The sequence below is a fragment of the Misgurnus anguillicaudatus genome, chromosome 23 (assembly GCF_027580225.2).
Source record: "Misgurnus anguillicaudatus chromosome 23, ASM2758022v2, whole genome shotgun sequence".
NCBI classification, from domain to species: Eukaryota; Metazoa; Chordata; class Actinopteri; order Cypriniformes; family Cobitidae; genus Misgurnus; species Misgurnus anguillicaudatus.
The window spans coordinates 38,637,439-38,749,653 of NC_073359.2; the positions used below are offsets into that span (position 1 = coordinate 38,637,439).

At 38.2% G+C, this 112,215-nt stretch overlaps 4 protein-coding genes and 1 pseudogene across 9 annotated transcripts; 4 read left to right on the forward strand and 1 right to left on the reverse strand.

Annotated features, from left to right (window-relative positions):
* LOC129453077 (GTPase IMAP family member 7-like) overlaps positions 1 to 2,447 on the forward strand; it is a 5,521-nt pseudogene extending 3,074 nt beyond the window's left edge.
* Positions 2,448 to 11,284: 8,837 nt separating this feature from the next.
* intu (inturned planar cell polarity protein) lies at positions 11,285 to 66,165 on the forward strand. 4 transcript variants are annotated; one of them, XM_055195037.2, is made up of 17 exons: positions 11,960 to 12,249; positions 16,975 to 17,540; positions 21,273 to 21,358; positions 34,525 to 34,722; positions 42,264 to 42,382; positions 44,299 to 44,388; positions 47,974 to 48,051; positions 48,334 to 48,517; positions 49,294 to 49,347; positions 51,143 to 51,205; positions 52,151 to 52,369; positions 53,451 to 53,583; positions 53,653 to 53,990; positions 57,883 to 57,977; positions 58,131 to 58,320; positions 60,882 to 61,021; positions 65,089 to 66,165. In XM_055195037.2, exons 1-17 carry the CDS (start codon positions 12,098 to 12,100, stop codon positions 65,198 to 65,200), a joined length of 2,817 nt encoding a protein of 938 aa, XP_055051012.2. In that variant the 5' UTR covers positions 11,960 to 12,097; the 3' UTR covers positions 65,201 to 66,165. The 4 variants fall into 4 exon arrangements, with proteins under 4 accessions (XP_055051009.1, XP_055051004.2, XP_055051012.2 ...); XM_055195034.2 differs by lacking the exon at positions 11,960 to 12,249 and adding an exon at positions 11,285 to 11,651 and having other exon boundaries at positions 53,451 to 53,990; XM_055195029.2 differs by having other exon boundaries at positions 11,959 to 12,249; positions 42,267 to 42,382; positions 53,451 to 53,990.
* ino80b (INO80 complex subunit B) lies at positions 65,825 to 72,287 on the reverse strand. 2 transcript variants are annotated; one of them, XM_055195040.2, is made up of 5 exons: positions 71,912 to 72,287; positions 71,280 to 71,484; positions 68,622 to 68,767; positions 68,104 to 68,276; positions 65,825 to 66,702 (listed from the first exon to the last, which is right to left on the reverse strand). In XM_055195040.2, exons 1-5 carry the CDS (start codon positions 71,952 to 71,954, stop codon positions 66,238 to 66,240), a joined length of 1,032 nt encoding a protein of 343 aa, XP_055051015.2. In that variant the 5' UTR covers positions 71,955 to 72,287; the 3' UTR covers positions 65,825 to 66,237. The 2 variants fall into 2 exon arrangements, with proteins under 2 accessions (XP_055051015.2, XP_055051019.2); XM_055195044.2 differs by having other exon boundaries at positions 71,295 to 71,484; positions 71,912 to 72,279.
* Positions 72,288 to 73,412: 1,125 nt separating this feature from the next.
* aadat (aminoadipate aminotransferase) lies at positions 73,413 to 85,151 on the forward strand. The gene is made up of 14 exons (XM_073861555.1): positions 73,413 to 73,763; positions 74,294 to 74,364; positions 74,446 to 74,613; positions 74,819 to 74,952; positions 76,157 to 76,231; positions 76,312 to 76,521; positions 78,201 to 78,266; positions 78,465 to 78,547; positions 79,552 to 79,648; positions 81,038 to 81,099; positions 81,517 to 81,581; positions 82,535 to 82,641; positions 83,105 to 83,206; positions 83,977 to 85,151. Exons 2-14 carry the CDS (start codon positions 74,298 to 74,300, stop codon positions 84,043 to 84,045), a joined length of 1,305 nt encoding a protein of 434 aa, XP_073717656.1. The 5' UTR covers positions 73,413 to 73,763; positions 74,294 to 74,297; the 3' UTR covers positions 84,046 to 85,151.
* A 942-nt stretch (positions 85,152 to 86,093) lies between these two features.
* On the forward strand, positions 86,094 to 97,038 carry mfap3l (microfibril associated protein 3 like). 2 transcript variants are annotated; one of them, XM_073861556.1, is made up of 3 exons: positions 86,094 to 86,230; positions 87,347 to 87,769; positions 94,008 to 97,038. In XM_073861556.1, the coding sequence occupies exons 2-3, from the start codon at positions 87,478 to 87,480 to the stop codon at positions 94,892 to 94,894; spliced, it is 1,179 nt and encodes a 392-aa protein (XP_073717657.1). In that variant the 5' UTR covers positions 86,094 to 86,230; positions 87,347 to 87,477; the 3' UTR covers positions 94,895 to 97,038. The 2 variants fall into 2 exon arrangements, with proteins under 2 accessions (XP_073717657.1, XP_055051094.2); XM_055195119.2 differs by lacking the exon at positions 86,094 to 86,230 and adding an exon at positions 86,237 to 86,467.
* The last annotated feature ends 15,177 nt before the right edge of the window (positions 97,039 to 112,215 follow it).

A 112,215-nucleotide genomic window follows, 5' to 3' on the forward strand; every position in this document is an offset into this window, starting at 1 on the left:
AAAATAAGGACAATTTACACTGGTCACCCTGTCCAAACATTTACATACACACCTGACTTTTAAATATTGGTATTGACTTCCTGACCTGAATGTATGTATCTATTGTAATAGTTGAGTCTCTTCATTCGTTCTTAAAGGGACGTTTACATTATGCATTAAGCGTGAAGATTTGTCATTACGTGCATCCTCTTTATATATTTAGAAAAAATAAGTAGGCTATAAAAATGTATAATATAATGTATATAATAATAATAATATAGATCATGTATAATAATATATAATATATAATACAGAAAATATTATAATATAAAATATAATCATGTAAATTTTATATATTAACATTATTATACACATTATAATTAAAACCTAGTATTTAATTACAGCTTACATACGTGATTATTGGTTTTAGGTTTTCTTGAATTTTTGCATACAATAAGAAGAAATTTTGATACGAAAGTTTTTGTTGAATCACAATTCGTACACATGCTTAGTGAATGAGACCCATTGATTGTCTAGGTAACATTGTGCATTAAGAATCAATCAAGTGTATTGTAAATTCTTTTATAAAACGGTTAGTTCCAATCCTTGATTCTGATTGGTCAATAGGTGTGCTTTATTCATGATAAAACACTGCTATGACCGCTTCACCCAACAGTTCTATTTAATATCACTGCGCCCTTAGCAACACCCTTAGCAACACATAAACATATAATGAGACAAAGTTTGAGAACAGTTTGTTGTTTTTATTTGAGCTTTCATGTTATTGTTTGCAGTCAGGGACTATTTTTTCTAGCGGAAGGAATGCATTTATTGATTTAACTTCATGAAAGTTGCACTAATATTTTTTTACTTTAATATTGTGTGGTAACCGTTTTATAAAAGCAATAAGGTACTCGAGGCAAATGCTGTATCGTGAATAAGTAACGGCTGACGGGGTTGCAGGCACTCCGCTTCGCGTCGTGCCTAACAACGCCCTTCAGCCGTTACTTATTCACGATACAGCACAGCCTCTCGTACCTTATTGCTTACTTATTAATCAGTGTTGTGGACTTTCTGTAAACTGTTCTTTTGTGAAATAACTTGTTCAGGGAGGACTAAATTAAAATGAAACCTTAATTTTTTTTAATTCCTAAACTTTTTCCAAAACTTTGACCATTTAACTGTATATGGAGAGAGAATTTTGACAATATCACATTACTGTTGTTACGCATTTAAGGAAAAACTATCTATTATTTTTAAAGATAATTTGTTTAATAACAATATTTTTCAAATAGCCACAGACTCTCGACCAAACATGAGGATTGCACTTCTTGGGAAAACAGGAGATGGAAAAAGCAGCGCTGGGAATACCATTCTTAAACAGAAACTATTCACGAGTAAAGCTTCACCTGAATCTGTGACATATGAATGTATAAGTGGAGACCGTAATGTTTATGGGAAAAAGATCACAGTTATTGACACACCTGGATTTATGGACACAAGTATTGAAGAGGAGACTCTCAAAAAGGAGATTATTAGATCTGTTATTGAATGCGCTCCAGGTCCTGATGTCTTTGCCATTGTTTTAAAGGTTGGAAGGTACACAGAGCATGAAATGGAGATTGTGGATACAATTTTAGAATGTTGTGGAGAGCATACATTTAAACATTCATTGGTTTTATTCACTCACGGTGAACAACTTGAGGGTCAAACTATAGAGGAATTTGTGAAGAGGAGTTCAAAATTACAGGAGCTTGTTGATAAATGTGGAGGTCGCTGCCATGTCATTGACAATAAATACTGGAACAAATGCAACATGGGATACAAAAGCAACAAGGTCCAGGTGAAAAATCTTCTGTTAACCGTAGAGCAGAATTTAAAAGACAATAAGAACAGCTGCTACACCAATGAGCTATTACAAATAGTAGAGGAAAAAAATTCAAGAGGAGATAAAGGACATCAAAGAGGAAAACATGTCTCCAGAAGAAAAACGAGAAGTAGCGAAGAAGATTGTTAACAAAAAACTTCGCATTAAACTTGCAGGAGTGACAACGGGGATACTGACTGGTGCATTCCTTGGCATTGGTGTTGCAGTAACATTCATTGTGGCTTTACTTAAAGCAGGCAGCATTACAGAAGCAGCAGCAGCAGGAACAGCAGTGGCAGAGGCAGGTCTCATCACAGGAGCTGGTATTGGAGCAGCATGTCTCATCACAGGAGCTGGTATTGGAGCAGCAGGTCTCACAGGAGCCGGTATTGGAGCAGCAAGTTCAGGAATTGCTGCAGGTGTCATTTTGGGAGCTGCAGCTTTTGCGGGAGCAATTGGAGGAGGAGTCACTGGATATAAAGCAGCCGAAGACGTTGATTCCGTTTCAGATGCAATAAAGAATGCAGCAAAACTTAACTTTGAAAATGCAAAAGGCGTTGTCAAAAAGGCAGAGGAAAACAAATTCAAACTTTTTGAATAAAACAAATTGTATTATATGTTCATATATAATAAAATAAAATCACAGTATTTTCATTGTATGGTCACGCTATAATTTATAATAAAGTATATTTTCAGTGTTGCCAAGTCCGCTTATTATAAGCGACTTTGGGCTTGTTTTTCTGTGTAGTCGCTTACAATATTGTTAGTCGCGTGTCGCGTTTTTTTGGGCTTGTTTCTAAAGTGTAGTTGCTTATTTGGGCTTGATCCCAGCTCCATAATAAGTTGTCAATCAGATATTTTCTATATGTTACTTAAACGTAAGAGTTTGTCTAGCCTGTTCTCCGTGTCCCTCCCCTTTCCCCATACATACAGGAGACCCACATCCCACCCACATCCTGCCTCTAATTGGCTCTGACCTAGATGGCAACAAGTACTAGCCAATCAGAGGCAGAGCAGGGCAATCTGTTTTTTTTTCTGGTTAGGTAAACGTAGTCAGTGAGTGAGCTGGGCAACACACATGGGCCCCATATTGGCCCCACCTAATGAAGCCCACATTATTTTCCAGGGCCCAGTATGGGTTTTTAATGGGTACTAGACTGGTCCCTTATTATGTAATAATTATACTTTGAATGCTTAATTGTAATTTACTTAAATAATATATTTGTTTTAAATTGAAAACCGATAAAAGCAAATCATTTCAGTTTGGTAAATATCAGATTTCAGCATAAATATTCAACAGTTCATTCATCTGTAACATCACAAAACATGAAGGAGGTGCAAAATGAGAAATAAAAAAAAAATGTAAAGGTTCAATATATCAAAATACTTTATTGTCAATTTATAACACTTTCAATGCTAAAATAATCATCAACATTTCAAAACTGCTGAGGCAGGTAATGACATAACACTTAAAATAAGCATTTAAAGAAGTCATACTCTTAAAATACTTGAGACTCAAAAACAACACATTGCTCACTGTTCTGGATATGGTCTTAATTCTGATCATTATTAAATCTTTGTTTTATCAAGAACTTCCAAAGTATCCACAGCCAAACTCATTAAATGTCCTTGCACGTTTGCTTTGATTCATCACTGTGCAGTCCGTGAACTTGCACCGAACTTGTGGGCCCCATATGGGCTGCCTTTGTGGGCCCTATATGGGTTTGTCCACGGGTTCCACTATGGCCCCACCTGGGTTGCCCACATGAATTTGATATAGAAACAAAGTGGGGCTAATGTGGGGCCCAGCTGGGCAACACACATGGGGCCCATATTGGCCCCACCTAATGAAGCCCACATTATTTACCAGGGCCCAGTATGGGTTTTTAATGGGTACTGGACTGGTCCCTTATTATGTAATAATTACACGTTTAATGCTTAGTTGTAAATTTACTTAAATAATATATTTATTTTAAATTGAAAACCGATAAAAGCAAAATAATGTCAGTTCGGTAAATATCAGTTTTCAGCATAAATATTCAACATTTCATTCATCTGTAACATCACAAAACATGAAGGAGGTGCAATATGAAAAATCAAATAAAAAACTGTAAAGGTTTCAAAATACTTTGTCAATTAATAACACTTTCAATGCTAAATAATCATCAACATTTCAAAACTGCTAATGCAGGAAATGACTAACAATTTAACATAACACTTAAAATAGGCATTGAAATAAGTCAAACTCTTAAAATACTTTGAACTCAAAAACAACACAAACATTGCTCACTCATCTGGAGATGGTCTTAATTCTGATCATCAATTAATCTTTGCTCAAACGTTTTATGAAGAACTTCCAAAGCATCCACAGCCAAACTTATTAAATGTCCTTGCACGTTTGCTTTGATTCATCCATGTGCAGTCCGTGAACTTGGACCGTAGTATTACATTTTCTAAAAACACAGCTCAGGATAAATTACAAGTGTAACAGTTGTGAGAGACTCCTGCTGCTCCAGTAGAAACTGTATCCTTGCGCCTGAGCGGAAATTCTTGTAGTTTAGATGTTTATCATCTTTATAGTTGTAATTTTAAAAGTCTGCCTATTTTAGCAAAGGTTATTTAAAATATGATATTATATTGTGTAAAAAAAATCACAATTAAAAACATTTGAAGCAGGACTAGTTTGTCAAGCGTAATGTGTCGTAGCAGTGAGCAGATCGTAATGAGGTCTCCTTATATGAAGCACCTGACTCCACTAATCAAGCTCCTGCTTCCAGAATGTTTGAAACATTTCTTTATTTAACACACTAACAAATTGATGAACTTTATGACATTTCTTATTTTCACTCATGCTCAGCTGTGCAAATTAAAATTAATAATTGGCAGGTAAACATTATAAATATCACAATTAAATGTAAACAATAATGCATTTTTATTTAAAATGTTTTATACTGATCATATCCTATCTGTGATATTATTTGCTCTTTGTATAAAAGGGACTATCAACCAAAAGTAATAATTTTAAGAGTTTAAATGTATATAAAATGTATTTTAAGCATGAACTTATTTTGCCCACATAGGTCCCATATAATCATCCAACATGGGCATACCTATATGGGACCCACATAGCCAACCCACATGGGACTTATATATATTGCCCGTGTTAAGCCCACATAAAACCCATGTTGCCCATATGGGACCCATGTGAGGCCCACATATCAATGTTAATTAAATGTAAAAATAATGCATTTTTATTTAAAATGTTTTATACTGATCAAATCATATCTGTTATATTATTTGCTCTTTGTATAAAAGTGACAATCAACCAAAAGTTATTCTTTTAAGATTGTAAATGTATAAAGATGTATTTCAAGCATAAAAATGTTTTGCCCACATAGGTGCCATGAGGGCCCCACACAAGGCCGCCTTAATGCACGGGCTTACCTGGGCTGAAGCCCAGGGGCCTCCGAAGTTCAGGGGCCTCCAATGTTCGCGTTCATGATGAGCTAAAAATGTCATTTTGTTTTGTAACTTGTCAGGTTTTCTGCCAATCACTCTGCACGTTACATGTCTGCTGATTGGTCCGTGGTAACTTACCGTGAAATAAAATGTCAGACGTAGTAACATTCAGATTTTTCTATTCCGCGTAATGTATTAAGTGCCCGTTGTCAACTTGGCATTCCTGCATGTTAGACCAGTGAGGTGCAGGTCTCTCTCTTTCGCGCGCGCTCGCTCTCTCTCTATGTGCTCGAGTCTCTGGCATGCAGAAGTCTTTCCAACCGTGCGCAAGAAACTGTGCCGCCAAATAGAGAAAAGAGTTCCCGCACATAATGCTGTTAGTTGTTATAAAGTTTAAGTTTACTCGCGTTTATATCAGTGACACGTGCGCAGCTGGAGCGATGTAGTTTGACGCGACGTTAGCTCACAGTACACACATCTGTTGGTTTAGATTAGAAAAACAACAAAGAGACGCAACGGTAAAGGTGCAAGTCTTAGAAAGTAAAGAGAGACAAGACCATCTCAAAACAGACTGCATGATCATCCCCTGATAGCACCATTCATATTTATAATCTCCTTATCTAAAGATATATACAGGTATGTTCCCTGTCTGTTTTGTGCATTTTCATGCTTGTTCGTTTTACATGCTTATGTATGCATAAATACTAAATACAATGCAGTCTATATCTTCAATATTCTAAAAACTAAATAACTGTTTAAAAAAATAAGATTTTGTCTATAAAGACTTATCTTTTGTTATCATTAATGCATTTTCACTTTAAAACTAACTTTAACTTATTATATTTTTAAAACTGTGCTGAGCATTTGGTTAGTGAGTGGCAATGAATTTTCTGCAAATTTGTATATTCAAAAAACTATATAAACATAAAGCTTATAAACATATATAATTTCACACATTTTGGTTTTATTATCACCACAAGTTGCTGTGTATGGTTGTTAAATAAAGTGTCTTGTGTTTATGCTCAAGTAGGCTCAGTGATATGTTAATAATGATATTATGGTGTTTTCTGGGTCAAAGAGGGAAAACTCACTGTTGTATGTCTCGAAAGAAACTAATGCATTTTGTATGTAGATTACCTAAATATTACACTTTAAAAAAAATAAGACTATAAATCGAGGGTATAGGGGGCCTACAAAACCTCTCAGCCCCAGGGCCTCACATTAGGTTAAGGCGGCCCTGGCCCCACATTATTATCCCACATGGGCAAACTATATGGGGCCCACATAGGAAACCCACATGGGAACCACATAGTCAACCCATATGGGACCCATATATATTGCCCATGTTAAGCCCATGGCCACATGAAACCCATGTTGCCCATATGGGACCCACGTGGGGCCCACATATCAATGTTAATTAAATTTAAAAAATAATGATTTTTTTATTTAAAATGTTTTATACTGATCAAATCATATCTGTTATATTATTGGCTCTTTGTATAAAAGTGACAATCAACCAAAATTTATTCTTTTAAGATTGTAAATGTATAAAGATGTATTTCAAGCATAAAAATGTTTTGCCCACATAGGTGCCATGAGGGCCCCACATTATTATCCCACATGGGCAAACCTATATGGGGCCCACATAGGAAACCCACATGGGATCCACATATATTGCCCATGTGAAGCCCATGCCCACATGTAACCCATGCTGCCCAGATGGGGCCCACATGGGGCCCACATATCAATGTTGGCTGGGGAGTAAAAGAATGGACTCAACCTGTTGTGTGGGACGACTCAAAAGCAGTGTGCAGAGTATCAGTTAAGTGTGAAATACGTGCACACACCATGTGGACCTCATACAACATGCTAGCACAGAGAAACATAAAAAAATGCAGCACCATTGTCCTCAATGAGGTTTACGGACATGGGGGGGTTCGTAGAAAAGTCGCTTGTTTTAGGGCTTGTTTTCACAGGCCTGGTTGCTTACTTGTCTCGCAAGATCTGGCAACACTGTATATTTTTTGTTGCCAAAACTAAATGTCTTTCACTTGTTCTGTTTGTATAGTTCAAGATTAATTATTTTCACAAGAATAAATAAACATACACTTTGTTGTGTAAGATGCAAATGATCCAACCTTTATAAGCCAAATAATACACCTAATTTTATATGTAATCCTTTGGAGCAATCTAAACCTGTGGTTTGTTATTTTATACTCCTTTTATTATGTTAAACTCTTTGGGGCGGTTTCACTGACATATCTTAAAATACATTCAGTGCCCTTTGTTTTGCCTCAAAATGCACACAAGTAATGTTTTTAGTAAGGCATGTTTGTTAAAACTAGTTATATTTCCTGATTAAACTAAAGTCTAGTCCTGGCTCAAGCTAATCCCTGTCTGGGAAACCACCCCTATATGTTACTCTATACGCCAAGTGTTGCTTTAATGCAATCACTGAGTTGGGAATATTTGCATGACAGCTCTTAAATTGCATGTTTAATGACACATATATGGTTTTGTATTGACTAGTTTATTAAGAGTAGAGACTGATGTATGTATTAGATAGAACAAAGCATAAGAGATACATTATAGTTTAAAGCATGATTTAAAGACTTGTCTTCGTGGGAAAAAGCGCAGAAGAGCTCAGAGAAGAACAACAAAGAGACTTTATCGTATATAAGATGTTATGGGAATTTCCCAGTAAACGTAAGGATCAAAGGTGTATCATGAGGCCTTGAATTTGATTCCTGGAACTTGGCCTTGAGACCTTCCTTATAAATTGATGCTGCTGCAGAACTTCTTCAGATCTGGACACCCCAACCAGCATCTCCGTTGTCTGACAGCCTGAAATCTTGTGTGCTCTAGACTTAGTATTTTTTAGACTGTATTTTTGTTTTATTACCTTCTATCTAACTTGGTATTTTTTATTTATTTTCTTTTTAATTTTAGTTGCTTAAGAGTTATAAAAACAGCATTTAAACATGACTTATTGGGGTATAGTCTCACATTCTTATCTTACGGTAATAAAAACACGTTTTTAAGGTGCAAAGTACTCACAGGAATGTTCATCTGACAGGAAGTTTTGTTTTATTAGGTATGTGCATGCATAGATATGAATAAAGGCTAGATCTCTCGCCCGCGCTGCTGGCCAATTGAGTGGAACGTCCGCATTTGGTGGCCATCTTACCACAGGGTACTTGCTCACTCATAGCATTGAGTTTTAATGGTGCAGGTACTTTTAAATGACCATAACATGCTAAATTTTCTACTGATTTTCAAACGGTTTGGTTTGTTATAAACGTCAAATATGTACCTATGACACTGCATACTTATACAAAAAAAAATCATGAAACATGTTAAAGCATCAAGAATTATAGCTGCATTAATAATGTTTGTAAGAAACCAAACCGTTTGAAAATCGGCAGAAAACCCAGCAAGCCATGGCCACCCAAAAGTACCCGCACCACTAAAACTCAATGCTACGAGCGAGCGGGCCGCCCGCCGCAAGATGGCCACCAAGTGACGACGTTAGAGACTCCGCAATATCTAGCCTTTATACATATCTATGTGTGCGTGTACCATATGTCGTATGGGCATCTCAGTGTTCAAGGTCAGATAATATATTTCATAAAAGTCTAGTCTAAGTCTTGGCATAGCAACCTGTTCTTTCAAAAAAAAGTGCATGTAATCCACTGGACTTGCTTATCTTGATATAACAGGTAGACTACTAGACAAATAAAAAATTTGACCAATGTCTCACTCCCATAAGAACAGCCTGTAAGTTAACTCCTGTTAGCATTGCATTGTGACCGAATCTTTCAAACATGGTAAGGAGCTTCACCTTTCTGGCTGACGTTAGAGGTATTCAGGCCAATCACAACGTGCAGATTAGCTGAACAATCAGGGACACAGAGCTTTTCAAATCTGTGTGTTTCAGGAAGAGAGGTAAATCTGGAGCTACAAAAATGGTAATCATAAACCACGCAAACACATTGTATTATAGCAAATACACAAAATAACGTTGTTTTTTAGCAATAAAATAGGTGCACTTTAAGGTGGGCACCAAAGATACAGGGCCAGACAAAAAAGCAGGATATCATCTGCATAGAGAGAAATCTTATGCTGTTAAAGGAATAGTCTACTCATTTTCAATATTAAAATATGTTATTACCTTAACTAAGAACTGTTGATACATCCCTCTATCATCTGTGTGCCTGCACGTAAGCTTGCTATGTAAAAGGAGGTTTGGCAGCCGGTTTGTGGTTAACATTACATACATTATAGTACACATTTTACACAACAACGTTAGCTCAGTGTGGTTTTCGAATTCAAATTCTATATGCTTCACTCGCCAGCCGATACAGTTCAGGGGAATTACCCGCCTGCAAACTACGTAAAGCCACTAGGGCTTCTTCTTTGAAATGGGGGCATTCAAAGCCTTTGAGCATCCGATAGGAGGAAGGGTTAGGTGATCAAAAAAAATTACTAAAGCATTATGTTGTTAAGATAAATATTCAGAGTGGTATATAATATAATATGCTTTGGAATGTATGTTTTCCAAAGAAAAACACGGATAAAATACAAACACTTGAAAAAAAATACTTTTAAGCAGAAAGTAAAACCTCTGCTTGATAGTGACCCTAGCAACTTGTCAACCCAGCTGTGGTCAGTGGACGTTGGAATGAACGATCTATTTACTTCTCCTTTCGGTGTTTTTTGGCATTTTGTTAAACGATAGCTCGGAATTCTTGTTAGTCTGTTAGTACAGTCTATCGCACAACCGCTGTTTCCCATTTAGACGCGTTTTCACCGTGTTTTCACTGATTTCACACTGTACTTTTATTCTGCCGCTCTGTCTTTTGCCACTCAGTGGGCGTAAGCGCAGGCAGTTATGATGTCACGTGCATACCCTATTATGAAGCTGCAGGCTACAGCGAGCACTGTTCAGCCATCAGGTGGCGCCCGACACTAACTGAAGCAAAGTTTACCACCAACGTTTAGGCAAGGTAAATATTTTAGAAGTGCTAATTATAGACAGGGGAAGGTGATTACATCCAATGTTCCAATGATTCATTAGTAAACAAAATATAAAGTCTTTAATTACTCTCAAACAATCAATATAAGTAGATAAAAATACAAGCAGAAAATAAACATAATACATTTAAATAAAATACAATATAACGTAAATCCCAATCTGGCCACAGGCGTACTGATGTGCACGCCACCTAAAATAAATCCTCAACCTATCAAAGATTATAGTAATTTCTTAATCCGAAGGCTGCAGCCTCTAAAGGTCGCATTTGTAGGATGTATATGTCATCAAGACGGTTTATTTCAGAATATTAACAATTATAAAGTTGACTATTATTCTTAGTTAATCGTAAATCGTAGTAACATGCTTATGACTTGCGAATGTAATGCTCAGTTAACCTAAATAAATAAATAAACCACACTTGATGACGTATGCAGCCTGCATATGCAGCCTCCGGATTGAAAAACGACAATTGAGCATCCTCAGATTTTTGCCGTGAACTGTAAAAATACGTTTAAAAACGTAAAAGTACATTTATATAATTTTTACTAAACTGTAAAATCATGTCTGATTTTGGTGTAGTGTATTTAATATTCTAAATTTTAAGCAAAAACGTTAAATGCTTACAGTTGCTTACTTACACAACATTTTGTATTATTGATGTGTTATTTTCTCGTAAATTTCTTTGCACACATATACATAATACATAAAGTGCTTGGTAGACAGTGTAAAATTATAATCAATACATAAAATGATATAAGTTTTGATGGTGAACATTTTGAACAGGTAACAACATGACAACATGGGTTTGTGTACGCTAGTCGGCTCTCTCTCTCTCTCTCTCTCTCTCTCTCTCTCTCTCTCTCTCTCTCTCTCTCTCTCTCTCTCTCTCTCTCTCTCTCTCTCTCTCACACACACACACACATGCTCAACTTGCTTTTAGAACCTTCATAGCAGCATCGAGCCCAACACTCTGTCGTTGTCTGGAGAAACACTCAATAACGCATTCTTCATTTCAAAGGCAAAATGAAACTGCATTAGATATCGTCTGGTACCTACTGTAACTTGACTTTTCTTACTTGAATCTTGTGGATATATACCAACTACATCGAGTATAATGCACCGTGTCAATGCTTGTAATCGTTCGCGTCTTGTTTACTAATGTATTGATAATTTATAAATAACGACGGAGCAGCTTCATCAGAAGTATGAAGTATAAATAATGTTTAATACTTACTCGAGTGAGGGACATTTTCAGTCTTTTTCTAAGAACCTGGAGGATTTTGATTCTATACGGAGTGTACTTCTTTACAGGTTGGTATGTGATTTGAACTTGTTTGTTTGCAATGCTAAGTAGCCAGAGAGGATTAGGGATTTGAAGCCTGCTTGCAGTTGTGCTCATTTTTTTCACATTTGAAAAAGTGATCAAACTTAAAGTTCACAACCTTTTTCTTATTATAAAATCTTAATTTTTAGTACTGTATAATGACTACATTTTGACTAGAAGTAGCATTCAATGATTCTGAGGTGGCGCAGGTGAGTTGTTTTCACTCTTTCCATGCGGTTCGGGGAAAGCTTCCCAGTTGTTATAGCAACGATTCCATTGTACCAATCACAATTTTAGAAGTGCCTCACGTGTCCTTTAGAAAAGCCCCGTATGCAGGCAAGATGGCAAAAATATATCGCCGCTCCAAAGAAATTTACAATTGAAACGGCTTCAGATGGCTACAGAGACTGCTTAGTGAGTCGAAAATACGCGAATGGCTTCTGGACATTTTAGGCAAGACGTCGAGACACACATTAAACCCGACTTATGTAAAAGTGACGAGGATAAAGGAGGAGACGACGACAGCGAAACTGACTCTAGTACATCAAGTTACAGTCACTCAGGCTCAGGTTACTCCAACTCCGAGTAAGAAATGCCAACAAATGAACATGTTTAATAGCTGTTTCTAGTCATGCTAGTTTCTTTAATTGCATATAGTTATCTATAATAAGCCAAATGTAGAAAGAGAGGTTCTTGTTTGTTCTCTGTCCTCTCCATTTTTTTTAGGGCATTTCTGTTTTCAGTTTGAAAACTCAGCCATCATATGCTACTCGCCATCTTTATTGACGTTATAGACGTGGTTGTCAAGTGCTAACCACCAAAGTAACGTGGCTTAATTTAGAAAGGGAAAACATAATGGCTGGCAAAATATTTTAATCCTATTTTTAAGGAAATTATTCTGTTTAAAGGTTTAAAATGTGTGGCTTTCCCTACAGCACTGGTAGTGTAGTGTTTAGTTTCTATTTTATGTTGTGGAGCTTAAATTTTGTCTGTGGGAATCACTAAAAGTTCAAAGTTTCACGATTGCTACGTCAGAAATATCATAATTTAGTAATGCATAATAGGTAAAAAATAAGGGTGCGACGCGAGTATTCCCAAATTCATACTCGCATACTATCAGTAAGTAATAGTCAAAATTACATTTACGTCCCATCTCTGTCAGTGCACTCAATTGTCAATACTTTACCATAAAAAACAGTACATGATTTTAGGGCATAGTATAAGTAAGTTAACGTTAAATGAGGGATGCTGACATAGTATTAAAAAAGAAATAGGCAAACAATACTCAGATGACCATTGCTGCATCCGAAACGTTATGTAGCTACATACTATATGGTAGGTGAAAAGCAGTATGCAACCCAGACAGCAGACGACTCTGGGCCGGATCTGTGCCGAAGTCAACAGCTCTGGCACTGATCCGGTGCGGATCCGGCCCAGAGTGGTCTGCTGTCTGGGAAGGCGAGTAGTATGTCAGAATACATAGTATTCCAAAAACAGTATGCGAAAAGTACCTGGATGACCTACTACTTCCGGCTAGGTTTTGCAGCATGCATACGATGGATACTTCACTATATCATGATGCCCCGGGAGCAGAGTTATGCAAGGAAGAAGAAGAGGTGAACGCAGCGATGCGCTATTTTCCGATGGTATGACATGACGTGATGACGACGTATGTCACATGACGTATCAACATGGCGGATGTAGTACGCCGGAATCACGTCCATACAACCAGGATTCATACTATACAGTACCTACTGTTTTAATGGTCAGTAAGTAGGTACTTCATCTCAATCGGTAGGTATTGTACAGTATGCGGTCTCGGACACAGCCCTAGGCTGTTTCTCAATATGCATTCTTCAGCGATCTTGCGTCCTTGTGTTCTTGCTCTATGGCTGTTTTTCAATTCCAAGAACGCAAAGAATGGACTTGCGTTCTCGTGGGGATCGGTCTTGCCAGGCAACCTCTAGTGATGGGAGAGACAAAGCTTTTCGAAGCTTCGAATCAATTGAACCAATTGCTTCGAAAATTGATTCAGTTTTTCGAAGCAGTTCGAAACCAACACACGCTGGCGACCCCTGATGGTCAAAATAGTGAAAAAGCAGATGTGTCCAAACATTTTACACTTTTTTTTACAAAATAATAGCAAGATTTTTATTAAAATATGTTTAAGAAATTATTTAACTTAATTAAGACATAGTTAAAAGTGTATTATGTGTTTTTAGTTTTATTTAGGGCAAACAAATGATTAAAACTAACTACCCTTTTAATTATGCACATTTTTGTCATTAAATCTGTCTATAAACAAAAAGTAGACAAAATGGCAAAATGTTATTAGTCAGAAGGATAAATGTTTTATGAACTTTTATAATAAAACTGACCCGAGTTCACCGAAACACATTAAACACTGGTCATGTGATCAACTCCCCCTAGTGGTGAACCATCGGATTTTCGAAACGTTTCGAAACAGTTATGACGTAATGAAGCCTCGTTTGCTAAAATCACGTGACTTGGGCCAGTTTGAAACAAGCTCCGAACCACTGATTCGAAACAAAAGATTCGTAAATGTTTCGAAGCCTCATGAAGCAGTGCTTCGAAAATGACCATCACTAGCAACCTCGGAAGAACAAACTCAGCACGGCACGAGGACACAGAATGCACTTGTGAGAATTGAGATGTTTGCGATCTTCCTGTTGGTCACCTGACCTCCACCATTGTTTTGCCGCAATGACTTCTGGGGCTTAACGCGATTTCAGTGCGCAAGTCTGCACTCGATGCATCCTCAATATCAAGAACACATCTAGGTATTTTTATGCGTTCTCTGTACTTGCATTCTTGAGAATTGGAATTGAACTTCGTCGGTTAATGGTGACGTAGAACGAGAACACGAAAACGCAAGATCGCTGAAGAACGCATATTGAGAAACAGCCTACATCATCATTAACTGTCGAAGTTCAATTCTCAAGAACACAAGTACAGAGGACACATGAAAATAACCGAATGTGTTCTTGATATCGGGGGTGCATTGAGTGCAGACTTGTGCGCTGATGTCTGGGGAGGTCAGGTGGCCAGCGGGGGGATCTCGCACACGTCTCGGTTCTCGCGGGTGCATTCTGTGTTCTCCCGGCCTTCTGAGTTCGTTCTTCCGAGGACGCCTGGCAAGACCAGTCTTCATGAGAACGCAAGTCCGTTCTTTGCATTCTTGGAATTTAGAAACAGCTCTACTTTGGTCATTTAATAGACACTTTACTATTCTGTGATGCATGCAAGCTGAGCTGCCAGATTAAAAAAAGTAAATGGAAATCTATTAACCAGGTGGCACTTTAAGTGATTAGGTACTAAGAAATGTTTTCTTTATGATGTAATTGTTCTTGTTAAACAATCTGTATATAAGTTATGGTCATGGTTGTTCTGATTATGTCAAAGGTTAAAGGACATACACGTCACATGACAATAAAAACATACTGCACCCACACATACTATTATAGAACGTACTGTTTTAATGATAAAGCAGTAGGTACTTAATCTAATTCAGTACTGCTGTCACAGTATGTGTTTTGGAAGCAGCTGTCATTTTTTTACTCTCTATTTTACAAATCAGCACATGGTACATCAAGAAACTTCACACAAGGATAGTCATGCCCTGTGACTTGCTGCTATACTTTATCTAACAGTTATAGACAGACGTGTAAATGAACCACTCCCACAAGGATAGAAATGATAGAGATGAGATTTTAATCATTATATTTACAAGAAATGTAAACAAGTAGAACAACATTTACATATATGGCATAGTGGAAAATGTTTAGGACAGTCACTCTGCAATATTTCCTAAATGTCGATAAACCAATTGTGAAATGACAGCGTTTCCATTAACCGATGTTATGCAACAAAGGGCATAACTTTTTTAAAGCAACACTAAAGACTTTTTGCTCTTTGCTCCCCCTACAGGTTAGAAGCGTAATTGTTCATTACCACTGTCATAAATACTGCAGCATAGCTGGCTCTGATTGGATTGTAGGTCTGCCGTAAAGCAAGTTTTTGTAGTTTCCACTCGAACTACAGGACCACTACCCGACGATTGGAAACGTCTTTAGTGCGGTTTTGGCCGGTAGAGGGCTGCAAAGCGAATGTGAAAGTGCCATTCACCCTGTTTTGAGTGGATGAACCACTGAAACTTTTTTGGAAACGTTATTTTAAGGTAAAAAAAAACTTTTTGGTGTTGCTTTAAGTCATTCAAAAATCGATACGCAATTGATAGTTTTCGTCACACACTTCAGAGAAAACCCCAGTGGCGGGCAAGAGAGCGCTTTTTACCATTGTCTGCAGAAGTGATATCTTTAGTTTAGCCCATATACTGAATAGAAATGCACTAACCTACAGGGAGATAATCCTGTGATATGCTTCTATAGAATGCCATCAGATAGGAAAGTCTAGAAAAGAGGAATTTGTGAATTTAGTGTCATAAAAGAGCCCAATGTAAACTGCTACTTTCTTGCCCGGCATCCAACATGGTGGGAAACTTAAGGTTGTCAAAAATGTGAAACATGTCCACATTAAAGAGCAACTATTGTCCGATTCACGTTTTTAAATATCCTTTGGTGTGTATTAGTAGTACGTTAACGATATGCAAAAGGTACATACCCTAAAGTAAACGATGACGCAAGTTATTGTCTTAAACGTAAATCTCTTTTCATGGACTACAACAAACACACAGATTGTAGTCAACAGTTTTCTTCCTGGAATCGGTGATGTAGACAAGACCAACATGATCATAATTCCTCCTGTTTAGGACACAAAGCCTTTAAGTTAACTCCTGTTAGCAAGCGAATCTTTCAAACATGGTAAAGAGCGTCATGTTTCCGGCTGCTTCAGAGGTATTCAGGGCAATCACAACATAGAGATAAGCTGGCCAATCAGGGACACAGCACCTTTCATATTTGTGCGTTTCAGGAAGAGAGTGAAATCTGGAGCTACAAAAATGTACAGTATGTGGAAAATAATGGGTTTTTAACCATAAACCAGAAGAACGCATTGTATTATACAAAACACACAAAATAACATTGTTTTAGCAATTAAATAGGTGCTCTTTAAGCTACACCTCCAGAAATTACATCCACATACACTAGTTGATTACCAAAAAAAGTTTAGAAAGTGATGTTAATTCTGAAAATTCTTTAATATTTTGTTATTGAATGCAAGTAATAAGACAATTAGACAGTTTTAAATGTGACTTGTTCAGCTACTTTTGGGGAAACTGTAATCTTGCTGCTTGTATTACTTTTCTAATGCACTCTCTGTTTTGTGACATAGTGACCTAGAGCCAGAATGGCTGGATGATGTCCAAAAGAATGGTGAACTATTTTATCTTGAGCTAAGTGAGGGAGAGGAAGAAGCATTATTGTCCCAGGTGACCGCCAGTCAGTCCGCTCCAACCAATCATGTACGTTTCAGTGAAAAAGAGGCAGAGATTATCACAGACAGTTGCAAGAAGCAAGCAGACTCCAGCAATAAATCCGAAGCAAAGCTCAAGAGATTTGCCAAGATACTTAGACGGAGGCGATCATCTCAAAGAAAAGCTACAAATGGGAAAGAGGGAGGGGCTTCCCAACGCCCCACCTCCATCCTCAAGAATCAAGCAGGACAGAGGCCTGGGGTCATGGTACATCAGCAGCGTCTAAAGGATGTGTGTGTGTATCTGAACCCTAAACGGCTCTGCAGCACTTTGCTTCCATATCCAGAGAGAGGGGGATTGTTAGAGGCATTGCTGGGTGTGGTGCACCGGCCAGGTGGAAATGCAGGAAAGAGGGGGGAAAAACTTACTATCCATGCCTTTGTGCCCCACAGTCCCGCCAGCAAGTGTGCTGATATTCTTATTGGTAAGTGCGACAGAGTAAATGTGTTAAGAGTTTATTTGTTAGTGTGTGTTGAACAGGGATGAAATTTAGAAGCCACCAAACACTTCCATGTTTTCCCAATTTAAAGACTGTTACACGAGTAAGTGTTGGCACAAAATAAAACACGGCAATTTTTTAAGCGGATAAAAATGAGAACTACATTATGGCGGAAGAACACTTAGTTTGCAGCATTTTGACCTCGGCAGGCAGTAACAGCTAGCCTGGGTGCCAGCCGATCTTAGCCCCGCCCACCACAATTTGAAAAAAACGGGGAAGATCGGTCTGGGGATTCACCGTTGAGGAGCTACTATGCGAATACCAAAACCGGCCGACGAATCAAATTGTGAGGGCGGGCTTTATACGATGATGGACAGATGATCAACAGTAACTTATCAACCACGTGACCAAAGAGCGCGTTTACAATGAAATGGCTGCCGCTGGTGAATTCAGATTTGTGGATTCTGACATTGAGTCTGTTCTAAAAGATATCGACAGAGCATTGATTTAAAAAGAGGAACAGAGAAACGCGATCAAGGCATTTGTTTATGTTTTTGCCGTCCTTCCTATGGAGGACAAAGTTAAAGAAGCAACTGAAATGGGTATCATGGCGATGCAACTCGGCGTGCACGACGAGATGGATATAATTAGCGGTCGTTGCCAGCTTCTTTTCGGAAGCCTGGAATCGTGACTGCTGAATAAGTGGAGGGACATGCTAGGCTCCGATATTTTTCAAGCCAACGTAATGGGTAGCTGTCGTCGTGGATGAAGTTCACCTAACGTACAAATGGTAAGAGATAGTCTTACTGTATGACTTAGTAAATACTTAATGTTGTGATATAAATGAAATGTTGTAAACATAGTAGGTGTTGATGTACCTTCGCTAACTCAGACTTAGTATAATTACAATGATGTTAGTACCATTGTAGCGAAATTACTAGCAGTTCGGTCAGGCTGCTAAAGACGCCATTTCAACATCACACACTCCGTTGCTCTGATTGGTCGTATGTCTATCCAATTGAGTGCAGAGGCATTTTTCGGTTGAGACATGCCTCATAATTTTAGCACAATGGAGCGGTACCAGACTCAAATTCTGACTAGAATTGAGTATGACAACGTCAGGCTAAGTAACAGCATCAATCCTGACTACTCCCTCCCAACTTCCGTCAATATAACTGCGCCTGAGGTCAAAGTGCTGCAAACAAACTCAGTGTTCTTTCGCCATTCAATATAGTTCTCTTTTTATCCGCTTAAAAAATCACCACGTTTTATGTTGTGCCACCATACTTACTCATGTAACAGTTGGGGGTCGGGTTGGGGCGGGTAAAGAAATTGTAACTTTAATGCGGGGCGGGTCATTAAAAACAAAATTAAAAAACTGATATGTTGTGTCTAATTCCCTGTAGCATATATATTAAATATTTGGGAATATATATTTTTACATTTTATTACGTTCTTTGTTAAGATTAAATCACGTAGGCCTATGTGGCAACGTAACTTCCGCAACGTAACTTGCGCAACGTAACTTGATATTCCCAAACCTTTGGCGTCATGTCACGGAAGCGCCAAGTAGCGCTCGCTGCCAGCCACAACAACGAAACAAACGGAAAATTAAAAGATGAAAGACGATCTGCAGGAGAAATTAAGGTAGGGAATTTGTGAATAGATAATACAAATGCTGCTTTTTTGTGTGGTGATCTACTTTTAAAATGATAAAGACGACAAGTTCTACCTGCTAAAAACACTTTAAATGCATGGACTATACTGCATATATCTCTACATGGGATTTAGGGCTGTCACCATTACTCTATTTTCTTGAGGAGTTAAAAAAATCCTGGAGCACATGTCGAGTATTGTTTAAAATAGCGGAGATTTAGTGAAACAAACTAGAAAGAAAATTACAATAGTATCAGAAGCATATATCAGCACAACGCTGCCTCTCTCTCTCTCCTCGTTCGCTTGCTCGCTCTCTCGCGCACATGCACGCGCACACACACTGGGCGCGTGCATCAGCTCATGCATGAAGGCAAGAATGCGATGCGATTGCATCCTTGTAAATTTCGGAAGTTTACACGACTGAGCTGCAGCGGGCAGGCATAAGATTGATAAAAACACATATGAGAAGAAAGGCACAGCAACTCAAAAAGACTTACGTGTTTCACAATTACTCATAATGCCAATTTTCTCGTGGAGGCATGGAGCAGCATGAGAATACACAGTTAACTTATGTGCGATCTATCGGCATTGGCTTTGCGATTGACCTATTGGACACCCCTGGTTTATCATTATCCTATCTCTATATTAATATGACCATGCTGGTTTCTATGGCTCATTCGTGTAGGTTGTTGCCAGTTTACAGGGCGATGTAATCTAATGGCTGTTTGTTTCCAAGCACTTTTAGGCTGAAATAAAGCCTCTTTTTATTTACATTACAAATGCCTAGTATGTCTATTTTAATGGGCGTGGGGCGGTGCGGGTTGTAAAAATAGATACAGTGTTGCGGGGCGGGTTGGGGCGGGCCAAATATTTCATAAAAGCGGGACTCGCGGGTTGGAAAAAACGCCGACCCGCGCATCACTAGTAACAGTCTTTAAATAGGGAAAACATGGAAGTGCTTAGTGGCTTCTTAATTTATCCCTGTTTGGATCCTAAGTAATAAATAGGGCTAGGCTAAATGCTAACACATTCACAATGCGCTGTACAAAGATTAAGTGCACTCATTGAAAAAGATAGATATGTATTCATTCATCTAAGTTGAGGTAAGAACATAGTAAAATATTAAAAAATAGTGTTTTCTTTTAACTAGAAGGCTGCACTTCTTTCCCCAAAGACCATATTATTATTTGCACTGTCCTTTATGTTTGGTAATAGCAGTGCTTAATCCTGTTATATCCAATATCTTTGCTATTACATTCTACTGATTTGAACATTCCACACCATTTGGCTTATGGACATAATGATTTCAAATCGACCTAAAGAAAATTGTATTAATTTTCAAAATCTTTAGTTTGGATGAATTTTGATTAACACTTAAAAAGTGAATAGACCACCTTGCATTTGCATTTCTACAACACTTTATTATCATTATCATATACTGTCCATGAGTTTTGGACAGACAGACACTACGTATATTCTGTACAGGAAATTTAAAAAGTTACTGTAACTATTGAGGGTTGGTGTTGTGCCAGTTCTTTCTACCAATTTTACAGCACATTTACAAATAAAATCTGGATGAGAAGTTGCAAAATAGCTGCATTTTATTAACAGTTGAATTTTTTTGTGTCAATGTACTGAAGTGAAATTCTAGGGAAACCCACAGTTGCTCTCTCTCCCAAACAGACCAAAGAAATTCCAAGTGAATTACACTACACTGAAAATCATTCGCCATCAGCTTTTTACGGCTGTTTCTTGAACGCTCTGCCATACAAAAGCAATTAGACTGCTTAAATATCTGAAATACGTAACTTAAGGGTTTTTGCAGCATGCAAAGATAAGACTGTGCAAGTCTAGCAAAGATAAATAAGGATGATCTTTGATGTGGAGGTGTTTCTTATTTACAATTTAATATTTATATTACATTTATATACATCTTATTTATTTATATACAATGTATTTAGTTTTTTACTATGTATTTGCTCTTGAATCCATTTTTTTTTTACTTTACTCCTGTAAGAAAGTGTTGATTGTTGATGAGAATTTCTTTTATGTTATATGTAGGTGATGTTCTGGTTGCTGTAGATGATGTGGATGTTACCTCAGAAAACATTGAGAGAGTTCTGTCTTGTATACCTGGCCCCACACAGGTAAGTGTGTGTTTTTGTTTATGTGTAGCCATATACAACCTAGTTAAATTCATTGTTTTCAGTTATTATTACTGTAATTTTACAAAATGAAAAAAAAAACATGCGTAACAGACAAAGGTCGAGTTTCACAGAAAAGGTCTAAATTAAGCCACAATAAGGCCTTAGTTAAATTAGGACATTTAAGTAGCTTTTATAAGTGTGACTTAGAAAAACATTACTGATGTGCATCTTGAGACAAAACAATGGCACTGATATATTTAAAGCGCCAATCCATAACTTTGGCCTTTCTATGATCATTTCTGTTTGAATATAAAATTTGCGGATGTGACATCACAAATAAACTTTAAAGGGCCATTCACACTTTAACAATTACTATAATGTTAACTATAATGTTATGTCCACATCACCGGACGATAACTTTGTTAATTCGCTCACGTGTACTTGCGCAAATGACTTAAATTCAATAGCATTAATTATTACTGCATATTTCCAATTAATTACATGTCACTTAATGTGTTTGTATGCTGTTCTTATTGCAGTTACACAACTGGTATAACCAGCAGATGTCCTCAACATGCTTAGTTTTTAAAACTATAATTTTTAATATTATAGTTATCATTATCACGGCCCTTAAGTCTGTGTGAAACAGTGAAGTTTATATATATACAGTATTGTTCAAAATACTAGCAGTACAATGTGACTAACCAGAATAATCAAGGTTTTTAGTATATTTTTTATTGCTACCAGTACCAGTTACCAGTAGTTTCAGTAGATTCTCAGAAAACAAACAAGACCCGGCATTCATGGTGTGCACGCTCTTGGGGCTGTGCAATTGGGCAATTGGTTGAAAGGGGTGTGTTCAAAAAAAATAGCAGTGTCTACCTTTGACTGTACAAACTCAAAACTATTTTGTACAAACATTTTTTTTTTCTGGGATTTAGCAATCCTGTGAATCACTAAACTAATATTTAGTTGTATGACCACAGTTTTTTAAAACTGCTTGACATCTGTGTGGCATGGAGTCAACCAACTTGTGGCATGGAGTCAACCAACTTGTGGCACCTCTCAGCTGTTATTCCACTCCATGATTCTTTGAATTCCACAATTCATTCACATTTCTTGGTTTTGCTTCAGAAACAGCATTTTTGATATCACCCCACAAGTTCTCAATTGGATTAAGGTCTGGAGATTGGGCTGGCCACTCCATAACATTAATTTTGTTGGTTTGGAACCAAGACTTTGCCCGTTTACTAGTGTGTTTTGGGTCATTGTCTTGTTGAAACAACCATTTCAAGGGCATGTCCTCTTCAGCATAGGGCAACATGACCTCTTCAAGTATTTTAACATATGCAAACTGATCCATGATCCCTGGTATGCGATAAATAGGCCCAACACCATAGTAGGAGAAACATGCCCATATCATGATGCTTGCACCTCCATGCCTCACTGTCTTCACTGTGTACTGTGGCTTGAATTCAGAGTTTGGTGGTCGTCTCACAAACTGCCTGTGGCCCTTGGACCCAAAAAGAAAAATTTTACTCTCATCAGTCCACAAAATGTTCCTCCATTTCTCTTTAGGCCAGTTGATGTGTTCTTTGGCAAATTGTAACCTCTTCTGCACATGCCTTTTTTTAACAGAGGGACTTGAAAATAGATTAGCTTCACACAGACGTCTTCTAACTGTCACAGTACTTACAGGTAACTCCAGACTGTCTTTGATCATCCTGGAGGTGATCATTGGCTGAGCCTTTGCCATTCTGGTTATTCTTCTATCCATTTTGATGGTTGTCTTCCGTTTTCTTCCACGTCTCTCTGGTTTTGCTCTCCATTTTAAGGCATTGGAGATCATTTTAGCTGAACAGCCTATCATTTTTTGCACCTCTTTATAGGTTTTCCCCTCTCCAATCAACTTTTTAATCAAAGTACGCTGTTCTTCTGAACACTGTCTTGAACGACCCATTTTCCTCAGCTTTCAAATGCATGTTCAACAAGTGTTGGCTTCATCCTTAAATAGGGGCCACCTGATTCACACCTGTTTCTTCACAAAATTGATGACCTCAGTGATTGAATGCCACACTGCTATTTTTTTTAACACACCCCTTTCAACTAATTCAACTAATTGCCCAATTGCACAGCCTTAAGAGCGTGCATATCATGAATGCTGGGTCTCATTTGTTTTCTGAGAATCTACTGAACCTACTGGTAACTTGTTTGCCACGTAGCAATAAAAAAATATACTAAAAACCTTGATTATTCTGGTTAGTCACATTGTACTGCTATTATTTTGAACAAATTTTTGAACTCAATCATGCTTTTTATACTATCAGTGAAACTAAGACAAAAATATACAATAATTGAAACAAATAATACATTGATGTATATAAATACTTTATGATTTAAAGGTGCCGTAGAATGTAAAACTGTATTTACCTAGACATGAACAGTGTTTCCGACAGGATTTTGAGATACTGTGGCTTTGATGACGTCACACGCTGATTAGCATATATGTGACATCATTGCGTCGTGTTTTACTCTTTGATCCGTCACATTATATTGCATTTTAACACAACTGAATGCTATTTAGGGGTCAAGCCCAGAATGGGCGAAGACCCCTATTGTATCCGTTAGTTTTCTTTTTATTATTATATATTATTCCTCCGCCATTGCGGTCTATGGCAGCCCATAGAACTGTACGTAGGAAAGTTATGAAATTTGGCACACTGACAGAGGACAGTCCAAATAATATCCACAGCAAATTTGGAGTCTCTATCTCAAACCCGCTAGCGCCACCAACAATCCAAATTCTTGCTTCCTTTGATTCCTTGGCTCAAGACGATTCGTATGGACCCTATGACGTCATTTTTCGTCATGAAAAATTTTCTGCCATTTTGAATTATTCGTAAAACCTACTTTTGCGAACTCGTCCTAGAGCTTTTGTCCGATTGCCACGAAAATCGGTATGCAGCATCTAGAGACACTCAAGGCATAAAGTTATTAAAAGAATTTTGATAAACCAATCTGTTGTTGTATAGCGCATCAACAAATTTTAAGTAGAGCACAAAAAAACAGGTTTTAGTCTGTATCTTCGGCAATCTTATGCCTATTGACACGACACTTGGTAGTTGTGATGCCAGTCAGGAACTGAGTGTGCATGCACCGTTTCGTCGCAGTGCCACCTAGTGGTCGACTTATGCTTTACATGCCTATAACTTTGGCTATGATTGACGTATTTTCACGGGCCTTGTTTCCTTGATGTCCTGAATAGTTGCCGAGTCCAACGATACCAAACATGCCAGGTTTCGCCTTATGGTTAGCCCTGCGCAGCAAAACGCACGAAAATCTCCGCAAGCGTAATTCGGATCGACTCGAAAACACCATAGGAAGAACATTACATTACCTTCTGAACAAAAAGTTCTATTGGCGTTATATAAAAATCAGAAATGGCCTAAAATTGCAAAAAAAAAAACGAAAAATTACCATTAAATTTTGTGTTTTTAGACATAAATGGTTATAACTTCGCAACGAAAAGAGAATTTTTCACCAGATTTGATACGCTGATGTACGACCACAGTCTGAGGTTACAGAAAGAAATTGTATGCTTGTACCACTAGTTGTCCTTATAATTGAACAAAATCTTTGAAATCAAGCAACCCTATGGTCATACAACTATTTCTTCACTAAACTAAAGTGTATAGTCATAAAACTAACTAGATGAAACACAATCATGACCTGAGGTTGCATGCACAATTTTGTCTGTGCGCCACCTAGTGGTTTTGAGAGAGAAATATGGTATTTTTGCCTAAAACTACTGCAACAGTACATCTAAAACCTTGAGTCATCATGGATTATTCCTTTCATGGCTTGTATAATAATGGAGTATAATAATTGGTGGTTGCCAATTCACTCCCTAGCAACCAATGAGAATACCTTATCAACCGTTTTTGCAAGAGTTATATCTCTGCATCAGAACATCGTAGAGACTTGGGGGTGGGCTCTTTTGACTCATTAACATCACTGTAACATTTTGAGAGCTTTGTCACTGCAAGCACCACTTACTTTTCCTTCAGTGTTCTAGTTATCATGATTATGCTAGTTGAGAAGAGAGGGAGAGATTTCATTAAATGAGAACACAGCTTTTTTTGTTAACTTTTATATTATGTTGTCTGAAATCAAGAGATTTTTCTAGGTTCTTTAAACTGCTCATCCGAAGTCAACTTTACTTTCTTCTGTGCCCTTTTTGGCTTGACCCCGGTAATTGCTGCTTGCAGCTATTTATTTTACATAGTTTCTGTTCTGTTGTCTATAAAATAGTGACTAAACAGGACCCAGTAACAACCCACAACCCAGTAACTCTTTGTTTAATCCAATCAGCTCTTTCTTTAAGTTTAACTGCTGCTAAAAACGCAACATCGTCAGAAAAAATCATCATAGATTTACATTGAGGCTGTACTGATGTTGCTCTTCTCATCAGTGTTGTTGTGTTATGAGAGCTTTTTTATTTTAAATACTAGTGGTAGTTTTATTGTATATCCAATAACTTGAGCTATTTGACTGTAAATAATGATTAATTTGAGACAAAAATATGAATAAATATTTGTTAAAGGGATAGTTCACCCAAAATAAAAATTCTTTCATCATTTACTCACCCCCATGTTGTTCTAAACCAGCATAAGTCACTTTATTCTGCTAAATACAAAAGTAGAAATTATGGTATTAAAAGATTGTGATTTCGAATCGCCCAAACAATCTTAATCCAGCATTTCTACAGTTCAGATAATTATATTTTCAGGGAGGAAAGACGCAGTCTCGTCAATTCTCACGACAACACATAATCACTAACAGCGCTCGTGATGACGTCTTGACGTCACATTTATTATTGCGCAGCCAGATGTGCTCGTGCTCGAATTCGCTCCACCGGTACAGCAGATGCTTTCGCCAAGAAGTTAGACAGAAATAAACAGAAACTAAAGCGAATGAGTGCGGCAGAGCAATGCACAGGTGCGTCTGACAAGAACCCTGACATTGTTTTAGTACCAAAAAGAGGATCTTATTCCGAATCTTATCCCTTTCGAAATGGTTTTTAGCACAGGGGAAACATTGGCTGCGTCCAAATAACCACACTTGCTGTCTTTACACTTGACCACTTGACTACTTACATGACGTTTTCCTGTATTAAGTGTTCAACTGATGGGACACACTTAACAAGTGTAAAACTGTCAATCCATGTAGTGGCAGCAGGCTACTTAAAGGCAGGATAGGCAGGAATTATCTAAAAAAAAACTTTTTTACAAATATGTTTAAACTGTCTTTATATATCAATACATAAGTAAAATGTAAGTACTCTAAAAAGGGAATATAAAAATCGAGGGTCTGTAGACCCCTCACCACTGCCCCAAACACAGCTCATTTTTCCATTCACTCCACCCCCTCCCTTCTGGGTTTCTTCTAAAGCCACACCCCCAAACACATGAACGCGCGACACCGACAGCTTTGCTGGGAGAAGGATTTACCTCAGACGAGCGGAGAGGAAGGAGCCCGGTGCATGTAACAACATCATGTCACAATCACATGTAATAATACACCTAAACTTTATCACTATGAATATAAACAGATAGGATGGCTTTTAGTACTCACTATTAAGCCAGTGTTTTGCATGGAAGAGTTTCCGTGATGAAAGCATTGTTGACTCTGATGAGGACTACATTCCGGAGACAATACCGCTACCGCATCATCGACTCGAGGAAAAGCCACGTGATATTTACTCTCTTTTGATTGCTTCGTTTATTCCTTTTTTTGCCTTGTTTGCCTTCGCTGACTGGATATGCAATTACTTTTGCTCTTCCTAGAGTGTCTTGTGCACGTTCAAATCAATCAAGTGTTCGCATGTGTGGGCAGATCCCATAGCAACGGGTGGTGCCATGGTTGGTCGCGAGAGAGAGTGATATTCGCGCAAGCTAATCATTTGTTTCGTCCCGAATGGAAATAATTAGCTGTGTCTAAAACAGTCGTGAGAGGTCCACAGACACTCGAGTCCCACACTCTCCTTCTCAGAGTACTTACATTTTAATTATGTATTTGTATATAAAGACAGTTTAAACAAATTTGTAAAAAAGTTTTTTAGATAATTCCTGCCTACCCTGCCTTTAAAATAAAAATATTTTTAAGTTGTTCTTTAAATAAAATAAAAACACAATCATTCTACAATTAACATTAACTGAATTTAAAGATGAATTTAAAGATTATCTACACTTATCTGAAACTTTCAGGAGCAGAATTTTTTTGCCCCTCTAAAAACTAATGTTAACCTTATGTTCAGGGCTTGTAAGTCTTTAAAATAAAAAAGTTCTTGAGAATCGCGAGAGAATCGTGAATTTAAGCAAAAGAATCGGGATTCTCATTCATATACAGAATTGTGCAGCTCTACTAATAAAATATGACACAAAAAGTGTTCTGTCTTTAAAGTCCTTTTTTTCAGGCTTAATCTAAAAAACTTTTGGCTCCATCTTAGGGTTTCATGCATTTGCATATTGGTTTCATGCATTTGCATATTGGTATCTCTCCCATTTGTCGTATGATGCCTCAAATCATGTGGCTTGTTAAAGTAAGTTGTGCTGGTGTTTTTCTAAGCAATCTCATTTAAGATTCTTAGCTGGTGGGTGATATGCAAGGGCAAAAATAATACCTTAGACTTGCTTTGAAGAAAGGAGACAAGCCATATCTAATAGTCAGACTTTAAAGCACATGGGTTCTTTTGTCTCTAGTCAGTATGCAATTATGCAGAACTCCCAGCAACCACATAGAAACATGCTACAAACCAACAAATCCTTAGCATTACAGTGGAGACATTTTTATGGGCAAGCACCACAAAAGTCTTTCTGAGCAAATACATTTCTGAATGTGGAGCTCAACCATATCCCTACCATGTTTTTTGTTAGTACCAAGACACTGCTTATTTCTGAATGTGTATTTCCTTTGATCGCTTTTTAAGCTGGTTGCCTGAAAGGGGTGGAATGTTGAAATTACAGAGTTCTGTCACCCCATCAGTGACAGTGGTTATGGCAAAGCTTGTTTTTGGAGGCCATAGGAAAAGTGCTATTACTCTGCGGCGAAGAGGAATAGAGAAAATGATTAAAGGATGAGAACCAATAGCAAATTACACTGTAGCCCAAAAAGGGGCAGACAAGCTATTATGATATTAGGGTAGAGGAACTTTGCCCTGCTGGCTCTTGTGCGGTTTAGTGCAGCTTGCCAAGTCTTTAAAATGAGTTTAACATATACCACAGTTTCATGAAATTATAAGGTAAGTGTTGCCTGACTGTTGACTTTCAATGAGTCAGCTATTTGAGCTCCTACACCACAGGAACAGAACCATCATGTCCACTGGCATCCTTCTTTCATTGAGACATCAAGAACATAGAGCAAAACCTATAACCACATCTCAAACATAATGAGTAAAACTCATTCCATGGTGCACTGCAGGGTCTGTAATGTTTTGTAGTTAACATGTATGTTATTTGAGGTCGGTAGGGTCACTTTGACCTCAACGCTTTGTAAAAAGATGTATGCATTGGAAAAAAGATAGGTATGTATTAATTTGTCTAAGTTGAGGTAAGAACATAGTAAAATATTGAAAAATAGTGGTGTTTTCCTTTAAAGGTGCCTTAGAATGTAAAACTGTATTTACCAAGGAATGTTTATATACTTTTCCCGGCATTGGCCACCCCCGACAACAATCAAAACCTAAGTTAATGGCTGAAACTAATACCCTAACACATGCGAGGACGAACGTGAACGTCTAGGTTACGCATGTAACCCATGTTCCCTGAAGGAAGGGAACGGAGACGTCACGTCGTGACCGACGAATTGGGAACTCGCTTAGAGAGACCAGTCTGCTTCGTATACTACTAAAACGGCAATGAACTTGGCATTGAGATATGTGCATAATGCTGGCGCCGCCCCGCCAGGTGCGTATCTAAGACGCAGGGGCAAATAGGCAATTAGCTTTGTTTCGCTGAGAAAGCCGGAAAGTGTTACCGGCCGATAAACAGCAGGGAGCAGCCCTGTGGCGACGGGACGTGACGTCTCCGTTCCCTTCCTTCAGGGAACGTGGGTTACATATGTAACCGAGACATTCCCTTTCAGTCGGTCACTACGATGTTAGGTCGTGACCGACGAATTGGGAATCCCTACCAAAACGCCACTGAGGGCTGACCTCTTCCAGTGTCTGCGTAAAGCCCTCCGGTTCCACTTAAGGAGAAGGAGAATTAGGTTTTAAGGCAGAAGGCCAGGCACTAGATGTTCCTTTAACCCCACAGTAGTGCCAGCGACTGGGAAGCGCCCTATCTGAGCGGGATAGGAACGCTGCGGAAGCCACTGCCCCGTTAAGGGCTGATGGTAGGCGAAAGTCAACCACAGTTGAGGTGAAAGACAGCCGTGGCTGTGTTAGCAAAGCAGTGCTCTGCTGAGGGAAACGTGGGCTAGTAGGATTAAACCCACAGAAAAATACTCACAAAGGAACCCGGTGGGACCAAATGTGGATGCCCGAGCCAAACACATAGGTTCGCGAGGATGCAGCTAGTGAGAGGCTGGCAGCGGATGCTCCGCAACATCAGGCTGCCAAGGCAGCGGAGGAAGGACAAATCAAACCATTACGCATTTTTGTCTTAATGGCCTTCCATACTGACACTTATTGTGAAGCACCAGTCGGAGGCTGCAAGCCGACATGCGAGCCGGTGCTCAGTGATCTACAAGCTGAGGAGAGAACGTGAGAAGAGACCGGTTCGACACGAACAATGTAAAACCTAATGAACGTGTTAGGTGTCGCCCAGCCAGCAGCTCTGCAGATTTCTGTTAGCGAGGAACCATGAGCGAGTGCCCAAGGTGAGGCAACACTTCTAATAGAGTGAGCTGTCAATTTAAATGGACAAGGAATGCCCTGCAGATTATAAGCAAGGGCGATAGTATCAACTATCCAATGAGACATCCTCTGCTTAGTGACAGTTTTCCCTCTCTGCTGACCACCATAACAAACAAAGAGCTGATCTGAGGTCCCGAGGCCATGGTTGGGTCTGCCTCCTCCGGGGCAGCGCTTGCAAGCTCACCACCTGATCTCTGAAGGGAGTGGTGGGAACTGAAGGCACGAATCGTCGATGGAGAATGCATGGAGGTCACCTACCCTCTTAACAGAGGCCAATGCGAGCAGGGTCAGAGTTTTCATTGACAAAAACTTCAGACTCACAGAGTGCAAAGGCTCAAACGGGGGTCCCTGCAGGGCTTTCAGCACCATGGACAGGTCCCAAGGAGGAATAGAGGGAGAGCACGAAGGATGCAGCCTTCGTGCACCTCTTAAAAATCTAATAATTAAATCGTGCTGGCCAACCGATCTGCCATTTATTAAAGAGTGATGTGCAGATATAGCGGCGACGTCAACTTTAATGTAGCATACCATCTAACCAGTGTTGGAGGTATTTAAGCACGATATTAATGGGGCATTCTCGGGGGTTTTCGCGTTGCGAAGAGCACCAATCGATGAAAAGGTCCCATTTAAGCGCGTACGCGTGTCTAGTAGACGGCGCTCGCGCTGCAGCGATAGTGTTAGATACCGCTTTTGATGCGCGCTCAATGACCATTCATGGAGATCCCACAGGTCAGGGCGCGGGTGCTGTAATGTGCCCCCTCCTTGAGAAAGAAGGTCCTTCTTCAGGGGAATCCGCCAGGGAGGGGCTGTCGCGAGGAGCATCAGTTCTGGAAACCAATTCCTGGTCGTCCAGTAAGGCGCGACCAGTAGAAGGCTCTCCTCGTCCTGCCTGACCTTGCACAGTGTCTGTGAGATTAAGCTCCCTGGTGGGAATGCGTATTTGCGCATCCCCCGCGGCCACCTGTGTGCCAACGCATCCACGCCAAGGCTGCCCTCAGTTAGTGAAAAAAATAGGCGACAATGGGTATCGTCCGGTGACGCAAACAGATCTATCTGCGCACGACCGAACTTCTTCCAGATTAGCTGAACCGTCCGGGGGTGGAGTCGCCATTCGCCGGGGCGCGCAGCTCGGGAAAGCGCGTCTGCCGCTGTATTGAGCGAACCCGGAATGTGAATGGCACGAAGGGACCTCAGATGCTTCTTACTCCAAAGGAGGAGATGACGGGCGAGATGCGACATGTGACGAGAGTGCAAACCGCCTTGATGGTTGATGTACGCAATGGTCGCAGTATTGTCGGTGCGAACTAATACATCCTTCCCTCGTAGCTGTCCACACCCCTGAGGCTGCAAGCCCATCGTACAGGGCTCCCCACCCCGTGTCGGATGCATCTGTGTGTACAACAGCATGCCAAGAGACTGTTTCATGGGAACACCTGCTCTCAGAAACGGGGTCCGACCACGGGGTGAATGTTAGTCGACACGCAGGTGTAATGGTTACACGGTGAATGCCAGCGCGCCACGCTCTCCTTGGGACTCGATCGTGAAGCCAACGCTGAAGCAGTCTCATATGGAGCAGCCCAAGCGGTGTCACAGCCGCGGCTGCTGCCATATGTCCCAGGAGTTTCTGAAATTGTTTCAGAGGGACCGCGTTCTTCCCTCGAAATGAACCGAGGCAAGTCAGAATCAGTTCCATGCCGAGAAAAGAGATCCTCTGTGTGTGGCAGAGTTTGCTCTTTTCCCAGTTGACCCGAAGACTTAAACGGGTGAGATGCCGAAGCGTTAAGTCTCTGTGCTCGCAAAGCGTCCGCCGATAATGCGCTATTATAAGCCAATCGTCGAGGTAAGCCAATATGCAAACACCGCTCTCTCTCAAGGGTTTTAACGCCGCTTCCACTACTTTCGTGAATACACAGGGAGAGACAGCCCGAAAGGTAGTACTTTGTATTGGTATGCCCGCCCCTCGAACGCAAAGCGCAGAAACGGTCTGTGGTGAGGGAGAATGGACACATGAAAGTACGCGTCTTTCAGATCTATCACTGCAAAATAATCTTGGGGGCGTATTGACTGAAATATCAGTTTCGGTGTTAACAATCTGGAGGATCGTTTTTGGAGAATCCGGTTCAGAACGCGCAAATCCAAGATCGATCGTAACCCACCGCCCTTCTTTGGAACTATGGAATACGGGCTGTAAAAGCCTGAGCTCATCTCGGCTGTAGGGACCGGCTCGATCGCGTCCTTCGCCAAGAGGACATCGAGTTCTGCACGCAGTACATGTGCATCGGACGCTTTCACTGTAGTGAAACGAATGCCCGAGAATTTGGGTGTGTGCCGGTTGAATTGAATTTCATAGCCGAGGCGGATCGTGCGTAATAACCAACGAGACGGGCTGGTAAGCTGAAGCCAAGCTTCCAGAGATCGTGCGAGGGGAATTAGTGGCACTACCGGAGAGCTTGCAATGGGGCAGCCGAGCGGAACAGGTGAGACTGCCGGTGCGCGCACCGTGGGAGCGCACGCAACTACAGTGTGTGTGTGTTGTGACACTGACCTGAGTCCGCTGAGGGTGACGGTCGTCTGGTCTCCTGAGTGGAGAGCGCAGACTCCGGTAAGCACCCGCTGGCGATGGAGGAGAGGGAGGATGAGCAGATGAATGCCCGCTCACGGCTCCCTCAATCCTCTGGAGACCTGGAAAAGCACTCTTTTTGTGGTTTTGTGGGTGCCGGCTGAGAAGCCGGCGGAACAGAAACAAACGGTAACAAAAGATTCTCCACCCGGCCCTCCTCCGGGACAAGAACCAGAATTTGTATTGGATTTATTAAAAGTTAAACACATGAAAAAGATGACAACTGAGTGGGACAACGTGACAACCACATTTCGGAAATGTTTATAATTGCATGCTTGAATTTTTCAAAGGTTCTGTGAGTGTGCATATTGATAGAAGTCCCTGACACCTGTAAATTGTGTAAAAAGCAGGTAGTGTCATTTTGTGCAGTCAGAGATGTCCTCAGGGCAACATATTTTGTTGACCCAAGGACAACATTTTTGCAACCAAATCCACTCCCAACCCTAACCATAACTGAACCCTAAAATCAGAGAGAAATTATAAGTGAAAAACAATGATTTAAAAGCAGTAATACTGGTTGTAAGCTTAAACTTGAAACAAACTGTAAACTTATTTCTGAAATCTGATTGGTTGATTGAAATGTTGTCACCGGGTCAACATAATGTTGCCCTGAGGACATCAACCACTTGGCAAAATCAGGAGAGCCTAGTGACAACCGCTTTTACAGAAACTCTACACAAAACCGAACTGAACAACTAGTTGTTGATGATGTATTTAAACGTACATTATGGACATGACATGTCACTCTTCTGTATGTGTGGTACAAGAAATCAAAGGGAAAGAGGTACCAGTGTTTAATCTTGCAAGAAAAAATTGTGAAATAAGAAAAACTCTAAAGTAAACCTAAATAAATCATAAATAATAAGATAAAAATATCAGGACTTTCACATTCCCCTTTTAATAATGTTCCAAAAAACTTTTTAATATGTAGTGATGGGGACTCGCTTATGCCGAGTCCGAGTCAAGAAGGGTCAAGACCTAGTCCGTTGGTTTTCCAAATACAGTCGAGTCCGAGTCAAGAACGAGTCTTTAAGGGGAAGCAAGCCTGAGTCGAGACCAAGTCCTTTAAGAGTTGAGACCGAGACCATAAAAACATGTCAGTTTTCATATTCATGATTTAATATCACCCCAGTTAATGATCAACAGTTAGGCCTACAGACTAAGCTAGGGGATGTCATTTTAAAATAATGCCTGTCAACATTGCATTTTATTATTATTATTATTATTATTATTATGTGTTGTGTGGTTTTTTTTTATATAAACATTAAAAAAATGCATTGGTCTCGGGGACTCGGTCTGAAATTACGAGTCCTTCTCCTCCCATTGTGGTCCGAGACTGAATCAAGACAGAGTCTTTGAAGGAACAAGTCAGAGACGAGTCCGAAAAAGCAGAAATCGGTCTTGAGACCAAGACTGGACTTGAGTACTACATCACTATTAATATGTGAATATGGCAACAGGGCGTTCGTTTTAGTTTTCTTCAGATCAATGTACAAAACTTTTGTTTTACCTACACATTAACAGCTTGTCAAGATGCGGTTTTGTTTGTTTTATGAGGAATAAATTAAGACAAAATATTGCCAGTATTTTTCTGATAATTATTTCAGATTGTTTCTCTCTGTTTTTCAGGTGAGATTAACTTTGGAGACAGTGGGACCAGTCGAGCGCTGTTTGGATGCTAGAATAAAACCATCTCCTCCAGTCAGCCAGCTGGTCAGATTGCTGTGGGGGGAGGATACAGTAGAGCTCCAGATGTCTATAGCACATATACCACACATTGTGATGTACCTTTCACTCAAACTGGATTCTGAGTCGCCGCAGGAAGAGGTCAGTTATCAAACAGTCAACAGACACTGCGTCTTTTAGCATCTCACACCATAAGAGTTATATTTTTAAGATGCCATCAAATAGGGGTGTGACGGATCACAAAACTCACAGTTCGGATCACATTATGGTTTTTGAGGCACGGATCAAATAATTTTTCAGATCAGCAAAAAAGGGGTGGGAAAAATCTAATAACAAATAAATTACAAACATTTATAAAAAAAGAACAAAGTTGCACATTAAGTAAGGTCTAAAATTTAGCCTGGGTGCCAGCCGATCTTAGCCCCGCCCACCACAATTTGAAAAACGGGGAAGATCGGTCTGGGGATTCACCGTTGAGGAGCTACTATGCGATTACCAAAACCGGCAGACGAATTAAATTGGGAGGGCGGGCTTTATACGATGATGGACAGATGATCAACAGTAACGTATCAACCACCAAAGAGCGCGTGTGTTCAATCTGTTTACAATGAAATGGCTGCCGCTGGTGAATTCAGATGTGTGGATTCTGACATTGAGTCTGTTCTAAAAGATATTGACAGAGCATTGATTTAAAAAGTGGAACAGAGAAACGCGATCAAGGCATTTGTTTATGTTTTCGCCGTCCTTCCTATGGAGGACAAAGGTAAAGAAGTAACTGAAATGGGTATCATGGCGATGCAACTCGGCGTGCACGACGAGATGGATATAATTAGCGGCCGTTGCCAGCTTCTTTTCGGAAGCCTGGAATCGTGACTGCTGAATAAGTGGAGGGACATGCTAGGCTCCGATATTTTTCAAGCCAACGTAATGGGTAGCTATCGTCGTGGATGAAGTTCACCTAACGTACAAATGGTAAGAGATAGTCTTACTGTATGACTTAGTAAATACTTAATGTTGTGATATAAATGAAATGTTGTAAACATAGTAGGTGTTGATGTACCTTCGCTAACTCAGACTTAGTATAATTACAATGATGTTAGTATCATTGTAGCGAAATTACTAGCAGTTCGGTCAGGCTGCTAAAGACGCCATTTCAACATCACACACTCCGTTGCTCTGATTGGTCGTATGTCTATCCAATTGAGTGCAGAGGCATTTTTCGGTTGAGACATGCCTCATAATTTTAGCTCAATGGAGCGGTATCAGACTCAAATTCTGACTAGAATTGAGTATGACAACGTCAGGCTATCTAAAATTGGCATTAGGAACAGAAATTCAATCAAATGAATAATAACACTGTCTTTATTGTATAAATTAAATATAATTATTATATTTTAGAACTACAGAAGTGATTTTGTCTTGGGTTGTTTGATTAACATTAATGACACAGACTTAATTAGGTTAATTGAGGTTACTGTCCCTTTAAAGACAAAATAAGCACAGACTGGTTTTTGCCTCTAATCTATACATACACTTAAGACATAAACAAATGTTTATTAGAAAAAGAATACTGTGGTATTTTGAGATCATTTTGTTTGTATGTGTCCGGTCAAGAACAGAAAGATTTTATGTTCGCTTGCTTTTTGAAACGCATCTTTCCGTGTATAGACTTTTGAGTGCCCTTAAATGCACACGCACACACAGATGGGGTGAATTCCTAACGGTGCTTTAGGAAGGAGATGCAGCATAAACGGTCGCTCCACATTAAGTGAAAATGACATTGTTTTTAGTGCTATATTCGTCAAATGTATAGTGTTTTATTTTTATTACTTTTAAGAGACATAAGCCTTTTTAAGGCAAATTTGTAGAAGCAATATTTGTTGTGCTTATTTAATTGATTCTCTATTAAAAACAATAATATAGGCTACCTAATTATTGCAAGTAATATAACAAAGGCAACATCTGTGGTATTACAGTAAAACAGTTACTGTCCCAAAGAGTTTGCAAATTAGCTTTAAGAATCAGTATCATGAAGACAACAAATTGGTACTTGGTATCGGCAGCAAAAATCCTGATCGGAGCATCACAAGGGTTGAATGATGAATTTGCACATAGCTTGTCTTAAAACATATTAAAAACACCACATAGACATATAAATCTGATTTTCCCCACAGGGGGACTTTTGGGGGTTTGCGAATAGTCAATTGGGGAAATATATGCCTTGCTGAAGGGCACCACAGTATTATCCTGGCAATGAGACTTAAACCAGTAACCTTCAGGTTACAAGCCCGTCTATCTAACCATTAGGCCATGACTTCCCTAAAGGCTGTGGCTCTGGTTGGAATTAAAGTGTTGAATTAAAAGGCACCATAAAAATAGATCATGGGAAGTATAATAAAGTTGCTTGCTGGTCTAGCGATCTTCCCAACTGAGCAAAAACGTCTGCAAAAGCGTCTGCGGAATGCTTAAATGTAAATTTTTAATTCATCTCATGTCACTGACCAGCTGTTAAAAACCTTAAAAAGATCTGTGGTACTTGTTTTTACAACTTTCTAACAGATTTTTTTTACTTTTTATATCCAGAGGTTTAACTGCCTACAGGGATATTTCCACACATTTTTAAACCCTAAACCCTCTTTTTTTACTGAATTAAAAAAGTTATAATGCTGATTACAGAAATTATTACATTTTGCTTTTAAACTGTTCTGTATATCCCTTCAGATTTCTGTCATAAAAGCATTATAATGAACGTGTTTTTGTTTGTTTTTACAAACAGAATTTATTATGTGTGAAAACAGAGTTTCATTTTGAATATTTTGAATGTTCTGTTGTGTTTTGAGCTATTACCAAGACTAATATCATTTTAGCCTGTGAAAAATAGCTCAGCTGAAAGTTGAAATGTCTTTGTGTGAAAAGTGTCCAGGTCTGTTGCCACTGTATCCATTAATATGATTTACAAAAGAGTTTCCCCTATTAAATCAATCAGTACTGAGCTGCCAGAAAAAAGCATGAATGCCTCCGCTGTGTTTCTAGCTGCCTGACTGTATTTATAGCACAGTCGTGTGACGTGAGGAAACAGGAGAAGAGAGTTTTACTCTGCTTGGCTGATTAATTCACAGTCAAAGGCCTAGAATGGAAAGTTTCTTCTTGGGCTTTAAAGTTTGTGTTATTGCATATGGTACGAATAGTTAATGTCAAGGTCATATTTTAACCAAAACTCAAAGAAAAATAACATTATATTTTCGTGTAGGGCTGTAACGATATATCGTGTGTCCCATGAAAAAGACCTGTCTAAAATCGAATCTGCATCGCTGCATCGCGATTCTGTGTTTCATGCGCAGCTTGTGCGTGTACTATGCCGTTTTGGTCAGTAAGAAGTCCGTTATTAATCTAAAATCATTATGAGTCGGAGTTGTTTATAGTGTGCATTTAAAAAAGCAACACTCGTTAAACAAAATCATTCAAAATATTCTTTATTATCATGAAAATACCTGAAACAATCTGAAGAACGGCGATTTACATATTCCTGTAGACATTTCCTGGAATAGGGTTCGTAATGCTGCTACTTCTGTGGCACAAAGGGAGTTTCTGCACGAGAGCGCCCCCTGGCTTTTGGATGTGGCGGCATTTCACCGTAATTCATTCAAATTCATTCATTGAGAAAACACGCATTTGCACGATAAATCGTTACAGCCCTATTTTCGTGTATGTCTGGGCTTTTGCACCCCAAAAGCAAAGTTAATATGCACATTGCAATACTTGCTCTATATTACTTGTGGGATAACTTGTTTTTAGCTAATTGGCATGTGCGACAATGCGTCACACTGAAATTTTTCAACTTCGCAAAAAACACATTTGAGGCAAGTATCGCACAATCTTGGCAGTCATGTCACCCAATTTGCATTATTATATTCGCTTGGCTTGAGTTCGCATCTATTTCTGTTTTTACGCAATGACTTCGTATGTTATCTACTTGCACAAAGTTCTATTTTAGTGTAGGGCTCTACAGTGCAAGTATCTCGCATTTGCGCCTAAAATAGTTATGTGCAAACTTGCAAAATAATTTAGGAGCACTGTGCGCAAGTGACGAGATCTTCTCAATACACTCAACAGCAGCACGATGAAGCGAAGCATACCATTGATTTCACATGGAAAGCATGCAAGAGGATGGGGTCGCAGTGTTTCACATGAAAAGCAAGGAAGAGGTCGGGTCGCGATGTGAACATGACATGATGACGTAACTTTATTCAAGAGCGACGATTCGCAACCAATGAGCCAATCACTGAAATAGTGTGGGAATGTACGGGAACTGTTGGATTTTAAGTGAGAGAGTCAAGTGACAGTGCTAAAACAGTGCTAAAAATGTTATATCCAGATATGATGACGCTACTGCAACATGCATCAAGACAAATGAGCGATTTATTCATCAAGCCAACGCGCAAACTGCCCCATATGAAAGTGAAAGTAAAGCCAGATTTATAGTCGTGCGTAAGGTCTATGCCGTAGCTATGCCGTAGGTTATCCATAGTCTGTGCGTAGCTCTGTGTAGCCTGACGTGCACCTCACAAAATTTTTAACAGCGCGTTAGTTCTACGCGGACCGCAACCGCTGTGATTGGTCCACCCTCCCATCAGGTAAAAAAAACTGCGTCATAGGTATTTCCGTTTGCGACGGTGAAAACAAAGATGAGAAAAGTTGAGGAGTGATTTAACTCAAACTGTAACAAAAGTTGCTGTTTATTTACTTCCATCATTGCTGGTCTTCTCAAAACATACACAACAAGTTGCTGTTTCTTCTTCGTTTGTTGGTTAACTTGCCAAGCTTCTTCTTCTCTGACGGTCGCGCTGCTACTGTGGTTACACGCGTTGATACTGCCTACCAGCGGTGTGTGACGCAGACATCAAAGCAAAAGAATAAATGAAAACCGACGCGGAACCTACCCCATCGCGCCCCATGGTTCTCCTCGCACGCAGATTAATAGGCAAATTTAAATAGGGAAAGTTTATCATTTGCACGTGTTTCAAAGGCTTGCAAATGTTAACATTCAAGTGATTCAAGTGAAATTTAACTGCAAATTTAACTGCAAAAAGGCGCTAAAATGAGCAGCCTTCTGTACGCAGAGACACACATGCTGCTGAATGTGTCCGGTCCAGCTGTAGTCAGACGTGATCAAACCTATGCTTTTCAAAGATCAGAGCTCTTGATGTGTAAACTATAAGGGTGTCTCGACATTGATCGAAATTAAGTCACAACCTCGAACCTCGAATTAAAAGATGGAATCATCGATCCTGCCACGCCCCCATGTCACATGCTGTGTCTCATACTGTAGTCAATTAAATACATTTGGCGAATAGAGCAATGAAAAAACAATGTAATGTTTTTATGTGGTGCGACTGTTTTTGCTGCGCCATTTGGAATTTGCCCTCTGTCTGTGTGCGCGAGGGTTTAAGGGCACTCAAAAGTGCACACACGGAGAGGCGCGAACATAAAATCTTTCTGTTCTTGACAGGGCACATACAAACAAAATTATCTCCACAGTATTCTTTTTCTAATAAAAGCATTTGTTTATGTCTTAAGTGTATGTATAGATTAGAGTCAGAAACCAGTCTGTGCTTACTTGGTCTTAAAGAGACAGTAACCTCATCTAACTTACTTAAGTCTGTGTCATTAATGTTAATCAAACAACCCAAGACAAAGAGAAAATCACTTCTGTAGCTCTAAAAAATAAGAATTATATTTAATTTATACAATGAAGACAGTGTTATTATTCATTTGATTCGATTTCTCTAACTAATGCTAATTTTAGACCTTACTTAAAGGCACACCATGGAACTTTTTGGCCACTAGGGGAGTGCTAGACATGTATTTTTCACGTTTAGCACCGCAGCACTGTCGCAAAGGAAAAGAAGACAACTCTTAGATCACAAAGTGTGCCTTCCAGCATGTCATGTGTCATATAATATAATTTCATGGGTTTTATTTTCATCAAACGCCAAAAAATTGCATAGCTCATGTTTACAAGCCACTTGTAACGGTGGTCGCTTGGTTAAAGAAAAAAATATTTGGGGGGAATCGAACCCGGATCGTCGTGTCGTAAGTCCATGACGCTACCACGGCGCCACAATGTCATGTGATACAAGTTTCTCTCTAAACTCTCCAAGTAGCCTCCAGTAAAATTCACGTAAAAAAAAGTGTTCGGGCACCAGACAGGACTTACATACGCAAGCATTATAACATTGCTTACTAGTACAAAAGCATGACGACCAAGTCAGCATCGGTCAGAAACCCCTCCTCCTTCTTTAGTTCACGCCAGCGAGCGAACGCTGGCCCAATATAATTGATCCTCGTCCTTTTTTTTATTCTGTAACTCTGCCATTTTTCTTTCTGGTCTCCTCCGACAAAACCTTGGGTTTCTTTTTCTTAGTTGTTGCTTCGGCCATGACAAAAACATCAGGAAAATAAATAGCTGTGCTCTCACGTCCGAATTTGAGGAAGTGGAGAAAGTGACGTATGCCGTAAAGCAGATTTTTGTAGTTTTTTGTTTTGTGCTCGGGTTACTACCCTAAACCCCAAGATTAAAGGTATGAGTAAAAGCGATACAGACCCCGTCAGGCTATGGGGGACATGTCATTCAACCTATTTTAAGTGGATGTACCATCACAAGAGTCTTGAAAATATATAATGAAGGTTGAAAAACTTCAAAGTGTCACTTTAATGTGCAACTTTGTTCTTTTTTATAAATGTTTGTAATTTCTTTATTTGTTATTAGATATTAGGCTATCAGTGCTGCTGTCGCTCTCTCCTATCGCTGATTCATATCGCAATAAAATGCAGCTTACTATAGTAAATAACATAACAATTACTACTAAGTTGTGTAAATATAATTAAAATAAGTTTATTATTTTATTTATTAATCCTAAAATAGGATTTATTTTGTTTATGGAAAATATAATTTCTGTTTATTTAGGGAAGAATAAAGTCCCAGACATATTCTTGGCAGGTTTACATGTATAAACACAGACAGTGGTCATAGCAGACATATCAAGTTATTGTCAGGCTACAGTTCTGAACAAATTGTGAAGGATTTTGTAAATGCTATTCTGCAGGCACTGTATAAAGTTTTGAATAGTCTGTTGGCATCTTTAACTTGCACTGAGAGAGGCATTTCTCTTTTTGGCTCACTTGAAAACCTCCATCTGACATTGATTGATGTTCTGTAGAGCACTAATATGAGTTTGAGTGTTTTTAATGTGTGTAAATTGATTTCAGGTCTCTGTGCTTTAAACCACAGACCACAATAACAAGAACTACTGTAACAACCGTTAAACTACACTGTTTCTCAAGCAACAAAAGTGATTGACTTTAAACTGACTTCCAGTTAGAGAGATGGGAAATTGTTGATTTGTACTTAACATTGCATACATTATATAGTATACATTTTACACAGCAACATTATCTCAATTAAGTTTTTGATACTCTGTTGCTATGATATATGAACTGAGGTAATCTTCTACTTGTTTATTTTGCTTGTTATCAGAAATAAACTATTCTAAAAGGACTCTGTTGTCATTGATTGCTTGCGGAGTTTACCGGAACTTTGTTTGGAAGCAGTTTGTTTATGTTGTTACTGATGCGTCCATATATGTTGTTAAAATGAACTGCACTGCTTTTTTTCTTTATAGCAGGAGATTTTGTACCAGTATCCAATGTCAGAGGCTTCAACCCAGCTAAAAGCAGTAAGAGGGATTTTTCTGACACTTTGTGACATGCTGGAGAACGTCACGGGTGGACAAATAGTCAGGTGAGAACAAATTGAATTAAGTTAGTAAAGACAGTAGATACATAAGAAACAACAGTAAATTATATATGTTAAGAGTTTGGTTCCAAAACGCAATAAATCCATTTTGACTAATTTCGGTTTTCTATACCAAGAAAGTGACAAAACCACTATTTTTCTATCACAAACTTTTACATAGCATCTTTAGGTTATAAAAACATACAAATTTCAAATCTATAATTTGATTTTTATAGATTTATTATTAAAAAAATTCCACAAAATACAATAAAGTTTTTTTTATGCTATAAATCTATTGAATCAATATATAAATGTGCATTAATCTTTACCATGTTATATTCATTTACTTGACTAGTGGTATACACTGATTAAACATAAATGGCATTAATCAAAACACTTACTTCCTCATATTAAGAACAATGTCATTGCTGCTGTCATCCTTGGAACGTCATCACTGAACTTTTTTGACAGCGATCAGCTGTAAAATGTTTTGGTCCTGCTCGATTTTTGTTGGCTTCGAGTAAAATAATGGAAAGTTATTCATAAGATCCCCTGGGGTCAATGTGTTAGCATGACAGAAGCTTGATGCTGTCAGAAGAAAAGCAACAATAATTTGCCTCTTGCGTAAATTATTTGATTTTGATAGCTTACGTTTCTTCCCCGTCACAGACCAACAAAAGTATTATTTTGTTTTTGTTTGTTTGTTGATCACGAAGTACAAAGTAGATGAGGAAAACTAGGATTCCGTGTGTATTCAACGCCCCCCCCCCTTTGTTGTTTACAGTGCGTGGAATGGTGCGCTGTAATTTTTGGAGCGGATTTATTGCATTCTGCAGAAAAGGAGGAGTGGCATTTATCCTGTTTTGGGAAAAAAGGGAGAAAAGATCACAGAATAACACGACGAATATTGGATTTAGCGTAAAATTAAGAATTAACTTTTTAATACTGACCGGATACAATACTGATTTTGGCAGTAACTATTTTATTTTTTTTAAATGCCGTTTATCACGTTTTGGAACCAAACTCTTCATTTTATTGCTTTACTAACTGTGATAATAACGGTCTTTAGGTTCATAATCTAACTGTTAAATTCAAAGTGCTATTGAAGCATGCATTCAACCAAATTGTATATAACAAGATTAGGGATGTTCATTTCAGTAATTTTTAACTGATAATTATCTGTTACCTGATAAGATTGTAATATTTTAATTGTCAATGAGTAAAAATACAGTTGCCTGTTGTCTGTGACCCAGAAGAACAATACAAGCATTTTCTTTCATTTGAAAGTGCAAACAGTAGCAACAGATCAACAATAGAACCAGAATTCACACATTATCAAATTTTCACGCAAATTTACATTATCAAAGAACAGAGGATTAATATTCAAAGAGGGCATATTGTCTCGCTTTCATCTACCACAGTGGTCATTTCTAAACCAGTTTTGCGTCTTCTTTCTCTGTTTGTGCAAAAAGATGTTTATGGTTAGGGTCTAAGACAGAGGCGATCAGCAAAGGTCTGTCTGGACGCGTGCAAGATGGAGACGAACCGTGTCATCTTGTTTACACACACACATGTGCGTCTCCGACTCTCCGTGCAGCTTCCAAACCATACTCGAGCAAGTCCAAATTATCTCTCATACAAATGATTACTTTACCAGATCATTAGGGCAGCAATAATTCACGTCATTTACAAATTAAGGATTGAAAAGTGGCAAAATGTCTGTAGGCACGTGTCGACACGCACTGTGTGTTAACAATTTTTTTCTTTTAACTGATCATTTTAATCGGTCATAAATTCTTACCTTCGGTTGATGGTTAACCGGTCAATATGAACATCCCTAAACAAGATGTATATTTGCCATACAAAGACATTTTCAATGGAAGCTTATGCATATCATATTTCCCCTATTCTTCTCTCTACAGTTCCTCACTGCTGCTTCAAAAACAGTTGGTTCATGTGGGCTACTGGAAGGAGGGAACCAATCTGCTGGTTTTAGGTGTACCAGCCAGCAGGTAATTCCGATCTTTTTAATTAAACTGGTTAAATTGGACCAGATAATATATGGCAGTTTGTTAGCCCAGTCTTTTCATGTAGGCTGCTGTCAAATTGGGCCCTGTCCCAAATGGCACACTTCATGTGGACTTTCGGTCTCGTGGCCTTAATATGCACGTGCTCGCTTAGTCTACGAGTCCGTATGGTGTCCCATCTGTCATTTTAATGCTCCTAAGAGTGCTCATCATCGCCCCCTTTGCACCCTTGATGCGGCCTTCGGAGAAGCACTGATGGGCAATTTCTCTTCCTATTTCTGCCGTGACGCTCGGGTCCGTCCCAAAATACGACTCAGGGTGCACCCTCTTGGACTCGCGTTAAGGGGCTCTAAAGTCTGCACTAAATGATGTCATCAAAGTGTGGACTCTGATGAGGTCATATGCCGACCGTGCACTCTGTTATGCAGCCTATAGGGGGTCACACACCAGACATGCAGCACGGCGTCGCGTCTAGGACAACTTGGAGGTATTGTACACCAGAAGTGCACATTAAATAGCGCAAGCTTAGTCAGATAGCGTCTACTTAAAAAACGGTCTACAGCGCGACAGGGATTTGAGCAACTTCCTGAGTCGTAGCTGGGCGCCGCAGACAGGCGCCACCTGTCGGCGCAAGTGTGCATACACTCATAGAAAACAATTTCTGCGTCCGAAACCGCCTACTTCCATACTATATAGTAGGCGAAAAGCAGTAGGCGAGTCAAGTAGGATGTCCGAATACGTAGTATTCCAAAAACAGTATGCGAAAAGTAGCCAGATGACATACTGCTTCCTGATTTCGAAGCGTGCATACGATGGACACTTCACTATCCCATGATGCTCCAGGAGCAGAGTTATGAAACGAAGAAGAAAGGCGAAAGCAGGGATGCAGCCATTTTCGTGCTAGTATGACATGACGTGATGACGACGTATGCTACGTGATGTATCAACATGGCGGATGTAGTATGTCCGAATCGCATTCATACTACTAGGATTCATACTATACAGTACCTACTGTTTTAACAGTCAGTAGGTAAGCACTTCATCTCATTCAGTACCTGCTGAACAGTATGCGGTTTCGGACGCAGCCAATGTGTTTGACTTTTTTTTTTTGAACGGAATCAGCCAATGTGTTTGACTTTTTTTTTGAACGGCGCGGCGCTGCACTGAAAAAAATGATTCATTGAATTTAATACATTTTTTTAAGGTAAGTGGTTGCAATCAATTTATTTAAGCTACATTTAAACAAAAAGATTAGTGAAGTAAAATAAAATATAAAACTTTTGTTTAAATGTAGCTTAAATAAATTGATTGCAACCACTTACCTTAAAAAAATTGATTAAATTCAATGAATAATTTTTTCAGTGTGAGCTGCACGTCCGGTGTGCGATTCCCTTTAGTGTCAGTTATTTCCGAGTACATGATTAAGAAAAATTCTTAATTACATTTTTCCATATCGAATAATAAGCATTATATTTTTGTCAAATTGTTTACATTTTAAATTTTTTGTCAAATTGTAGAGCTTGTTGTATTTTTTACCAGGGGATATTAAAATAGATGAAAAATGTGTAGTCAAAGTCAACTTGAATATTGACCACTGAAACAGAAGCAAAATCATTTTGCCAAATTTTTGTTGCTCTTATGAGTTCGCAAAATTGTATTGCTTATTTTGCATTTATGTGCAAATTTTTTTCTTTAAGGGTCATTTCAGTCACAGTGTCTTAGGCTATGTTTACATTAATGCGTTTATGCTTTAAAACGCGTTACTTTTGCTACGTTTACGCCTTTCATCTACACTACATCACCGTTTTCGACCCTCATAAACGGATTCGTTCGCAAACGCTGAAGACCCTGTTTTAGTTTGAGAACTCAGACGTTGCTCTGAGTGTAAATGAACGTAGACGGAGTCTTATGTAAACGAACAGCTGATATTAACGTGACAGCGCATCATTTTCAAAGTAAAAATTATTTTATTGTTGTAAATGTTTGCAACGGAGGTTTTGCCAAAAATAGTAAACATCTACCAACCAGCTATTATAAATGCTATATTGGATTGTTTTAACATGTATCCTTATAGATAATGTCTGTTTTATATTAATGTTTGAGTATTGTTGGGTTTAAAGTGTTTATGTTTTGTTTAAATTTATTTAGCTTACGAAAGTTATACTGTAATTTTATACTCAATATAGGGGTTGCAAAGTCCAATATTAAGGGAGAATTGTAATGTGTCAGACATTATTTTCCAGTTTAATGTAAGTTTTTTTTTCTACTTTAAAATGAATCTCGTTTCAGATAATTGGTCTATTATTTTTAATCGATGTTTTGTTGATAAGTTTTGTGTATATATATTAATAAAAACAATAAACTCAACGTCATTAATATTATGCTCATTTAGCCGCTTGCGCTTTTAGCTATTTGTGTGTTGCTAGCGGAGGACGTGCACGGACCTCGCACACTTTTAAAAATTAATGCAATAAGCATTTCTGGTAGGCTAAAGCAATACTTCACTTCTTACTATATGTTTGATTGAAGTTTGCATTTGCTGAAATTTATTTTTGCTTCAAGTTTGCTACTGTTTAGAATGCTTTCTTTTTAAATCATAAAGACCTTTCTGTTTAGTTATAAAATCTAAATTAACCTATTAATCATATTAATATGTTAAAGGGGGAGCTAGAACAGTATAAGTGTTTATGTTTTGTTTAAATTAAGTTAGCTTACGAAAGATAGACTGTAATTTTAAACGCAATATAGGCGTTGCAAAGGCCAATATGAAGGGAGAATTGTAATGGGTCAGACATTATTTTCCAGTTTAATGTAAGTTTTGTTTGCTACTTTAAAATGAATTTCGTTTCAGATAATTTGTCTCTTAATTTTAATCGATGTTTTGTTGATAAGTTTTGTGAATATAAATTAATAAAAACAATAAACTCAACGTCATTAATATAATGCTGGTTTAGGCGCTTGCTTTTAGCTATTTGTGTGTTGCTAGCGGAGGACGTGCACGGACCTTGCACACTTTTAAAAATTAATGCAATAAGCATTTCTGGTAGGCTAAAGCAATACTTCACCTCTTACTATGTTTGATTAAAGTTTGCTTCAAGTTCGCTACTGTTTAGTACTGTTCACTTGAATGATTTCTTTTTAAATCATAAAGACCTTTCTGTTTAGTTATAAAATAAAAATTAACCTATTAATCATATTAATATGTTGTAGGGGGGAAATAGAACAGTATAAGACTTTCCCAAACACATTTTTATAGGTTCAAAAATAGTGTCTGTTATAGTTGCCAGCAAAGGACCCATGTATGACTTTTTGTCAATATCGCACACCCCTAGGCTGCGTAAACGTGCAAAGGTAGGCTATTATTAGAGTAATAAGTTATTTTACACTTATATGCGCATGCCCAGTTACGTGATTGGTCATGTTTCATGCGTTTATGGTGGTGTATAGTGTGGATGAAGATTCTTTTAAAAATGCCAGTATAAACAAGGATCGTTTTCATTTTAAAATGCCGTTTTAAAACGCAAATGCTCTAATGTAAACATGGCCTTAGTGATTTTGTCTGTTCTGCAGGGTTCCTCTGCTGTGTCTGCAGACTGTGATTGAGGGAGTTGTCCGTACACTCAAGGTCATGTATGGTTCTCTGGACAGGTGGGTTGTAGACCTTTTAAGCAGTGTGTGACACACATTAAAATCGTAATCCTGGTATAAATTCTCATGTTTTTCTTTCTATATTCCACATGTTAGCCCCTTTATTTCATAGCCAGATTCTTCATGAGCTTGTAGAGGATAAAATCACATAAATTTACATTATGTAACTGGGATGAAGCCTTTTTATATTTTTTAATATCTATAATATTTTGAGGTAACGCATTTTTCTTTAAAAGATTCACCCTGTAAAAACAAACTCTCTGTCTCTTTCTGTGTACTCAGTGCATTCTGTGAGGTGGAGAACGCATCTCGTTTGGATCACTTCTTCTGCCTGTTTTTTCAGCAGCTTATCCAGCCTTCCCGTTTGATTGACAGTTCTGGCCCCCCCACTCTTGACATCTCAGGCACCCTCTTTTTAGACGGCTTACCAGCCGTTCGCTGGCTCACTTTACCAGCCGACATAAAGGTTAGACTACCCAATGACAGATATTAATAATACCATCCATGTTAAAGGGATACTTCACCGATTTAGCATTCAGCTTTGTATCTGTAGAAACCCGGCAGTATTACTGAATGACCATGTTTCCCTCCATCATTTCCCCCTGAGAGGAGAGATATCTGCATTTTGGTTCTGCAAAAAAGTCCTCCGATGATGCAAAAATCGTCATATTACATCATCGGAGGACATTTTTGCAGAACCAAAATGCAGATATCTCTCCTCTCAGGGGGAAATGAGGGAGGGAAACATGGTCATTCAGTAATACTGCCGGGTTTCTACAGATACAAAGCTGAATGCTAAATCGGTGAAGTATCCCTTTAACATAATGCACATTGACCTGCACTGCTTAAACGCATTTGCACGTTAATATTAATTTTACTGTTATCATAAAAGCTATTAGCTTGTTTTTATGTCATAGTATGCACCACACTATTATGGCTTATTTCACAGATAAATAAAAGTTCTAAAATTAAATTAAAATCCGTTTTACTTGAATGTTCTCAGTCTGTACTACTTTCTTTGTTCCAAAAACGCAAATAAATTTTAGAGAATCTTAAAGCTGTTTATTTCCATAGCATGTAGTAAACAAGGACTGTTAAGCTGTCGTGTTGAAGAGCTAGATTGAAGTGCCCGATTTTTATGTGCAACAGGGTTTAAGTTGTTTGTACTTTTTTATTTGACTGCATAAAAAATTCTTCTGTTGTGTACGATAGACAAAAATCTTTTCTGTGTTTTGACTTTAGGTTGAGGTAGACACTGTTCTATCAGATTTTGAGTCCTCAGATTTTGGTGACATGGTAAGTGGTTTTATACTTTTTAGCAGCATGTTGAGATTTTGAAGGGGTCATGAAATAAGTAATCAAATTTCCCATTATCTGTTGACATTTAGGAGGGCTTGGTGTCATTAATACATTGTGAAAGTTTCATAGCTCTTTATCAATGAAAATGAAAGCATTAATGTAATCATTCTCTGAAAAAAATTAATGTAAAATTACATCACAAAATGGGTGCTCCTATTAAAGAGCACTTATTATCCGATTCACGACCTTTGGTGTGTAAGTGTGTGTTAGTACATGTTAACGATATCCAAACGGTACAAATCCCAAAGTAAACGATGATGCAAGTTATCGTCTCCAACTTAAATCTATTTTGTTAGACTACAAGTGGACACTCATTATCATAATTCCTCCCACTTCAGACTTACAGCCTGTGAGTAGCCTATGTTTTCATATTTAAAGAATTTACTACTATTTAAACTATTTAAAGGGACACTCCACTTTTTTTCAAAAATATGCCAATTTTCCAGCTCCCCCAGAGTTAAACACCTGATTTTTACCGTTTTGGAATCCATTCAGCCGATCTCCGGGTCTGGCGCTAGCACTTTTAGCATAGCTAAGCACAATCCATTGAATTTGATTAGACCATCAGCATTGCGCAAAAAATAACCAGAGTTTCGATATTTTTCCTATTTAAAACTTGACTCTTCTGTAGTTACATTGTGTACTAACCATGGGTTCACACCAGCCGCGTTTGAGGCGTCAAAATCGCGTCTACCGCATCTAGTTTGCCGCTTGAACATTTTGAGTTTACTCGCTTCATTCGTAAATGATAGCCGCACGTGAAATTCTAGTCAACGAGACATTCTAATATATTTTAGTGACTGAGAGCAAAGCACTGGCCTGATCGTGCTAGTGACAATACTGTTTACTGGCTCAAGCATCTCTCACGCGGGCACCGGGCCACCGGGCAGTCCTTTATGTTGAGCCCTGAAGTGTTTTAAAAGCATAAGGAGCAGTCTGCTCTTGCATCACTTTTGTGGTGCTTTGATGTCATACGCCTGTCGTCCTGCGAAGCACTGCATGAAGTCAAACACACCTACTAACTTCACTACATTCACCAGTCTGCAGGACAGTTCTGCAATGTGCATCATCTGTGACAAAGAATGAGACAATTTATAGAATTTATATTTATATGAATAAACACTCAATGTACTTATTAAAAGACTATTTGAAAAGCTGTATGTCCCAGTGAATTTGCACTTATCCAGCAGCATGTAGTCTGTCAATGATAGAAGTGGAAATTTACACGTAATAAAGGACATAAATTACTTTGTAGAATTTTTATTAGTAAAATTACACCTTAGGGGGAAATTATAATACAATAATAATAATAATAATAATAAATAAAAATAACACAAAACACAGTTCATAACCCTTTTAAAATCTCCATGACAGCATGGGGGTGGTACAGTTGCTCAGTGGGTAGCATTGTTGCCTCACAGCAAGAAGGTTCCTGGTTCAAGCCTCATACTTCAGTTTACATCCACAGTTCAAAGATATGCAGGTCAGGTAAATTGGAGATTCAAAATCGTCCTTCCCTAAAATGTTATTGATTATCTTGTGTATGGATTAACCAGTTCTTGCCATGAATATAGCCATAGATGCTGCAATGGTGTTAACTATGACAAAGTGAAATTGTAAGAAAACTACAGTAAACGTTTTCCAGTTAGAATGTAAAGTGTTAAGATGTGGACCATGGCATCATTGAAGTCAGTTTACTGATCATTCTTTCATTCTTTCTTTCATTGGCAAGTCAGAAGACTTTTACGGGATGAGGCGTCTGTACGTCATTTTGGGCTGCTGTCTGTTCTACAAGGTGAGTCTTAAACTAAAACAGCATTTTTTAACATGTTAAATACAAAAAGAGTTGCTTTACTAGGGCTGTCCATTTGAAGTGTTAATCCAGTGTGATAAATTTCTAAAAGCTAATGCATCAAAACGTGACTCAACCCTTTTACACGTAGGTTTTAAAAACCCAACCCAGCAGTCACAACTTTATGTCAGGGCGTACATCACAACTGTAACGTCACAGTCTGTGTTATGTTGAGATTGGCCTCTTTTACAGCGGTCTTTTGCATGCACGAGGTTTATACACGCGGCTTTCATGGTCATCACGTAACTCTCGGTAAACTACGCTAAGAATAAATAATAACAAAGTCCTTTTAAAGTCGTTTATTTATATAACAAGCAAAATAAACAACACGTAGATCACATAGGAACCCAAAACATTTGTTTAAGAGTTCAGTTTCAGCCACTATTCAGACCATAAAAAAAACAGAAAACGGAAGTAAATTTCGGACCAGACGCTTATCGCGTCACCGCACATGCGCCCAATGAAACGGTCTATATAAGAAGGAAACAATTGTGTTTGAGGCTCAAGATATGTCATTATTGTACAGAACTCTTATTAATATTCATCTATACAGTTTTAAATACAGTTTTCCATTCTACGGCACTTTTAAAATATCAGCATCAATACATGCAATAATCCATCCAAATCCGCATATTTTCACTTCTAATGTTTGGTATTAGCTGTTATTAATGATTTACTTTATTTATTGTTTACTTGCAAATGCTTTGAAACGTGAAACTGCAACAGATCACTGTTTTTATTGATATGTTGACATTACTCTGCATTTATACATTTTATTGTGGTGTTTGTGACATAAACTAGAACCATCTTGTGCCTAAAAACACTAAATGAAAAGTTTTGTGAATATAAATTTAAACAATGCACATTCCTTGATTCTGTCTTACGCAGGGATATCTCATTGCAAATCATCTACCGAAGGAAGACTTGCTGGATGTGTGCCTTTACTGTCAGCATTATTGTCTTTTGCCGCTGGCGTCAGAGCAGCGTGTGGGGCAGCTGGTGGTTTGGAGAGAGGTGTTCCCTCAACGGAGAGCCCAGCCTAGCCCCGCCTCTCATCCTGGCTACTGTGAACCACACGGACGCCACTTCCTGCTCATAGTGGGCCTGGTAAGAGATCTTTTAGCATAGCTATACTTATGATGCCTTGTGTTTCCAGCAAGCAATAGCCATCATTTTACAATGTAGTTATAATATTCCATAATGTAAGCAAAGTAAACAGTGATTACAAGGTGTTTGGTGTCATTTATTTATTTTATTTTATTGTTTTTTGGGCTATGGTTAGGCGTCTATTAAAGGACAAGTTTGGTATTTTACACGTAAAGCCCTGTTTTCAGATTGTTTATGATGAAATAGAACGGTTTTGACTGAAATTTGGACATATAATGCTGGCCTGAGAGTTTTCGGGTGTTTGTTGTATCACCTCCCACCTCTACAATGGCTGCATAGGTGCACTGGAACATTCCTTCCTAAAATGCATTAAACTTTCGTTTACAAAGACATGAAACTCATCAAGTGGTCAAGGGTGTTCACTGATATGCTCACACAAAAATCACTGCAAAAGATGCTTTCCAACAGGTTTTATCGTAGTTTTTGTCCAACTCCATTGACTTGTATTAGATGTGCTGTGAGGTACGGTATTACTCCACGCCGGGAACGTTGTTTGTATTCTTGCAATTGGCAAAGGTGGATTATCGGCACCAACTGGGCTGGAGTGTCTATTATTCAAGCTCTCAACGGAAGAATGTACGGGTGTGAGGCGTTTGGAAAAATTGGTCCACAAGTTTACAACGAATGGTAAAACACCTGTTGGAAAGCATCTTTTGCAGCGATTTTTGTGTGAGCATATCAGTGAACACCCCTGACCACTCGGTGAGTTTCACGTCTTTGTAAACGAAAGTTTAATGCATTTTTAGGAAGGATTGTTCCAGTGCACCTATGCAGCCATTGTAGAAGTGGGAGGTGATAGAACAAACACCCGAAAATTCTCAGGCCAGCATTATATGTCCAAATTTCAGTCAAAACCGTTCTATTTCATCATAAACAATCTGAAAACAGGGCTTTAAATGTAAAATACCGAACTTGTCCTTTAATGTAATGACCCTAATATAAGTTAAATAATTTACCTTTAACCATTAAATTGTTTACACTTGCTGCACTTCTAGGGTAATTATTGTAAATATGTTTCCAGAGACACTTTATGCAGTGTGTATTGCTGGAGGCCGGAGGCTGCGCCTCACCCGCTCTCGGATCTCCTGGTCCAGACTGTGTGTATGTGGATCAGGTCAAAGCCACACTGCTTCAACTAGAGAGCCTTGACGCTGGTATTGAGGAGAGGCTCTTTGCTCCACCCACTCCCTGCTTGTCCTGTGCTGATTGGTTCCTCCCTGCAGGTGGGCGGGACCGACAAGATGCCATTGGCAGCTCACCGATTCTTAACCGTTTGACAGCAGCCATCAAACCCCCATCGCCGGGGGCAATTGGTCGAAGTCTGTTTGGGGAGATGGGGTCGGGTTCATCAGGCTTAAGGAGAAGAAGACCAAGCCCACAAAGGAGTTTGTCTGATAGTGGAAGTGAGGGTCACGGGGAAGGGGCGGCACCCTTTACTTCAGGTTTGAGTCCCTATGCCACACCGGACACCGTGCGAAGGATGCCCACAAGTGGCACACGCAGAGACTCCCTTGGGTCAGGAGGGTCAGACGGCAGTGGAGGAAGTGCTGGATTTTTTAAGGTGCATGTCTTAATGTTAAATTAATAGATATTTACTGTTATTTTACTAGTATTAAAGTATTATTATCTCTTGTTATAAGGGCAGTCCTTGCACAGACATCATTGGTTTTGTCCAAGGGGCAACCTTACGATCTCTATTGTGAAGCCAACACGGAAGTGATTTAAACTGTAATGTATCGGCTGACCGTTAGAGACTCAATCCCCATAGACCCCCCCATGTTAAAATGCCCAACTTTACAGCAGAAATAAATGTGTTTACAGCCTGGTAAAAAAATATATTTTTGTTCTATATAAGCTAACTTTGCCCTACATGACAACTATGAATGGCTGCAGCAGGCGCAATGATATTACGCAGCACCTGAAAATAGTCCCTGGTAACTGGTAACTTTCAATTGCAGGGGACTATTTTCAGGCACTGCATAATATCATTGCGCCTCCTGCAGCCATGTTAAGTCATTGATTATTACACCAGAATGAGAGTATAGTTCCTAGCCATATCTGCCTAGAAAATCGCAACTTTTAATTTTCCGTCAGTCTTATTTCACAATGTCACTACAGAAGAGTCAAGTTTTAAATAGGAAAAATATCAAAACTCTTTGGTTATTTTTAAGCGTGATGCTAATGGTCTAATCAGATTCAATGGATTATGCTAAGCCAGTGGTTCTCAAACTTTTTCAGCGTGCGCTCCCCCTTGTGTACGGCGCATTCCTTCGTGCCCCCCCCCAAAGAAAATTTATGACAAGAAACTGTTTTAAAACCCAACCTTTGATTAAACAAAACATATTAAATGATACGAAGTAGTGCTGTTGGTTAGTAGTCTTATTTTGTTTAGGTTTAATTGCACAGAATTCATGATAAATTAATTTATTTTATAAAATGTCATAAAACTGGGGCCCCCCTGGCACCATCTCCCCCAGTTTGAGAACCACTGTGCTAAGCTATGCTAAAATTGGTACAGTCAAACCCAGAGATCGGCTGAATGGATTTCAGAACGGTAAAAATCAAATGTTTAACTCTAGGGAAGCTGGAAAATGAGCGTGTCCCTTTAAATTTCTGCATAATTAAGGGTGTTTCAGCAACCAGCCACCTCAGCTTCACCCACGTCCCGCCTCTTTACCCATTTACGGTTATCGGCCAGTGATGTGCACAGACGCTGCCAAAATGGCAACGGCAGGCTCTGCCAACTATTGGCTTCAAAAAAGCTCTTCACAAACCTATGGGGGTTAGACACTACATCCATTTTTTTACAGACAATGGTTTTGCCCTTCTCTCGCTTCTTTACATCTCTTATTGTTGTCATTTTTATGGTCTGTCATTGCTATTTTTTTGGTATTTTCATGGTTTATGTTACATTTATGTTAACTCTTTCCCCGCCAATGATTTTTAAAAAAAATTGCCAGCCACCAACAGCATTTTTCATGATTTTCACAAAAGTTTAATCCCTTCCAGAAAATGTTCTTCTTTTAATATATAAACAAATAATATCTCAAATGAAAGAACAGACCCTCTCCTTTCAAACAAAAAAAAACGTTTAATCCTACCTTCATCAGTTCTGTTTTTATCACCTCTCAAATATGGGTAGGTTTCGTCAAAAACACCCAATTCTGAGCAAAAAGCTGAGATAATAAATTTTTTTGAAAGACTTTTGATAGAGATCAGATGCAGAGCAATTTTTAAAACATACACAGAGTTCTTTCTCTTTCACGTGAGGCATTACTTCCAGGTTGTATAAGTTGCGGAAGTGCTCCACTTGGTGGATAAAAGCGGTATTGCGGAAAGCCGGAAATTCTAGTCATAGGCAGGGAAGCGCTTTCTTTTAATTGACAAGTTATCTCGTCAATGGCGGGGAAAGAGTTAACGGAAGCTACCTACTGTGTGTGTGCATTTATAACTCTCATCTTCTGTTTGATGTAATTTTGCAATCTACTGATAGAAGACTTGTTTTCCATGTTTAACTCACTATAGCGTTAATAGAACAGGTTTTGGTTGCAACCTTTTGGCGTCACATATTGCTATGTTAACGGAGTCAAAGTCAAAAGATTCAAAGTTTAATGTTATTATGACATTTGTATTGTTTTTAATTTCACATTCATATAGCCAATGGCAGTGTTAATCTATTAAGCCATACATGTGTTTAGAGTCGGGATATTAAAGAGAGAGACGCGCACATCCAAACACTAGCAGGTGCCGGAATCCAAAAAATACAACTAAATAAGACAAAAATGAAATCCGCACACTGAACTAACAAAAAATATTGATTTATTAAATCGAAGTAACGTTACTTCGATTTAATAAATCAATATTTTTTGTGAGTTCAGTGTGCGGATTTCATTTTTGTCTTATTTAGAGTCGGGATACCCTTTAAATTTCTTTTTTTTTCATTATCAAAATAAGAAATACTAATTATAATATAAATCATAATAAGGAAAGAAAAAACCTGTATCTCACATGGAATTATAGGTTTTAATTTGGGCTTAATTGTCATCATAAAACTGTCACAGATCAAGTTTATTTAGTTTGGTCCTAAAAATAGGCTTCATTTTTTTGTTAGTTGTTTTGGAATAAAATGCCTATATGTAAAAATTTCCACTAAAACTAGCAAGAGAAATCTCTCAAACATTATTTAAAAGTTTTAATTTTGCCACATCAACAACGTCAATATATATTATGTATATATCATCACCACTTCATTTTTTGCTGCATATGAATTATAACTGGGTGGTCTGTTATTAAGCATGTGCTCTAAATGCTTTCCAAACCACATCTTGTAAATCAGGAGGCTGGTCTCCACCTTTTATTTTTGTTTAACTTCGCGAGTCTGTGCAAGCTTATTTTATCCATTGTTCTGAAAATATCTTGATAAGCTCTTACATGTACAAATACGAAACGTTGTGCAGCATGTTTACTGGCAACACAAGCAGCGGTACAGAAATCATATTAGTGCACATTAATTTTAACCTATAATTTCTCCCGCTTGCATTTAAAGGAAAGCAGGTCGCCCATAGACCCTGAAAGTTATCGGGACAGAAGCAGTTGAAAGTGTACAGAAGAGATGGATTAAAACACTTGGTGTGAATAAACATCTGTCTCTCGTCCACTTGTGACAAAAATGCATTTTAATTCCAGGTGGAAATGTGCTTTTAGATTCATGGTCAATTCAGTAGACAGTAGCTGCTTTATTAGATTAAGGCCACCTGAAAATTTTGGAGCACACAAAAGCTAGTTATAAAACGTTTCAGTCGGGCAAAGTTCAACTCAAGATATGTTACAAGAAAATAGACCAATGCCACCCCTTTCTTTCTGTGATGTTTTTTGTAGCTTTGTTATTGATTAAATTGTTGGGGGTTTCGCATTTTTTAAGTCGAGTCAGAGTCTTGGACATACAGTGGTTTCATTTTAGTAAAGCTTATTAGAAATAAGAGGTTAAGACAGAATACTTAAGGCGTGCTTACACTATCCAAACCAAACTGCGCATTTGACCCCCAAAACCTGGTTCGTTTTACTAGTGTGATCCCTCTGTACCGTGTCCGGGCACGGTTTGGTTAATGGCGCCCTAGCCGGCTTGCAGAGGTGGTACATACAAATGTCTTCCAAGATAGCAGTAGACTCCGGGCAATCCACATTGGATCTGCTCCAAAGTCGACAGCTCTGGTGTGGATCTGCCCCAGAGTCTATTGCTATCTAGGTCATGATGACCAAATATTGGATAATTGGAGATTTTATTAATATGGCAGGTAGTTTGTGAACTGGACCTTTGAAGGGACCTTTTTTAAAAATGTAACTATACTATTCCTTGATTGTGAATTGAAATGTCCTTACAATATTTAGTTCATTCCAAAAAGATCCTATCCTTACTTGCTGTTCTTTCCTTTTGGTACCTGTATTATTGTCAGATCCCAAGGTTAAAGCACCCTAATCCCTTTTATCTGGGCTCTTTGAAGAAAAGTCTGACAGACAGGGAAACAGAGGAGATACACAATGTTCTCAAGTGAGTGACACATCTCCACTAGCAGTGGCCGAGATAACAATAGCAATAATGTTCATTTATATTTGGAAATGACATAATTCTGTGGATTTTCCTAGAAAATCAGCATAAAAAGCAAATAATAACTTCACATTTTTTATATGTGTGTGTTGATAGACTAACAACAGGTGCTGAGAACACACTATTCCATTATGTCCTGATGGAGACTGTGCAGGGCATTTTCATCGCACCCACACACAGAGAAGTACAACAGCTCAGTGGATCCATCCACCCTCAACTCATCCAGAACTTCTATCACTGCTGTCTTTCCATACGGAATGTCTTCCAACAGAGCCTTCCGACACGGGTAACAACTCACAGTAATTCCAAAAAATGATTATTTGTGACCCTGCCTGTAAACACTTGGCTAAAGTCATTTTTTGTGGTTTTCTATCTTTCTATGTAATATTGTCTGAGTAATATCAATGATTGAAATCAATATTTGATGCTCTTAATCTCATAATTAGATTATGAGATGTTAGCCTGCATTCTGGATTAATATAAATTATTTGTTTTGTTTAATTTATATCTGTTTTTTATTAATTAATGTGCTAGTGTTTTGTTATTTAGTAAAAGGGCCCCTATTACATTTCTAAAAAGAACGTTATTTTGTGTATTTGGTTTAATGCAATATGTTCACGGGGGTTTATGGTTAAAAAAAACATTATTTTACACATAACGTACATTATTGTTGCTCCATCTTCACCAGTGTTGATTTTTAAAAGATCATCGCTCTAAAAAGTGTGGTGTGCTCCAATTGGCCAGCTATCCAGTGCGTTGTGATAATATCGTCTTTACTTCCTTGCCAATATGAGCCCGAATCTGATCTAGAAAATGCAGATTACCAAGATGATCAATCAACTTTGAGCAGAAAATAACAGATTGGTAAGGTAAGGATACTGAAACATAAAACTGTGTCTGCATTTGTGATCGTAGAAACGACAAACAACATGCGCTACTCTACACTGCTCAAAACTCACGTTTGAATCATGGTTGAATTAGGGATGCTCAGATCGATCAACCGTAGATCGGTATCGGCCGATCATCACATAAAATGACTCGATCGTTTCTAGCTGGTCTCATTACTTTTGTCATCAAAGGGCTCCTGAATGCGGATGCAATTTCAGACCATTTTACCCAGTGTGAGCATTACAACTTGCTGCTCACCCGCTGTGCGACTTGCAAATTTGGATTTCGGTTTCCCACTCTGCCTTACAGAGATATGTGTATTTTCTATGAGGGCGCGCTCCAGTCCTAACATGCAGTGTGACGTGTCTTCACATCCCCATCAAACAGCTCATACACTGTAAAAAAAAAAAAAACTATAGAAATTGTAGCTGGGTTGCCGATTACTTACCGTAGATTTAAATTTATGTTATTTACTGGCAAAATTTTGTTTACATTTTAAAGTCTTTGTCTTTACAGAGTAAAACTAAAAAAAAACAGCATCAAGCAAAACATTCTGGGAAACAAAATATGAAGCAAAAAACAGAAAAAGGTTGACGATGATTTCTGGTTCCCAGAATGCTTTGCATGAGGCCATTATTGTATAGTTTTATTCTGTAAAGATAAAGACTTGTTGATATTTCAAATTTACTTTGAACAAACTCTTGCCAGTAAATAACATAGGTTTGGATCTGCGGTGAATTACCGGCAACCGAGCAGCAAGAACATTGTAATTGCTACGGAATTTTTTTTACAGTGTACAACATGTATATTTATTGCGGACATTTCATCTCCATGTTTATTATTTGCATGCGTTTTAAAGTTTTGACAGTTTAAACTTTCATTTTACTTGCTCAACTCACAGTGTACACTACATTATCAGGCATTATCATGAAAATGTACCTTTTTAGCCAGTGAAAGTTAGGGAAAAGTTAGGGAATTTGGCTTATTGGCCTAGTTATAATGTGAACGGCCCTTAAAGGCGCTCTAAGTGAATCTGTGTGACATCCCTTCCTGTTGACGTTCGAAGTGTTGTCAAACAAAACGGAGCGTACCTAACCCCTCCCCTCCCTTCCATGCTTTCTGAACGCGCCCAACCCCCACTCCCAAATCCTTCTTGTTGTTTATTGGCTGGAACACTTTGTTATGTTTCGTGGTGGTAGGTTTGACCACTCTGTTTTTGTTGCAGTTTGCGAAGCCTGGGCTGTCTGCAGAGACCGCGTTTTTTTACAGTGTGTTCAGAGGACCGGCAGCTAGCAGATAGTGAGGAGATGTTTGCTGTATACAACAAAAACTGTTTTATGGCCTAAAACACGTGAATTCGCTTAGAGCACCTTTAAGTAAGATATTAGATTACACAAATTATTAGATTGCAAAAGTTTTTATTACAAGAAATAACCAATATTGGTGCGTGAGTGAACAGCATAAAATAAAATTATAGTTATGATGTGGACGCTAATATAGTTAACGTTATAGTTATCATTATAATGTGAATGGCCCTTTAGAGTGGGAACCCTGTTAACGTTACATATCAGCTTGAAGAATCAGTATTTGGCATTGGTATCGGACAAGAAATCGGTATCGGCTGCAAAAATCCTTATCGGACATCCCTAGTTTGAATAGTCAGTAGCAAGTTCTTTAAATATGAAAACATAGACTACTTACAGGCTATGAGTCAGAAGCGGGTGGAATTATGATAAAGTGCATCGAGACCATGTCAACTGGCTGCGTAAATAAACTGTTGCCTACAATCATTGCGTTCATTGTAGTCCAACAAAAGTGATTTCAGGTGGATACGATAACTCGCATCATCGTTAACATGTACTAACACCCAATTAGACAACAAAAGAAATAGGGTCTCTTTAAGTAACTACTGCAGATCATCTTTGTGTTCAAAAAGTTGTGTAAATGTGTATGTTGCAGGATCGGAGAGCGTCGGAGCGACCACAGAGTACTCGAGGTTTGGGTCCAGTCAAAGAACACGGCATTCTTTTTCAATGCAAACCTGAAAACTGGACGGATCAGAAGAAACCGGCCCCTACAATGACATACTGGGTTATAGGGTACACAATCTACAGCTTTTAAAGAACTACTACTAATCATGACATGTCAGTGTTAGGCAGCGATATTTAAACTTATAAACATATTTAGTATTTAGCTTATGAAAATGTGAACCAGTGACTTGGCATTATGTGTAAATGACTGGATTTCGCATTACGTCACAATTGTGATGCCACCGCGCCAGCATTGGTATACCCAAACATTCTATTATAGTCATTATCAGATTTCAGTGATAAAACATCACTTTATCAGTCTCCGCTTTTAAATTTGAACTCTCCCTGTACATTATTACAATGCAAATGTCCTAAGCATGTACATAGTTATTTATTTAAAGTTTTAAACAGTAAGTAACTTTACAATTATCTTCATTACAGTAGCGAACATATTATATCAGCTAGCAGACAGACCCCAGCACATGTGTTAATGGCAAACGTGGCCATTCTAAAATCCAAATAAATAATTAAGTTTTAAATACTGCATGTGCATGCAGTAATTTGCTGGTTTTGCAATTATGTTATGTTTTACAATATTGTTTTTGTTCGTACAGGAAAAGCATTAACAATGTTTTAAACCAACTAACATTTGATTCACCAATATAGAAACAACACCCAATTTCGATGCCACTATGCTTATAAAAAATATAGAATATAAGTCTTCTTTACTTTACAACTTCTTCAGAAAAATAACGCTGACTGTGCATGCTCTTAATGTCAAAAAACTTTATTTATACCTGTGTCATTACAGGATGCAGCAGACACACTCACCTTAACGTTTTCTATAAATTCCTTATTCTGCCCGATTAAAACATAAACATTGCGAATAACATCATAAGTAATAATTAATTTACGTACACATTTTTAAAATTAATTTGTGACAAGAGTATGCAGCAAAACGTTGACCTCTAGTGGCTGTTGTTGGTAAAATCACTAAAAGCGTAACACAAACCTAATTTTGTGATAATTTTAGTGATAAAGTATACTTTTTACATTATTTTTATTTATTACAATATATGTAATAAAACATTTAATAAAATATAATAAAAACAATAATGCTATAAAAAATTAATTTTATATTTTCACCTCCAGACACTCTATAAAACAAGACACGATTAGGCTTCTAGACCCAAAGAAATGCCAGTTATATTAATTTGAAGGTGTATATCACCTTTTCACCCCACCACTCAAAAAGGCGTATTTAGTTAAGGGGTTAATCTTGTGTGACTGATACGCTGTAAACCGTGTGAATTTAGATCTTAATTTTGAATGTAAGTCAGTGATGCCCTCTGCCGGTTGGGAATACCAAGATGGCCGCTCAAACTCTTCTGGTGGCTTCACTTCTCACTGTTATGTTATTTATGTCCTTTTGGTTTAATTAAATGTACATTTTAAAAACAATTTTTCAAAACACATTTGCAGATTACTTGCATACATTCTCTTTTTAAGGTCCAAGTCTTAAATTTCTGCTTTCATTTCATTTTGAAAGAACATTAGGGGGATAATTGCATAAATGTCAATGTGGTGTAACCGGTTTGTTTCATTTGGTGTAACGTGTGTGTGTGTGTGTGTGTGTGTGTGTGTGTGTGTGTGTGTGTGTGTGTGTGTGTGTGTGTGTGTGTGTGTATGTATGTATGTATATATATATATATATATATATATATATATATATATATATATATTAGGGCTGTCAATAGATTAAAAAAATTAATCTAGATTAATCGCATGATTTCATGAGTTAACTGCGATTAATCGCAAATTAATCGCACATTTTTATCCATTCTAAATTTACCCTAATTTAACACTTTTCAGGTTTTTAATATTCTAATCATATATACATATATAGATGCTTTATGCAAATGTATGTTAACAACAGCCTGTTTACATTTTAACAGAATCACCAGCCATTGTTTTGTATATTAATTTTCCTTTCAGAAGATTTTTCTTTCTCCATTTTTGTTTGCTGCTGCATCATTTGTGACCTGTGCTGGCAAGTTGAGTCGGAATTAGCAAATTTTAAAAAAATAGTTGTTCATATTTTGACATTCTCTATTAAAACATAGAACAATGCATGATTTGTTGAAATATAACAAAATATGACAGAACTACACGTGTTTGAAGTTGAAAGAGTCAAATTACCACAAAAATGTCCACATCCATACATTATATTACCACATCAATACCTTCAAATCACTGGTAAAACTAATAGATTTAGCACACACAAAGCAAAAACATCATCAATGTATGTTCAAATTTTTTTCCTTTTGTTTGATTGACATTGAGACAGACTGCTTAAAATCTAAGTGATCTAATATAATGTTACACATCAGGTATTTTTACCTAACAGTTAACCAAACATTTACTTAAAACATAACAGATTTTAGAGCCTACCTGCGTGAATTCTCATCAAAACAGATATTTGTAAAACTGTAATTTTGTGTAGATGTCTATATATCCGGGTCGCGCACTCGCGCGTCTGTGTGCACGCGCTTCAGATATCAGTCAGTCAGCGTGAGGGGATCGCTTTTGAGTCTTGTCGCTCTTAATAACTCTTTAACATTAATCAGGTACCGAACTTTATCTCTCTTAATGAATATTTTAACATCAAGCAAGTCCTGCAGTCTATTTTCTAAGTCATGCATAAAAGCGAAACCAAAATGAATTGAGACGCATTTTTGTATTAGATTAAGCATTAGAGGACGGTAACGTTACACCTCTCAGACGTATAAATAACGATCATATCAGATGTCCAACGAGCATTTAGAGCATTGGATTTGGTAGACGATTTGCTTAATGTTCTTATTTCTATGAAAACCTTTTACTCATTTAGAAAGAGTCACATTTGTCTGCGTCTCTGTTCATTCAACTATGGGCTGGACCAAGGGTCAAACAGAAATTGCGCGTTGCGTTAATCTCCGTTAATAAAATTAGTGGCGTTAAAATGAATTTGCGTTAACGCGTTATTAACGCGTTAATTTTGACAGCCCTAATATATATATATTTATAAAACGGTTAGTTCCAATCCTTGATTCTGATTGGTCAAAAGGTGTGCTTTATTCACAATAAAACACTGCTATGACCGCTTCACCCAACGGTTCTATTTAATATCACTGCGCCCTTAGCAACACCCTTAGCAACACATAAACATATAATGAGACAAAGTCTGAGAGCAGTTTGTTGTTTTTATTTGAGCTTCCATGTTGTTGTTTGGATTCAGGGACTATTTTTTCTAGCGGAAGGAATGCTTTTATTGATTTAACTTCATGAAAGTTGCACTAATATATTTTTTACTTTAATATTGTGTGGTAACCGTTTTATAAAAGCAATAAGGTACTCGAGGCAAGTGCTGTATCGTGAATAAGTAACGGCTGAAGGGGTTGCAGGCACTCCGCTTCGCGTCGTGCCTAACAACGCCCTTCAGCCGTTACTTATTCACGATACAGCACAGCCTCTCGTACCTTATTGCTTAAATATATATATATATAATAATAATCTAGTGTAATATCATTTTTTTACATACATTTTTACATCATTTGTCAAAGATTATTTAGAAAACAGAGCTGTTTTCAGCATATGTCTGGACAAATTGTATTTGTCACATTTTATACATTTTTTTCATTTATAATTTTTTATGATTACGGTTATATGCCATCTAGGTGGATAAAATATTTCTAATATAATATATTTCCTTCTTTGGTGCAATTAGTGGTTACACCTTTTGACATTTTCAGGTCCATTCAGTCTAACTTTGATAAAAAATTAAAAATTTTATTGCATAAAATCAACAGAAATACACTATGTGCATTGAAAAATCCCTGATGCATGATTTTTAAACTTTATATTTATATATATACTTTTTATATATATTTGAATTTCTCAGCAAGCGTTAATCCCATAACTGGTTAAAATTACAAATGACCTAGTTCAGTCATGAAACTCAGTAGGCTGATAGCTCCTGGCCTTATCATCCACCAGCCAATAAGCTTGCACAAAATCATAAGTAAGCATTTTTGGCTTTGTTGTAAGATGCCAAGAATATTTTTCTCATAACCTTTTTTTTGTTGATTGTGTTCCAGACGGATGCTTCTAGAACCCGTGCCTCAGGAGTTCTATGTATGCTTCCATGATTCTGTCGCAGAGGTTCCAGTGGAGATGGCATTCAGATTGTCTTTTGGCTTGGCTGTGTAATGTTCCAGAATCAGTTCCGCTGGACATCCATAACAATACCTTGCATGCTAGGTCTGGTCTACAAAATGTTGTTTAAAGCTTTATGGGAAATGACTATCCATGCAGGAATTACATTGGGATATAATCAACTCGTTTTCTTACAATAGAAGCTGGACATAGTCACCGTTTAAGATGGAATGTGACTACCGATTGGTCCTCCATGGCACACAATCTGTACTCAGTAAAATGTGGTCCATGCATATCAGCAGGAATTGAATCAGATAAATTTAATGGATGCTCTTATTATTCACAGCCAATAAAAGCACCTGAAAGTGGTTTTTAAAAAAACTCAACTTTAATACCTCATGCTGGATGGCACAATATGCTTAGAAACGCACTAGCCATGGAATTTCCGCTAGAGTTCTGTTTTTGTCATATGAACCCTCCTTGCTGGATCAAGTGCAACAATGTTTTCTTGACAAATGCTATGCAGAATTAATGACCACAGCCTTATGAGTTCTGCTTCCGATAGCCTTAACTTTTATCAGTTTTATTTAACGTGTGGAACTTTACATTTATACTTTGTAATACATGAATTATTCAACAAACAAATGCATATCATTTGTCAAATAAATGCAAAGAAGATTCACTCGAGTGTTCTTTATTTCAGTCTTTTTACAAAAATAAAATTTGCTCATGCCTTTAGCTCACATACAATATGCTGTCATACAGTCAGACCTAATACATCAAATGAAATTTAAAGTAACATTTATGCAATGTTGATTTTGCTAATAATTTACACAGAAATCATTTGTAAAACCATTCTCTCAATCTTCTGAATTTAACTTTTTTCTGTTTATGCTTACAAATAAAGCCCACTGTGGCTTAATATTCACAAAATATAAATACAACTTCACCATGATTTGACACTGATCCATTTAAACTCATCTCCTTGTATTAAACATAATTACATCAACCAGAAATAGGATTCCTGCATAATAAAAAAAACAAAAAACATCACAGACGCTACAAAAACACTAAGCTGTAGGTATTAAGTTTTAGGCAACACCCTCCACCAATAGAAGGTTTCTCTTGTAACACTCCAGACTACACAGTGGAGTCCCAGTCTTCGAGCAGGAATATTTCTTCAGATTGGAACATCCAGACACTCCACAGTTTACAGGCATAGGAGGGGGTGCTTGTGGTGGTGCAGGGGTGGGTGGAGGTACACCGACAGGGTAAGAAATGGCTACACCCTGAGAAGAACTGCTATAGCGTACCATAGGCAGCTGGGCCAGTTTTGATTTGCGTTCTCTCATACTCTTGATTTTGGCTTTGCTTGTCTTGGTGAGCCTCTCGATGGTCTGATTTTTGTTCTCCTCTGCTTTCTTGGCTGCCTGAAGACGGCGCTTACGGGCGCGCTCTTCACGCTTCTGCATCATCTCTGCTGTGAGCTCCTTTTCCTTGTAACCCATGGGGAGCTCTAGTAAGGGCTGAATTTGCTGCTTGTGTAGGAGCGCTTTCTGTTGAGAGGAAGAAATACTTTTAAAGGTGACACAAAATCTGACTTTTTCCCTGTTTAAGTGTTACAATTGGGTCCCCAGTGCTTCTATCAACCTTGAAAATGTGAAAGATCAACCCAGTAACTTAGTTTTGATAAACCATTCTCTGCAAGCATGTGAAAAAAGGTAATTGAAATTTGGCTCCCCTTGTGATGTCAGAAGGGGATAATACCACCCCTTAATCTGCACCATCCAATCACTGCACTGCCATTTAGTGCAGAGATCAGCTTATTTGCATTTAAAAGGATACACCCAAAAACGGCACACTTTTGCTCACACCTACAAAGTGGCAATTTGAACATGCTATAATAAATTATCTATATGGTATTTAGAGCTAGAACTTCACATATGTACTCTGGGGACACCAAAGACTTATTTGACATCTTAAAGTCTTGTGAAATGTCCCTTTTAACAAACTACTAGTGAATGGGAATAAGCTAACTTATACTCTTTGTAAATTGAATGACCAAAACTTGTAAAACAACAAGTCATATCCCTGGTTTCACAGACAAGGCTTAAGGTTAGTCCTAGACAAGACACATGATTGACCGAAAATAACTTGCACTGACAGATCTTAAAATATACCAGTGGCATTGATTTGTCTCAAGATGCACACCAGTCACGCCTTTCTAAGGCATGTTATAAAAGATGCTTAAACAACTTCATTTAACTAATTTAGCCAAGCCTTGTCTGTGAAACCAGGCCATAATGTGCTAAATAAAAGTGATTTTAAGTGATTTATTATTATTTAAAAAATGTTTAAAGTGATTTTACCACTGCAGAGTACAGCTTGGTACATCTCACTTTTGGGGGGTTTACTATACTGTGTTCAAAGCAAGCTGTACAAATACCAAAATGAGACGTGTAAACACTGCAGATCAGTGATTGGTCAGAGAGAGAATCTTCACCGCTAGAACTGCTCAATGAAAGATTAGCTTACCCTTGTGTGCCATTGACACTTTGTTGTAGGACTTTGTGTATTTTTTGCAGTGAAAAACATCCACATGCCAAGAATCAAGAACACCTTTTTATCGATATGATCCTGTGTTGTGTGTTTGTGCTGCATTTACGATTATGACACACAAGTAGAGGCGGCGCAACTTTAACAATAAGTCTATAATCCCACCAACTTAAAGCAGTACTGCAGTGGAAAGCAAACTGGGCCAAAGTAAAGCAAATCAAGCTGCGTCATGCCGTGCAGAGTCTAGTTGTACCACACAAAAAACACCATTGCTTTCTAATTTTATAACATGTTTTCCTAGGTATGTTTGCCCCTTAAATGTACTGGTTTAAAACTTAAGATCTCATCACTGATCTTATGTGTTTATATTATTAACCTAGTAATGTTTTTTTTCAACCGACCTGTCTGGCTGTGAGCAAAGACTCATCAATCTCTTTCTTCAACTCTCCATTATCATCCAGCTCTCCTTTCTCCAGAGCATCCAGCCACCTCTCCTCCTCATCCATGGGGACTCCCAAAAGCGAGTCTGTGTCCATGTCTGGCAGTGGTGACGGGTCCAGGTTACTGTCTTCATCTGGGGATTAGAAAACAAAACAGAAAAACGTTGAGAACATCATGTTCTGTACACTAAATAAATGAATCTGTGTCCACAAAAAGAATTTATCAAAAAATCTATATGGTAAACTACGTATGCATATTCAAATATTTTTGGGGAACATGTCTTCAAATACTTGTTGGGCCATTGGATATACCCTCAACATAAGTGCCACTGTATACTTCTAAGACAATCATCCATAAGGTACAAGCCTGCATTAATTTATCAAATGAAAATTAATGACAGAGGTTAATTCACAATATTTATCTAAAGTCTTAGGTTCTGCATATGCAAAATTCCTTGATGCATTTTCCAATCACTCACCCAGCCAGGCTCTGTATTGTTCAATGGGAACACCCTCTGATGGCAAGTCATCATCAGAGTCCTCATCATCCTCATCATCATCACTGTCTACATTTAGAGGTGACACCACACGTAGAGAGTCTGGGATCACTGTAAATGTGGGCACACTTAAAGAAGAGAGAGAGAGAGAGAAAAATCTTACTATTCATTTAGCCGTTCATTTTAATAGGGATGGGTGCTATTAAACTCTTAAAAAAGGACCATAAAGGAAGTCTATATAACAGTGGGCTACATACAAAGTTTTATGAACAAGCATTGCATAAAGTACTGTTTGAACGTCATCCCTAATGATCTAAGCCTCGGCCGCCGCTTTCAGACGTTATTTGCATTAATTTAAATGTCACTGATGCTTAACTGGTTCTTGAGTCATAACTGAACATTAATCGTTAACTTATAAGATTTAATATTAAATTGTTGTTAAGTAAAAAATACAGTTGACGGTTGTCTGTGACTCGGTAAAAACAAAGCCAACATTTTATTTAATTTGAACGTGCAAACAGCAGCAATAGATCAACAGCAGAAGGAAATAGGCGATCAGCAAAGGTCTGTCCGGACGCACCCTAGACGTAGTCATACATTCTTACCTTCGGTGTAACCAAACATGATTCGTCAAGGTTGAAAATACGAATATGTGAAAGAAATAAGAAAGCTAAAGCTTCTGTGCAACTTTTTAGTAGTGAATAGCAGTGGCCATTATATCAGCCAATTTTTTTTTTATTAATATTTTTAATCAGTCAAATAAATTTCGGTTTATTAAATATGTTGTTCGTAATAAAAAAACACTCCACAGTTTGACAGACAGTATAATGAACAATCATTATTTACTTTTTAATGTGAAGTTACATTGTGTTACACACGTCAACACTCAATCGAGCAGCAAAGTATTAAGGCTAATGTATACTTCAGTTTTTACACATACACGAGGGTCTGCATACAGTGCGCTTGCCGCTTGGCGGAATTTTGTTGCGTGAACAAATGTTTGTTTAGTATTACCAATTTTATGTGTGTCTCTTATTTTACTATAATATCATTTGTTATATTGGCCTTATTGCTTTCTCAATATTGGCATTTACCATTTCACTAGTTAAATGTAATCAAATATGAAATATAGCATATTTGAAATGCTTTTCAAGGGGAGTGCTCTGACCTCAGAGTATTAGACTCTCTCCTTGACTGGGTTACATGTACCAGCAGATGCAGTGAGGTGATGTGGTGGAGAAGGGATGCTGCAAAAAACTGTCCCAGGTAAGAGCTGAACGACAGCTATTAACTGGCTGGATTTACACTGCAAATCTTTAAGCCCATTGCCCAATTCCGATTTGTTGCCTGATTTTTTTGGTGACCCACTACTTTTATGCGATAGCGACTTGTATCCGATATCAGCATTTACACTTAACACTTGGCAAAACAATTTGAGGTAGAAATACTGACCCAAAACAGCTTAAACCACAGAGATAGTAAAATGTCCTGATATGCAACAATGGACACAGACAAAATTGTAACAAAATCATAAAACTTTAACATTACTACACTAAGTGTAGCCGTCGTCCTCCATTGCGCTGCTAATAAGAGTCATGTGATCACAGGTGGTGTCCACCTGAGTTGACGTAATTTGCCAGTGTCGCATTTTCAATGGCGCATGACACATCTTAACATGGGAATATCTGGTCTATCTGTTTACATTGGGATACATGCATTCGCATCTGCATTCATATCCGACTTATGTCCACATATAAATGAGGCCTGAAACCAATTGGTGATCATCGGACCCTATGCACTTTTTTCCTGCCTTCGTAGATCATAGCCGTGTAACGAGGGGAAAATCACTTAAGTCACTTAAAACATGTAGGGCTGCAACTAACGGTTATTTTCATAATCGATTAATCAGCGATTTTTTTTCCCGAATAATTGACTAATCGGATGAAAACTTAAATATTACTCCATTAGATTTTTCACTTATTATAGCTAAATAAGGAAGGTACTAAAGTATACTTTTAAAAGTGCAAAAGCCACACACTACTAGAGAGATTTACTAATATAATTTTTTGATTTTGATATTTTAATCCTTAAATAAAAAAGGGTTGTGCAGCTTTTAAATAGTAAAACATCTTTAAATGTCAAAACATAAACAAACAAAACGAACTAAGACTTCAGGGATGTGCTGGTGAGGAAATTTTGCCAAAATTAAAAAATAATTTGAATCTTCAACTTTAGACCTCGATGACAATTAACATTATTCGCTATTAACAAAAAATAAGCCATTAGGATATGAAAGGGATATACATGCATTGTAACAGTAATAAAAACATTGATTTTCAAATTTCACTATCGATTTTATCGATTGGTTGTTGCAGCCCTAAATACTATCAAGCTCTAAAAAGTAGTGGTCGACTGATATGTTTTTTTATTAAAATTTATTTAACTAAGTTTGGGAGGAGCATGGTCATGTAATCCAACCAATCAGCGCAGAGGTATCTATGACCGCATTTACATTGCATGTCTGTCGTTGCTTTTACTGAAACTGTATAAAAAACCAATAACATACCAGACTCTACAAACCTCAATAATTTCCAAAAAAAGGTAATTTATAATTTACTGCTAAACAAGCACAGCACAAACCTAAAAAGCACAGACCTCTTGGTGCCTAGAGTTTGTCCTCCTAGTTTGATTTTGAGTTTAAGTTGAGGGGGTTTGAGCACCATGCCGGAGTCTGACTCCAAAGCCTCAGATGAGAAACTATGTCCATCATCCCGGTGATGCTTCTTTTTGTGTTTCTTGTGCTTTTTGTGTTTCTTCTTGTGAATATTATAATCATCCACATTTCCTGAAAATGAAAAACACATGGTTTTCTTTTAGTTGATTAGAAAAACACATAATAATGAAGACAAATTTCCAGCTGATCTAAGCACTAACACACAGGACCACTCTGTTCTCATTTCTTTTCCCCCCTTGTTAAAAATGCTATTTTTAAAAACGTTAGAAAATTATAGGCTATCGTTACATTCAAAAATATGACCTTTTTAACATGGCAGAAAAAGAACTGGCTATACTGACAAGTAAAAAGCACGTTAATAAGACATAGGCTACAAATTTATTAACAAAACACGTAGTAGACTTTCTTGGATTTATACATATTAAATAATTATAAAAGTTTTGATTAATTTTTTTAAAGATAGGTTGAAAGCAAGATTCACTAACGTTAGTCCTAAATCCTCTCGCAATAACACAGTACAAGACTTAAAAACACTTACCGGCGAGAAACCTGGGATGTATCATGTCTTTCCTTTTCCCCATGGACACGTGAACTATGCTGGCCTCAATACATAACCAAACTAATCATATCCAATAAATATTTCACGCAATATATTTCACAACATGCCTGAACTTAGCTAGGAGAAACGTGCTAAATGATTCGCAAAACGTTTTAAACTAATGCGGTGTCCGAGGTTAAATGCGTTAAAGAATAAAAATACACAATTTTAAAACAATGTATCTATTATGAGATGATACATCGACTAATACACATCTTTTTAGTCAATATCTGTAACATTGCTTTTAGCCGTGTTGCATGTCTACAGTGTTCTTCTTCTTCTTCTTCTTCTAGGGTTTTATGGCGGTTGGCAAACCAACTTAAAAGGTGCATTCCCGCCACCTACTGGAAAGGAGTGTGAAGCGCATATTTGAAAGGAAGATTTAAACTTAACCTACTCTGTCAAAAAAAAAAAAAAATGATTATTTGTCTACAGTGTTTACTACTGGGTCAAAGGATTGTGGGTAATGCAGTTCAATCAACTACCCGGAAATAGACGCACGTTTGGATTGTTAGGTTTATTAATTGCTTTAACTCTTAATTTAAACTCTTTGATGTACGCGTAGGCTATTAAATAATCTCGAAAGGAGGATTTCATTCGTGTTTCATAATGTATATTTTAAAATTAAATGGTCATAGTGTGTCATACAGTGATTAAAAAAAAACTGTAGGGGTTCAATCTTCAGCTGGCCGGCAGGAGCAGCCACTGGCGGGTCACGTGACCTGCCACTCAAAAACATTTGGTAAAAAGTCAATATATGGCGTACGTACACACATAACTGTGGTATGTAACATTACGTGTATGTAAGAGCAACCTTTCAAGCACAATAGAAATATACAAAGTTATTGACATAAGGACTTACCAGCCGCAGTTTAGATTCTGATGCGCGCTTACTGTGTTGTATACGGTAATTTAGTCACGTCGAGTTTTGTTTCTACTTTACGTATTGTCATTTATTTGTGTCGTCTTTAGCACCCAGAATCTTTTGTGCTCAAAAATATGTGTGTTCGGCAGCTGTTTTAACACAATATTAAAAAAATTCCCCACATGTAAAGACGGGGAATGAAGCTATCAAATCATAGCAATGGGCGTTTACGTCGTCTTCAATGCGACCCGCCCCTTCAAACGAACCATTTCTCCAGAGAGCCACTAATCCTTGTTACAAAATACGTAGATGATGATAAAAGATGTTGGGTTCGCAGGTAGGATTTAGGGTAAAACGGCGCTCATATGACAAGATTTTAAGAGATTTTTTGCCGTTGCTGTGCCACAACCAGTACAAAAGGCTTGTTACACTTATGACGTCAAAGCACCGCGAGAGCGAGTCGAAAGTACACTTCTCCATATGATTTCGCGAATCAAACTCGCGGTACTTTGACGTCATCCGCCTTGTCTTTTCTTTCGGCGCTATTGATTTGTCCAGCAGCTGTCATCTGCGTGCGGTGTTTCAAGTGCTTTTACAAATTTTAGAGACTGGACACAGATATTCAGTGTACTTTATCATGTTCCTCCAAAAATAAGACAAACAAAACAAAAACACTGTTGTGCACACAACGCAATTGAGTAAATAGAGATGACAAACAGTCCAACCTTTCTTTTTAATCCACAGCAACGACTCTGAGGTAAATGACTCAAGGCATCAACTGTTTCATACAATTTGGAAAGCTAGTTTAACCGGCCCACTTAAAAGAGCTTGTTGAATATCGAACTGGATTACGGCTAACGTTTGCCCAGTTGAAAGAAAACTACAAAGTCCAGAGTGCTGTGCAGGGGGAGGGTCCGTGTCCGAAAGGTCAGTAAACGTGCTCGGTAGATTAGGCTTTTACGTAAATTTGATTTAAAGGGTTTAAATTCCTCTTCACTATTGTCACCTCATGTTCTTGTTTATCATTCAAATATTCGTAACACCTTATTGTGACACCCATGTTGCGCTTTGTTGGTTTAGTTTAGCTTAGCTTAGCCTAGCCTCAGTTTAGCTCCCAGTCAAACATGTTCGAGCTGGTGTTATATTCTGCATTATAAAAGCTGTACTGTACTGTATTGTAAGTTGTATGTTTAAGACAGTATTTATTAAAATGTAATTTTTATTTATATTTTTAGTGTTTAATAATTTATATTGGACGAATTATTATTTATTGTTACTTTTCATAGCATTTAAGTTTAGCCAGTGTGATTTATATTATTCCAAAAAATTCCATTAGCTTTCACTTTTCCCTGTTTTACAAGGAAGCAAGACATTTCATTGTAAACTCTTGCACAAGAAATCCCACTGTTATAAAACAGTACTTTTAAATATGTTGTCTTCACACTTGCACCTTTTAGAAACATGAACTATGCTAGATTTTTGACAGCTGTGAGCAAAGCACGGAAACCATCACCTATCCGGATATTGAGTGAGTGATATCCCAAACATTTCACTTGTATGTCTTTTTGAAATAAACTATGACTTACCACTATTTCTAACTATAAACCAGCTGAGCTTCAGCAAAGATCTCCTCCAACTTTGATATCCCTGGCCGGAGGGGCACCAAACCCCAACACCTTCCCCTTTCAGTCAGCCACCATCAAAGTGAAGGGTGGAAATGATGTTGTGTTCGATGAGACTGTGATGAAGAGAGCGCTTCAGTACTCTGGCTCCTGCGGTATAGAATCCATAAACTGTCGCATATTATGTATATCAAAACATTTCAGTCATGCTTCACAGAACTTGTGCTCTGTGCTACACCACCCTAGGTCACCAGAAATTGAAGTTACTAGATTTAAAAGTTTCAGTCATCATATTAAGCAAAATACAGATGATTGCCTTTCTATGAACCTAAAAATTAATTATCTTTGTGTGTATTTATAGTATTCCAGAGCTGATTTCATGGATGAAGGACCTTCAGAAGCATCTCCACAATCCTCCTACAGCCAGCTACAGCCCAGAGAGAGGACAAATGGATTTGTGTGTAACCACAGGCAGCCAAGAGGGGCTCTGCAAAGTACAGTGTTTACACCATTTAATGTTATGCATGTCTCCTGATATATGCTAGAAATGTAATACATCATTCAGATCATTATTTTTGGATTATGGCTAACCACCAGTATCATGGACAGTATTGTAGAACCCCTGCTGCTTTCTATAAAAAAAAGTCACATTTGGGCATTAAAATATGAAAAAAATAATGTAGGCTACAGAAGAAAAGGTGCATAACTTTAGCAACTCGATACACTATATGGACAAAGTTATTGGGGCGTCTTACAATTACACCCACAAGGCTTATATGACAATGCATTCAGGTACATTAGACTATAATAAGGAGTTGGTCCCCCTTTCCGACTATTACTGCTATTAGCTTCCACAAGATTTTGTAGTCTTAATGTTGAAATGATGGTTGCACCATATTACATTGCCACGGTTAAAGTCACTGAGCTCTTCACATATTAAATTGAAAATTAAAACTGCATGACTATGTGCTTGTTTTTATACATCTGTGTAAATGGGTGTGATTGAAATACCTGAATATGCTTAACGATTAATCACGATTAATCTATAGCAGAATAAAAGTTTTTGTTTACATCATAAATGTTTGAAAACTCTGTATCATAAATATGTATATATAAATTTGCACACATGCGTGTATATTTTAAGAGAAAAAAAATTATATATTAAGTATTTATATATAATATAAACTATACATAAATATACAAATGTATATACTCATGTAAACATTTCTAAAATATATTTTATTTATACAAAGTTATTATACACAGTTCACATACATATATGATGTAAACAAAAACTTTTATTCTGCTATAGATTAATCGTGATTAATCGTTAAGCATCCCTACATCCCAATACTTTTGTCTATAATGGTGTACAAAAGCATGATGCTGATTTTGAAAATTCTTGAAATGTCACCTGCTTCAATTTTCTGCTTCCAGTTTCAACTGGAAGTCTTGTAAAGGTATGGTACGAAAAATTGTGCCTAAGCAAAAACATTTTTCTTTTAATGTTTTACTTTGAGATAAAATACGGTCCAGACACGAGATTTACCCAGATACTGTTTCCTATATATTTTGCAAACTGTTAATGATGCTCAACTGATATTATTGTCACAATAGTTTCTTCAGGTTGCTCATGTAGCATGCAATTTAAAAATAAACTTTCTTTTTACTCCTGCCATTCTTTTTTTTTTTTTTTAGATATTCGAGATGCTAGTTAATTCTGGTGACAACGTCCTTCTTGATGCACCCACATACCCAGGAACATTAGCAGCTGTAAATATACGGATAAATCACATTCATCATTACTATTACATATGTTGAAATGCTCACAATAACAGCTGTTTTATTAACAGCTTCAACCACTGGGCTGCAACATCATTAATGTGTCGAGTGATCAATATGGAATAATCCCCGAAAACCTCAAGGCAGTTCTGGCACAGTGGGACCCAGCAGATGTACAAAAGACAAGTAGTAATGTACCAAGAGTTCTATACACTATTCCCAATGGAGGCAATCCAACTGGAGCATCTATGACTTTAGATCGGAAACAGGAAGTCTACAAGGTAAGGACTGCAAACATTTTGTATATTGTCTTTTCGATTTGTAGGTGTTCATTTGTTGATGTCATTTTAGTGTTCCCTAATCTGCCATGTTTCTGTGTACAAAGTGCAAGAATGCACAATGCTTTACGCTATCTTATCAGAATTAACTGCATTTTCAGCCACAATGGGCATTATAGCAGGCAACCCGTGTACACTCTTCAAAGGAGAGTTTTCTCATTAAGCTCAACTACTTTTAGTCAAATTGCCCACATGGTAATAGTTAGCTAACTGAATGATAATGCAGTCTTGTTATACACTATAGGTAGTAACAGACCTCTGTTCTCAAGGGGGCGATAGTGTTAAAGGAACAGTATGTAAGAAATTTATATTAATTAATCATAAAATGGCTCTGATATGTCACTAGACATTAAGAAATCATTTTCATTTCAAACACTTATATCACTCACAACAGTGGTCCGGCCAGGATATTGTCATTTAAAAAGTGGAGTTGCAGCCCTCAACTGATGTTTATGTTTATGTAAAGCTGCTTTGATACAATTACCAAATTGTGAAAAGCGCTATATAAATAAAATTGAATTGAATTGAATTGAATGTTGTCATGTTGTGTATTGGCCACCAGTTGTGTGATTGCAGTACCGGTTTTAGCCACAAGTTTTGTGATTGCAATACCAGTTTTGACCACAATCCTACATACTGTTCCTTTAACTTTGAAATGTTTGTGCCATGTATACAGTACAATGGAAGGTAATTGGATTGCCCCTTAAGTATTGAGATCAGTTTCTACCTACGAAGTATAAAAGGATTGTATGTTTGCCATGCATTTACCAAACATTTTGGTCTTTGTGCATGTGTAAATCATCTTTTCTGTGAACACTTGACAAGGAACATGTTGAAAGTTTTGTCTTTTAAAAAAAACTCTAATCTTCTGTCTCTCCCTAAACAGGTTGCGTCTCTAAAGATTGGTAAAGAGACTTTGTACGGACCTTCTTATGTTATCGCTTTCCTTTGATATATCGCTTTGCTGTTTTCCTCGCTTTTGTAAGTCGCTTTGGATAAAAGCGTTTGCTAAATGCATAAATGTAAAAGTTTCTGGCCTAAAGCGTTCTCTGTCGCATATCAGAACAACATTCTGCAGTGCTTTTCAATATGTTCCCTATAAAAGTTTACAGTGACCAAATTTGTTTATCAGATTTTTGTTCACAATTACAGCTCATTTACAGATGATGCACTTTTTAACAGATAGCTTAGTGACATATACAGTGCCCTCTAGAAGTATTGAAGTAATAAAAATGTTTTGCTGTGGAGACAAAAAATCTGTAAGATAAATACGAAGCAAAGTACACACACAAAAAAACAAAACAATGCTGGGTTATTTTCAACCCAGCATTGGGTCAAAAAGGGATGAGCCCAGCCTGCTAAGTTGTAATTTAACCCATGCTAGGTTTTTTTTACCCAAAATGCTGTGTTGTTTTAAATGCTGTTGTTTGGTAAGTTGTATGTATGTTAAACTTAAAAAATGACTTTTGTCTCAAATTCACCTTTTTTGACATTTTTGCCATTATTGTCCAAATAATCATGGTGGGCACTGTATGTGCTTAAGTTGTTGACTAAAACTTGTATGTGCAAAAAGCAAGATATCCAAAAGCCTTTACGATTCACATGTTTTTTTTTACTTACAGCTTGCAAGGAAATATGATTTGCTTATCATTGAAGATGACCCATATTATTTTCTTCAGTTCCAAAAAGTAAGCATTACTAATTTATTGCCCTAAAAAACTGTTTGTAATTGAGTGATTTATTACTACAGTGTAGGTAATAGTTGTCATCAAGCCAGCTTTTGTGATAGCCTCTCTATTGATGTTGTCATAAGATAAACACTCTGTATAACACATGCAAAGTCTATATGCTTTTAAATTCTGTCCTTTCCTCTGTTTGTTTTCCAGCCATGGGCATCAACATTTCTCTCCATGGACGTTGATGGACGTGTCCTTCGAACTGACTCTTTCTCTAAAATACTGTCATCGGGGTGGGTGTTGTTAAAAGCATGTTTGTGTTTTATGTCAGTACCTGGGTTTCCATTACCCTTTAAAATGCGCAAATTGACATTACGTATTGAAAATACAACCAGTGAAAATGCGTGAATTTAACAAAAACTCCCATATATCGCAAAAAAGTTTTTACGCATGAGGTGGTTTTTCAGGCTCTTTGGAAAAGGTGTATTTCGCAAAACTGCAATGGAAACAGTTTTTCCGTATTTTCAGGGTACAAGTTACCTAATTATAATTTGTCTTCCAAGTATAAGAGGCTTTCCTTGTCAATAATGTTTGGATAGTCTCAGCCTCAGACGTTGAAACGTTGGCACTGCACACTAAACTGGAAATCCTTCAGGAATGTTGAAGTCATCTTCTGATTTGTTGAAATAATCCCCCGAGAAATTTGTTGTTCCCCCGAGAAACAAAGCTCTGACGTTTGATCGAGGAAGAGAGACAGCCGTGTTTATGTGGGTAATAATGAGCAGTTATCATGATCAGCTAAACATTGCATTCTCAAAAGTATGCAAACTTCACGTCATAGACTATCTAAAAGACGTCCAGGAGTTTTGCTTGAGGCAGTTAATGGAGTCAAAAAGAGATATTTTGAAAAAAAACACCAGCCACTTCTTTTTAATCCCCATTAAACCAAAGCAGTCTTATTAGACATGCTGTTTTTATTCTCTTAGCAATGTGATGTTACATTGCAAAAACCCGTATTGCCATGTATTACCATAGTTTCTGCCCTCAGCAAATTGTACGCTGACAATAAATATCTATTAACAATCTCCAAACAATTGATTATTCCTCAAATTATTCTGTGTCTTCGTCTGGTACAGGCTCAAACATAAGGTCTGTTTACGTACACGTACACCACACTTTTAAGTATTTTCTGTCAAAGCTTTTTGGGAAATGCAATATAGTCTGATTCAGAGTGGTGTAGTTGAACCTTACTGACATATTGTAGTAGGTAAACAGATTTGTATTTCTCTTTCGGTAGGTTGAGGGTAGGATTTGTCACTGGGCCTAAACCATTGGTGGACAGATTGGTACTGCATATACAGGCCTCCACAATGCACACCAGCACCTTCACACAGGTCAGACAGTAAACAAACATAGACGGAAAAGTATTTTGAGTGACGCATTTTATCAGAAAGCAACCAAACATGGCTTTAAGTGTTTAAGAAAGGTCTATTTGAAATATTTACCACAATAATAGACAAGCATGAAAAACTCTTGTCAATTCAAACGTAATAAGTTCCTGTAACTCAATTGCTGAAGCATTGTGTTAGCAGCAGCAGACACAAACTGATAAAATGTGTACATTGAATGCACTGTATGTTGCTTTGGATCAAAACTTCTGCCACTAGAAACAATTTTACAGAGAATGTCCAAACTTGTCACAAGCCTTTAATAATATAAGAGTGGATTTGTGATTAAAATGGAGGACACATGTTCGCTTAGTGATGTGTCTGTTATGTATATTGGCTCCCAGTGGTAAGCAGTAAAGTGAACTTTAATTAATCTCACAGCATGAATCTCAGGAGAAGAGAGATGTAAAGGGAATAACAAGCATGAGAGCGTTTTGTCATAGGATGTGAAATGACACACTGATGGGGATTTGGTGTCACTTTTGTTCCCTCTGTCATGGTGATAAAGATTATTGTTACAGAGGCTTGAATTGCAAATCTTTTTTAATGAAATAGATTTCTGTCTCTCTTTACTTCCATTTTGGGTCATTTCATACTTGTATGACTGAATTGTTTCTGCAGAACCTTATTAAAAACAAATTTAATATTAAACTCGTATGAATGTGACTGAAATGTAAGTTGTTAATTTACGTTATTTACTAATCTTGACATACAAACTGTTTCAGTCTCTGAAATTAGTCCCACATAGCAGATATTTTAATAGTGTTTGTGGCTCCCAAAATAATTGTATAGATCAGGGGTTCTCAAAGTAGGGTCCGGGGACCCCTGGTGGTCCTCAGTGCTTAGGCAGGGGGTCCATGAAATAATTTGTAAAAAAATATATAACTGCTTCGTATTATTAGGAAGAGGATATTTACATCGATGAACAATGATTTTATGAAGGCTTTTAAGATCATTTAAAAAGTGTTGTCAGAATGCAATTTAATGTAGTGTAACAAAACAACCCAAAAAGTTGAGTAAACTTAAATGTTCAAGCGTCCAACTACACGCGCCTCTACTGTGGCTGGTGTAAACGCAGCATTAGAATTTAAGCGGGGTCCCTGGAAATTTTTCTTTACTGTAAGAAAAAGGTAACATTTTTCCCTGGCTGCAATAAGTTTGAGAACCCTTGGTAAAGATGACACAAAAGATATCAGCAAAAACATAAAGACACTAACATTTTAAATATAATGTATCATTTAAATTAAAAGAGTTTGAGCTCAAAATATTATGAAAAAATTAACAATTTAATGTACAATATATGACAGTTTTTTGTCTTTTCTTGTGTGTTTTCAGCTGATGATCTCTCAGCTGCTCCATAGCTGGGGTAAAGATGGATTTCTTAACCACATTGATGGGTTAGTAAGGAAAAAAAGATTGTGTTATATGTACACAGTTTCTTATCTACAACTACGTTATCACAGTAGTTGTAGATAAGAGGTTGAGAGAACTAAACAGATTATCTATTATTTGATAGTAATTAGACAGTAATAACAATGCTATTTAAAAACAGATCTGCTATAAACTTGTCTATCATGGATCTGTTTTGCTCTAGCAAAAGTTTAAACGCATGAACTGAAATGTGTCTTTTGAGTTTTATCTACAAATATTAAATGATTTAAATTGTTTACTTTATTGCAATAAAATCAACGTATCATAGACATGAGTTTTATTGTGGAAGCTGTAAACTTTAATAAACTCCAATCTCTCAACAGCTGAGGTAATGTTAAAGGTAAACAGATGTTATTCAAACATTTGTTTTTGCTCTTCCTCAGGGTCATTGAGTTTTACAGATGTCAGAGGAATGCAATGCTCTCCTCAGCAGACAAATGGCTTAAAGGTAAGTACTATGTCCGTTATTACAATCAATACCATTGATTTGTGGTCTCGCACATCCAGATTTCAGAGCGATACGTGTGTTATCCACGTTCACACTGCAGACGAAAGTGCCCCAAATCCAACTTTTTTGCCCAAATGTGACCCACATCTGATTTTCTTATAGCAGTCTGAACAGCACAAATCAATTTTTTTTATTTGTGGTCCTAAATCGGATACATATCTAATGTATTGCAAATGCGACTTCAGTCTCAACGGCCATGTCGCATTTTATCTGACTTGTTTTTTTCCGCAAACACAGTGCACAGCGTCTGACGTACAGCATTACTGACCTACAATGCAAAGCACTCATTTAACAATTGAGTTTGTAATTTTTTTTGAAGTGCTTTTCACAATTCATACTGTTTAAGTTCAGCATGATAGAGTCCATCTTCCTCTGGTATAATAAGAAAATGTGCAAATCCCAGAAGGTGTCTAGCTATAAATTGCACATCACATGTTCAGTTCCTTCCTGTATAGTTCAGTGGTTGAGCATTGTGTTACTAGCACAAAGGGTCATGCATGGGTTTGAGGAAACCCACATACTGATAAAATGTATACCTTGTATTGCACTGTACATCCCTTTGGAATATATAGTGTAATATATTAAATGATATTTTCAGTCTAATATTTTAATCTGTTTTAAGTATATTTAACACTGTTACATTGTTGGATTTATTTTATGATATCTTTTTGGTATGAGCAAACTGATGTGTGCTTGCACCATGTCTCCATCATGGAGTATTTGCTAGAATCAATCCAGTGAATTTGAATGCAGGACATTTTTATTACAAAATATGTAGCGAAATTATCTACTCAACTTTGCAGGAACCATACTTTTTTCGCCTGCAAATGTAGGCACCACTCATTGTTTCCTCAAAAAATATAAAATCTCTCTTTTTCTGTGTATTTTTGTAGATGTAGCTGAGTGGCATCCTCCCATGGCTGGCATGTTCCTCTGGATTAAACTTAAGGACATTAAAGATACACAACAGCTTATCATGGAGAAAGCTTTGGAGAAAGAGGTCTGACTTATTTAATGCACAAATACACGCTCATATAACAAACATCTTGTATAGACATGCAATTGTATCATGTATTACAAGCATTTTCTGTGAATGTAATTTTTAGTATTTGAGTTTAAATATTGCGTGTGTGGGTTTTATTTTAAGATACTTGATACGCAAAAAAATGTAAAGATATGAAGTTCATATAACTTATATAAATTTTATTTATAAATATTTATTTTGGCCTGTGTTAGCGTGGCCCATAACCCATCTTTGGGAGGTGCTCGTCAGGGTACAACGTATCCATTGATGTTGTAGCCTATACCATAAATTTGATGCAAAAGTATAAAACGGTCTTAAGTCTGTTATGATTAAACATTACCATGTTATGACTTCTAGAAGGCCTTGAATAATTATTTAGAACCATTTGTTGTTTAAGGTATAGGCAACAGTAATATACTTTTTCATGCCCTCTCTGTAGGTTCTTCTGGTACCTGGAGGAGTGTTTAACATCAACAGCTCAGATCCATCATCGTATGTTAGAGCGGCCTTTTCTCTCTCCACACCTCAACAGATTGATGAGGTAAACAAACTAGACAATATAACGTTTAACCATTTAACATCACGGATTCTCACCTGACATTGAAAGCTGCTACAAATTAAATAATGCAGTAGTAAGGCACCAAGCAGCATCACATATATGCATATGTGAAAAGCTTGCTCTGTATGATGTATGTGTTAGTTGCTGGCTGTAGTCACTTAAGAGATTTAGGTTGCATTACAAAGTAGCTGATTATGTTGGTAGAAAGAGTGATCCATCTGATCGATGTTACACACCAATGCAAAATTCTCTATTTATATAAAAATGTCTTTAACCATGAGAGACAGAGTCATATCTAAGGGCGTACTCATACTATCCAAACTGAACTGCACCTGAGCATGTTTGACTACCAAAGCCTGGTTCGTTTGACTAGTGTGCCCACACATGGTTTAGTCTTAAAAGCCTTTATGGCATATTTATACATGCTGACATGTTATCAGTGTTTATTGTATTTATTTATGTCAGTATTATCCCTACCCAGGACACCTTTTTGGCTAACAAGGTTAAAACCGTTTTAACAACTTACGCGGCACTTTGTTGCTAACAAGCCATTAATTTTGGATATGAGTGCCTTGGTTGAAATTTTTTTTGTATAAGCCAAAGACCCACTCAAAGCCCTACCCAAAGAGCACTACACTCCCAGTAGCACTATTTGCATGTTTGTTCTTCTCTCTACTTATCTTTATTATATTTACTTTCACTTGTGATGAAGCAGATTTGACCATTTTCATAATTTATTTCTCTTTTCACAGGCTTTTAGGAGACTCGCTGATCTTATTAAGGATGCCATGGGAGCAACATTCACAGAAGGGGAGAATTAAGGATTATATTACACAGTCAAAAACATGCCACACGGACAATCGGAAATTCCATAAACCTCAATAATGACATCACTTTTCTACCTTATTCCACTTTAAAAACATTTTTTCAGCTTCCAGTCACCTATTAGATGAATCAAACTTCACTATATAAGCTACATTAACAGTATTAAATAGTTTTTAAGCATTAGGAGTTGGTTTACAATAAAAAAAGATACACCTCTACAAAGAGGTGTATTTTATTTTTTAAGGAGCACCTATTGTCCGATTCAAGATGTCCTTTGGTGTTTAAGTGTGTATTAGTGTTAACGATATGAAAAAGTACAAATCCAAAGTAAACGATGACATGAGTTAACATTTCACTTTTCTTCGACTGCAACAAACAAATGGATTGTAGGCAATAGTTTACTTCCTGCGATTAGTGATGTAGACAAGACCAACATTATCATAATTCCTCCCGCTTCTGATTTACAGCCTGCAAGTTAACTCCGGTTAACAACCGAATCTTTCAAACATGATAAGGAGCGTCACGTTTCCCGCTGAATTGAGTGATGTAATTATGCAACGTGAACATCATTGAAAAGCTGCAAACCCCAACCGCAGTTTTTGCAAGTTCACGCTGTTTTTGCAAAGTCCCACAGTTTTTGCAAGTTCACGCAGTTTCATCGCATAAAATTGCATAAATATCCCGCATATTTCATTGCATTTTTTAAGAAAACGTGCCGCAAGATCATGGATTTTTGCAATCATAAAAACTCTGCATTTTTCTGGAAGGACAGATTAGCTGGCCAATCAGGGACACAGAGCTTTTCAAATCCGTGCGTTTCAGGAAGAGAATGAAATCTGGAGCTACAAAAATGCACGGTATGTGGAAAATAATGTGTTTTTTAACCATAAATCTCACAAACATATTGTATTATACCAAATACACAAAAATATATTTTTTTGGCAATGATATAGGTGCTCTTTAATGTAGAATAATGAAATTTAACTGCAAGAATGTGTTGGGAGTCATTTTAGGTGTCGTGGCCTGTTGGACCTGTTGCATGCTGTTGTGCAAACTAGACAAAAATATTTGTATTTAATAAATATTATTGTCAATTTCATAATGCTGTTGTTGTGATTTTGCAGTTGCACGATTCAGAGTTTGTCACATTAAATAACTAAAAAATCTGTGTGGAAAACACAAATTTGCGATGGAGAACTTTTGTAGATTTAAGCAACGCAAAAAGTCCTTAATCTGAACACAAGTGCACCAGTATGTGTGCGTGTGTTCTTGCTGTCACACAGCAGGACTTTGTGTCCAGTATTCAGAGAGCTTATTTAGTACAGTACTTGCACACTGTGACTGCTGTAATAAATCTGTTTTTGCATAAACAAAGGAGAGGATGTATTGTGCATGGATAAACTCATGCCACTTTTCAGGATACTTAGTAGCTCGTACGAATGTTTCTTGCAAGTTTATCCATTAAGCAAACTGGCTATAAAGATATTTCTCATCAAAAATGGTCAAAGTGCTGCAAAGTGATTATGACACTGACCAACACAAGCACGTAATGCTTAAGTTTTCTAAAGTAAGAATCAAATATACAAATATAGTTTTTTTATTTCAGGTAATAGCATACAATTTATTTACAATATTTTAAGTTACTGTGCTTAATTAATGACTACTATATTCATATACCATTCTCATTATTGTATATGTACAATGTACATGTTTACCATAGTACTTATATTACTTGAGTATTTTGGTTTAAGGTTCCCTCTTTTGTTAATGTTTAGATTTTCCAAAAAAGGTGGATATGTTTGCCTTTGTGTTTGTACAGCATTATGTGTTATGCCACAAAACCAGTAGGCCTACTATGATAAGGGACATGGCCCTTACGAAAATCAACCACAATTTACTAGAGTTAAAACAAAATTTAAAAAAAATTGTAAGGGTTTACGTTGATAATAGCATTTTCATGTGCCGTAGCATTATTTCTGTGAATTTAGCCTACTGTTGTAGTGCCATCTGATACCGCCACAGTACTCGAACAGCTTTTAACGTTTTTTGCAAGCTAACTATAAAACAAGCATTATACAATGGATTAAGTTAGCTCAATTTACGTCACATCCAGCTGGCGAAGAAAACTAGGTCAGTTGAGTCAAAAAGATTAAAGAGGGAGGAGGAAGTAGACGACGATGGGTAGGTGAAGGAGGAGTTAAAGGCCAAAAATATCGCCTTTACTTTGTCACGGCGACACTTCAGTCAGTTCATCAGTTTTTTTTCCCCCGTGTAACGTTATATTTAGTGGTCAGTAAATTTCTCAAGAGCCTGTGTGGAGTCGCGACTCCCGAGCTGAAACCCATAAACATATGATCGGTTAAATACTTGACATTTCAGGACAAGCGTCGACGGGTAACAGCGAATGATCACCATGATGTAAGTTAACGCAAACGTGTAACTTAAATATCGCAGATTCCGAAGTTGTTATTGACGTTTAACAAACGGAAGCGTTGCTGGTTTTGGCTAATTTGCTAGCGGTATGTTCAGCAAAACGACGACGAAACCAGCCGGCAATTTACTGTATGATTGCATCGATGTATTTTTATGAGAACTGGTAAACGGTCCATTGAACAGTCTAGTGTAAAATAGTAGATTTTAAACGCGTAAAAGTGCGTTAAGCGTCTTCCTGAAAGGACGTGACTGTCATATGACTGGTTAGCCGTAGTTAGCTCGAATTGTTTTTTTAACGGATATAAAGGTCTAATAAAACATGTAGTATATTGAAGATGCGAATAACTTGAAACAACTTAGACAAATGTCACCTCGTTACAGTTGGTTATATATTTTAATTGTTAGTAAATATGCGGATGTGGTTGCATGTACAAGCGCCAATAAACACTCGGCTAATGTGTCGGCTACATAACTTGTAGGTTAACTACCAATTTCACAGATTTTTAGTAATGATAACGTTTAAATGGATCAATTTGGTTTATTGTAACTTAGCTTACGTTCATTTGCTGTAATATTTTAGCAACGCACTGTTTGTGATTTTATAAATGGAGCGAGTTAACGGTATATGCACGATGTATCGCATGTAACGCAAAGGCCGTATATATATATATATCGCTTTAATAATTTGTATATTAAAACATAATGTAATGTTTTCGCTTTACATGATGTCATGTTCGTATGTTTACAAGTCTTGTTATTCTTGTTTGATAAGATCAAACGAGAGGAGGAGTCACAGGTTATTGTGTGCTGATCAAGTGTGTGTGTTTGTTTGATAAATTTTTTCCTCTTTCTTCCTCCTTCCAGTTATGCATCCACAACAAGAACCGTGCATGTCAGTGCCTTGTTATCCCTGTGTTGGTATGCATGCAGATAAGCTGTGAATGTAACATGAGGACCAGTGGAGAATTACATCTCATCTAGGGGCTTGATACAGGATGGCAGAGAAAATGAACAAAGTTAACGGATACGTGATCATTTATTTATTGTACGCGATCGGGTTGTGTGCCCCAGACACTTTAAACCTCTCAGCGGTGGATGAAGACGGCACCTTGAATGAGACCATTTCGGATGGTGGTGGTTTGGTTCCCATGGTTCATACAAAAGTTAAACAGATCATTGTCCGGGAGGGAAACTGTGCTTTAATTGACTGTAATATCACTGGTGATCCTTTTCCAAAGGTCCAGTGGTTTAACTCGCATGGACACCTGCTTGACACCGAGAACAATGGTAAGTTTACAATAATAAGATTGACACACATTTGAAAGTAAATTTATCATTGTAAACACAGTCACGGCTTCATTAGCCCAACTTGACCATAATGCTATTTATTGCTTATTGGCCTGGTTCTGCCAAAGGGTTTACACCTCCACACAAATGTAAAAAGCACCCTCAGATAAAATTATTAATAGCTTGCGTGCAAGTCAGATTTCGCAGACTTGAGTCTTATCCAGTACACACACAAGAAGACGCCCATTCATACCAAAATCATGCCTTCATCTTCCATATCAAGTAATTTGATTGATCATGTCTTTAGTTTGCAGGTCTAATCCATCATCCACTTGTTAATGCGTCACATTTAGAAGATTTGTTAACTGACTTCGAGTTAAATTAAGTATACCTTGCAAGGCAATGCAATCGACTTGGCGGGTACGCATAAAAAAACGAATTAACAGAAACAATTTTCAAGAACAGTTTATTTTTAAACTGTTTTACTTGTTTTAGGAAGGCGTGTTTTTGACTATCCATTGTTATTTTTGACAACAACTCTAGGAATGTTTAAGACGCATTTATTTGTGAACAATAGTCTATTGACATAACATGACTCCGTAGTTCCCAGCTGCAGCTTGTACGTAATAACACTCAAAGTCCCTGTTGAGAGTGACGCATTACAGATGGGTTGTGAGAGAAATTAATTGCATGTGGCTTAGTAAAAGGATAAATGTTATTTAGTTGGGTAGAAATATTATTTAGAGCTATTTAAATATCCTGGGCTATTTTGTTTTGAATTTGGGCTTGTATCTATAGGTGTGTTGGGTTGCATCATTCAAGTATCTCACATAAATGTGTAATTGGAGCAGAGGCTGTTTGACGGGCTTTAACTTGTACTTATGAAATGCACTGTCGTTCTGAAATTTCAAGGCATTTAAGGAGTATGGTAGCACGAGGCAAATTATTACAGATTGAAATAGGTTTTATATGTTCGTATTCAATTTATTCATTTTTTTTATCTATAATACCTTATTTTCAGTACTATCACTCCAGTCGGCTAAGAAAACACTGCATTGTTTTATTCTTAAGAAACCTAAGGGATGGTTTACATGAAAATTATTTCAATCATAAACGTTTTGATGTGGTTAATCTGTTCGTTTACAAAATGTGGTAATTTTAGGGTTGTTAAAATCCAAGCTTTCAAAGTTTTTGAAAACCACGCCTTGTCATTTCTTGTAAACTATGTAAAGGCAAATCTGTGATAACAGTGATGTCATGCTTATATTTAGTCTATAGGCTTGTGTGAGTATAAACAAATGGCAGTGGCGGCCTACAGGACTGTGTTGCTCAACATACTGAGTTTATTAATGCTTTTCCAACAAAGTTTACATAATTTTGGCTTGTGTAGGGTCACTTGTAATAAACATAACTCTTTGTCCATCTGAACAAAACAGCTTGATGCTTTCGCAATCTTGATTGTTTATTATCGCTCTGTAGACCAAAGCATGTGTACGCAGTCGCAGACATCGTGATCTACTGCTTGGTCATCTTTTCCATTGCATGGTACCCCACGGTTTAGTTTAGTTTGGGTCGGGTCAGCTCACCTCACTTTGGCGAGGTTAGCTTTTCCATCGAGTTTAGTATCACTTCGCAGTGGGAGGGATTATAGGCGTGTCGTTATATTTGCGCTGCCTACTGCTATGACATCATACAAGTGAGAGCGTCCTTGTACATTCCCATACATTTATTTATTACTCAGTCCGCCAAAAAATTAAAATAGACCACCACAAAAAGATATTGCACATCGCGTTTATCACTATACCTCTGTCTCACATGACAGTTTCTGTACAAACACCCACGGCGCTCCGCGGAGCCTCATTTAGGTTGCATTTAAGCATATATAATCCTGACGTGCTCGTCGCAAATGTTCCGCCACAAATTGCAAGTCTGGAAAAAAACTGTTATGATGTCCCTGTTTCTCAACCTGTGGATGTTTTTCATTGCTAAATGGGAGTTTGGGAACTTATAGCAGAGCAGATGACAACATGTTTGCTCAAGACAGCGCAAGCTAGCATTGAGGTAAAGCTAATTTTACATTATAGGGATGATGTGATTCTCTCAGACCAATCAGTGATCTACAGTGTTTTCACGTCACGTTTGGTATCAGCTCGGGTCGCTTGGAACCCCAACCGAGGTGGTACGAAAAAAAGTATCGGGTACTACGTACTGCACCCAATGGAAAAGCTCCCAAAAGTGAGCTGACCCAACCCAAACTAAACCAAACCGTGGGGTACTATGCAATGGAAAAGCGCCATTTGTGGATCCATGTAAACGTCTTTCTGTTCTGTCATGTGTATGTGAAATTTTTAAGAAATGTTTTGCGGTAGAGGCAGCAAAAAGATACTGTATTCTTGGATGTATTATTCTACATATTCAGGCCTAGACTACATTTAATCTATCACCAATTCTGATGGCCTGAAGTTGTTTTTCGGCTGCTGACTTTGAGCTTTCTTATGGGCAAAGATCAAATATGTTTTACTTCTCATGTATAATGTATTGCTGTGGTGTTGTGTACTTCAGCTTGTTTTGTACAGGTCATATTGGCAGCAAACAATCCATTTAATAAGTAATGCCTTGGCAGCCTGGTGCAAAAAAATTTAGAGTTATTGATTTAAAGACTTGTTTTAAATTTCCATAAGCACTTGGTTCACAGACAGATTGTACTTGGTGTATGTTGGTGTCCTTTGGCAAAGGTACAGAGCATTTGAGGATCAAGGATCAGTTTACATTGATTAGGGTGAAAACTGAACCTTTGGTTGGTGCTATTAAAATAATGAAAGTCTGTGGGTTGTTTGCTAAGCTGATTAATCAGGCTCATATATTCATAGTCTGTTTAGGAGTGTACGACATCATACACCTTCATCTTAATCAAATGGAGGTGTGGATTCTCGCACAGTCTTTTTTTTAAGTTGGAAGGCCATTACAATGCAGGGTTTCCTGCAGAAAATGTGTTAGTTAAGGGTGTGTGGCCGGGGGAGTGGCAATCAAAGGGGCGGACGGGTCATGATGAAAATAAAACTTTTAATTTTGAAGAAACTATGACAGAAAAGGAACACATACTAGATTATTAATGAATTAAATGTTTTTAACAGATACCTCTAATGAAAATAGCTGCGTGATGAAGTGAAACTAAAGGGTTAATAAACACAAACTGAAGCATATTTGTAGAACATCTGGCGAACAATGATAGATGGCGCGAAGACTGTAAAAATGGATTATTTCCCACTATTAATTACATTATCTTAAAGAAGTGTAACTACTGTAGCATGTAAATAATGCACATAAATAACGTGAGCAAGAGTGCTCAACAATTATATCGAATCAACAGGCACGTGCAACCTAGCTAGCAGGTTGCTCAAACAACAAAAATCACCAGCTAACTTACTTTAAATTTGCAAGAACTATAAACTAATACAATAACGGGCTTAAATAAACCCAAAACATAAGTCCACTTACAGTTCTCACAGACACGTGTTTTTATCAACTGGCTATCCAGTAACACTTGACGGACCATTTCGGCACGATGATTTAATGTGAGAAATGATCTGTTGCTATTTTCTTGTCTGATTTGTCTGTGAGATTCATTAATGTTAGATTTCTCTCTAAATGACAGCTAAGAGTAAAGTGATATGATTTTTTCTTGCGTTATAATAACATAAGACCGTTTCCCAGGAGTTACACATTACATACAAAAATAAGTTATCAATGAAATAAATGAATTCACTAAATGTATTTAATAAGCTCATTGTAATTAGTATCATATTCATATAAATCATTGTTTTGGTTTCTATGGCTAGGACTTGCAGTTTCTAAAAGGAATTAAGTTGTTATTACACTAAAAAAACTGTTAAAAATAGTGGATTGCTGAACATTGCGTGTTTTATTTCCACTTCTCTTTCGTTGTCATTCTGTGTATCTGTGCTGTTGTCCAGTTGACATATTCACCCCAAAATGGCTGCCGCTGATTACCACGACTGTCCAATCACAACTGGTTTTAAGGCTATATCCACACGAAGCCGCTGCATTCCCTATCCGATCATTTTTTTTCCTTGCTCTAAAAAATAATCCGTAAAGACGAAACCACTGAAACCGACTGAAAGCGGTGTAGTATATATGCCGGACCAGTATGGGGCGCTGTCATTCTGCCACAGATATACACTATACACGAAGAAGAAGACTTTGAGCATGCGCATAACCAACGTATGGTGTTGTCCATTATCGCCTGTTGCTCACCACAATTGCACAGAAGCAATAGATTTTGCTGTAATAAAGCTAGTAGGCTTTAGTAGCTTCTGTAGCACGAACACAATCACGTAGTCAGCCGTTATTGTTGTTGCTGTTACATGTAACGCTTCCGACACGTGATGTGATGACGTTTTCGCTTCACAAAATATATGGATTAGCTGTACAGACGAAACCGCAAGGATGTCGGTTTCAGATATATCCACTTTAGGACCCGGTTTCAAAAAATAGCGGATTCAGTCTCCCAAAACGCCGGATCCGTGTGGATGAAACGCCAATACGATAACAAATTTATACGTATGCAGTGATACGCGTCTCCGTGTGGACAGCCCCTAAGACTAGTGTAGTAACCAATGACATTTGAGATTTCATGTAAAGAAATAAGTCCCGCCCCTCGACTGCCAAAAAGAATTGTATTCGCGCAAGCGAAAAAGTAGCAGGTGAGCGAAGAAGCAGCGCGAGAGTGTGGGGATGATTTTGCGCCTGCTGTAAGACACATCTCCGCGCGCGAGGGCTTAAATTACGAGCATATGAGATGGCATGCGCGCGCGAGGGTTTAAAAGGAGCTCGCAATCTTTTATTTCCTCGCTTGCAGATCTGTTATGCTCTCGCGGTAACACTTTTGCGCGCACGGGTATCAGTGATGCGCTCGATTCTTTTTGGCACATAAATGCCGTCATACGTGTGGCGCGCGTGCCCGCTCGCGGCGCGTCTGCACTATTCTCCGAGATGAACTTGTGCAGCGAATTATTAATAATAATAATAATAATAATAATAATAATAATAATACATTTTTTTTGCATGACCTAGTTAAGCTGGTAGGGTTTCCCAATTTAGGCGGGCTGCCCGAACTGCAAAGTGCTGCGAGACGCAAGACAGACCCAGAAGATTATGCAGCCGAACAAACAAAGTGCCTTTCTTTGCATGACTTTTACAATACTCTTTCCAAATGCAAGGGGTGTGACAATTACCTGGAAGAAAGTAGCTGTGTTTCCATTACTTTACAATTTAAAATGGCGAGTTGAAAATGTGGGAACTCCTATATATTGCAAAAATGTTTTTACACTCGGATGACATGGTTTTTCAGGCAATTAAAAAAAAAAGAAATGAATGGCAAAACTGCAATGGAAATAGTTTATTTACATTTACAGGTCACCTGACATGCGTAAAAGTCACATGATCATACAATTAAAATGGCACAGTATGTTTGGTTGGAGGACAAGACAGAAGAGGTTTGTCCGTCAAGTGTTCTCGTGATATTTTTATGTTATCCGCATGTCGGTCTGCGTGGTACCATATGAAGTTGAACACACCTGTCGCCATGGTTTTTTGACTTGTCACGAGATGGCAAAAATAAATTTTACCTGCAAAACTTTTAATAGAAACGCTGTCATTTCGCAATAGTTTTTTGCCAACATTTAGAAAATAAGAATAAAGTTTTGTGCAAACCTTTAATGGAAACGCAGCTAGGGTTTATATAGTTTGTAATAAAAAATATTTTAGGGACTGACTAACCCATCGTATTGCTCCAGATGAAATTTGTTAACCCACTGAAATCATACAGATTCCTTTTATGATGGAATCTTACATTACTACAAAGTCTTGCTTGAAAAAATAATTATTAAACTCTTGCCGTCCCAGGTGTATGAGTAAATAAGAGATTTTTCATTTTTGGGTGAATGATTCATTGAAATTCATCTCGGGCGATTCATGTAGACAACACTAAATACAGGTGTAAAGAGCGTCTAAAGCATTTTGAAATCTGAACACAGAAATGTATTATGAAAACAGAATTATTATTGTACTAAAATTGTTTAAATCATGGTCCCTGCCCTCAATAAAATCTAATTACAAGCAGTCACTAGGTTTTGCATTTAATAAGCTTGTCAGTGCCTTAATAATGCGTGATGTCTTTTTTTATCAAATAAATCATGTCCTTTCTTTTTCTCTATAGATAAATGGTGGATTCTGGACAATGGCATCCTTAACATCACTGACATCACGTTTGCAGACCGTGGTAAATATACTTGTATGGCATTCAATAATTACGGCAAAGCTAATTGCACAGTGACACTCCGCGTAGTCTTCACTAATGGGGATATGGGTGTCTACTACATGGTGGTGTGTCTAGTGACATTCACTATCATAATGATATTAAACATCACACGCCTCTGCATGATGAGCAGCCATCTTAAGAAAACCGAGAAGGCCATCAATGAGTTTTTCCGTACGGAAGGTGCAGAAAAGCTTCAGAAGGCGTTTGAAATTGCAAAGCGTATTCCAATCATTACCTCGACAAAAACACTGGAACTGGCCAAGGTCACACAATTCAAGACCATGGAGTTTGCACGTTATATAGAGGAGTTAGCACGCAGCATTCCACTTCCACCGCTAATCATGAACTGCCGCACATTCATGGAGGAGATTCTTGAGGTGGTTGGGGTTGAAGAAATGAGACACACCTTTGTCCGACAAGCGCCCGAGAGTCAAGGTGCTTGTGGAACTGGGCCGGCAGCTGAAAACTCGGCTGACGTTTTCACCATCTTGGAAGAAAGAGAGCGAGCAAGAAACAGGGAAAGGAGCGAATCGCCCGCTATGGACTCGGACGACGCGTCGCTTAACGAGCAGCCTCAGCACATAGCCATTCAGGTGTCCATTCATCCACAGTTAACTACAGTAGGATGCAGTGTGGAAGCTCCGCCTTCTTCTGAAATGGTCACCTCTCCCTTATTGGCTCAGGTGCCTTTGGAAGCAGAGTTGAATGAGAAGGAAAAAGAAGAGTCAGTAGAAGGGGGTGGTGCTACACAGACGACCCAAGTCATCTATGAAAGCCATGTGTAATATTTAAATCAAATCGATAATGACCTCGCTATGCATTTATTGGGGGAAAAGGATCAAGGGTTTTTGCTCTAAATGGAAAACGTTTCTTCTGTTAGACAGCTTGAGGAAAAACAAGAAACTGCAATTGTGTTGAGTTCTCTTATTAGTTATAATGTATTAAAATGTCTTTTTCATATTTCACACACACAATATATTTTTCATTAAAATTAACATTTAGCATTCATTTCAGTTTAATCAATTACACTGTGTGCATAATTATTATGCAAGTCACATGTTTCCCAAGCACATTTAACCGATTCCAAAGGACCACTAATTGTGTATATAAACACTTATAAATATTGCAAATGATTGGTGGAAGTGAAACACACGTTATGTTCAGGTGCATAATTATTATGCTGGTTATTTATCTTGTACATCTGGAAACTCCAGGTAGGTTGCAGTTTTGGAAAACTGTGGCACCGGAGACTACAGGATTTTACAACATTTTTTTTCTCTTATTTAAATATTTAGCAGATAATATCTTTACTTTTCATCCTATTTTTGTGACCCTGCATGTAGCCCCAATCAGCATTCCTTGTATGATGGTCACGCCTCAATTTTGCAATTACTACAGCATCGAGTCTTTCTCATGGACATTTAATAATGAATTTTCTGTGCGAGATAAACCTTATTCTTTTACCCATTTTATCTGTTAAAGAACACCTGCATAATAATTATACACATTTGAATATAACGTGTTTCAAATTCACACCTCCAGCCACTTATTAACAAAAACATATCACTTACAAATGGTTATATACAAAATTAATGGTAATTATTAAGGTTGATGTGGTTTGGAATTGCTTAAATGTATGTGGAACTTACTTATTAAATTGCATAATAAGTATGTGTATATTTAAGTTTACCTTGTGAAACATGTAATTACTGTAATAAGGGTACAATTATTTGTGCATTACTGTAGAATTGAATTAAGAATCAGAGAGTGCATTTAAATGTGCTTGATTGTCATGAAAATGTAGCGATTAGAAAAAAATCTTTAAAAAATATACTGTAAAAATGTTTTGTGTGTATGTGAAATGTGACTCGGACATTATTTTTCTTCTAGAAAATGTATCCAAATATTTGTGCTGAATGTATTTTGGGCAAAATGCTTTATTCATTAAGAAAATGTAATTTTTCTCAATACTTCTCTGTGATTAAGTGATAACTAGGGGTGTTGAAAGATACAAACACGTTGTTTTAAGATAACAGAATCAGTTCTGCTCTTGGATGTAGTTCCAGGTTACATATTTCATAAAAGAATGATAATGAATGACTGATTAAATTTTGGCTGAAAAGTTTAAACAGTTTGAGGTTGTGGTGCATTTCAACCACATCTTTCTTTCAATATTTCAGAAGTCAGGTGCAAAGTTAGTCATACAAACCTAAAGATGTCTTCTCCAAAATGGAATAAAGAATGCATGTTGGTTGTTTTCAATGCTGTAATTAGGCAAAAATCCTACCGTGTGATCCTCATTCTGTTTTCAGCTATGTTAATCATTTTCATTGCAATGGCCAGGATAAACATTGCTAACACTTTTTGAATTTATTGCTGTGTTTTAGTTTGAATTTTTTTCCACTGGAGTCCTTTTATTGTTACAGTAATTCTTAATAGTATTATTATTTTAACTAGGATTATAGTAAGTGTTTCTTTAAATTACAAAGGCAAAGATGTAGTCTTTCTTTCATCTTGGCTTGTAACAATAAGCTACATATGTGTTTGTTGGAACTGGAATTTCAGATTTCAGGAATACGACCTATATTAATGTTTAATCTCTGGTAATAGTTTAGACATGCAGGGCGTAAATTCAACCAGTTGCTTCTAAACAAGGCACAGCTTTTAGTTTTAGAAAAAACATAGAGATAACGTTATATTAAATCTAATCTATCATTGTAGGATAGAATCTATCATTGTAGGTAGATTGTAAGATTGGGGTCTAAATCCAGAGTACCAGTTTACTGTACCGGTAATTCTAGTTAATTCTAACAGGTTAAGAACTAGTGATTGAGATATGTCCTGGTCAGGATTGTAAGGAATAAAAGGCCATTGTACTTTTTCAGAATGCTGTTTTTTTTTAGAGAAATAAAAAAGGCTTGTATATCCATGTTTTTTGTGTGCTTCCCTTTATTTGATGAAAGGAAGAATGATGTTTTGGGATAGGGATTTGAATAGGTCACAGTGTCCCAAACGGTACTCTTGTTTTAAAGTGATTGCATTGATGTGGACTTCAATCCAAAACAACAGGAACTGTGGGGTAGCAGCTGTGATCCTTTGTAGAGCATAGTTTGTTTTGTGAAATGCTTTTCACAGATGAGATTCTCACAAAAAACCTGTTTGATCTTTGTTTTAATGTATTGCAATATACGTTGATATACTATAAATGTATACATACTATCATACAATTCAAAGGCTTATGTTTAGGCACATCAAGAGGCAATTCCACAAATGCTACACTTTGAATAATGAGAAATACGAATAATTTTACAGACAAAATTGGGGCTATTTTGTGTTTATCTTTCATCGCAAAAACTGCAATGTCACACAAAACACTCTTCAGCTGTATATGAAATTTTAGTAACATATACAATGATTTTAACCTCAAGTATGATAATGACTACTAGATATAGGTAAAACATTTTACTTAAGTTTAAGCATTCTGTGCCTATAAATGGTATACTTGAATATCCTGAAATTACTTTAAATTGCTTTACTAAGTATTGAGCTGAATGTGCTGTCACATTATTCAGCCTGACCTTGGTCTTGTCTTGTGTAGGTGGTCCAGCTTTCAAAACAGGTTCTGCACTGAGCTCAATGATTTGTGCATATGTACTTATGTTTTGAGAGCCCTTTTATATCTCATCTATGTATACACATGAAATAAATTTAAATTACACATTAATTTTAGTAATTGTGTGTAACAGTGCATGCTATATCATATGGTTATAGTGTGAATAAAATATAACAACTGTTATAGCAAATAAACAACAGGTAAAGTTTGATTCATCTTAATGTTTGGTAGTTTGAAAATGTTCACCATCAGATTGAATCCTAACAATTTTAAAGGCCACCTATCTTATATACATCTTTTACAAATGGGCTGGGCATAAGTCTTGGGTGTGCCCAAAATGTGTATGTAAAGTTTCAGCTCAAAATACCCCACAGATCATTTATTACATCATGTCCAAAATGACTATTTGGGTGAAAGCAAAATGTGCTGTGTTCATGTCTGTAGCTTTAAAGGGGAAATATCATGAAAATCTTGAGTTTTTCCATGTTAAAGTCCTATAATTGGGTCCCCAGTGATTCTATCAATCTAGAAAATGTGAGAAAGATCAACACAGTAACTTCGTTTCAGTAAACCATTCTCTACAAGCATGTGAAAATATAGGTAATTGAAATTTGGCTCCCCCTATGATGTTAGAAGGGGATAATACTGCCCCTTAATCTGCACTATCCAACCACGACACTGTCATTTAGTGCAGATATCAGCTCATTTGCATTTTAAAGGACACCCAAAATGGCACATTTTGCTCACACCTACAAAGTGGCAACTTTAACATGCTATAATAAATTATCTATACGGTATTTTGAGCTAAAACTTCACATACAAACTCTGGAGAGATTTATTTTACATCTTCAAAAAGTCTTGTGAAATGCCCCCTTTAAATGCAAATGAGCTCCTGCTCCTCACTCCCTTACCAATCGAGCGCTTTCAGTCAATGAGCAACTATGGTCCGATTCACAATTTTACATTTCCCTTGGTGTGTAAGTGTGTATTAGTTCATTTTAACGATATGCAAAAGGTGCAAACCCCAAAGTAAATGATGACGCGAGTTATTGTCTCCAAGGTTAATCTCTTTACTTGGACTACAACAAACACATAAATCCTCCCCCTTCGGACTCGCAGCCTGTAAGTTGACTCCTGTCAGCATTGCAACCGAATCTTTCAAACATGGTAAGGAGAGTCACATTTCCGTCTGACAGCAGAGTAAAAGATTTGACACCACAGCAGACTACATATGAACATGCCACTGTAAAACACGCTGAGAGGATTGTTTCCAATTTTTCACATGTCTTTAATGTGGAGTATGAGTTATTGCCTTTTGGCAGGAGATTCAGAGTTCCTCGCTGCAGATTAAATAGGTTTAAAAACGCTTTTATTCCAGAGTCTGTATGGTTGCTAAATAGGGGAAGTATAGAGAGGTAATTTTATGTATTCTGTGTATTTTGTGGAATGTTTTTGTCTAATGTGTGTACTGTATGGCTGCAGCATGGGTGTTGGCCCAAGACAAATTTCCCCCACGGGGGACAATAAAGTTTACCTACCTACCTACCAACCTATTCAGGCCAATCACAATGTACAGATTAGCTGGCCAATCAGGGACAGAACTTTTCAGATCAATGAATTTGTACAAAATCAGAGCGTTTGAGGAAAACAGTAAATCTGGAGCTACAAAAATGTACAATATGTGGAAAATAATGTGTTTTTTACCCATGAAACACGCAAACACATTGTATTATACAGAATACATAAAATGTAAATTTTTAGCAATGAAATAGGTCCACTTTAAAATATATCTGATTTCTGTGAATACAATAGTATGTTTAAATATTAAATACAGCTTCAGTATTGTTTAAATAAATGTATGCCTAATATGTTATTTATGATAGTGTAGAACTGAATGTAAACTTACTGTAACCGTTATTGCGTGAGGCAAATGAAATTTGAATCAGGGATAACACAAAATGTACTTAGACTAGTCGTGTGTGACGCGTCAGCCCGACCTTACGTATTCCATAATCACGTTGAAAGGTCATGTGTCACGTATGTGAAACGCATATTTGCGTACCATTTTAAATAATAAACTGACAGAAAGGCATTAATTAGTATCATTCCACATACAACAACATTGGAACAGTCCTCTTCCTACACTTTTAAAAACTGGGGTGGTAGTTTTGCATACGTCATGCGTGACCTTTCGTCGTGTTTGTGCAATACGTAAGTTTTAGTTTAAAGCTTTATTAATCCCCGAGGGGTAATTGGTTTAAGCTTACATACATAGTGCCCCACACAAACACTTACACATATATTAAACATCTAATAAAAAAACTAGAAAAATAATAATAAAAAGAAAGAAAGAAAAAAAAGAAAGAAAGAGGAAAAACAACTAACATTACAAATCACTTTCATTTGTTATATAACCTTATTGCTTCAGGTCCAAAGTAAATTTATAACGATTTGTGGAGCATTTAATTGCTCTTGAACGACGCTGTGAGGGCATCCACAGTAAGGTCGCGCTGGCGCTACATGGCTAGTGCAAGACGAGAATTTGTGGTTCAAAAGTGCAACAAAAATGACAATCGTTTTACTAGATAAGATGCTTATGCCTCATTTCGGATCGTTTAGAGCCCTTTGAAGCTGCATTGAAAGTGCAATTTTAAACTGCATTGAAACTAAACTGTTGAGGTAAAATAAAGCCTATTAAAGGTGCAGTGTGTAATTTTTAGAAGAATCTCTTTACAGAAATGCAAAATCATATACAAAACTATATAATCAGGGGTGTATAAAGACCTTTCTTTGTTTTTATTACCTTAGAATGAGCTGTTTTTATCTACATACACTGAGGGTCCCCTTACATGGAAGTCGCCATTTTGTGCCGCCATGTTTCTACAGAAGCCCTTAACGGACAAACTTTTTTTTACTAAGTTGTCTCTGACGATGACATATTTGTCCCGTGGCGGCTAACGTAGCTTCTCTATGGGTTTCAAAAGTGAAGGGTGAGCAGTGGACTATGCCGTTGGTTGCAATGCGCAACCTCACCACTACATGCCACAAAAATTTACACACTGCACCTTTAAATTGAGAAAAATTCTGGAATGTTTTTCTTAAAAAATTTTATTTCTTCTCGACTGAACAAAGACATCAACATTTTGGATTACATTAAAGTAAATTATCCACATTTTAATGAAAGTGGAGTAATCATTTTTCAAAAATCATGCGCCCCGCCCTTTAAGAACAAATAAATAATGAATAAAGCACAAAGTTAGGTACAAACTAGTTAGTAGTAGTAGTAGTTAGAAAGGCTCTAGTCTGGACTTTGCGTTACAGTTTAAGTAAGAATATACTAATGGCTGGTGCAACAGTACACTGGGATGGGATGAGGGTTTCTTTAATCACTCCTATTTGTGTGCCAGTGTCAGCAAAGAAAATTGAAATCAGTTCAATATCTGATGCGCATTTAGAGAACAGAGAATGTATCATACTCTTGGGCAAGCTGAGACCTATGAGGAACCAGTCCCTCTCCAAGTCAACCCATGCCAAAAGTAAAGTATTACTCCACTCATACAACTTACGCAAACGCTTCAATAACCATGCCAAAAACGTTACTCTGCAAAGCATGGCATGTTTATGCAATAATAGGACACTTCTGGATTATAATTATGATCAATTTACTGAAAGGATACTGTGTGAAAACTCTCAGGAAAACCTGTTGTTAGAACCTATTCAATTAACACTGGATCAAGCTGTAAAAGCTTACAACTTGTAAGCTGTCAAGTTGTAATAGTGCTGCATGTGGTTTAGTTGTTTTATAGGTGTGGTGAATCTGGTGTTTTTATTGTTTTAAACTGTTGTCTGAGGTCTTGCTTTTGATGTTTCTGAATGTAAAAACTGCACTAATGTCATAAGTAATAGGCTATTTTGTACCCTGGTTTTTAGGCTGGCTTGAAAAACGTTCTGTCTTGATGGGAGGGACACATTGATGATGACTTGGAAGTAAACGCCCACTGCTATGATTGGAAAACACAGTTTTTTGTTAACTAGCTCAACTTTCAATCATTACTTGTGGGGAATTGTTTTGTGTTCTGTGAGATGTTCTGTGAACAAAACATATTACACTTAAATGACAGTATGGTGATTCTCGCGAAATTAGACTTATGAGGTGTCATGAAACAATTTGATAAAAAAAGTGAATGCAAAGTAAGAATATCAAAATAAGAAGCATACAGTTACAAACATCTCTTCATATACTATTTTGCACATGATTTCCAAATGACATCATACAAACCAATTTTGTTGTTTTTTTCCACATTTAAGGGGAACATTTTCATTACCGCAACATGTCCATGACTGGATTTGGATTCTTTGACATGGAAATATTTATAATTAAAAAATAAAAAGCTTCAGTGCATGTTATACTATAAACATTTACAGTAAAGAAATATGTGGTATTTGGTGATCATTGGTAAATGTAGAGACAATAATAAGGAATATAAATGTGTCCAAGAAAAACGTTCTCATCCTCCGCAACAATTTTCAATCATTGTTTAAGCCCTCAAGGAACTAACATTTTCAAGGAATTTTGTTGGAAGGGACATAATTGACTGTGACACTCAAGATGGCTACAAGTTAAGCGGTTCTTATTTTTTCTCTCCAGATAAAAGTTGAAATTTTGTTTGTCATCGTACCTAGACAACTTTTAGTTCTCATTACCAAAACATGAGTTTGTAGGCTCTAGTAAATAATTCTTTAGGACATTTTTTTTAATCCTCTAAAAATAATAGTTACAGTAAGTTCAGACCTTAATCTTATATGTGCAAAAAAAATTGCCTTCAAGGGCTTTTAAAAAAAATCTGATGCTGGACACCTTCTAAGTCTGGATTTCGTGAGAATCACCCCAGTGTCTATGGGTAAGTAGCAAATAACAAATCTTTAAACGCGATGGGCCTAGAAATTACCGTAAAAATACTGTAAGTGTGCATCAGAATTTAATTTGTGGCTGGCTTGACCATTTTTTCAAACTGCGGCTGGCTTAACCAAAGACACATTAATACAAAGGATACAGCATGTGACAGCATGGTAAGTCCTTGTGAAAGGCCTTTGTGTTAAGAGACGGATAGACAATCGGATAGACAGTTGGACAATCAGGACATATCAAGCGATCTCTAACAAAGCCATAGTGACACATAGTACTGAAATGTTACCTCGCATAAGATTGCTGCGCTATTCTGTCCGGATTCAATATTGATGTAACAGCATTGCTTTTAAATCGCAGTCTCTCTGCAAATCCAGCATCGACTGTGGCTTGTTCGCTCAATGTTTTACCCACATTAGCTGGAACTTCTTATATAAATAAATAAACTTCAACCACGCATTCCTAATATCAGATTCAGAGGAAAGGTTATGCAGCGACTGTTCTTCCACAATAAGGCACTGCACAATATTTTTCAGTCTTTAAGGACATGTTTGTTGTTTGGATGCTATTTGGTTTGCGCGAACCAGTGGGCGGGCTACAGAAGTAGAAAAAAAAATCGAGTACTACTTCATAACTAGGTAGGCTTGTTGTCAATAACAGTTGATATTTCAATAACAAGAATGTTTTCAGTTCTGAACATTACAAGATCTTCGTTCAAGTATGATGACCTCACATATAACTAAAGCTAAAGTTAAAATTGATTCCTTAATTCACTGCTCCTTTAAATCGTGCTCTGGAAATAAATTTGACATTGACCAACCTTCTAGTATCTAGAACCTTTTATCAGGCTTGGGTTTCACACTCCAATATCCACCATATCACCTTCACCTAATAACAGTGATGACCAGTCCAGTTCAACAGACCAAGCTGCCTTACAGCTTTTACCCACAGGCATCTGATTGAGGTAATGTACACTCCCTGCACAGGATTCCTCTAGCCCTGTGGGTCTCTGCTGAGCTCCAAATGATGTTGACATGGGGGTAACTGAGTCCAGCTTCTCACTGGATATCTAACCTGGTCATTAGGTGGTAAAAGGAGGAACCTGAGTCTGTGTGGACCTGCACTTCCACAGCTGAGTTGACCGTTCAGTTCTACAGGTCGACTGTATTTACAAAGTTAGACCTGCACCAAGGTTATCTGCAGCTGCCACTTCATCATTCCAACAGAGACCTTACTCGTTGCCAATACAAATGTGTACTTTTATCAGTTATCAATGAAATCATATGAAGAGTTTTGTGGCAAACCGAGATAAATCCTTTTTTTTTACATTTTTGTTAAAACATGTTTATTATTATGTTATCATGTTATTATTTTGTTTACTTAGCTGTATTTTTTAAGTTATGAAGGTTTAAATCAAAACAAACCAACTGCAGTTGAATTGATATTAATTGGAATGCACAACCAAAAAACAAGATTTCTGAAAAAAAAAAAAAAAAACGGATTTATCTGGTTTTGCAACGAAACTCTTCATATATTGACAAAAACAGCGTAAACCATGACAGATATCTTCCTGTCCACCCGTCACAATCAGAATAACACAAGATCTGTACAAACCACATACCTGTTCTTGAGCTGCTACCTTTTGGCTTCTGTTTCAGAATTTTTTCAAAAGTTATGTTTTAAAATTTGCTAAAACATCATTTTTGGTCAAAAAGGCAGATTTTCCAACTATTAATGACTAGATGGATGACAGTCAAAATAGTTTCATAGCCTATGCATTCTCAACATCTTTTTATGTACTAATGTTAATATTAACCCCCAAATTCATCTTTCAAATAGTTTGGATATGCAGAGCATTCAGTTTTATATGGACAGCATATCACTTGGGCCGGTGCAAAGGTTTACTTACATGTACGAATTAGATAATGAACATTGATGATTCGTAGATGTGTTTCCTTTAATACTTACTTTCTGCAAGCTTTTTCAATACTTTAAAAAATATGCGTTTTTCATTTTGCTTTTTCAACATGGCCAGTATGCTATTTTTACAGCATATACTGTATAATTTATATTTACATTTCAATCATGAAAAGTTGGGAGAATCCCCTGTAACAGATACAGTGGGGAAAATAAGTATTTGAACACTCTGCTATTTTGCAAGTTCTCCAACATAGAAATCATAGAGGGGTCTGAAATTGTCATCATAGGTGCATGTCCACTTTGTGTTTTCTGGATTTTTTTTAGATTATGTCTCTCAATGTATGATTTTTAACTATTTATTTGTATGATACAGCTGCAAATAAATAAGTATTTGAACACCTGAGAAAGTCAATGTTAATATTTGGTACAGTAGCCTTGTTTGCAATTACAGAGGTCAAACGTTTCCTGTAGTTTTTCACCAGGTTTGCACACACTGCAGGGGGCATTTTGGCTCACTCCTCCACACAGATCCTCTCTAAATCAGTCAGGTTTCTGGCCTGTTGCTGAGAAACACAGAGTTTGAGCTCCCTCCAAAGATTCTCTGTTGGGTTTAGGTCTGGAGACTTGCTAGGCAATGCCAGAACCTTGATATGTTTCTTACAGAGCCACTCCTTGGTTATCCGTGCTGTGTGCTTCGGGTCATTGTCATGTTGGAAGACCCAGCCTCGACCCATCTTCAATGCTCTAACTGAGGGAAGGAGGTTGTTCCCCAAAATCTCGCAATATATGGCCCCAGTCATCTTCACCTTAATACAGTGCAGTCGCCCTGTCCCATGTGCAGAAAAACATCCCCAAAGCATGATGCTATCATCCCCATGGTTCACAGTAGGGATGGTGTTCTTGGGATGGTACTCATCATTCTTCTTCTTCCAAACACATTTAGTGGAATTATGACCAAAAAGTTATATTTTGGTCTCATTTGACCACATGACTTTCTCCCATGACTCCTCTGGATCATCCAAATGGTCATTGGCAAACTAAAGACGGGCCTGGACATGTGCTGGTTTAAGCAGGGGAACCTTCCCTGCCATGCATGATTTTAAACTAGGGATGTCCCGATCAGGTTTTTTGCCCTCGAGTGCGAGTCATTTGATTTTGAGTATCTGCCGATACAGAGTCCCGATCCGATACTTCTATAATACATAAAAAAAGAATAAAGAAGAGCAAAAAACATCCAGGATGTTCCTTATGTCATGCCGCACGCATTGCTCTTTCTGTGTGGAGTCAAAAGGGTCTAACTCTGTGCCAGCGCATAACTATAGATGTGTTAAAAAATAATGAGAATTATGAGAATAGTATATATGTACAGGGGTTAAATTGGGGGTTGTTTTGTGGGGATGTTCTGTTAGGAGGGAGGGTTCGAGGGGTAACATGTTTAATCCTGATGACAGCAAAGCCACTGGTGTGTTTCAATGACATTTTGGACCTCTGATAGGATTTTATACCTTTCAGTTTTAAAGCTGTGCCACAGGTTGACCAAAAATTTAAAACCTGAACTTTAAATTATGCAAATCTATGAGTCTGACACCCTATATGCATTTGTTGCACATGCTATTATGCACTATTGATCCTTCTTTGAAGGAAGCTGTAAGAATCAACCTCCTTGACTAATTCTAGGCATAATGTCACAGGGTGACTATTGTAGGGCGGAACCAAAAGTGACGGAAATCGGTTCCGCCTGAAGATGGTTTCCGCCCAGACCAAATTTTCTAAACACCCTTACTTCCTGGTTCCCAAGGGCAACACAATCGGGGCCTTACGAGCCACAGGTGAGAAGGATTAAGGTGGTGATTTATGATTGGAGGACGCGAGAAGATGAGTTGGATAAATAGAGTGGCAGAAAACACAATGAGGCGGTTGACGTGGGGTAGAAGCATTTCCGCCTATGGCGGTCGAATCCGGGGCGAGCTCCTTTCCGCCTAGGGTGAACCAAACCACACACTCCGAGGGAAAAGCCTGACGGCTCCGTTGATCCAGGGATCGCTAAGCGTGTGGAAAGAGTGCGGGGCCGAAGAAGGCGAGAGAGAGGAGTTGGTTGTTAAAGGAGCACCACGGAAAAAGTGCTTTTTCTCTGCCGTGTTGTGTGTTGTGAGTCTAGCACTCAGAGTTGCGGCCCCACTGTGGAGAGAAGCGTGGGTGAGCCGGGGAGTAATACTGGGAGTTTATACAGAGAGCCAACGCTGTGAAGCGTCGACATCGCACGTGAGTAACGCTGCACATTGTACTGTGCAGAGTGGAAGAGGGTATATTACCTAACGTGTGTTGTGAGTTCAATGAACAGTTGCGGCCCCACTGTGGAGAGAAGCGTGGGTGAGCCGAGGACTACAAATCAACTAGGAGTAAACGCAGGAGGTCCGACGTCCCCAACTAGGTGATTTTTCCCTCTACTGAGAACACCGTTTAACCAGCCACACGATGAACCCGGGCCGAGTTTGGCTAAGTCCTTAGTTCACTTAAAGTCTGTGGAGTGTCGTGGGTGAGTCTTTGTCTTCATTGTATGTGTGTACACCTAAAGCTTGCAGTGTAGTGCAGTACTTGTGTTGACAGAAGCCACTCCGAGTTCAGAGGAATCGTGAGGAAATTACCGTAAAGAATCTAAGGAGTGAGAGGGAAAAGTTCCAGTCACCTGCTGAGAAAAAAGTTAAAGTCCCAGTCACCTGTGAAACTCTTACCTCTACTTACAGCCATGACCACAGAGGATCCAAATGCGCCCCCCTTGCTATGAAGGCCCGAGGACTGGGATGTTTTTTTTTTTATATTTAAGTCCCCCTATTTACCTTTTAATATTTAATAAAAGTTGTTCAATTTTAATCCTCTGTCTGTCTGGTCATTGGGGTGTTTTGGGACCTCCTCGGGGTGGAACTAGGAGGAGCGTGACCTGCGACGGGCGGTCCGCTTCTCCGACCTGTGACAATAAGATAGGCTACCCAAAAAGACTCAATTAACAAGAAAAACAACATACTGATTCAGCAATATGTCTTTAATATTGTCTTTAATATGTCTTAAATTAGCCATAGAGATTCCCTAAGCTGGTCAGCAGTTATTTAAACAATCACTATAGTTAGGTTCGAACGGCGGTCATGAAAGTGCACTCAGCACTATGTCTAAATCCCAAGGCGGCACCGAAGGGGTGCGAGGGGGTTTTAGTCTTCTCGCTACTCCAAGGAATCGGACAACGAGTGTGTGTCTTCCTATTGAGTGCCCTTCCAGGGGGGGTGGGGGGGGCGTATCGCCACAATAGCTGCCACGTAGACTTTTATCGTCGACGGCGAGGTGCCGGCGTCCATTCTATGCTGTATGAAAAGCTAAATGTCTGACAGCGGGAAATTTAACGGGTCGATGCCGTTGCAATGGCACCATCTTTGAAACACATTCCACTTAAGGTCGTACAAGCGCCTTGTAGACGGCGCTCGCGCTTCAGTCAGGGTGTTCTCCACCCGATGCGAGAGATCGCTAAAGTTATCTAACGTTATGTTCCTCTCACCTGCCAAGCATGTAAGTTCCACAGCCCTGGGTAGGGGGGCCATATTGAAACTTCCACCTGAGTCAGCAAGTCCCTTCTTAAGAGAATCTGCCATGGAGGGCTTAATAACATCTCTCTCAAGTTCGGATACCACGACTGGTTCGGCCAGTCTGGTGTGACTAGAATTACCGTGGCTCTCTCCTCCCTGATTTTGCATAACACCAAGGCTATGAGTTTTATCGGAGGGAAAGCATACAGTCTGGTTTCCGGCCAGCGCAACGTCAACGCGTCCCGTTGTAGCGAGGAGTGCGTGAGCGAGAAGAACAGCGGGCAGTGCGTGTTCTCGCTGGTCGCGAACAGGTCTATCGATGCCCTCCCGAACTGGCTCCATATCAGCTGAACCGAGTCGGGATGGAGCCTCCACTCTCCGCTGGGGAGCCCGTTCCTCGATAACATATTCGCTCCTCTGATCAGAATGCCCGGGATATGTGCTGCTCTGATGTAGAGTAAATGACGGTCCGCCCATAGAAGAAGGCTGGCCGCCTGCTCGAATAGGGCTTTTAATGAATACCTCCCTGGCGATTTATATATGAAACCACCGTCGTGTTGTCCGTCCGTACTGGAACATGTTGACGCTTGAGTTGCGGATGAAATGTCTTGAGCGCTAACATTAGTGAGAGGCTACCTGTCCTAGTGGGGCTCTGATACTGTACAGGGTTGGATCGCGCCACGGTCTCAGCCCGCTGATGCAGCTGTGTGTTATCTGAATGCGCATACACGCCGAAGCCCACATATTCACCGGGACTCGATCCTTCAACCAGATTTGTAACGGCCGCATGTGAAGCAGCCCTAAGTGACAAACTGGAGCGGCTGATGCCATCAGACCCAGAAGCCTTTGAAACTCCCTGAGGAGGGCAAACCGGCCGGTTCTGAAATGGCGAAGGTACAGTGTTAATGTTTCTACATGTTGTTGCAAGAGATGAGCGCGCATCGATGTTGAATCCAACAGAACTCCCAGGTAAGAAATGGATTGACTCGGTATGAGCTTGCTTTTCCGTACATTGACTCTGAGTCCAAACGCCTCCAAGTGGGGCAGCAATGCTTCTACGTGACTGATTAATAGATTGCGAGATTGAACTAAAATCAGCCAGTCGTCCAGATAATTCATAATGCGCATCCCGCTCGCTCTGAGGGGGGAAAGAGCTGCATCCATGCATTTCGTGAATGTGCGCGGGGCTAAAGCTAGTCCGAACGGTAGGACGGAGTATTGATAAGCTGCGCCCTCGAACGCAAATCTCAGAAAACACCTGTGACGAGGGGATATCTGAATATGGTAATAAGCGTCCTTTAGATCGATCGACGCAAACCAGTCCCCAGGGTGAACTTGCGCTAGGATCTGCTTCGCGGTTATCATTTTGAATACACGGGGCGGCACGTAGAAATTGAATGTCGTTCAAGGGCCCGGTGGCGGCGTTCGAGCTTAACTGATAAGCATTTTATACATTTCTCAACCTGTGCTGCTTGATGGCAGGGCCTCAGTCGCTATATGATGGCTGTGAGGAGGAAATAGCTCTTTTTGTGGTGATGTTTGTGTTTTTATTACATTTACACACATAACAGTATTCACAACAGTATTTAACACTGAACAATGAATGTCGCCCACAGGAACAGAGGGGGGCAGAGGAACCCGGCGTGTTGACGCCTGCCCCCTCTCCATCAGGAAGAAGGCTTGCGAGCCTGATGCTGTCCGCCGCGGCGTCGAGGGCTCCTGCCACGACCGTGACCTCCTCGGGGCTGCCAGTTCTTAGGGCGCACATCAGGCTCCTGACGCGGTGGTGCAGAGAAACCAGCTTGATGTGGTTTAGGAGGGCGCTGTGCCGATCGCGGAGCTGAAGAGGAACGCGATCTAGCTGTCTTATGTTGAGAGGAGCGTCTGGGAAGCAGCTGACTGTGCCTCTGAAAAACGGTCAACGACTGACTCCACGGCATCACCGAAGAGGCCGCAGGAGTAATCGGAGCATTTAGCAACGCGTTACGCTCGTTATCCTTCAGCTCAGCTAGGGTAAGCCATAGGTGGCGATGAAGGACGACCATGAAGCCCATAGATTTGCCAACAGCCTGGGCAGAGAGCTTCGTTGCCATAAGAGCAAAATCCGTGGCGGCACGTAGGTTGCGTACCGTCTCAGCGTCGACGTCATTATCCAGCGACTGCAAAATCTTCGCCTGGAAGACTTGTAAGACGGCCATAGCGTGGAGCGCCGCCTCAACAGATGATGCGTAGGCTTTGTCCGCCAGATGGGCTGTCATTCGACACGGCTTTGACGGCAGACCGCGCTAAGCGCCGAGTGACGCCGAGGAAGGGCAGAGGTGCGCCGCGACGTTCTCTTCCACAGGGGGAATGCGCACGTAACCGTGGGTTCACCGCCGTCTACCTGAGAGAACATTCCAGGTGCATGGACGCGCGCCGATTGGGGTGCAGACCATGTCTTGGAGACCTGATCGTGAACATCAGGGAAGAAAGGCGTCTTCCTCCTTGGAGCGGCCTGCTGGCGACCCGATTGGAGGAACCACTAATCCAATTTGCTCCTGGCTGGCTCTTCGGGCGAAGTCCAGCTGAGGTCCAGCTCCTTTGCTGCCATTTCCATAATCCTGGAAAGCTCTGACTGGAGATCCATGTGAGACGGGCGCTCCCACTTCGCCTCCGCCCAGCTGGTCGACGCTGAAAGAGGCATGCTCTCGTCCTCAACTCCAAAGGAAACTGCCATGTCCGAAGCAGAAGGGGGGCGGAACACATCCGGGTGGAACTCCACTGGAGAGCGCTTAGGGCGGGCGCCACCAGAGGAGCTACCGCCATTGTCACAGTCCTGGCGGGGACCAAGGGAAGAATCAGAGGGGGAGGGACCCGCCTGCGGCACAGATGCGGCAGCGGGTTGTTCCCCGGCGAGACCTCGAGCCACGGCTCTCCTCTTCCTGAGCACGCGTGCTGGAAGGTCGGCGCAGTGCTCGCACGAAGAATCTGCCAGAGACGCCTCTGTGCGCGCCAATCCAAGACAGGCGATGCAGTGCTTGTGGGAGTCCGGCTGCTCCAAGGGTCCCGCGCAGAGAAGGCAGATCATCGACTTGCTAGTAGATTTCATGTTGAGTGAAGAAGAGAATTCTGTCGTTCGTCGCTCTTTCACCGCATTTTATAGGCTTCCAGCCGTCGCGCGGTCAGCGACGATTGGCCAGTGCCCTGCAATGGCGTTGTTCAATAAGATTTCAGTATTGGTGAAGTGGGAGGAGTTAACCCCATAGCGTCAGCGGACACAATGTCAAGAGACCGCTCTCGATAGGGAACGTCCAATTCCGCTCAAGTCTGAAACCACGTGATCGGGGCCGATTTCCGATCACGTGATCGGATCGGGACATGATGTCTTAGTGTATTACCAACAGTAACATTGGAAACAGAAAAATTTCTGTTTTACTAAATGGATTTTCTATTTAGTATATTAATATATATGTAATGAAATGTATTTGATGGTTTATTTGATGTTTATTGTACTATGTTTTGTTAAAAAGGACAAGAATGAAAAAGGAAGGGAGGAGATGGTTGGATGACAAAATTTAGTTTTTTAATAATATGCAATTCAGATTTTATAATAAATAATAACGCTTAATAAATGTTTATAAATAAAGATGTGACATAGTTAATTGTGTTATTTTCTTTCTTTTTCGCTAGTAGAAGTTCTGAATGGCCGGTAACTTAAAAGGTTAGTAGTCAAATTGGCTGCTGAGTGAAAAAGTTCATTTCAAACCCTGATTACAAAGTATACATTTTTATAAAGGTCAATTTCTTGAAATTTAGATATTTGGTCAATATATGGCAGAACTACAACTAGGCTATTTGAAAATCTGGAAAAGTTGTCCAAATTAAGTCCGGATAAATACATTTTATATATATTTTATGGTAGTAAATTTACCAAGTCTTCATGGAACCTGATATTTACTTAAAGGGGTCATAGTGTGAAAATCAGACTTTTTCCATGTTTAAAGCGTAACTTAACCCATGTTCAGAGCCCGACTCCACCCACTGGCAATATTTTAAAAATGCAAGAAAAGTGGGCAGACCCCAACGGAGATGGAGGGGACAAACTGAGCTCGTACC

Coding starts and splice junctions, on each gene's coding strand:
- mfap3l (XM_073861556.1), top strand. CDS start 87,478: ATGGCAGAGAAAATGAACAAAGTTAACGGATACGTGATCATTTATTTA. Junction 87,770..94,007: donor GCTTGACACCGAGAACAATG/GTAAGTTTACAA, acceptor TTTTCTCTATAG/ATAAATGGTGGATTCTGGAC.
- intu (XM_055195020.2), top strand. CDS start 12,098: ATGGCTTCTGGACATTTTAGGCAAGACGTCGAGACACACATTAAACCC. Junction 53,991..57,882: donor GAAGTGCTGGATTTTTTAAG/GTGCATGTCTTA, acceptor TATTATTGTCAG/ATCCCAAGGTTAAAGCACCC. Junction 61,022..65,088: donor ATGACATACTGGGTTATAGG/GTACACAATCTA, acceptor ATTGTGTTCCAG/ACGGATGCTTCTAGAACCCG.
- ino80b (XM_055195040.2), bottom strand. CDS start 71,954: ATGGGGAAAAGGAAAGACATGATACATCCCAGGTTTCTCGCCG. Junction 71,485..71,911: donor ACATCCCAGGTTTCTCGCCG/GTAAGTGTTTTT, acceptor TTTCATTTTCAG/GAAATGTGGATGATTATAAT. Junction 68,768..71,279: donor AAGAGGTCTGTGCTTTTTAG/GTTTGTGCTGTG, acceptor CTCTTCTTTAAG/TGTGCCCACATTTACAGTGA.
- aadat (XM_073861555.1), top strand. CDS start 74,298: ATGAACTATGCTAGATTTTTGACAGCTGTGAGCAAAGCACGGAAACCA. Junction 74,953..76,156: donor GCCAAGAGGGGCTCTGCAAA/GTACAGTGTTTA, acceptor TTTTTTTTTTAG/ATATTCGAGATGCTAGTTAA. Junction 81,100..81,516: donor TTTCTTAACCACATTGATGG/GTTAGTAAGGAA, acceptor GCTCTTCCTCAG/GGTCATTGAGTTTTACAGAT.